Raw genomic sequence first — 128,292 nt, forward strand, 5'->3', positions numbered from 1 at the left:
TCTGTTGTTGACTTTTCAATTTTGGCTTTGATTGCATTTGTTCTAATGGCTTGTGCTTGGACTGCCAGAATCAGGCATTATTATTATTATTATTATTAGTAGTAGTAGTAGTAGTATCCCACCCCCTCTTCTCAAAGGGACTCAGAGTAACTCACATCAATATAAAACTAACAAAATATGTGGCACACTGGGTGCAGCGCCTAAAGACCTTGGCTCTGATCTCCAGGTTGTGAGCAGCCACAGAGGCCACTAGACAGAGCTTGTGCTTCTCTTCCCTGCAGTGGTCCCCAGCGCTGCTACTGTGATCATTGTGGTGTGTGTCAGCTTCCTGGCCCTGATGGTCATCCTGGGCATCCTACGCATCCACTCCTTGCACAGGCGAGGGGGCGAGCGGGAGTGTACAAGCGAATCTGCTGGGAGCCAAGGAGGGGCCCATGCCAAGGAGAGCGAGATGTTCTGGGACGACTCTGCTCTCACCATCATCGTCAACCCCATGGAGGTGAGTGGGGGGAGAAGCGGAGGGCTCATGGTGGGACGGGGCCTTTTGGGGCAGAGATGGAGAGCTGAGGGTCACTGTGCCTACCTCTTCTGTCTCTTCCACAGTCATATCAGAACTGCCAGGAGAGGGCGGCGGAAAGCACAGAGTCAAAGGCCCGAGAGGCAGCTGAAGAGGAGGACAGCAGTGGCTCTGACTCACCAGACAGCCCTGGCAGTGATGCTGCTGAGAGCCAGCGCATTGTGGGCAAGCATGATGCCCCTTGCTGCTACTAGAGGCATGCAGTGGAGGGTGGGGTGGGGGGAGAGGAAGTGGAATGCCAACAAGAGGGAGGTTCTGATGTTGTTTAGTATTTGAGGGGGGCGGGGGACATAACCGAACCCCTTACCGTCTTTCTCGTCTTTCTCTTCCTACTCTCTGTCCTGCCCTTCTGTTTTCTCCAGACCTCCTCTGTTTGCACACTGGAAGTATAACATTTTGATGCATGAGGCAGAAAATCTAATTGGCATTTTCCCTGCCCTGAGTAAATACGGGACACAATCTGCCGGCAGTTCTCCAGTGCAAGCCAAACAAATTGAAGGGGGAGTTATGTGTGGATTAGGTCCTATGGCTCAGGTTTCTTTCTCTCCAATCCTGCTGCCCTGTAATTTGCTTCCTGGGGTGGTTGCTTTGGCCTACTGCATCACAGACCCACTTCCATCTCCTGTCCCAACCTCCTTTTCAAGAGCAATGCCCGAGAAAAGGATAATCTTTCTTCCTAGGCTCCTCCCGTCTTGCTGAAACTCAAGTGGGACACTTCTGACCTCCTTCTCTAGCAGAAGGACCTCCAATTCCCACCCCACCAGGTTAGGATGACCTTGGTTGTCATCCTATGCAGCAGGAATGCAGAGAAATGAGAAGGGAGCTCGGGCGAGGTGACACATGGGGTTAATCGGACACCCCGAGATACTATATATATATATTGTATATTTTTTCAATGTTGTTGTTTGAGGTTTATTCTCGTTTTCTTGTTTGATGCAAACAAACAAAAAACTGCTGCTTGTGTTGCTTTGTAAAATTGTCAATAATATTCAAACAAGTGAAGAAAAACAATGTGGAGAAGGGAATGGAACAGATTTTAAAATAAAAAGAATTTTAAAAAGTCAAGATCCTGCATGCTAGAGACTTTTCCTTCAAAAACTAGGACATTTATTCTAATTTATACCCCCTCAAGCTAGAGCAACAAGAGTTGGGTAGAAATCACCACCGGCTCGTGTTCTTGATCACATCACTTCAGAGGATCCACAGCCATGGCATGTGTGATACAGGCTGTAAAACACCTGTATACACACCATGGACTACAACATATCCTGAGGAGACATTGAAGTGAACTTAGGTCAAGGGAACTAGGGATATGATTAGAAGAACTAAGAGTCCTCAGGCTAGGGAGTTGAGACTCTAGTGTTGATGTTTTACCAGGACACTTCCCTGAGGACTACCATGTTCCTGGAGAGAGGGAGAATCACATTATCTACTGGCTCCAGAGGTGGTAATTTCACAGGGGCATGTTATGTTGTCTAGGCATGGTAGGGCTTCCAGTGTCTCCTATGCCCTTTGCGACTGATCAGGTTGTGAAAGCATGCTTCCCAGGGAGGCAAGGGGGCTTGGGTTGAGTTGCTGGCACCTGAGATGGCCAGAGAAACATGTGTGGCATTCTTCCACTTTCAAGGTGTTGTCAAAGGCATTCATGGCCTTGCAGAATGGCCTTGCAGCTTCAAAGCCTGGCTGCTTCCTGCCTGTAGGAATACTTTGTTGGGAGGTGTCAGTTGGCCCTGGTTGTTTCCTATCTGGAATACCCCTGTTTTTCTTAGTATTGCTCTTTAGTTAGTGTCCTGGTTTTAGAGATTTTTTAAAATACTGGTAGCCAGTTTTTTGAAATTGTCTGCATGCTTGTAGACTTTCCTCACCAACTTCTATGTGGCAGGCATCCTCAGAGATTGTGAGGTTTATTGGAATAGCAGAGGTATATCAGCTCTAGAGCACTAGAGGAACCAAACTGGAGACAGCATATTATTTGAGAAGTGCTGGACCACTCTAACAAGCACCATGTCAGACTACACAGAGAAGCCATTGAAATTCACAAGCATGTGGACAATTTTGAAGAACGGTGGCAACTATGAAAATGAACAAAATGTGGCTACCAGTATTAAAAAACTCAAAAAAAAATTAGGACAGTAAATAAAGAAAAAACAATCTGAAAATGGGAATTCCAGACATCAAACTATCAGGGTCAGCTAACACCTCCCAACAAAGGATTGCCCCAGGCAACAACCAGCCAGACTTTGCAGCTGCAAGGCCATTAAATACTAATTAAGGTGGGCAATTGCAACATTCACACTTGCATCAAACAGACAAGAGTTCTTTCTCTCAACCTGGACATTCCACAGATATATAAACCACCCTTGTCTAATTTCCAATGTACCTCTGAGGATGCTTGCCATAGATGTGGGCAAAACGTCAGGAGATAATGCTTCTGGAACATCTTCCACTTTCCTCTATCTGTCCATACTCTAAAAGGTGGTTCCTGAGGCCATATAGGCAGAAAATCCCCTGCCTTTCCTTAGTTCAAGATTATTTCACTAATGTAGAGGTGCCTAGATCCAAATTCTGGGCAACAATACGATGTGTTGTGAGAAAAGAACCATGTTGCAGCTTTGCAGTTTTATTAATAAAATATGAACATTTTATGAACTTGGAAACAAAGAGTTACATTATATTTGTTGCATCCTTTCTTCGGCACGTCAGAGCCAGAGGTCCATCTACAAAGCTTTGCACTGGAAGGCACAGCGGTTGCTTTTCACATCACTGCAGCCTTCCTTCCTCTTGGAAGATATCCCCGTATTAGCTGCCTGTATATTATACTCTCACCCCTTCCAAACTCTCTTTGGATCCTGTTTTCCTCTTAAGAAGGCAAAATGTGCATGTGAAATCTATATAGAAGCCTACAAAAGGTAACTGCAACTTTTACTCACAAGTTTCTCTCCCTCTCCAACTGCGACCACAATTTCCAGTACTCAGCTTCACCACCCGCCCTTATTTTTGTGTATTAGCTAAACTGATACCCCATCTTTCCTCACTTTATACCGCCCTCCTTCTCTCCACACGTATTCTCATAATAACTGTATGAGGTTGGTCGATGACTGGCTTATCATCCATGGCTTAGTGATGAAATGAACTCAATGCTCCTACATCCCAGGACATACTAATCTCATGTTCCCATGACACTCTAGTTCTCTGGTGGTGCAATGGGTTAAACCCTTGTGCCAGCAGGACTGCTGACTGATAGGTCAGCAGTTCGAATCCAGGAAGAGCAGGTTGAGCTCCCTCTGTCAGCTCCAGCTCCCCATGCGGGGACATGAGAGAATCCTCACACAGGGATGGTAAGACATCAAAACATCTAGGCGTCGCCTAGGCAATGTCTTTGCAGACGGCCAATTCTCTCACACCAGAAGTGACTTGCAGTTTCTCAAGTCGCTCCTGACATAAAAAAAAAGCAAATAACAGGGGATCTGTATACACTGTAAACGTGTAGACATCCTGCATATCTTCTTGTTGTTGTGTGCCTTGAAGTTGTTTGGGGAGGAGCAGGGGAAACTCACTGGGTCGGACTCTGGTTGCAAGTATTGCCAGTGGAGGACAAACAAAAATATTCACTACTTCACACCCCACAGAATCTCCCATTGTTTTCCTTATAACAGCATCTTCTCAGCCAATTTGCCAGCCTAGCTCAAGCCACAGGAGAAGTAGAGCAGAACATTTTTCTCTGCCTGAAATGACACAACCAGTATGCCTAGCATGCCAGAGACACTGAAAAGTCTCTCTGCCTGTAAACAGGACTTTTGGCAGATACATTTCTGTAGTGTTGCTTCTCCTTGATGAGCTATGCGTCTTTCCACCTGTATCTCTCATCCATGTGTATGTCTTCGTCTGTGGATGCTTTCTGGGACTGACAGAGAACCAGGAAAAAGATCTTCAGGAATTATTAAGTCTGGCAAGGAAAGTGTTACTGAGAGGCTGCCAGACTTCAGGGTTTTCTAGCAGAGTATTGCTCAGCTATACAACAGGGAAACAATGCATTACATTAAGGCACAATATAAATAACAGGGAAGCAATGCATTACATTAAGGTACAGTATAAATACTAGATTTGGGTCCAAATAACTGTTAACTAAAAGATTTGTAATTTTTGGAAGGCCGTTTTCGTTAAATTTCCAAAAACAGAAAGGGAAAGAGAGAGACGAAAAGGCCAATGTAACAGATTCAGAGAGACTATATTTTCGGAAAGAGATAAGTTCACAAAATGAGGCAGGAGAATATGTGGCATCTTTTTCTCTCCTCAGAAGAAGTTGCCTCCAGAAGGGCCGGGCTGGTAGCACAACTGGTTAATCAGCTGCAATAAATCACTGCCGACTGAAAGGTGGCAAGTTTGAAGCCCGAGTCTGGGTTGAGTGCCCGACTGTTAATAGCTGTTAAAAAAATAGCTGTTAAAAATGCCCAGCTCACTGTTGACCTAAGCAGTCCGAAAACAGCTGTGAGCTGTGAATAGAGGAATTAGGGACCGCTGAAAGCAGGGAGGCTAATTTATGACACCATAAAAATGCTAGAGAGCAAGGAGGAAATACTACGATCAAAAAGGCTCGGCGTCATAGTTGATGAAGTGACAGGTCCCCCATGGCCGAATCGAGCAACCTCCAGGATCCGAAATGGAAGAGCTGCTGAAAGGCCTCTATCTGCCTGTATGTCTTGTATGTCAAAAACGGCATTTAATGTTTGCTGTGTATATGTACATTGTGATCTGCCCTGAGTCCCCTTCGGGGTGAGAAGGGAAGAATATAAATACTGTAAATAATAAAATAATAATTTATTGGAAATTTTCCTCCTCTTCCAGAGAAGGTCCTGGAAACTCACTTTTCAATTGGCACTTGCATAGGGTGGCCTTAGGGAGTATGACGGGAGTGGAAGTTTTTCTCTCTGTGTGTGTCTCCCAGCCAATAAAAAGCCTGGTGATGTCCATGCTCTGATTGGCTGAGAATGGACACAAGCGACGACTACAATTCTTGCAGTATGTCTTATTTTAGAAAACAATTCTTGAAAAATCACTAGATTGGTGAATTGTTTTGAAACTTGGCAGGCCTGCAGTTGTAAATTGGGTCTCCAACTGAGGTAGATTTCATGTACATAGACCTTAAAATGGCTGAGGATTGAGCTCTTAAAGTTTCCCATTGTAGCCAATCTGTACCGAATGAAAACGGAAACATACCTCCCCTTTCGAGTCAGGGTCAGACAAAAACAGACCCAAAACAGCGTGCCTTTTGGCCCCAATGCACATGCTTAATAAATACTGTGAATCACCTTAACCAAATGTTAGAAAGGGGGGAGAGAGAGTCACGTTCCTCTTGCCAAGTAAATGATCAGTTCATAGGTGACCATGACGATAGCAGCATTGGGGATCTGGCGCATCAGATGGGGCAGGAGCCCACGGTAAAGAGCTGGGAAACCTTCTTCTCTGACAACAAGTTGCATGGTTTGCACAAAGGAGCGATAGCGTGAGCCCTCCTCTCTCAGCCTTGTTCGGATGACCTCTGCGGAGAACAGACAGGTGAAAAAAAAGCAGAGGTGAGCAAACATAACTTCTTATTTTCTAGGGGAAAGGCAGCTGCCAGGAAACTCTCCACTCCCCCCCATCCAGGGCAGACAGATCTTGAGGAAAGCATGGAATGAGAGCAACTCACCGTGTGGGTAGGCAATGCATGAGGCACACGTTTTAGAGATGGCGGCTGCAGCCATCAGCCTACAGAAGTCCTGGCTGTTGTGTGAAAGGGGGAGGGATGGGGCCAGGAAAGCCTGATCCTCTCTAAGCCGTTGCTTCAGCGCTTCATAGATCACAAAATGGATTATAGTTTCTGAGACGCCAGCATATGAGGCAGTAATCCCACGGTAAAAGCCTCGCAAGCCTTCAGTGTAGTAAACTCGCATCGCGCACTGAAGGCCATTGGCACGACTCTCACCTCTGGCCCTGCAAGAAGAGTGGGGGGAAAGGGGCTTAGGAACCCACATCCATCAACAACCATAAGTTCAGTACCCTCACATTGCTAACAAATATGTTTTCCCTTGATATTAAGTCTAGTTGTGTCCAACTCTGGGGGTTGGTGCTCATCTCCATTTCTAAGCTGATGAGCTGGCGTTGTTCATAGATGCCTCCAAGGTCATGTAGCCATGACTGCATGGAGCACCATTACCTTCCTGCCATAGCGGTACCTATTGATCTACTCAGATTTGCATGTTTTTGAACTGCTAGGTTGGCAGAAGCTGGGACTAACAGCGGGAGCTCACCCCACTCCTTGGATTCAAACCACCGATCTTTCAGTCAGTAAGTTCATCAGCTCAGTGGTTTAACCCGCTGCACCACCGCGGGCTCTGTACTAACGAATACAATCAACAATATGTGCCCCAAATTTGATTTATTTGCACCCAAAATTCTGTAGCTTGTAGTTTTGTATAATTCCTCATTTTGCAGTGTTAGCAAATTTTTACAATTTCTTCTGATTCTAGTTATCAGTAGTCACAGAAAATTATATGAGCAAATGCAGCCCTATTCCTTAGCTCTGCAAAAATTTACCCAGGACATGTTTATCTGTGGAGAGCTGAGGGACTTCGGAAGAAGCAAAACCAAGTTTCTTCTGCATCCTGTACCCCGGGCTTCCCATGCCTATGAAGAGCTGAATGATGTGGTCACCCTACCAATTACTTTTATCTTCACAAGGCCTTGTCTTCCTAATGGCACCCAGGAAAAAATTCTGTCCAAAAGGAACTGAAAAGTTATGATTTCCTTACCTGGCCTCCAGTTGCATCCTGGTCTTTACCAGCCAGATGGGGTTGGTCAAAGTGGCAGAAGTAACCCCTGCAAAGAGGAGATACAAGCATGGAACTTGATGGTTTCTGGACGATCTCTAAGGTCTATTAGAGACAAATCCAGCCAGAGTTTAATCGTTTTATACTCATCTGATTGTAATAGGAGAATATCATAAACTTAAAAAACTCTTTCATGGATGCCAGTGGCACCTTAAAGTGTTTAAAGTAAGCTTAATGGTGCCTCATTTTAGCTGTGTCTTCAGTTTGCTAGAAATGTCACACCCTCCTTTTCCTAACTCTCTTTTCTTTGGAAACGGCAACCTTCTCAAACCTCCACTAGTTATTTGTTATGTATATAATTGCTTACTGTACTGTATATGTGTATATGGGTCTGCAGTTTTAATCTCTTTGTTGTGGGAGGGGCTGCAGACTACGTGATCAAGTCTGGGCATGTTCCAGACTCAGACTCTGTTTTAGATACAGTTTGCTTCAGACTTCAATGTAGAGACTATATGCTTAGAGACTTAGACTTTCAGACTAGACAGAGACTCTATTACGCTCTCAAAACAGAGAGATGCTTTAGATTATGGGCTATTGATTATAAGAAATAAGCCCCATGTTACCTACACAGAGAAACTACTTCAAATCCTATTGTAACTGGATTGATAAGCAAAGTACCTGTATGCTGAATACATGAAGTTTGTGGGTAAACTAACTGCTACTTTTAAAGAAGACTCTTGGTCTCTTGAGAGCATCATTTAAGGGCAAAGATATTTTAAGGGAGAGTCGATGTTTTTGGTCCACTTTGCTGAATATATATATGTTCGTGCATTGGCATATCTTTGTCCCTATGTTCGTGCATTGGCATATCTTTGTCCCTATGTTCGTGCATTGGCTTATCTTTGTCCCTATGTTCGTGCATTGGCATATCTTTGTTCAAAGACATACCTAGGTACATCTGTTTAACAGCTGAGAAACCTAGTTGCCTTACATGAATGCTGGTGAATACCTTTTTTTCCAAAGGGTTATAACTCTAACAGATCATGCTTTTTACCAAGAGGTTATGGCATCATTTTTCAAAGGGTTGTGACTTCTAACAAGGTATTCCTTTCTTAAAATCTCCAAAATGATTCTGGAGATTTTCATTTTCCAAAAGGTCGTGTGACCATTGGTTTTCCAATTTTTTTGGCATATCTTCCATGAAAACTTAAGATTACAGCACATTAAGTAATCTAAGAATACCACGACATGAGGCATAGACTGACCTGCACAAGCTGCTGAAAGCATGTGGACTTTCTTGGACTCTGGCACAAGTACTGTGTTCAATTTCTCCTTCGCTTCTGAATATGCAGCAAAATATATGGCTCTAGAAGAGGGGGAAAGAAGCAATTAATATATTTAAACTACTTTTACAACAGAAACCAAAACTATAAATTGAATTTTAATATCTTGTTCAGATCAAAAAGTCCTTGAAATGCTTCTTTTTATGATTGGCTTACACTGAGAATATGAAGTTTAAAGTTTTTTTTAATCGTGTCAGAAGCAAATTGAGAATATACTGCAAGTTACTTCTGGTGTGAGAGAATTGGCATGGGATGCCCAAATCTGTTATCATCCTGTGGGAGGCTTCTCTCATACCCTTGCATGACAAGCTGGGGCTGACAGATGGGAGCTCATCCCTTCTTGTGGATTTCAACCACCGACCTTCAGGTCTCTAGATCAGCAGTACAGCCAGCACAAGGGTTTAACCCAGTGAGCCACTGCGGCTCCTTAAGTCTAAAGTGGCCCAAATGCTCATTTGAGTCACAAATGCTTTGCTTTCTTCATTAACAAAGGAGTTAGCATAAATAGCATAAGAGACATTTTGTTCAAAATTACTTAATCTGCAAGTTTTTTGACAATTGTTGAAGAAGGAACTCAGCTGGATGCTGTATTTTCAATAATGCTGTTTTTAAATTGTTACTTTCACTACATCCTGAATTTAATTTTGATTCTATATTTAATCTTTTTGTTTGCTTTTTGTATTAATGTGAACGGCCTTAATTTCCACTTGGCTGGGGGAGAATGACATAACCATTACAATAAATAAATATACAGCTTGATGGTTTGGCCGTCATTCTGGGACAGAATTATTCCACAAGATCTTGGTGCAAACAATGCAACAGCCCTTCCTTTCCGTCAGGACACTGTTACATCTTTGTGTGTCAAGATGTGTGTGTGACCCTTTTTGCCCATTAGATGAGTTGCAAAGACAATGCCAACTAATGTTCCCTTGGGATGGGAATCAGGTGATTTTACCTGGAAGGAGCAACTCCGACAAGATTAGGTCCCAGGCCTCGAAACAGGGAACGAATGCCTTCCTTTTCTAGAATTGTTCTGTGAAATGAAATGAAGGGAAAACAAAGGAAAAGACAAGAAAAGGGGTTATTGTGTGCCCTTCCCTTTGGCTGAAGGAAAGAAGATCTGCCTTCTCTGCTGAAGTCAGGGAAGAAAGGCTCCTCTTTCACCTGAAGGCAATGCCTGATGCCCAACCTTTCTCACCTCAACAGGTGAAGGATGCCTCCAGAGGGGCCTCCAGGGCGGATCAGAGCCCCATTCAGCCCTTGCAGCTCCACTGCTGGGAAGCAGATAGGCCTCAGGGCCCAAGAGGAGGACTGCAGGCGGGTCTTCACTACCTCCAGCGGGCAAGTCAAGATGGCTCCAGCTGTGCCACCCAATCTGGAGAAGGAGAAAGAGAAGATCCAGAGTCAGTGTCTGTTTCCCCAATTGGTGTTCATAGGATATCTTGTGAGAACAACTCTGCTCTTAAAGAACATGCCTTTCCAGAATTTCCAAAGGTTCTTCACACACTGCATTTTAAAGCAGTTTGCTAAATATATGCAATATAATACAATGATACCGTGGGTTAAGAGTTTAATTTGTTTTGTGATTGAGCTCTTAATTCAAATTGATCTTATCTCAAAGCAAAATTTCACATTGAAATGCTATTAAGTCGTTCTGGGCCCCCTATTTCCATTTATGTTACATGTTTTTGAATAAAAATATGTACTTTGTCTATATAAATAAAAATGTAATGTTTGTTTGTGGGATTAACATAACTCAAAAACTACTGAGGGAATTGACACCAAATTTGGACACAATACACCTATCAGGCCAATGAGTGACCATCACTCATAAAAAAAACCCTGAAAAACAGAGTGGAAGAGACTTAAAAAAGCCAAAAAAAAATTTACAAAACATGCACAAAACCACATATATACACAGATACACAAATATATACACACACAGACTGGGCCACAACAATGCGTGGCAGGGGATGGTTAGTAAATAACATATAATGTACATAAATGCATATTTACATGGAACAATAAAAAGAAAGATCAACTTTAAAATGATAGAAGCACAAAGTTGTGACAAGGAGGCACATAGTACAAAGTGAAGAGGTGGAAATATCTTTTTTTTTTCATTCTGTACTCCATCCCTCTCTTGTTCTCTCCCTCTCTCTCTTCATGAAGCCAAACATGCCAGGAATAAAAACCACACAATATCAACTAATTCAAAGTTCCTCAAAGCGGACAAGAAAAAAGCAGACAGCAATCTCGCAAAAACGGAAAAGAACACGAGGAATAAGGGCACAGACGAACAGGGCACAAATGCTGCTCCCTTAAAGCTTTAAAACCCTGTACTCTCATGCTAGCACTCCCTCTGGCACTAGCTCTTAACTCAAAAATATCGCTTGCATGTCAAAAAAGCCAGGTGATGACTCTTAATTCAAATAACTCTTAAGTCAGGATTCTCTTAAGTCAAGGTTCTAGTATATGTGGCAAAATGTGATTGAAGTAAGAAAATCTACACTGCTCAGAGAACCAGTGCAACAGACATTCGGTGGCAAAAATGTGCTTGCTGTGCAGATGACTGCAACAGATGCATACATGCCAACTATCTTGGATCTTGCGAAGGACTGTTTCCCAATGGAATAGTAAATGTCACCAGCCAAGGACAGTGTGCTCTACACGACTAAGGATTTACAGCTGGCAAGACTGATGAATCAAAGCATTTTAATCTTGCTATATATAGAGTGTGAACTTGACAAATTGTATTTTCAAATTTAATCCTAAAAATGGGTGGGGACATAGACTCATAGAGTTAGAAAAGACCACAAAGGCCATCTAGTCCAACCCTCTGCCATGCAGGAAACACATAAACAAAGCACCCCAACGGATGGTCATCCAGCCTCTATTTAAAAGACTCTAATAAAGGAGCCTCCATGACACTCAGAGGCAGAGAGTTCCACTGTTGAACAGGAAGTTCTTCCTAGGGTCCAGGTGGAATCTCTGTTCCTGTTATTTGAACCCATTGCTCAGGATGCCATAAGGAAGAGTCTGCTTCCTCTTCCTTATGGCAACCTTTCACATATTTATACCTGGTAGTTATGTCTCCTTTCAGCCTTCTCTTGTGCAGGCTAAACATACCCACTCTTTAAGTTGCTCCTAACAGGGATTCATGGTTTCCAGACCTTTGAACGTTTGAGTCACCCTCCTCTGGCAATTAGTAGCCCATGGCTGTGTGGATGGGCCATGGAAATGCTCTTTTAGCAGGCCAAGATGGCAATAGCATATTGTGCTTCAAACATATTTAAGCAGAGGCTGCTTGCAGTTGAAGACTATTTGCAGGATAACTGGGGATCGTTCCACGCAGCCCTATATCATAGAATGCCAAGGCAGGAAATCCCACAATACCGGCTTTGAACTGGTTTATCTGAGTCCACACTGCCATATATTCCAGTTCAAAGCAGATAATGGGGGTTTTTATTCAACTGTGTGGAAGGGGCCTGGCTATGCGAACAAGAAATACTTGTATCCTATCCAAACTGAAACAGGCCCTCTCAACCTTGCTCCTCCGCACATACTGCTATTTCTGTATGGATGTGCGTCACAATTGCACCATCTGGGTTTGCAACTCAATGTCAGTTGCTGACGTCTTGGGCCCGATATGCGCAGAGCTGCCCAGTGTGCTAAAGTCCAGAGAGAAAGGGGGAGGAGGCCCGAGTATCATGAACACTGTTGCATAATGAAGTTGCTTCATGTGCTTCATTCCCCATATATTCTAGTGCAAGCCCTGCCCCAGAATAGAGATACCTAACTCAACAAGCCCCCTCTCCTAATGCTGGAGAGCATGCTTCCCTGAATGTGCTCCTTAGCCGAGCACATGGCTGACATTGTTGGTGTCCAGCCAGACAGGGACTGCTATATCTACCTTGCAATTCTTAGACTACTCTCACTCAAATTAATTTGGAGGAAAGGGGAACCATCTCAGCAGATGCCCAAAGATGATAATCCTCCTGAAGTGGCAGCACTGGGCAAGTGCCAAGGTCCGCAACTAAGGATCAAAGCCAAAGCCTCTTTCTTATGCCAAGGCTGATTTACCTTCTCTGCCCCTTGAGCATGAAGACAGCAACAAAAGCAAGAAAAACATGCAGAAGACCCCCGACACACACTCTTTAATATTTCCTACTTGAACAGGACAATGAAAAAAGTGATGGAGAGTAAGGCCATTTCTATACTGCCATATAATCCAGATTATCAAAGCAGATAATCCAAATTATATGCTTGGAACTGGATTACATGAGTCCACACTAACATATAATCCAGTTCAAAGCAGATAATCTGTATTTATATGCAGTGTAGAAGGGGCCTTTGGCAGAGCTTTCCAAACTGTGCGTCACAACATGTCAGCATGCCAGCTGCAGTGTGTATGTGTGGAATGTGAACATGACAAGAAATCTTAAAAAGTTTTGTCGCCTTACAAATCCGATATTTTTAAAAATAAATAAATTAAAGGTCATGGTCCCCCCTTTTTATTATTACAATTTATGTATTAATTCATTATCTCTTATATCTCTTATAGCCGCCCCGAGTCCCCTTGGGGAGATGGTGGCGGGATATAAATAAAGATGATGATGATGATGATGATGATGATGATTATTATTATTATTATTGGGTTGGTTTCATCTCCAGTTCGTTAGTAAAATTGAATTACAGTGCTGCAAAATAATGCATGTCTAAAGAGTATGTTACCAGCATGCAATGTTTGGAAAGCTCTGTTCTAAGATATTGTGATGGACAACTAATACGAGTGCTATCAGAGAAACAAAAAAGATTCCCCATTGAGCCAAGCACCTAAAGTAGTGTTCCTCAACCTGGGGATCCTGAAGGGGTGCCAGAGGGGTCCCCAAAGACCATAAGAAAACACAGTATTTTCTGTTAAACGCAAGCCAACAATGTGATGTGGCGACAAAAAAAGCCAATGGGATTTTGGCCTGCATCAATAGGAGCATAGTGCCTAGATCTAGGGAAGTAATGCTACCCCTGTATTATGCCTTGGTTAGACCACACCTGGAATATTGTGTCCAATTCTGGGCACCACAGTTGATGAGAGATGTTGACAAGCTGTAATGTGTCCAGAGGAGGGCGACTAAAATGATCAAGGGTCTGGAGAACAAGCCCTATGAGGAGCGGCTTAAAGAGCTGGGCATGTTTAGCCTGAAGAAGAGAAGGCTGAGAGGGGATATGATAGCCATGTACAAATATGTGAGATGAAGTCATAGGAAGGAGGGAGCAAGCTTGTTTTCTGCTGCCCTGGAGACTAGGACGCAGAACAATGGCTTCAAACTATGAGAAAAGAGATTCCATCTGAACATGAGGAAGAATTTCCTGACTGTGAGAGCCGTTCAGCAGTGGAACTCTCTGCCCCGGAATGTGGTGGAGGCTCCTTCTTTGGAAGCTTTTAAGCAGAGGCTGGATGGCCATCTGTCAAGGGTGCTCTGAATGCACTATTCCTGCTTCTTGGCAGGGGGTTGGACTGGATGGCCCATGAGGTCTCTTCCAACTCTATGATTCTATGACCCTGCAGATGTGTTTAGTGCTCCGTTTCCATGTGCTGTGGAAACGGAGCCTCACGGAGTCATACTGGAAGTGTCCTTACATCATGTGATGGCCTCCATAGGATTCCATTTCCAAAGCGCATGGTAATGGAGACTAGAACCTGTGGGATGAAATCCTAATAATAATAATTATTATTATTATTTATTTATTTATTTATTTATTTATATCCCGCCACCATCTCCCCAAGGGGACTCGGGGCGGCTTACATCAGGCCAAGCCCAATAGTACAGCATAGCAAAAATACAACATAAAATACTAACATGTAATAATAATAATAATATACAAAAACCATATAAATAAACACACCAACCAATATAAGGTCACAGTATTTGGGCAGGGTGAGTTCCAAGGATTAAAAGTTTAAAACACTGGGTGGGGAGTCAAACCCTGGTCTTCAAAGTCATAGGCCCCTTCTACGTTGCCACATAAAATCCAGAATATCTGCTTTGAACTGGATTATATGGCAGTGCAGATGGGGCCTGAGTTGGGAGTCAAACCCTGCTCTCCCTTCTATACTGCCATATAAAATCCAGATTACCTGTTTTGGTCATCTGGATTATAAGGCAGTGTGGAAGGGTTCCCATTCCAACGCCCAAACTACTACGTCAATACGCAAGGTGCATGAAGCAACTCCAGTGATAAGGAGATTGGCACAGGATGCTCTGAAAGCCATGTGGTTTCATTTGAAATACTGTGGAAATTTCCTGCAAAATTCTGGAGTTTGTAAAATTTAGTGAAGTCCAGGCTGGATCTACACTGCCCTATATCCCAGGATCTGATCTCAGATTATATGCTTTAAACTGGATTATAGGAGTCCCCATTGTCAGATAATCTGGGACAAGAAAAAATCAGGGTTCAGATCCTGGGATATAAGGACAGTGTAGAAAGGGTCCCAGTAAATTCTCTGGATGAGAATGGCAAATGCCAGGATTCCACAAGAGACAGCAGCCAAAATCAGATAGTCTTCCCAGACAGACCCTATATCTCAGGATCTGATCCCAGGTTTTCTGCTTTAAACCGGATTATATGAGTCCACACTACTAGATAATCTGGGATAAACAGAAACCCTGGGATCTGATCCTGGGATATAGAGCTTGTCTGGAAGGCCCCATAGCAACTCTTCCACAGTGTGCCAGTGTGAGAATCTCCCAGGACTGAGACCCCCATGTGACCTCTGCAGGAAAAGCCCCGTACGCGACCACATGCAGGCCCTTTGGGCTCCCTGCTGGTCTTTTGCAAAGGAAGGGGCTAAAATCCATCCCAAGACCCTCCCCATCTGCCCGGCTCCAAACTCACCCGCCCGCCACTAGGTCAAGCGCCCGGCTTCGTCTTGGAGGCATCCTTTGCAATCCTTTGCAAGACCCTGGAGTCTCTGTCCCGCGCGCGCAGGGCCCGGGCAGGCAGTGGTGGCACGCGGGGAAGGGGCGGCTCTGGAAAGCCACGCCCCCTCCTCGTGCGCCGGCTGGGCGGGGCCCGGAAGGAGTGCCCTCTCCTTCCCTCCCCCTGCTGCAGCCAAGAGTGGTCTTTGATTGGTCGCTGCCCAAGGCCGGCTGCCCTACCTTTGCCTCTGGCAGTGAAGTTGGTGGGACAGAAAGGAAAACCTACTCAAACTGTCTGAAAACCCATTCAGGTGGTCTGGATTCATGCATCTATTGGGCTTTCCAGACAGCCCTATATCCCAGAATATTAAGGCAGAAAATCCCACATTATCTGAGTGTAGACTCAAAAAAATGCAGTTCAAAGAGGATATTGTGGGATTTTTCTGTCTTAATATTCTGGGATAGAGGGGGCTGTGTGGAACCTCCCTAATTAATGTGTAACTTTACACTGACCTAGGGAAGCACCCTAAGGAATTTCTGCAGCCATGTGCAACTGGATCCCACTGGTGTAACTCTTGCCAACTGTCTGTTGCAGAACACTCCCAGATCAGTTAGTGCTTAGTATCCTTTTTGGAGATTTATCTCTCTGCTCATCTGGGAGGCCTTTCCACACAGCCCTATGTCCCAGAATATCAAGGCAGAAAATCCCACAATATCTGCTTTGAACTGGGTTATCGGAATCCACGCTGCCATATATCTGAGTTCAAACCAGAAAATGTAGGATTTTATTCAGCTGTGTGGAAGGGGCCTAGATTGATTACATTTTCACAGCTAGGGCTCCTTCTACACTGCCAGATCATCTGCTTTGAACTGGATTATATCGCAGTATAGACTCGTGTAATCCAGTTCAAAGGAGATAACGTGGATTATCTGCTTTGATCATCAATTGATTATATTTATTTATTTACAATATTTATATTCTGCCCTTCTCACCCCGCAGGGGACTCAGAGCGGATTACGATGCACATATACATGGCAAACATTCAACGCCATAGACACACAACATATATCGACAGACACATAGAGGTTATTTAACATTCCGGCTTCATGAGGGTTAGCTTGAATAACTGCCACTGGGGGAGCTGTTGCTTCACTTACTTGTGACACCAATGGGGTACTTCCTCATTCTTTTGCATGCTGCTGGAGATGTTTATGGCATTGTAAATTAGCCTCTCCGCATAAAGGAGTACCTAAATTTCCTAATTGACAGATGCAACTATCTTTCGGGCTGCAAAGGTCGACAGCAAGCTAGACAAATGTTCGGGAGCTTACTCTGACCTGAGCTGGCTTCGAACTCATGACCTTTCAGTCAGTAGTGATTTTAATGAAGTTGACTCCCAACCAGCTGCGTCACAGCCCGGTCCTGGCAGTGTAGTTAAGGAACAGAGTGAACTTGATCTTTTCTTCCAAAGCAACAGGTAGCATGGCCTTCCAAGTTCTCCTCCTTTCTCAGCTATTTTCCCAATGGAGGAGTTAGCATTGTGACTACCATTTCCACAGGGCTTTATTTTGGGCATCCTCAGGTCTCAGATTGGCAGCAAGCATGTCTTCATTGATGATCCATCTTTTCTTTGATTTTCTATATAACTTTTATATTTTATATTCTGTATCTATTTCATTTTATATATTTATACACACACATATTCGTATATACATATACTTATTTACCAAAATATAACCAGATAGACCCAGAGAATTCACTTCCCTGCAGAGAAATTTCCTGCACAAGAAGGGTGGGCAACACCTCCCCCGCCCCAGCATTTTCCAAGCCAAGGCACTTAACCAGATCTATTGTTAATGTGTGTATAGAGATAGGGGATTGCTTGCTAGCTCAGATAAATCAAAATGTTCCACAGATATATAAACCTCATTTGCCTAGTTTCTGACAGACCTCACGACCTCTGAGGATGCCTGCCATAAATGTGGGCAAAATGTCAGGGGAGAATGCCATACAGCCCAGAAAACTCACAGCAACCCAGTGATTCCAGCCAAGAAAGCGTTTGACAACACACCAAACCTATTTATATGGTTCACTTGAAGCTGAGATATTGTTGACTGCAAAAAGATCTATGATTGTTATACATTCATGTTGTTGTTGTTCATTCGTTCAGTCGTCTCCGACTCTTCGTGACCTCATGGACCAGCCCACGCCAGAGCTCCCTGTCGGCCGTTACCACCCCCAGCTCCCTCAAGGTCAGTCCAGTCACTTCAAGGATGCCATCCATCCATCTTGCCCTTGGTCGGCCCCTCTTCCTTTTGCCTTCCACTTTCCCCAGCATAATTGTCTTCTCTAGGCTTTCCTGTCTCCTCATGATGTGGCCAAAGTACTTCAACTTTGTCTCTAGTATCTTTCCCTCCAGTGAGCAGTCAGGCTTTATTTCCTGGAGGATGGACTGGTTGGATCTTCTCGCAGTCCAAGGCACTCTCAGAACTTTCCTCCAACACCACAGCTCAAAAGCATCGATCTTCCTTCGCTCAGCCTTCCCTAAGGTCCAGCTCTCACATCCGTAGGTTACTACAGGGAATACCATGGCTTTGACTAGGCGGATCTTTGTTGCCAGTCTGATGTCTCTACTCTTTACTATTTTATCGAGACTGGACATTGCTCTCCTCCCAAGAAGTAAGCGTCTTCTGATTTCCTGGCCACAGTCTGCATCTGCAGTAATCTTTGCACCTAGAAATACAAAGTCTGTCACGGCCTCCACGGTTTCTCCCTCTATTTTCCAGTTGTCAATCATTCTTGTTGCCATAATCTTGGTTTTTTTGACGTTTAGCTGCAACCCGGCTTTTGCGCTTTCTTCTTTCACCTTGATTAGAAGGCTCCTCAGCTCCTCCTCGCTTTCGGCCATCAGAGTGGTGTCATCTGCATATCTGAGGTTGTTAATGTTTCTTCCAGCAATTTTCACCCCAGATATGAATATACATTCATAGACCTCCTTTATTTTAGACTCAGACACTGACTCCAGAGATCATCACCCTTTGTCCCTTGAGTCTTGCACCTTTGTGTTTTAAAGCTCCTGTCTTTGTTTGGCACAGGACTAGACAGATATTTACCCTTTGTTTTCCAAGACTGTGCCCTCCCAAGGGACGGGGTGGCAGCTCTGCAGCTGATTGGTCCTTCACTTTGACCAATCCCCAGCTGCCATTCCCCCACTGCCAGCCAATCCTGACATGGATCCTAGCCAGCCTCTTTTCTGGCCAATCAGGGGAGAGGGCAGGAAGTCTGAACTGCATAAGACATCTTGCATTTCTCTGTATATTTATACTTGTACATTTTGAAGCAAATTTGCTGTACTCGTATCCTTTTTGGCCAAATTATAATAAATCCCTGTGGCTTGTCTTCAACTTGGTGAGTTGGTTTCTCTATATGCTTGCCAGGCATGGATCCGCTTTAATTGTGGTTCTAGTTAACCACAAGACCTTGACTTGATCTTTAAGAAAACCCTTCTTTAAAAACCTGCCTGAATAAAAAGCTTTAAGCCTTAAAGATCTTTTATTAGTGCTTCTGTACACAACTTTACAATTATGACCCTCATCTACTGATGCCATTAGTCTATATGTGGATAGAATAAGAAACCTATGAATAAGGGCCTATTCAACACTGGTAATATATAATTATTTGATGGGGAGATATTGGAAATATAGATATTTATACATATATTGTATATACATTACAAGCACTGAAATGTAAGAAAAATCAGGTTCTCTATTAGAAAGCCAAGCTGACAGACCACAAAGAATGCTGAAGGAGATCTGGGTGAAAGGGGGAGGAAAAGGGGGCATGTTATCTATACAGAGACTGGTACAGCATAGCACAGGCCATACCTTCTTACCTCTAAAAAGTAAGGAGTTATCCCCCTCCCTCCTGACAGGTCAAAAAGTAGACCCCTGATGGATGTAAGCTGTTCTTTAGGAAAAATACTGACACATACCTCTTGCATGGAAGATAGAATTTGATATTTCTATGATGCTTAAGGTGATATAGTGATTATGTTATGTATGTAGAAGCATGTTTCTTTGTTTGCCTGCATTTGGAGTTGCATAAAAAGGAAATATAATGCCTTTATCCTCACTCTGGTTGGCTTTGGATGTAATTCCACCCCAGGGTCTCAGCTGACAATAAACATACTTTTCTGCCTCCAGAAAGGATCGCTCTTGGTATTATCTCTCCTATCTGCTGCTACATATTTACATTTACAGTTGTCACTCCACATTTGTGCTTCTGATTTTTGCAGATTTAATTATTCAAGGATTTGATTAACATGTTCTTTTGAGGAATCTCTGTCCCTCCAGTGTGTCACTGTGGCGAGTTTCCTCCAATCAAAGCTGGAGCCTTTGTGAAGGTCATATCTCTAGGGCCCCTTCTACACTGCCATGTAATCTAGATTATCAAAGCAGATAATCTGCTTTGAACTGAATTATATGAGTCTACACTGACATATAATCCGATAAGCAGATAATCTGGATTTTATATGGCAGTGTAGAAGGGACCTAGGAATCCCTTGGTCCTTCAATGTGATTCCATGGTCAACTTCCAGTTGAAGTTGGCCACAAAGTGTGCAAGAATCATAGAGCTGGAAGAGACCTCATGGGCCATCCAGTCCAACCCCCTGCCAAGAAGCAGGAATATTGCATTCAAAGACCTAGAAATTACTAGAAAAGTGTTCTCTTGGGTAAAAATAACAATTTCTTTATTTGTGCTCTTTCACTGAAAGTCCTGTGCCAGTACGCCCAACAAATGTGGAGAGCTGACTGTATCTACAAAGTGATGGCGATTCTTATTTTTGCCCTCATGATTGGCTGTGTAGACTTTTGATGTAGAAGTGTGTGATGGCGGAGGGCCCCCGCCAACGATTGGCCTGCACTGCAGCGGAGAGTTCCGCAGTTCCTGGTTGTCACAATTGGAAGAAACTGATGAAATGTGCCCCAGCAGGCAGCTCAATAATAAGGATGCCTGCTGCCTTTCTTTGCTTTCCCCTCTCCCTACCTTGTAACCAGCCCTAATAAAAGTACTTGAAACTTGCAACATTTAATCTTTCCGCTTGATACTTTTGTATCTTTCCCTGCCTCAGACTAATTCAACATTAAAACAAACCTTTTTCCAGGCTCCGGAGAGCCGTGAGCCTGCTGGGGGGCGCCTACTGGCCCCCCCGGACCCCGGATCTGTGTTCGGAAAAATCACGGATACCGAAACCGCCATTTTGGACCCCAGTAACCACTAAAACAGTAAAATGGTGGATTGACGCCGTTCTAATTTTGTATTTTTCTGCTATCAATTCTAAGACTAACTGCCATCTCGCTTTCCTCATTTTGGACTCCTGCGCTCGGGGAATAATCATTTTGTTTAAAGTATTATTATTTGACAGCAAACAGCTGATTGTCAAAACTGTGCCGGCTCGGCAAAGGCAGCCTGCTTTCCTTTGCTGCCGCTCATTCCTGCTCGGTCCCGCCATCAGGGGCTTGCTGTGGACACCCATAGGGGGTTCCGGAGAAGCAGCCAGGCGGGGACCCCGGCCCCAGCGTGGGAGATCTAGTTCGCCAAGGGCCGGACAATGGATTCTGTTGCTGCCTGACCCAGCGCACATAACTGGGTTCCTGTTTCCTTTTGTGACTCTCTGACTTATGCACTGGACTATTTTATCATATCCATGACCACGAACTATCCTTTTCAAAGTTTATGAAGCCTCCAGCTTGTGCCTTAGTAAAGATCAATTATTGAAATAAACTTTGTGGGGTGGGAAGGGGTTCCTCTTCTTATGAACTAACTCTGTATCAGTGATGCCTATTACCTATGATTTTGATGTATGTAACCCTTATGAAATTCCCCTGTACCCTCGTCCCCTTGACCCTTGCCCCGCAAAAACTGCTGTGACCAGGAACTGCCTGAGGGAGGGCTCCAGCCTCTCCCTCAATCACCCTTGATTGATTCACTTGCATGGACCATACTGTTGATCCCCCAACCCTGGCCCTCGGAGCAGACCAGAAAGGGGAGGGGGTCAACAGAAACTCGGAAAGAAAAGATTGATTAAATCACCCAGGTATCGTTGACCCCCCCCCCCCCGAGGTCTGATGTCGACAAAGCCTTTTCATATTTCCCCCAAATCCCATCACAGACCAGGAAACCCATTATTCCCTTATCTCACACCCTGCCAGTGAGGACAAAAGCCTCACATTCCAGCTGGCGGATGCCCCTAAGCTCATCATTTCCTCAGCCATTGTCAAGCTTCGTCCCGCCTCCTAACTGCTGATTGGCCCATCTTCAGAAGCGCTAGGAAGGCACTGATTGGCCCCCCAGAGGCGGCGGAGCCCGCTGATTGGTCCGGGGGCAAGGCGTGCCGCCAAGCCTCCTCCCAGCTGTTCCGCGGCCAGCCAATCAGCACGAAGCCGGCCGGCAGAGGGCGGGCGGGAATTTTGAAACTGTTTCCCTTTGTCTGCATGCTATAAATATGCCTGTATTCTTTGTACTGGTATGCTTGCAGCGGAATGATTCCTGCAATGCATCTGATCTCAGCTGAATCACAAATAAACCTCGGTTGCTGGAAACTTCTTCCACTTTGATGAGGCATTATTATTTGTAATATTTTTACTCTTTGGATTGGTTTTCGCTGGCCTCACCAAGGTTCCAGGGCTCTTTTGAGTGGTCCTCAGGGATCTCCTCCGCCGGGAGATCCTACTAAAAGTAGCTCGATATCATGTGTTTATTAAAGGAAACCAACACTGAAGTAGGAACTTTAATTAATTTGATCTCTCTCAATTCCCACAACTTTACCTATAGCTCCTGGAATTTTAACTAGTGAAGGAAGGCAGTGCACCACTATTCAAAGCTCAGAAAGTCTGGTCCAAGGAGAGTAGGAACCAGGAGCTCAAAAGGGTTTTAAAGATACAGTGGAAGTGACTTAAAGACCTTACGTGGCTACAATATCCATGTACTCACATGCAAAAAAATCTGTTCCACTCTTCTCATTGAGCATCCATGCACTATTAATGATTCTTTCAACTGCCCTGCAAGGCAGGCAAAAATTATTAAGTTTTTATTAACTTTTTGTCACAGATGGATTAACAAGAAATCTGCCTCATTGGACAAAATGGTCAACCTTCACAGTAACAAAGAGGCTAACCCAAGACTCCTAACTTTTGAAACTGCTTGATTTTTGAACAGTTAGTGACTCGCAATCATCTTGTGTTTCCTCTTTCTTAAAAGAAGGGCTTTTTTAGTGAACAGGGAGGTGGGAGGGGGATAATTCCTTGTTTTTGCCTTTCTACCTAAGGCCCCTTCCACACAGCTGCATAAAATCCCACATTATCTGCTTTGAACTGGAATATATGCAGTGTGGACTCAGATAACCCAGTTCAAATAAGATATTGTTGTATTTTCTGACTTGATATTCTGGGTTATATGGATGTGTGGAAGGGCCCTAGGTCTCCAATGGCACTACCATTCCATTGTGAAAAACTCCATGCTGCTATGAAGTAAGACGCTATGCTGATAGTACCAGTGCTGCTGATAAGAGTCTCCCATACCAGGCAGGCTTTTTGCTAAAGAGCCAGATTAACAGCAAATGCAGCATAGGTAATGCTTGTTTGTGCTGCAAGGATAGAGATAATAGTGTATCATTTTTGAAGCTTTCAACCTTCCAAATCGTATGATGATACTGGTCAAAATAAAATTAGGAGATAGTTCCAAAAGATGAGGTTTCCAGATTGGAAGGGACTCAACAAGCTACTAGGGATGAGCAGAGAATAAATGTGAATAGTATTGTAGTTACTAATGCAATGGGACTCTAATCAAATTAACATTCAGCTACTGATATCCTTAGAGGTGAAAGGACAGCTAAAGAACACATATTATAGGAACATGAAATGTGAGAGACATAAATCAGGGGAAACCAAGCATTGTAAAAGATGAAATGGTGCACATAAATATTGCAGTACTTGGCATGGATTAGGTAAACTAGATAGGAATGGCACACTTTGAGTCAGATAACTGCAAAGTGTTTTATTCTATGAAGAAATACAGTGGCATTAATAATGAGAAGAGATGTAGCAAAAGCAGTCAAGGGATTTAATACAAAGCCTAAGGGCAAGCTGATCCATTTAATCATAACCAAAATAGACATGTTGTAATTATAAGTGACTGGAATGTAAAAGCAACTGTTCAATGACTTGTGTGCAAGGACAAGAATTACTGCCTCTCATCGCATAATAGTCACACCTCCGTTTTTAGGGATGACAAAATTGTATTTTTGTTTTCCTCACATAATAGTCGCACTTGCATTTGGGACTGATTCCCTCTTCCAAGTTTCTGGAACTTAGATCATCCTCCATCTTCCTTTCTCTAGGTTTTGTGAACTGCCTCACCTCAGAAGAAAAAGAGAAGATGGAGAAGAGAAGAATGGCGCTTCAGAGGCCTCCATTTTATAGTTTTTAAATTTCCTTGCATTCAGAGAAAGAAGGAAGGAATGGGAAAATCAGCTCCAAATGGTTCTGCAAACAAACAAACAAACAAACAAACAAACAGAAACAGACCGCTTTGTTTGAGTATGGATTATTCTTCCCTCCTCCCCTTTCAGAAATAAGGCATTAAAAAAACACAAGAAAACAGAGAATCAAAGACAGGATGTTTTTGTTGCATAATAGTCACATCCCCTTTTTTTGGTGAAAAAAGGAAGGGAAAGTGCTACCATTGTGCAATGAAACATACTGCTTTGAAATGCTCTAGTGAAAGATGGGATATAAATATTTATTTCTTTTTTCATGTTTAAATATTTATATCCTATAACAGGCCTTTTCGTCATGGCCCACACAAAAGGGGGCTGTCACTAGACTGGTGGTCCCGGGATTAGGGAGGCCCTGAATGGGGAACATTTTAAGAACTTTTATCTTTTTTTCTTTAGGGTGGGTCTTTATGGGAAGGGCTCTGCACTTCCACACCATCCAATCCCACAAGCCCCACACTTCCATGCCATCCAATCCCATAGAGTGCAGGGTCTATCTAAATCCATCCTACTTTGGGGCAGGTAAGAAGAAGCTGCGTCATCCTGGCCTTATCCTTCTTGGTTTCTCATCTTCCCTGTGTTTACACTAGGGTCAATCCAACTCCCCGACACAGAATTCAGTCCCAACTATGACTATGGGGAGGGGGAGGTACCCTTCTATGTCTGATCTGTGTTATTCCCAGAACATGCTGCTGGGTTAACAAATTGAGGTAGGACAGACTTAATCCTTCGATGTCCTTTGGATGACTTTGGAATCTGCCCTGCTATTGTCTACATGTGAATGATCTCGAAAAGGCTGAGGTATAGTTCCACATCATCTGGAGTTCCCTTTAGTCCTAGCCACTGCTGTAGAACATGAGAAAAATAAGAACATTGGATCACCTTTTCAGAAGATATAAAATCTAGTTGGTACTCTAAACCTTATCCTGGGTGGAACACACTGAGTCATTAATCTGTGGAAAACTTAAAGAATCTTCTTCCCTTGGTCCACCTTTATTGCATCCATCAAAAAGGGTCAAAATCCCCTGTGAAAACTTTTGAAACCATTTATTTCTTCCTCAGGCAAAAATTAACAGATGTTACACTTGCTTAATAAAAAAGAAGGCAAACTGGATATGATTAACTACAGGCAGGAGACAAATCCTTTGGAAACAAAGTCCTAACTTCAGGTGGTATACATACACTTTTGAGGAAAAAGAGGTGATAGGTTCCATCTGCACTGCTATATAATGCAGTTTCAGTCTGCATTATATGACAGTGTAGATGAGGCCATAGTTCTCACTCTGGAAACTGCAAAAAACTCCCCCCCCCCCAAAAAAAACAGAAACAAAAAAATCTTAATTTATTCAATATTCAAGAAATCACATTGGGATAACAAAATATGTGGGGGTTTTTTATTTTGGGAGGAGAGAAAGACCAGTCTACCTTGACAGGGATAAGAAGGGGGCAGATAGAGTCAACACTGAGTCATCCGGAATAAAGGGAAAAAATAATTTAACATGCGTCTATTCAGTTCAAATAGGGTAAGAAAAAAAAAGAAAGGGGTTCTACCTTTTCTTTTTCATTGTTCAGATACTATAAGTAGAAACATTTCTCTTCCACTTCTGCATATTGTTATTTTTATATACTGAGTTCAGCTCCTAGAAATGCTATTATAGTTCCTTTGACAGTCTTCCTCCTACCCGGTAATTGCAAGTTTTGGGCTATATTTATCTACCAGACTCAAAGAAAGGAAGGAAGCCCTTTCAGGCATGCCAAACCAAAAATTACTTTCTGCACAGGGCATACAGGTAAAGACAGCATATTGCAGAGCAGGGGTCCTCAAACTAAGGCCCGGGGGCCAAATACGGCCCTCCAAGGACATTTAACTGGCCCTCGCTCAGGGTCAGCCTAAGTCTTAAGCCACTTGAAAGCACGGGACAACAACAACAATCCAATCTCATCAGCCAAAAGCAGGCTCATACTTCCCATTGAAATACTAATAAGTTAAAATTGTTCTTCATTTTAATTATTGTATTGTTTTTTGCACTACAAAAAATATGTGCAGTGTGCATTGGAATTCATTCATATTTTTTTCCAAATTATAATCCGGGCCTCCAACAGTTTGAGGGACTGTGACCTGGCCCTTGGTGTAGAGGTTTGAGTGTGGGACTAAGGCTGTAGAAGCAGGATTCAATTTCTTGTTCAACCATGGAAATCATGGCCCCTCCTACACTGCCATATAATACAAAACAGGCTAATCCACATTATCTGCTTTGAACTGGATTATATGAGTCTACACTGCTATATATAATCCAGTTCAAAGCAGATAATCTGGGTTTTATATGGCATTTTAGATGGGGCTATAGTCTTGGGGAAAAGGCTTATAAGGTCTTGGTTGGTGGATCCTATCTGACCTCTAGTGGTGGCAAAAGACCAAAGCACTTTCACTGCGAGTGCGCAAGTGTGAACAGACAAATCTTTCACCCATTCCAAAGTGGTCCTTAAAACAACACTCCAGCTACTTTGATTGTGGATGGCACGGTGCCTACGTGGGACACAATTGCATACATACAGGATTCAAAATAAATTACAATAAAAATATTAACTACAAACAAAGAGAACCAATTAGCTCTAAAAAGAATGTCCAATTTATCAATGTGTCTTTCAGGCTATAGATATTTAGGAATAGTGTGAACAAATGACATAGCACACTGAAATATATTGTTATATTTTTAAAAGCTAAAAGACTGGTCAATCATTATTAGGCAGACTAGCTGTTGTCAAAGCTCACATTTTACTGTCATTTCTATTTCAAACTGCCCTTATGTTCATTCCACACAGCCCTATATCTCAGAATATCAAGACAGAAAATCTCACAATGTCTGCTTTGGACTGGGTTATCTGAGTCCACACCCTGATAATGTGGGATTTTTTTCCTTGACATTCTGGGATATAGGGCTGTGTGGAAAGGCCCTCAGAGGGGCATTACTGCTTTTCTTCTTGTCTGAAGACAAAAATGAGAAACTATCAAAGACCTTATAATATTTCTGGTATGTACATGGATGGAAATAGTAAAAGCATGGAGGGGGGGGGAGTTAGAGAATTTATCAATACAGAATTGGATACACAACTAAAGTTTCCAGGGTCAGATGAACTACATCCAAGGGTATTAAAAGAAGTAGTAGAAATAATTTTAGAAACAATAGCAATCATCTTTAAGAATTCTCGGAGAATAGGAGAGGTTTCAGCATATATTGTTCCTATCTCCAAAGAGGGGATAAAAGAGGACCCAAACAATTACTACCCAATCAGCCTGACATCAATGACAGGAAAGATTATGGAGCAGATAATTAAATAGACAATCTGCAAACATATAGGAAGCAATACCATATTCAGAAAAAGTCAGCATTGGGTTTCTCAAAAACAACTGATGCCAGATAGAGTTACAAGCTTGGTAGATGAAATGAATGCTGTAGATGTAGATTGATTTCAGCAAGTCCTTGGACAATGCTACAGAAGTGAATTGGGAATGGGTTAACTGGCAGAACCCAAAGGTGCTTACAAATGGCTCCTCTTCAGCCTGGAAAGAAGTGGCCAGTGGAGGTGCCACAGAAGTTTGTCCTGCGCCCAGTGCTAAAAAAGCAGAGCACGATTTTGCGGGCCCTGCCTGAGCAGAAGCCGGTGAAAAGCTAAAAGGAGGGTCAGCTATGCCTGGAGAGACAATAAGCACCAATAAAAGTTTCCGTATTTCCCAATAAATCTCACCAGGATGAAGCAAAGCCACTGAAGTTTATTTTCTATTCCAGCTGGAAAGGATGATGACTGCAGTATCATGCAAAGGAGCAGACATGACTCCTGAGCAGGGAATTACAGAATATAAACAGTTTTCCCAATTCAAATTTCCCACGCCCGCCCCTGAGCCAGCTTCGCTGTGATTGGTTGTTATGTCAGTGAGCCAGGAGGAGCGGCCAGCGACCGATGTGGCTCATCCAATCAGAGCCCAAGCCCCACTTCAGTCCATTCATAAAAAAGGAGGTTCATTCATAAAAAAAGGAACCCAATTCATAAAAATGATCAGATTGGCCTGATGCTAGCCTGGGTTTTAGGGGTGACACATGAGGAATTTCCGGGGTCTGCAAGCACCATCAGGCACCACTCGAGGCGACACACAAAAGAAAAATGGTACTGCTGTCATGCAGAACCATGGGACCATGAAAAGGTCCTAGGTTTCCACATGGGAATTTTGGATGAGAAAGATGGATCTGAGGGGTGTAGGGGTCCATTCAGCAGAAATTGAGATAGTAGTTAGACTTATAATTAATCAAGAAAGATGATAATGCTGGTCTGGGGCCGATCAGTTAAGTCACGGATACCGAAACCGGGGTGGGTCCCCGTATCCACGGTATAAAGGATCACCCCCCGGGACGCTGCTGGAGCGTCCCAGGCAAGCCAGCAGGGCTGCACGGCTCGGGAGAGGGAAAATTTATGGTTTAAGGCAGAGTTAGAGTAAGTAAAGGACACAATGTCTCAGGCAGGTAGCAGAAAGTTACTAAAAGGATACTTCTTTATTGGGGAATTGTTACAAAGAGGCCAAGGAAAAGGGAGGAAAAGGAGAATCTCTTGTTGTAGCTGTTGCTAGTGCCTCTGTCCTGCAGATACTTGGAAAACTCATACTCCCAGGAACTGTGGAACCCCCTGCTGTGGTCAGATTAATTTGAAGGCAGGGGTTTCTGTGTTAGATGACACTTTTCAACATCTTTATCAATGGCTTGGATGATGAGTCAACAGCGTGATGCAGCAGCTAAAACAGCCAATGTGAGTCTAGGTTGCATCAATAGGCACATTCCTAATAGCCTGGTCAAGATTGAGAGAAGTCAGAGTCCCACTCTATTCTGCTTTGGTCAAACTTCACCTGGAATGACCTACACCAGGCATGGGCAAACTTCAACTCCCACCATTCCTAGCAGTCTCAGGCCACTTCCTTTCCTACAGCAGGCGTGGGCAAGCTTCGGCCCTCCAGGTGATTTGGACTTCAATCAACTCCCACAATTCCTAATAGCCTGGTCTAGATTGAGAGAAGTCAGAGTCCCTCTCTATTCTGCTTTGGTCAAACTTCACCTGGAATAACCTGGGTCCACCGCAATATGATTTTATGATTGTCTCTGGCAGAGTGATAAAAACTCCAGGTAAAGGTGCTTAGTGCCCAGAATCAGGAGTTTTTCACCCTCAGGGCCCAGTCCACTCATGCACTGTAATTTCTTTGTACTGGAGCATGAAAGAGGCCTTGTTGTGCCAGTAAAACACGTGAACATGGAGAATGCAAGTGCATGGGAACAAGTCTTGACCTGCTGCACAGCACCTATGTGTGGGTGCTTGGCCCACCTGTCCTGGCATGCAGTGGAAAGGTATGGGGTGCCTTGGTGTGATATGGGAAGTCCTTGCCTGCTGGGTGCATGCATTAGCATCTCCTTATTTTTATCTGTGAAATGTTGTTGGGGAAAAGCTCATTACGTTGATGTGCCTGCTGTGGGGTTTGTTTGTTTGTTTGTTTTGCTCAGTTACAAGAACTTGCACCCACTGGTATCTTGTTGTATTTCTGGCTGGATTTGGTCTTTTCTCACTATCATATAATTCAGTTTGTGAATCCAGATTATTTTATTTGAACTGGATTATCTGGCAGCAGGCCCTTTCAGACAGACCCTATATGCCAGGATCTGATCCCAGGTTTTCTGTTTATCCTAGATTACCTGGCAGTGGGGGACTCATATAAACAGATCCTGGGATACAGGGCCTGTCTAGAAGGGCCCTGAGGATGGATCTATACTACCATATAATCCAGATTCTGAATCCGGATTATCTGTTTTGAACTGGATTATCTGGCAGTGTAGGCTCATATAATCCAGTTCAAAGTAGATAATCCAGATTCAGAAACTGGATTATGTGGCACTGTAGATGGGGCCTGACTTCAAAGGGAAGTAGCAGCCAATAATGAAAGGACCAAGGCAGTGACATCTCCGTCCCATCCTCTGTTCAGATATCAGCCAGCACGCCAATACCTTAAATCAATAAACAGCTTTCTAAGATCTACAGAGCTACTTGCAGAAAAACCTCACTAGGCGAAAGTCCAAAAGTGGCAGGCTAAAACCCGGAACCTCAATCCATGGCTGATACCGGATGAGAAACTTCCTCCTTTTCACACAGAAGACTGGGCGACTTGGAAGGTGCTGAACAGACTGCACTCTGAATCTGGATTATCTGTTTGAACCGGATTATCAGGCAGCATAGGCTTGTTGTTGTTAATTAATCTTTTATTAAAGGATAAAATAGGGGTACATTAAGGGGTTATTTCTCAACTTATTTAAAATGCACAATGAGTCAATAAGAATGAAGAACCACCACCACCAGTAAATTGTGAATTGTGGGAAAAGGGGGGGGGGGCGTAAAGAAAGTAGAGAAGAGAAAAAAGAAAGAAAGAAAAAAGAAAAGGTGAAAAATCTGAGAAAATAGAGGACTGTGCACAGTAATCTTCAATTTCCTCTGATGTAGTCCATTCAGGATATCTTGATATTCATATCTATTTCCCTCTGTCTCTCCTCATCGTATCTTCATTATATCTAACTTAATTTTAAAGAAGTTCTTAATTGCTGTCCAATCCGTCTTTCTTATCGTGGGTTTCAGGTTTTTCTTGAGTGCATTTGTTAGACTACCCATATTCATTATGTCGAGGATTTTTATTGTCCACTCTTCTAGTGTTGGGATCTTTTCGCTCTTCCATTTTTGGGCATTACTATTATATCATCATCATCATTATTATTATTACTATATTACTGACACAAAACACAGCATGTGACAGCAAATGAGATCTATATGCTGGATTTCTTATCATAAAAGCAAAAGGCGAACACTTCCCAAGCGTCTAGGACTGTGTGATGTATTTTCAAATGATGCGTGCAGATCCAAATAAGGTGGCCTTTTGCAGTTGACAGATCGTGATTTTGTCAATGTTTATTGTTTTCAAATGTCGGCTGAGATCTTTTGGCACGGCACCCAGTGTGCCAATGATCACTGGGACCACCTGTACTGGTTTATGCCAGAGCCTTTGAAGTTCGATTTTGAGGTCCTGATAACGGCTGAGTTTTTTCCTCTTGTTTTTCCTCAATGCGACTGTCACCCATTATGGCGACACCAATAATCTAAACTTTTTTATTTTCTATAATCATGATATCTGGAGCATTGTATTCCAAAACTTTGTCAACCCCACAGTATTTTGCATGTTCATTTTCCACTACCTTTGCAGGTTTATAATCCCACCGGTTCTTTACTACTGGCAGGTGGTACTTGTGACATTGCCAATCCATACTTTCTTTTTTAACACGAGTGTGAGTTCAGGAGTATTGCTCTCCAAAACTCTGTCAGTCTGAATTCGGAGTCCCAGAGGAGTTTGATGTGTTCATTCTCTGTAACTTTTTCCGGCTTATGATCCCACCAGTTCTTTGTCGCAGGCAGATGGTATTTGTGGCACAGGTTCCAATGAATCATCTGAGCAACGGTGTTATGCCTCTGCTTGTAGTCTATCTGCGCGATCTTCTTGCAGCAGCTGAGGACTTCCTTGCAGAGTCTACATTTGGGATCTGTTGTCGACTTTTCAATTCTGGCTTTGTTGGCATTGGTTCGAATGCCTCTAGAACATGGCCATATAGCCCGAAAAAACCCACAAGAACTGAGTGATTCCGGCCATGAAAGCCTTCGACAATACATTGGTTCGAATGGCTTGTTCTTGGGCTGCCAAAATCAGTCCCTCTGTCTCCTTTTTCCAAGTTCTATTTGTGAGCCATATCCATGTTTTTTCTTTGTCAATTTGGTTCTCAGTTTTTCCCAGGAACTGTCCATGGAGAGCCTGGGCCCGCTTCATGGTTCATGGTTCATCCCTCTCCTTCCAGGAGGCCTGGCTCTTTAAGGGCTGGCCCCGCCCCTTGCCTCTTTTGGCGAGTCTAGCCAGGTAGGCCTCACGGGGGCGGGGACAGAGAGCGAGAAGGAGGCGGGGCTTGCGCCTCGAGGGAGGGGCGGGCCCCCCGTGAGCCAGAAGGAGGGGCCTCGCGCAGTGGTCGCCAGTCCGGGCTTCGCGGCGGCTGGAGCAGAAGCAGAAGCAGGAGGGGCCGAGGCCTTGCAAGCTTGGCGAGTGGCTGTCTCCCCGGCGGTGCAGAAGAGAAGCTCCCGAGCCCGGAGATCAGGGCAAGGCAGAGGCTTGGAGAGAGGTATGGAGGGAGGCTGGGGAAGGCCCAATCCGCGGCCTGGCTTGCGCCTCTCGAGGGACCACTCCCTCCAGCGCGAGCCCCAGCCCCCTGGAGGAGCTGCATGCTTGGCAGAAGGGACTCAGTGCTTCCCAACCTGTGGGCCGCAGGGACCTATTGGACTTCATTTCCCACAATTCCTGGTCGTGGGCCGAGCTGGCAAGGGCTTCTGGGAGTTGAAGTCCCAAATACCTGGAGCGCCAAAGGTTGGGAATCTAGACCAGGCATGGGGAAGGTTGGACCCACTGAGTGTTTTGGACTTCAACTCCCACCATTCCTAGCAGCCTCAGGCCCCTTCCTTTCCCCCCTCAGCTGCTTAAGCGGCTGAGGAGGGAAAGGAAGGGGCCTGAGGCTGCTAGGAATGGTGGGAGTTGAAGTCCAAAACATTCAGTGGGTCCAACTTTTCCCATGCCTAGTCTAGATGGATATAGAGAGAGCTCAGCTTCCCACTGGGCCCCTCAAGGGAAACCCAGCCAAGCAGGTCACATGATCTGGCTGAGCAGACCCCGCAGTGCAGTTATGCCCCTTCCTCCAACAGGTGAGGAGGGTCTCCCTTTCTCCCCCGTCACTTGCCATGGCCATGAGGGAGCTGGTGGAGCCCGAGTGCGGGGGCTCCAACCCCCTGATGAAGCTGGCCAGCCACTTCACCCAGGACAAGGGCCTGCAGCAGGAAGGACTACGGGGCACCCTGCCATGGCCTTCTGGGCCACCCACAGCCGAGGTGGTAAGTAGAAGGAAGCTGTGGGGTTGTGAGAGGGTGTGGGGAGAGTGGTGTGGCTCAGACCATCCCAAGATTGAGGCTAATTAATAATAATAATAATAATAAGTAGTAGTCAAGGTGATCCCAGTGGTGATCGGCACACTGGGTGCAGTGCCTAAAGACCTTGGCCTGCACTTAAACACAATCAGCACTGACAAAATTACCATCTGTCAGCTGCAAAATGCCACCCTACTCGGATCTGTAGGCATTATTTGCCGATGCATCACATAGTCCTAGACACTTGGGAAGTGTCCAACATGTGATCCAATATAACAACCAGCATAATGATCTTGTTTGCTGTGTATTAATCTTGTTGTGTGTATTAATCTTGTTGTTGCCTTTGACTGTGTGGATCATAATAAATTGTGGCAAGTTCTTAGTGGGATGGGCATACCAAGCCACCTTGTCTCTCTCCTGAGGAATCTGTACAAGGACCAAGAAGCAACAGTAAGAACTGACCACGGAACAACAGACTGGTTCAAGATTGGGAAAGGCGTACGGCAAGGCTGCATCCTCTCACCCAACCTTTTTAACTTGTATGCAGAACACATCATGCGATGTGCGGGGCTTGATGAATGCAAAGCTGGGGTGAAAATTGCTGGAAGAAACATTAACAACCTCAGATATGCAGATGACACCACTCTGATGGCCGAAAGCGAGGAGGAGCTGAGGAGCCTTCTAATCAAGGTGAAAGAAGAAAGCGCAAAAGCTGGGTTGCAGCTAAACGTCAAAAAAACCAAGATTATGGCAACAAGAATGATTGACAACTGGAAAATAGAGGGAGAAACCGTGGAGGCCGTGACAGACTTTGTATTTCTAGGTGCAAAGATTACTGCAGATGCAGACTGTGGCCAGGAAATCAGAAGACGCTTACTTCTTGGGAGGAGAGCAATGTCCAGTCTCGATAAAATAGTAAAGAGTAGAGACATCAGACTGGCAACAAAGATCCGCCTAGTCAAAGCCATGGTATTCCCTGTAGTCACCTACGGATGTGAGAGCTGGACCTTAGGGAAGGCTGAGCGAAGGAAGATCGATGCTTTTGAGCTGTGGTGCTGGAGGAAAGTGCTGAGAGTGCCTTGGACTGCGAGAAGATCCAACCAGTCCATCCTCCAGGAAATAAAGCCCGACTGCTCACTGGAGGGAAAGATACTAGAGACAAAGTTGAAGTACTTTGGCCACATCATGAGGAGACAGGAAAGCCTAGAAAAGACAATTATGCTGGGGAAAGTGGAAGGCAAAAGGAAGAGGGGCCGACCAAGGGCAAGATGGATGGATGGCATCCTTGAAGTGACTGGACTGACCTTGAAGGAGCTGGGGGTGGTGACGACCGACAGGGAGCTCTGGCGTGGGCTGGTCCATGAGGTCACGAAGAGTCGGAGACGACTGAACGAATGAACAACAACAACAAATCTTGTTGTGTTTCAAATAATAATAATCATCATCATCATCTTTATTTATACCCTGCCACCATCTCCCCAAAGGGGACTCGGAGTGGCTTACATGAGGCCAGGCCCAGTGATACATTACAGCAACATAAAATATAAACAACAAAATAACATCACAATAAAATAAATAAACCAATAAAGTAAAATAAACAGTACAAAGTAACATAATGGAAAATAAAACACAGTGGGTGGGCCAAAGGTACAACATAAAATGATAGTACACTGGATGAGAATGATGATGATGATGAACATGGAAAAATACTGTGGGACTTTTGAATCCAGACTGACTAAGTTTTGGAACACAATACACCAGACATCACAATTGTGGAAAAGAAAAAAGTTTGGATTATTGATGTCGCCATACCAGGTGACAGCCGAATTCATGAAAAACAACTGGAAAAACCCAGCCGTTATCAGGACCTCAAAATCGAACTGAAAGGCTTTGGTATAAACCAGTACAGGTGGTCCCAGTGGTAATTGGCATACTGAGTGCCATGCCAAAAGATCTCAGCTGGCATTTAGAAATATAAACATTCACAAAATCATCTTACTTGGATCGGCGCGCATCATTCAAAAATACATCACACAGTCCTAGATGCTTGGGAAGTGTTCGACTTGTGGTTTTGTGATATGAAATCTAGCATATAGATCTCATTTGCTATGACGTACTGTGTTTTTGGGTCAGTAAAATAATAATAATAATAATAATAATAATAATAATAATATTTCTCACCTGCCTCTTCTCATGGCTGGAGGTGGGTTACAAAACAATTGTTTGTTTTAGTATGTATTTCATAGAGATACGTTTTGTATGTAACTTTTATGGAGGTACGTTTTAGTGTGTATATTTGTAGTGTTTTTGTTGTGTTTATGTATTTTAATTGTTTTTTAACCTGCCACGAGGAGAGGCAGGTAATAAATGAAATAATCATAATTAGTTATTATTACATGGTTCTTAAAATTCCATTGATTTATTCTCTGCCTCTCTGAGGCCACCACATTCTCCAGATAAATGGAAAATGGATAGTCGACTTTTGATTTCAGGAGCTGGTCTGCTGATAGTAAGAGATTAATCATAGGTGATCACTTTCGGCCGAGTATGAATGTCTTCTCACTATATAACATGATTTTTGTTCCTGGGTTATAAATGTCATTTCCTAATTGGTTCTATCATAAACATATGGGGGGAAAAACTTAGTAAACTGCAAAAACTTTGCTCTTGTGGGACATTCTGCTATATCACATTTTGCTATTGTTTTCCAATGAATATCTCAACCAATTCAACATAGTTTGTGGCAGCCACCAAAACAAAGTGTATAAGAGTATAACAACTACTTTCAACATTAAGTACCATACAATTAAACAGGAAATAACACTTTCAAACCAGGAACAGCAAAATTTTCAAATTATGTTACATAGTGTGATAATTTACTTTAATTATACCCTGCCTTTCTCCCCGAGGGAACTCAAGGAGGCTAACAGTCATACATTTTGATCCATTTGAAACAAAGCAAATACATTTTTTTTAAAAAAAACCCAGTATTTTTCGTGTTAAATTCAAAATACAGTTAAAATACAACAAAATGTTTGGTTTTTTAAATATCACATCCCCCAGAAATCCAACCCACAACCTTCCCAGCAACATGCCCCTTCTAGAGGTAGAGTCTTGGCCGTGGATCAGTGAAGACCTATTCTGGATCTGCATGGTATTTCACATAGATTTCTAGATAGCAGGTGGTCCCAACATGGGTTTGCTTGACATGCCTTCCTCTTGTCATGTTTCACCCTTTCACTCTCTCTTTGTACCTCTTCAAAATCCATAGAACTGTTGGTAAGAGCTGACCTCCAGTTGCAATGCTTGAGAACCCCGGCTTTTTAGTTCTCTGTATTTATACCACATTTTTAAAGGTTAGCTTTAAGCCCGTTTTTAAATCTCTCTTGTCTGCAAACATTGGTGAGAGACCAAGCCACAAAGGGCTTAATTTACTTCTGGAAGGAAATGAACAGGAGTCTATTTTAACATCCCACTCTAACTTGCCCCATGCATTGTCCAAAATTGGCTGAAAATCACAAGTGTCTCTGAAGTAGCTCCCTAAGCAAGCCCATCACTTTGGAGGTGGAATGGAAATGGGGGAGTGTCCTCCAGATGCACTGTACTTTGGAAATAAAGTTTAGATGGGCAGTGGAGTGTATCTGTCTGATGGGATCCTCACTAATGTTGGAATCCAAGCCCACCCTGTCCAAATCTCAAGTCCTCAACAAGGATCAGTTAGTTTAGGATAGGCTAAGGGAATTCCCTTCACCCAAGTCTCCTATATGACAGTTGGGGGTGTATCTTTTTCATCTCCTCTCTTTCTACTCTCATTCTGATTGGTTATTTATGAATACTTGTCTACTGCAAGCCTTTTTTTAATTTTCTGCCTTCTTACACTTTAGTATGGAGAATATAATATGTATTGTGTGCTTTGAGATCTCTCTCTGCTTGTGTGTCAGGAGAGATGTAATGATTGAGTTTTTTCCCCTTTTTCCCCTTAGGAGAGATGGGTGTTAGAGTAGCTCAGATTCAGTTCTTCACCATGAAGAAATGTAGTTAGTTCTTTATTATTGTAAATGACTTTTATTGTAAATGATTTGTGATTTTTTAAAAGATCGGATTCTGCGTGTTTGCTTCGTAAGCTCTGAAATCTTTGCGGCCACATCACATGGCACTGCATGTTCTGCTCGCCTTTGGGCTGATTGCTCAACTATTGGTATCCAGTTTGATTTTTGGATGCTCTGCTTTATTTTAGGGTAGCTTTCCCTAACAACTAGACCCAAAAGTCGTTGTTGGTGTTCTGCCAAATATACATTAATGTCCTGATAGCTTTGCCACTATTTTCTGAGGAAATGAGCCTGAGAAGGCCTACCTGAGTTGTTCATTTAAGGGCATTAAATTCTTCTCAGGAAGATTTAAGAACCAGTTATATGGGAATCCTAATGGTTTTGCAAGAGTCTTTCTAAACACAGAGATCACTGAGATTGCAACAGTTTTTGTTACAAGTAAGTTTGTTGAGCTCTACCTGGGATGATGTGCAAATATTGTCTCATCTGTTGTAGGAAAAGAGGGGTCCTGTAAAATTTGGAATGTGCCACCTCTCAAATGTTTCTTTTTTTATGAGTTCTCGGATAACATTCCCTTTTCTTCTGTAGATATCTAAACCTCTTGGAAGAGCCTCAGAAGACGAAGTAAGAACTTCAATGATTTTTTTCTCTTTCCTTCTCGTTCTGTTGTGTGCTCTGTGTTTTTTAGAGGGGTGGCTTTGTTAGCTATTGCTGTAAAAACAAAGACTTGTGAGTTTATATTGACTACAGTTTGCTTAATCCTCACAAGATTAGACAGTCATTCTCCCATTGTGGTAGGGGCTAGGGCCACAAGATCATAGCAAATGTGGGAAAGCCCAAATAGCCCCTCCCCTGTTCTTTCTGGGACACGAGGGGCCCAAACCATGCTGCTCTGCCCTGCTCCCTCCCCCAGCCTGCTAACTGGGCCACAGTAGTTGCCACAGCTCCACGGCCTCTTTGCAGCGTGGCTGCCATCTCAACCTCACAGGCCTCAGCCAGTAGATTCTAGGAGGAAAAGCAAGCCCTATGCATTGACATTGCTACCAGTCCACAGCCTACTGCTTCCAGGGGAAAACAAAACCAAATAAGAGAGCCAGAAGCATTTTTTCCTGTTTTTCCTGGAATGAAGCAGGTGGCCATACAAAACATACCAATAAATCCTCTAAGCCAAAACCCTTGTTTCTCTCCCCCCTTCCCCCCCAGCAAGACTTGAAAAACAAATGGGAGAGAGGCTTGGCTTAGAGGATTTATTGCTGTATTTTGCAGTGCCACCTGCTTCATCCCAGCAAAACAGGGGAAATTGCTACTGGCCCCTTTTCTTGTTTTTCTGCCCCCGTCATGGCCCAGTTAGCAGGTGAGGGGTGTGTGTGTATGAGGGAGGCAGGCTCCAGCTCTACTGCTGCCCTACATTTTTAATAAGAACATATGAGCCTCATTACATGTTCACGGACTACCTCACTCTTACCAGACTTGCAGTCCATATGTAGGGCGGCAGCAGAGGTGGCACCAAATAACCCATAAATAAGCAAAGTGACAAAAAGTGAAATCCGCAAAAGTGGAGGGCCAACTATACCATAACAAATGAATTAGTCTTGGAGTTGCCAACACCCTTAAACTATTCTGCAGTATTTACATACACTCTATTTGTACCCCCCTCCCCCCGAATGCTTTTTGGTAGCTGGTGGCAGAGTTCCTTCAAGAGCAAAATGGCCCCCTGCTGTCTCGTGCACCACAAACATTCAAGATGGATGATCTGTTGGCTGAGATGCAAGAAATCGAGCAATCCAGTTTTCGGCAAGCCCCACAGAGAGGTAAATATTACACAGGGGATGAGAGCATGTGATGATGGCATCCATTCCTGTCCAGAGGAAGGATTTCTCTGGGAATTGGAAGGAAAGTTAGTGAATTTAGGAAACAGCGTAAGGTGGGGAATCTTGTGTACTGGTACTACTCTTGCTAAAGTTTGAACACCCATGTTAACTTGTTCTCTGTCCCTCAGCTCCAGGGGTTGCAGCCCTGGCTCTCTCTGAAAACTGGTCACAAGAGTTCCTTAATGCTGCCGACAGTGTGGTTGATGTTTCTACGGATTATAACGAAGCTGACTGGTCCCAGGAGTTCATTGCTGAAGTTGCAGGTGAGGCAAGATTTTGAGGGCCAGCAGTATCTCATGAAGGATTTTATTTACCTGTCTGGCAGAATGGGCTTGGATAGGATGGCCCACATGGTCTCTTCGAACTCTATGATTCTATGACTTAGCTCCATTTTCCAGCCAGTCTTATGAGGGGCATTCTTTAAAGATTTCCCCTGACCCACTTCTATTTATCACAGGATGTGGAAACTGCACATGTGTAATGATATAAGTCTCTATGGGTTACATGCCAATTTACAACTCAGAACTGATAACAGTCTTGTTTTTACAAGTGCTGGAGTGGTGTGAGGTTTGATAATGGACTCAGTGAAATATAGAGCAGTCATCAAGTTCCTTTACTTGAAAGGCCACACACCAAAGCAGACCTTCGATGAGATGAAAGAGGTTTATGGTGATGATTCCCCATCATATGATGTAGTCAAGAACTGGCATTGTCAGCTCAAATGTGGCCGCACTTTGGTGCAAACAGTTCCAATTCCAGGGCGACTCCACTCTGCTACTGATGAACACACCATCCAGCAAGTGGAGGTCGGCATTTTGGAAAATAGCCTCGTAACCATTCGCCACCTTGCCCAAAATGTCAATATTAGTGTGGGGTCCATGGAAAACATCATCCAATATCATCTTCACATGCATAAGGTTTCTGCTCACTGGGTTCCCTGGCTGCTCACACCTTTTCAGAGGCAGGAATGAGTTGAAAGCTCTTGGGCTCTATTGATGATGTGCCATGGAAACCAGGAGGATTTTTTCAACAGATTGATCACACAGGGTGAAAGCTGGATCCATCACTATGATCCTGATACTAAAGGCCAGTTGATGCAATGGGAATATCATAACTCACTCCCTCCAAAGAAGGCACATGCCCTACTCTGTACAGACAAGATTATGCTCACAGTATTTTGGGACCAGCACGGAGTAGTATCAATGGATTTCCAAGCAAAGTGTACCATGATCACTGGGGCATACTATGCTTCACTGCTGCGGAAATTGTGGGAGGTCATCAGAACCAAGAGATGTGGCATGCTCACCAAAGGTGCCCGCCTTCTTCAAAACAATGCACCAGTTCACAACTCACCTGTTGCCCAGATGTAAGCATGCTCCTGTGGCTTTGAAATTCTACCTCATCCCCCTTATTCACCCAACCTCTTTCCAACAACGAAGCTATTTTTGAAAGGCAAGCATTTTTCAGATAATGAGACTCTGATTTCTGATTTGGAGCAACCTGTCAACTTCTACAAGCGAGGTGTTTACAGTTACTTAAAAAGATGGGAGAAGTGTGTGTTCCTAGGTGGCACCTATGTAGAGAAGGACTCATAACTGTGTCAAGTTTCATTGCTCTCAGTCCACAGGAAGTGGGTCAGGGGAAATTTTTAATGACCCCCCCCCCTTGTAACATGGCATATTTTGTCTGTGGCTTCCTGTTACTCAACATAGAGAACATGCAGTTTGAGTGACCTTTTCTTTTTTCTTCAGTAATGACAATGAACAAGCAATGTGTCACCTGTTTGTTATGACATTCTTTTAGACAGGTAAAATTGTAATTAGGACCTTCCCCCCACCATAATTTTTCTCTGTGTTTATGAAGTCTGGCTATTCCAATTCCTTCAGTGAATCTCTGTTGCTATTCCCTCACTCCTTCCAAATCCAAATTGCAGTAATCTTGCTTTCACCAAATCCAAAAGATTTATTGTTGTTTGCTAGGTGTCATTGGCTCTGGGACAAATAAAACTGAGCCCCACTGATTTGTGTCTATGACTGACATGAGTTAGATCAGAGTAACTTCTTATGAAAGCTAGGCAAAAGTGTGTGTGTGTATATATATGTGTGTGTGTGTGTGAGAGAGAGAGAGAAATGTTGTACTAATATCCTATTGTTGTTTTGAATGTGAAAGCCTAAACTCTTTTGGCATGCTGGAGATGGCATGTAATCCTCAGCTTCTCTCGTTAAGAAAATCCTAGATAACAGAGCTATGGAAGGGAGTTACCTATGGGTTTGGTGAGTTTGTTGTAATGCCAGTGGGCTGTCTAAGTATAAAAAAAGACGCCTTTGGTTATTCTGAGTTGCAGAGAGTACATCTCAGGAGAGAGTTCGTCCTTCCTGTTAGGAGGAAAATACACATTCAAAAACCTCTTTTCCCTCCCACTTCTTCAAAGATCCTTTGTCTGTGTCTCCTGCTAAGTGGGCAGAAGAATACTTGGAGCAGTCAGAGGAGAAGTTGTGGCTGGGTGAATCAGAAGATCAAACACAAGCTGATAAATGGTGAGTACTTAGTAGTTTCTTTCCATAGTTATCTGTGTGTGAGCTTGAATTTGACAAAATCTCATTCTAATCCCAAGTCGCACTTTCAAAATTGCATTTCCATCTCATTGGCTCATCCTTCTGAGCCTAAGAATTCAAATATACAAGGAATAGATATGCCATAAATGGGCTTGACTTCTAATCACATCTGTAAAAGTATAGCATTTACCAGCTGTTAGGAATTGTGGGAGCCAAAGTCCAAAACATCTGGAGGAGCACAGTTTGAGAACCACTTCTTTAGAACATTTGTTTCCTAGATCCCGGACAATAAATATATTCTGTTGGTGGAGGTTGGCCGCACGAGAAACACATACAGACAAACCCTGCTAATTTATTGTTGGAGGTTAGCATTCACTGTGGGTTCTTGTATTCCGCAGTTTGTAATCCATGGCTTCAAAAATTGCAGTGACGCCCTTTTGTACATTAGTCTAGAGATTAGTTACTAAATACTATTCTGTCTGAAGATCCTTTCAAGTGTGGATTAATGATTTGTATTAAATAGACTGTCAGACAAATCCACAGCAGACAACCGTATCCCTGCAGATTGAGTGAAATGAACATAGCAAAGCACAAAGTTATTCTTTAAGGAATAACATCCCTTTCTGCTTGGATGCCACGTACCTGTTCTCATTCAGAGGTGCTCCTTTGCTTGTGTAGATGTGTATATCTTTATTCTTCCATGTCTCTTTATCATGGTAGTCTGCAAAGGCTTTATGGGACTTTCTAATCAAAGTGCACTGTGAAATTTTTGGTATGGGTGACTGGGGCATGGTTGCTCCTTCTCTGGCTTAATGCATATGAAAGTGGTTTCAGATTTGTTCTAAAACATGTTTGGTATTTGGTGTCTTCTCTATCCATCAGAGTTAGCCGAGTGTAATACTCTTTAGTAAATTTGGATAGTTTCTATCCTTCATTGTAATGGGAATAGAGAAACATAGTAAGAGACAGAGATAACCAGTGTAGCAAAGTGGTTTGAGTGTTGGACTAGGACTCTATGGACCAGGCTTTGATTCTCCACTTTGCTTTGGAAGCCCAGAGATTGAGATTAGCAAGTCACATAGCCAGCTTTAGAGGAAGACAATGGCAAACCCTTTCTGAAAACATGTTTCCAAGAAAACCCTGTAATTTGTTTGGATGCATACATCTGTGCTTTTGAGTTGCCTGTTGATATATGGCAACCCCATGAATCTCATAGAGTTTTCATAGTCAAGGAATACGCAGATATGGTTTTGCCAGTTCCTTCTTCTGAAATACAGCCTACAGCACCTGATAATTGTTGGTGATCATCCATCCAAATACTGGACAGACCTGAATCAGCTTAGTTTCCAAGACTGGATGGGATCTGTTGGCTTTAGGTCAGTGGCTCCCAACCTTTTTTTGATCAGGGACCATTTTGACCAGGGACCACTCTCCAACATTAGTACCAGAAGGGTTACAAATCAGTTTTTGGTCAACTTTAGATTCAATTTGGTTATTTGGGGGTGCTGATTCAGAAAATGGCATTGGGTAGACCACATCTCTTCTAGTTTCGGATACAGAACATATGCCATCCAGTAGCTCGCCCACAGAAAACCATATTTTATAATCTAGAGCTGATGTGGTAGTAATAATCTTTCATGAGTAGTCAGCCTCTCTTCTCCCGGCATCCCCGTTGCCTTGGCACTATAAGAGGGTTTCGTGAAACCAGTTGCTCTCATTGCTATGTGGCTTTGGGGCAATGGTGAGGCCGTGGACCATATTTTCGTTCTTGCGGACCACTGGTGGTCCATGGAGCACAGGTTGGGAACCACTGTTAGGCATTTAGGCATACAAGATTCGGCTTAGAGCCACCATTTTTTAAAAAAAAAATTATAATCCGGCCCTCCAACAGTTTGAGGACTGTGACCTGGCCCTCTGTTTAAAAAGTTTGTGGACCCCTGGCTTAGATTCATAGAACCGAAGGGCAAAGCAGCTGTGAATTCAGATATGGAACACAGTGCGGATGGGTGTGAACCTTCTCCTTGTCTATTGTGATTCTGGTGCAGGTTTCTTTTGTCTTGGTACCATATACCATGCACTCTAAATAAAGAGGAACACTAAAAAAACAGGGAAATTCCAGACAGGAAATAATCAGGGCCAACTAACACCTCCCAACAAAGGATTTCCCCCAGGTAGTAAACAGCCAGGCTTTAAAGCTGCAAGGCTATTCAGTGCTAATCAAGCTGGCCACTTGCAACATTCACATTTGCCTCAAACAGACGAGAGTTCTTTCTCCCACCCTGGACATTCCACAGATATATAAACTCCACAGACCTCACAACCTTTGAGGATGCCTGCCCTAGTTGTGGGCGAAACGTCAGGAAAGAATGCTTCTGGAACATGGCCATACAACTCGGAAAACTCACAACAATCCAGTGATTCCGGTTGTTTAAGCCTTCGACAACACCTTGTAACTGATATAGTTTGAAACTGGGAGGAAGTGTTGAAGAAACCCGAGGGACAATACACCTTTGCCATCTGTTTTGGGACAGGCTCATCATATTTATGAGGTAGGCAGACACTTCCTTTAAGGAGCCGTAGGGAGGCACCTCAGCACTGAGAGTACAATAGATTCACTCATACACAAGATAGTCAGTTTTGGCAGCTTGGTAATGTTTTGCCCCAAAATCGAGTTAGATGTTTAATTTTCAGCCACTCCGCCAGCTTACTGCAGGCCACAAGGTTTTAATAAATTGGAAAGGGAGGGTGTTGGGAGGAGCTGGTATCCAAACTGGATGCCATGGGCCAAAACAAAGGGCTTAGGGTGCACTTTGCTTCTGCCAGACTGTGGTGAGTTGACATGGAACATTCCAACTCTTGTCAAGCTGAGCACTTTCCCTAGTAATAAATCTAAGGAAGAAATTATAATCTCAAGTAGATAGTGTGATGTTTCAAGTCATTTAAAAGCAACAACAACATTGATTTAGATGGTTTTTGGACCTCTTTCTGATCATAGGTATGAGGAATACCAGCCTGAGGATGATCTCAAGAAAACTGCCAATGATTTTCTCTCCAAAGTGGATGATCCCAAACTAAATGATTCTGAGGTAAAAAGAAAAGCCCAGGTCCACTTGTTGTACTGGTATGTGGAATGAGGATGTGTGTGGATGGAAGCAGGTGCCTCCTTGTACGTATTCATTTGTTTCAACTCCCCAGCCAAGTGGTGGTCGCTAATCAAGCCAGCAGGTTATTTTTGTCACTTTTTAAAACAAATATTAAATATCTTTCTCACAGAGAAAATGTGAGTTTTCAGGGGTGGGCTTTTTTTGTATTAACATTTGGACTTTTCACATGAAAGTTTGCCATTACTTGACGTTGCTTGCACCTTACTACAGGGAACAACAATATGATAAAATCACTGAGTGCAGAATGCAAAACCTGCCCTGAAAGATCTTCTTAATAATCTGCCTAACAGGCTGGGTTCATGTGATTTACTTGGTTTTATGATAAAAACAATGGAGCCCCCAGTGGCCCAATGAGTTAAACCCTTGTGCCAGCAAGACTGCAGACCGAAAGGTCGGTGGTTTGAATCCAGGGAGTAGGGTGAGCTCCCGCCTGTCAGCTCCACCTTCTCATGCAGCGACGTGAGAGAAGCTTTCCTCAGGATGGTAAAACATCCAGGCATTGCCTGGGCAACATCCTTGCAGATGGCGAATTCTTTCACACCAGAAGCAACTTGCAGTTTCTCAAGTCGCTCCTGACCCAGAAAAAAAAATTAGAAAAAATTATTAAGGTACAGTTTCTCATTTTTCCTAGAATTTAAGTGACTTACTGTGAGCCCATCTGTTGTAATGGTTGAGTTCTAAACATGGGCAAGTGAGACATTGTTTCAAATCCTGAACATACATGAGGCCCACTGGTTAGTCTTCTTTGTCCATTCTACGGGACATTTGTAGGTGTAATTACTGTATTTCTGCAATTCTAAGACTTTTTTTCCTATATAAACATCTCTAAAAAATGGAATCGTAGGTGTATCTTATGCATTTTTGTTGTTGTTGTTTTTGGTATCGAAATTAGGGTGCACCTTACAATTGATGCTATCGAAATTAGGGTGCACCTTACAATTGATGGTACCTTTCAATTAGGAGCCACAATGAGTTAAACCCTTGCGCTGACTGAACTGCTGACCTGAAGACTGAAGGTCGGCTGTTCAAATCTGTGAGATGGGGTGAGTTCCCATCTGTCAGCTTCAACTCCCATGCGGGGACATGAGAGAAGCCTCCCACAGGATGGTAACACATCCAGGCAATGTCTCTGTAGACAGCCGATTCTCTCACACCAGAAGCGACTTGCAGCATATTCTCAATTCGTTTCTGACACAATAAAAAAACCCTTGTAATTGAAGGAATACAGTTTAGCTCTCATGGACAATCCCACTAAGGTCTATGGATGGATTTCATACATTATTTTGTTTTTGCTGGCTTGGTACTTTTTCAACTTGCTACAGGCTATTACCTTCCAGCAGGGAATCCATAGTAGGTTTTTTTTTGTAAATGAAGGGCTTGCGGGGTGAGGGGTGGGGGTGGGGGGTCTTGCTGGCAGTCACAGTCATTGGTGGTTGTTCCCTCCTTAGAAAAGGTACTAATTTCCATAACAGTTCCCCCAATGCCTCTCCACACTAATATGTTGTAAGAGTGCAGTAATGTTGGAATTAGATTCCCCACAGGGTGAACTACCCCTATTGCTCATCCAGCAGTATATGCTGGCAATAGGTTTTGAGGTCTGTGAGCTGGGCATTTGATTTTCCATCCTGACTATCTTCTTGACAGTTGCCTCCCAGGAAATGTGTTCTTGACCTTTGTTGTTGTTTCCTCAATTGGTTTGCTTCCCTGTGGAGCTGATCCTGTCTCTTTTTCCTGCAAGTCTTGCAAAGTCCAGTTTTCCATTTAGGCCCCTTCTACACTGCTATAAAATCCAGGATATCAAAGCAGATAATCCACATTATCTGCTTTGAACTGGATTATATGAGTCTACACTGCTTTATAATCCAGTTCAAAGCAGATAACCTGGACTTTATATGGCAGTGTAGAAGGGGCCTTAGTCCAGGTAGAAAGAGTTTGTGAAAGGGAAAGGGCTGAACAGTGACACTCTTTGCCTGTGTCTCCTTTCTTCATGCAGTTCCTAAAGTTTGTCCGCCAGATTGGAGATGGGAGGGTGTCCATCGAGGAAAATCGGGTGACCATAACCCCCAGAGGCCAGGATCAGGCAGAGCAATGGGCAGCTGAGTTTATACAGCAGCAGGTAGGACTCAGGGGGCTTGCAGCTTGCTCTGTCAACAACCCTTCTGGTGTAGAACCACAAATCAGAAATCTGGACTTGTGCAAAGCAATATGCAGCTTAGGAGCAGAAAAGGGCCTTTTCCAGCCAGTTCTGTCTTAGTGAGCTCAGCATCGTACTCTTAGAAGTAAGTTGTATGGCATATCTGTCCTTGGCAGGTGGGAATCTCTTCCTACTGTGCTCTCTTCCTAGAATACATCAGAAGCCTGGGTGGATCAACTCACGCACTCTGCGGACGCGTTGAACTTGGATCCTGAATTTGAGCAAGCGAAAACAGCTGTGGAGGTAATCTATTACTATTAAAAACCAGGGGCAAAGCCTCCTGCTCCTCCCCAAGACTATATCTACCTAAGGAACCTTGAAGAAGGGCTTCTTTAGCTTTCTCTCTTTTCCTTCTCTAGTCTGATGTGGATTTCTGGGATAAGCTACAGGCTGAATGGGAGGAGATGGCCAAGCGAGACGCAGAAGCCCATCCTTGGCTCACAGACTATGAAGATCTCGCCAGCTCCACTTACGACAAGGTATTGGTACAGAGAAACCAGTACCCAGAGCTGTTACTTCCCTGCTGTCTTCTTAATGCTGTGACCCCTTAATACAGTTCCTCAGGTTGTGGTGATCTCCAACCAGTTGCTACTTCATAACTGTAATTTTGCTACTGTTATGAATTGTAATGTAAATATCTGATATGCAGGATGTATTTTCATTCACTGGACCAAACTTTGCACAAATACTCAATATACCCAAATGTGAACAGTGGTGGGGTAGGGGAGTGGAATTGATTTTATCATTTAGGAGTTGTAGTTGCTGGGATTTATAGTTCACTGACAATCAAAGAGTATTCCAAACTCCACCAACAATTGAATTGAACTAAACTTGGCATACAGAACTCCCATGACCAACAGAAAATACTGGAAGGGTTTGGTGGGCATTAACCTTGAGTTTTGGAGTTGTAGTTCACCTACATACATAGAGCACAGTGGACTCAAGCAATGATGAATCTGGACGAAATTTGGCATGAATACTCAATACTCAAATGTGAACACTGGTAGATCTTGGCATTTGGGATTTGCAGTTGCTAGGATTTTTAGTTCACCTACAATCAAAGAGCCCCTTGAACCCCACTAACAACAGAATTAGACCAAATCTTTGACCCATGATTTTGAGAGTTATAGTTCACCCACATCCTTATGCATTTTCTAATGGGAGCATTCATAAAAAAGGGAAATACTGACTTTTTTCCCTAATAAATAGGGTTACAAATTATCTAAGCTGTTTCTGCTCCTCCTCCCCCTGATGCTGCTGGGCCACTCTCAGTCCCACATTGCGCAGGCGCTTTTCCCTCTGCCTTGATGGGACTTGCTGGTGTGAGCCTCCCTCCAGCCTCTTGTGCTCTCCTTCGCCCACGCTGCCACGCGCCAAACATGCCTTCTCTCCCCTGCCTGCTTGGAGTCTTGAAAACAGCCTTCCCCTTAGCTGAGAGGCCAACCAATCACAGCAGGAGGAGGGTTTTTGGTGGGAGGATTCACCATTTGTTTCCAAAAAGGAAGAGAAGGACAGCCGGAGAGATCTTCAGGCTTCTCTGCCAAAGGGTTCCTAAGACCATCAGAAATATGTGTTTCCTCGTGGTCTTTGGTGACCCCTCTGAAAACTCCCCTTGTGACCCCCCCCCCCAGGGGTCCTGATCCACAGGTTGAGAAATGCAGGCATAAGGGATGGAGGGGAGATGGGAATCTGTGTAAGCTCCCAAACAGTGTTTTTTCTTCCCATGGAGCTGAAGGTTAGGTACTCTTTCCTTTGGCTCTGATTATGAATCAAGTACAAATTGCTTTGCTCTCCCCACTTCTCAGGGATATCACTTTGAGGAAGAAAACCCTGTAAAGGACCATCCGCGTGCTTTTGAGGAAGGGCTGAAATGTCTGGAAGAAGGTGACCTTCCTAATGCTGTCTTATACTTTGAGGCTGCTGTGCAGCAGAATCCCAATCATATGGAGGTGAGTAGGCGAGACGGAGCTGTGCTGTGTTTTTGCTTCTGCTCAGCTGAATTGGGCAGAAGAGAGGGTGCACAATTGTGGGTGGGTGATGGGGAAGTCTTTAGTAGTTACTCTTTAGTAGAAGACTGGCTACGGCAGTTTGGATTCCTGAAGTACCATCCTGTTCTAACCCAGTAGTTCCCAATCTTTTTTTGCCCAGGGACTACTTTCCAACATGAGTACCAAAAGGGTTACGAATCAAGTTTTTGGTCAACTCTAGATTCAGTTTGGTTATTTGGGGTGCTGATTCAGAAATGGCATTGGATAGACTACATCAGCTCTAGTTTCCAATACAGAATGTATGCCATCTAGTAATCACTATCTGTTCGCCCACAGAAAACCATACTTAATAAGCCTCGGCACTATAAGAGGGTTTCGTGAAATCAGTCACTCTGATTGCAATGGTGTAGTAACAGTGAGGTTGCAGACCATATTTTAGTTCTTGCAGACCACTGGTGTTCCACAGACCACATGTTGGGAACCACTGCTCTAACCAAACAACCAGTTTCATTATGAGGAGGCAGCTTATAAAGTGGATTCCCCAAAAGAGCCACTTTATATCAAAAAGAAATCTCGCATAATGCATTTTCTGGCCTGCACTGTGTCTTTTGCACATCTTGTGTAAACTGCACAAGAAGTTTTGAAGGGATATGTCATTTGTGGGGACAGGGAGATGGCTTCTCGTACTTTACTCCTGGGCTGCAACCTTGAATACAGAAGTAATTGGTGGTGTTGATGGTGTTCCAAATGTGTCCTAGCTATAGGATGGAGACGTTTACACTCTACACTCCCATTGAAAATGAGTTTGACATCCATGCACTAGAAGGACAACTTATCTACATACATATACCTTAATATCTAGTTGCCTCAAATGTCTCAGATGGTGGAGGTAGAGGTGGCACTATAACATTAGAGGAGTCAGTATGGGGTGCAATCATTGAGGCAAAACAAGATCTTGGAAAAGAAAATGTATCCATAGTTTGATGAAACAGCCAAATGGTGCTCTTTACTAGCACTTTGGTTTATTTATTACTTATTTATATATAGTATTTATATTTTGTCCTTCTCACCCCGCAGGGGACTCAGGGTAGATTACAATGTACATATACATGGCAAACATTCAGTGCCATAGACACACAACATATATAGACAGACACACAAAGCCTATTTAACATTCCAGCATTTTCATGAGGGTATTCTGGCCACCAGGGGAGTTGTCGCTTCACTGTCCATTTGTGACATGGATGAAGTACTTCCTCATTCTTTTGCATGCTTGCTGGAGATTTTTATGGCATTGTAAATTAGCCTCCCCGCATAAGCGGTACCTAAATTTCCTACTTGATAGATGCAAATGTCTTTTGGGCTGCAAAGGTCGACAGCAAGCTACACAAATTGGTTGTAAGCTCACTCCAATCTGGGTTGGCTTTGAAGTCATGACCTTTTGGTCAGTAATGATTTTAATGCATCTGACTCCCAGCCAGCTGCGGCACAGTCCCGGTGCTATGCTGTATGGTTTGATGTGGATTATTTGGCAGTGCATAGAGGCATTCCTTCTCTCTCCCTGTGCCTATGGTAGCTGAATAGATGGAGTTGTTTTGCAGGGCACAAAATGGTCTTTAAAAATTAGCCCCCTGTTCAGTGCAGATTAGTGCAGTATGAAGAACTCTTATGACTCCTCCTCTCTATATTAGGCCTGGCAGTACCTGGGCACCACACAAGCGGAGAATGAACAGGAGCTTGCAGCAATCAGTGCCCTCAGACGGTGAGTTGCCAGCCTGGCACAATAACCCCTTTGGTCTTCAGCCTATTTAAGGATGTGGAAGAACAATGTCTCCATATTTATTTCCCAACTTCATTATTTACATAGAGGCACAATTTGATTCCATACATTACATACAATCCAGGCAATACTAAGGGCCATTGTATTTTACTTCAGGGAACTGATTTTTTGTGTACCTGGAACTTAGGCATGAACTAATTATTGCTGTGGTACAATTGGTCCTCCATATCTATGGATGTAACTATCCAATATATTTTAAAAACTGTTTGTATACTTATTTTGCCCTGGTAGCGCTGAACTGCTTAACTTACTGACTGAAAGGTTGGCAGTTCGAATTTGAGGAGTGAAGTGAGCTCCCGCTGTTAGCCCCAGCTTCTGCCAACCCAACAGTTTGGAAACATGCACATTTATTTTCTGACATCTATGCAATGTTATTCCATCTGGGTGCTTTCCTTGTGAATTTCTAATAGCAGCCATAATTTTTTACTACTACTTCATGAAGTTATTTTCCTGCATCAATACATGATGAAATAAATGTCACATGTCTATAAAAACAAACAAACATGCAAATGTGAGTAGATCAATAGGTACCACTTCTGCTGGAAGGTAACGGCACTTCATGCAGCCATGCTTGCCACATGACCTTGGAGGTGTCTACGGATAATGGTTTAGAAATGGAGATGAGCACCACCCCCCAGAGTTGGACTTGACTAGACTTCATGTCAGGGGAAGCCTTTACCTTTACCTTATTTTATGTACCTGGGATCACATAAAAAATTATTGGGCAAAAAAAAGTTGAAAAAGTTTAAGAAGCTCTGCATCACAGCACAATGTACTTGATAACTCTGGGAAAAGCTATATGTCAGAGATCTAATGGCAGAACATAGAGCCTTTAAGTGGAGTCCTTTTCAGCTGGCATATTTTGCTGTTTCAGCTGGGAAGGGGCTGGTCCCTCCCTGCCAGAAGGGTGACTGGAGGGTGTACTGCCCATAACTTTGGATGTGGGTGCTTGTGCCTCCCTTCTGCAGGTGTCTGGAGCTGCAACCTGGAAACCTCACTGCACTCATGGCGCTGGCAGTCAGTTTCACCAATGAATCACTACAGAAGCAAGCGTGTGAAACCCTGCGGGACTGGTTGCGCCACAAACCGGACTATGCTCACTTGGTGGCGAAGGAGCCTGAAGAGGGCAGTCCTGGCCCAGATCTTGGGCCCTCCAAGCGCGTCTTGGGCTCGCTTTTAACTGAGTGAGTTTAGGAAGAAATGGACTGGAACTGGGAATTCATGGGCAGGGGAGTGGGGAGACCAACATGCTTGAAGCTGAATTAGTGCTTTCATTAGTATGGGACATCTCTTTTTCAATCGGTTGAGTCTCAGATTTGGATGCACAAATTAAATTTCAAGTTAAAGATACCTAAAGGTCTGGCCCCACTGATCCTTAGTGATTCATTTCACTCAAGGTGGAAAAAGCTAGTAGATAAGAAAGTCGTAAACCTTGGCTATCTGCAAAATACCATCCTAACTTTTGGCTATACAAAAGCCAAAGAAAATATATGGCATCATATCTGAGATATTGAGCTACATCAATGCAGCATCTATTTTGCAAAGACAATGGGAGGGATCTTCTTCCAGCAGAGTCCCTAAATAATTATCCTAAAATACAGGAAAGGTAACTTTGGCTAAATTCAATGTGTTCTGTTCTGCAGTACTGGAGAGAATATATAACAGCATACCATAGTGCAAACGCCTGTGAGGCTGAGGCGCTTGAAACAATGGGACACATTTTATTATACTTCTATTGAGGCCTTTGGCAACATTTTATTATACCTATTTTACAAAGTATACCAGGGAGACCTGGAAGTTTTTATATTATCTCTTGGCTGACCAGTCTTCTGAAATTACAGCCAATATTGCTAGTTTTTGTGCAGCAGCAATAGCTGGCTGGCACAGGTTGCTGTTACAGTCTTAAAAGGTTCTATTCTATCTCAGCTTTTAATATAAATATTTGTATATTTAAAAAGATACAAATATTTATAAATACATATAAATATATAAATATACAATTATAAATATTTATACATATACAAGTCTACATGTTTATATTTAATATATATAAAACTACATATTTTTATTTTAAAATACAAATATTTAATATTGTTTTAACTTAGCTTTTTAAAATGGCATTTAATGCATAAACATATGATTTATTTACTTATTACTGTCTGTTTTAATGCAGGTCATTGACTGAAATAATCTAACTATTTATCTATATGCATGTGTGTGTGCTCTTTTTCACCAATCCAGCTCACTCTTTGCGGAAGTAAAAGAGCTGTTTTTGGCAGCTGTGCAAAGCAACACCTCTGCTGTGGATCCTGACGTGCAGTGCGGTTTGGGTGTCCTCTTCAACTTGAGTGGGGAGTATGAGAAGGCTGTGGACTGTTTCACTGCTGCGTTGAGTGCCCGCCCAAATGTAAGGAAGACATGGGAAAGGGGAAAGATGGTGGCGGGCTGCCAGTGATGATCTTCTCATAGGGTTTCTGGGTGGAGGAATCTCTTCCCAAACCCAGAATGAGCCCTTAATATTTTTATTTTATCATCTGATAACAGTGGTGGGAACTTCATATATATTTATATGTTGCTTCCAGAATCTTTGCAATTGACTATTTGTATTTTGTTTCAAGAGGACTAGATGTATGTTGTATGTTATGTCTGCATTGTCTGTTTTTGATAAGGCTAACTGGCTAATCAATAAAAATTGTTGTTGTTGTTGCAATTGGCTATACAGAGGGCCCTTAGTATCCTCTGGGATTGGAATTCAGGAGCACCCAAGGAGATCAAAATCCATGGATGTGCAAATCCCATGAACTAAAATGTTGTAATGAAATGATATCCCTTACATGAAATGACAAACGATTCAAAACAAGTGCCGGAGAGAGCCTGGGGATCTGTAAAATTACAAGAGGCTACAGCAGATATGGGCAATTGCTTCTGTTTGATGTTTTGTTTCATGTCTGATATAATCTGCTTTTTTCACTAATTTCAGTATTGCCGCCACCAACAAAAATACATAAAATACATCTGCAATTCTAAGACGGACCCCATTTTTAGATATGTTTATATAGGGGAAGAAGTGTGTCTTCGCGTTGAGGAAATACAGTATTTACAGTATTTACATAGCATTACTTGAGAATTGTCAGTTCCTCTGTAGTACCCAAGTTATTATTATTATTTTTTGCAATAACCCTGCAAGATAGGTCAGGACATTCACATATATTACCAACCAAGAACTTGAAGTTCTATGTTTTGGCCACATCTAGTGAGCACTTGACAGAATCAAGAGATGAAACTAGTATTTCCAGTTGATAGATCATAGCTTTCACCACTATTGTACCAATACTTAGGCTCCATATAAAATCAATTGGAAATGGAAAGATTTGGTGGAGAATGGATGGAGGAGTAAGGGGGATGGGATGTCTTTACACTTTGGGAGACTTGAAAATAAATATTATGTCTCTGACATGCCAGTGAAGTCCCATTATCCCACACAAACTGACTAGTTCATTCCTTCAGGATCATCTCCTATGGAACAAGCTAGGAGCCACCTTGGCCAACGGAAACCGGAGTGAAGAGGCTGTGGCAGCTTACAGGCAGGCACTGGAGCTGCAGCCAGGCTACATCCGCTCTCGCTACAACCTCGGCATTAGCTGTATCAACTTAGGAGCCCACAGGTGAGTTGGGATGAGGCAAAGAGAGTGGGAGTTGTTGGGGAGCAAAGAGGGAAAGGCAAAGGAAATCTTCTGTCTCCAGTTCAGTTGGCCAAGTGTGAGATCCAATTCCTAAACTTTTTTCTGATTTTATGACAGTACAGTGAGTTGGCTTTATAGTCTGAATTCAGTCCCTTCATCTTGATAAAGAGAGTTTGGTGAAGGAACCTAGTTCCACGCTTAGCTTTTCTCATTTTCTAATTGGGTTTCATCCATCTTAAATTAGTGACACTTCCATGCAGGTGAGCTAAAATCTGTTGGCCATAATTGACTCCTTTCCCTAACTATGGTTTGTAAAGTTAAATGATGTCTTTGTCCAGTCTCCTTTATAGAACAGTGTCATCTTGTAAACTTCTTACACCCTTCCTGCCTGATATTTGTGATGTGTTGTCTCTGTGCACTCTTATACTTAGAACACAGATATCTTAAAACTGAGATACAAGAAATAGTATGTTATTGTTATATTTGAAACATCAAATGTGTTATGCGACAGGTTTTTTATTTATGTACACAACATAAGGTATAAATCTTATCTCTATGGTAAATAAATGTCAGTATTCACATAAATATCAAATAAATTTCAAATGGGAGACATCAATCTCCTCCTAATAAACACAGTAGCGCAATATTTTGACAGAATATGTCTAATGATTTGAAACATTTGATGTTTCAAATATATAACATAACATACTATTTCTTGTAGCTGTGCGCTCTTAGGCATTGATACTGCTGCATGCTGGGTCAGGTCCTTGGTCCATCTGGCCCAGTATTTTTCAGTCCTCCTTTGCAGCAGTGGTTCCCCAGAGTTTCAGAGCAGCTCTTCTAGCCATGTTCTTCCTGACAGTCTATGTCAGGCATGGGCAAACTTCAGCCCTCCTATCAGTTGTTAGGAATTGTGGGAGTTGAAGTCCAAAACACCTGGAAGGCCAAAGTTTACCTGTACATGGTCTGTGCCAGGGGTCTTCAAACTTTTTAAACAGAGGGCCAGGTCACAGTCCCTCAAACTGTTGGAGGGCCAGATTATAATTTGAAAAAAACATGAATGAATTTCTATGTGCACGGCACATATCTTATTTGTAGTGCAAAAACACTTTAAAACAATACAATAATTAAAATGAAAAACAATTTAACAAATATAAACTTATTAGTATTTCAGTGGGAAGTGTGGGCCTGCTTTTGGCTGATGAGATAGGATTGTTGTTGTGTGCTTTCAAGTCATTTCAGACTCTAAGACTGACCCTGAGCGAGGGCCAGGTAAATTACCTTGGGGGGCTGTATTTGGCCCCCGGGCCTTAATTTGAAGACCCCTGGTCTATGCCATCCAAAGATAGACCAATCCCAACCTGTTTCTAAAATGGGCAAGCACTGGTGTATTCGTCTGTCTGTTACTGTTTTCTGTGTTTCTGGGCCTATCACCTTGTGCTCCTGTCTTGACAGAGAAGCGGTGGAGCACTTCCTGGAAGCTTTGCACATGCAGCAAAAGAGTCGGGGCCCACGAGGCCAGCAGGGGGCGATGTCAGACAACATCTGGAGCACTCTGCGTATGGCGCTTTCCATGCTGGGCCAGAGTGACCTCTATGGGGCAGCTGATGCCCGGGACCTTCCTACCCTTCTACAGGCGTTTGGTATCCAGCAGTGACTCCTAGATGGGCTCCCCTGTGAGTGCAGGATGGGCCCTCCTCAGCAAGACAGACCTCCTTCCCTCTACCACCTAAACACACACACACCCTAGTGAGGGAGCCTCATTTCTAACACACACACACACACACACACACACACATATCCCAATAGCCCAGGGAACTTTGATGTTTATTCATTTCTGTTTTCCTTATCACTCTGGGGTAGACCTCGCTTACATTTTGTGTGGACTCTAAGCAGTGTAGAATTGCCTTCTTGTAGCCTCTCTCACACCCAGTAGGAACAGTCAGCTGACTCTGCACCTCCTTAGTCTGCTAGGTTCACTGCAAAGGGATACAGATACTGTGGGAAACTGCTTACTTTTTCTGCTCACTGGGTGCACCTTTCAAATGGCAAGCTGTTCCTATTGCCTTGTGCCTGTGAGAGTAGACACATAAACATTCCTGGGAGCCAAAAAGGGAAATGAGTGTGTGCGAACTGATAAATAATAACTTTCTGGGCATGAGCTATACATAGTATTCTATTCTAAGATTCTGGGCATGTATTTGCCTTCAGTGGTGCTGCTAATATTAAAGGTACAACACAGATGAACTGAAAACATATCTTTGTGCAGGAGCACAACATCAACATGACACTGGTTGTTTCTCCCCACCATTTCCCCCAGATGTTGGAAGGAGCAGCTCTCCAGCTGTGTAGTCAAGGAAAAATGCCTCCATTCCATGGGAATGAAAATGGGGCCTAACTAATGCTCCTCAAATGTGCAGGGCAGGACCGATGTCTTAATTCTCCTTCTGTCATATGTTTCTTGTAAAGTAAAATGAGACTAGTTACCTTTGTGCATACAATTACCCCTCTTTTGTGTAATTGGCTCTTTAAATATATGTATATGATTTTTGTTGAGGAAATGTTTTTAAATTGTAAAAAATATTTTGTATAATAGATGGTATAATAATTAAACTTGCCAAATTAACCTGACTGCTGTCTCACTGAATGTGTGAAGATTTTCCATCATTACAGCATTGGTATCTTCCCTGCATACAGCTGCAAATATGGGGGAAAAGGACATTTCCTTCTCTCACATATTTTTCTTGCTATTAAGTCCCAACTTTGGTTGCAAAACAGTTAAGCACTTTTAGTAAAGGTTTTCCCTGACATTAAGTCTAGTCATGTCCAACTCGGGGTTGGTGCTCATCTCAATATCTAAGCCGAAGAGCTGGCGTTGTCCATAGACACCTCCAAGGTCATGTGGCTGGCATGACTATAGAGCGCTGTTACCTTCCAGCAGAAGCAGGACCTTTTGGTCAACAAGTTCAGCAGCTTAGTGCAGGGGTCCTCAAACTTTTAAAACAGAGGGCCAGGTCACAGACTCTCACACTGGAGGGCCGAATTATAATTTGAAAAAAAAAAATGAATTCCTATGCACACTGCACATATCTTATTTGTAGTGCAAAAAACACTTTAAAACAATACAATAATTAAAATGAACAATTTTAACAAATATAAACTTATTAGTATTTCAGTGAGAAGTATAGGCCTGCTTTTGGCTGACGAGATAGGATTGTTGTTGTGTGCTTTCACTTTTTAAAACTACTCGGTAAGACTGATATTTGAAAGACGTGTGAACAAAAACCACAGAAAAGCAGATAAGACGGAAACAATTTTACTTTTACTCCAAAAAGGCATATTTTATCAAGCTGAAAACAGACTATAGCAACAAAGTACAGAAGGCAACTGTAATGATGCATTAAAGCAAGATGCACAGGGAGATATAAGCAACATAATTGTTGGGAAATCTGTGAAGAGCAGAGTTAACAGACCCTTTAAAGGAACTTTAGTGAATTCAACACTTTTTTTTTGCGTTGGTCTCCCAAAAGGTAAACAGTACTCAATCTGGGAATATGGAATAGATGATGTGGTACAAGAAATGCAGCACAGAAAATGTAAAGAAATAGTTCAAGAATACTCTAAATGAGTCCTGCACAACTTGGCAGTAGTAAGGGGCCGTAATTAAATAGACTAAGCCTCTCTGGGCTTCATAGGTTTTTAGCACCTCACTCTGAATTTGTGAGAGGGTACTTTTCCCTTAGAACAGTGGTTCTCAACCTGTGGGTCCCCAGATGTTTTGGCCTTCAACTCCCAAAAATCCTAACAGCTGGTAAACTGGCTGGGAGTTGTAGGTCAAAACACCTGTGGACCCTCAGGTTGAGAACCACTGCCTTAGAGCAAGCAGCAAAGCAGATGAGCCTCAATTTCTTTGCCTTCTTTAGGATGGTAGTGAGTTGCCGTCCTTTTCTGAAGGAAAGAAGAAGTTCCTCAGCTCTTGCTTCCATTGTTCCTCTTTTCTCTTTGCTTTGCATCTTTTGTCGTCTACTTCTCTGGGGGGGGGGGGAGTCAATTCTGCACCATTCATTTCCCTCGTTTGTCAGGGGAAAACCTAGATCCACTCTGAAGATCCCACAACAACAAATGAGAGAAATGAATACCAGTTCAAAGCAGATAATCTGGATTATATATGGCAATGTAGAAGGAGCCAACGTTTAGTAAAATCAGTAGTCTCTCCCAACTCGAAACTTTTACAGAATGCTCTATTTTCTCTCAAAGCTGGTAGGCCCAACATCTGCACCCAGGATGATAGGTGAAACAATGAAGCCCATGTGTAAAGAAAATCCCAGAGCTGCTGACAGACTCGCGTTTTTAATCTTTTACTTCTGACCCAGTGCTTTTAAAAAAAAGAAAGGACTGAGATGGCTGCTGCCCTACCAAAATGCCACTTATTTCAAAGTAAAATCCAAGAGAAAAATACAGTGTTCCCTCACTTATCACGGATGTTATGTTCCAGGACCACCCGCGAAAAGTGAAAATCCACAATCAAGCCTGGTTTGGGCCTCAAAAGATCTATTTAGAGTGGAAAAGGGCAAATCTCTCTTGCTATAGGAACTGGATGTCCATCTTGTACTATTACAAGCACCCTTGAGCTGGGTGTGAAGCAAAGACTAATGGCACTGGGCTTCTAAAAGACATAAACATCACTCCACTTGGTTCATAGTGCCATTACCAATGCTTCACTCAAGGGCACAAAATAGTCACACTGAAGGGTGCATGGAACAGGAAATGTTAGCCTTGCTTCCTAATTTAAACACTCTGCCTGAATCTGCAAGGTTTACACAATCAAAGCAATAACTGATTAATATGTCAAAGTAAATCAACATTTCCTTCTGGCAACCTAGCAGTTTGAAAACATGCACATGTGAGTAGTTCAATATGTACCGCTTTGGCGGAAAGGTAATGGCGTTCCATGCAATCATGCCAGCCACATGACCTTGGAGGCATCTACGGACAACATCAGCTCTTTAGCTTAGAAATTGAGATGAGCACCTCCCCCAGAGTTGAACTCAGGTAAAGGTAAAGGTTTTCCCCTGACAAAGTCCATTCATGTCTGACTGCGGGTTGGTGCTCATCTCCATAGAACTGGCATTGTCCGTAGACTCCTCCAAGGTCATGTGGCCAGCATGACTGCATGGAGCACCGTAACCTTCCTGCTGGAGCGGTGCGTGTTGAGCTACTCACATTTGCATGTTTTCGAACTGCCAGGTTGGCAAAAGCTGGGGTTAACAGCAGAAGCTCATGCCGCTCCCCGAATTCGAACCTGCAACCTTATGGTCAACAAGTTTAGCAGCTCAGTGGTTTAACCCACTACACTACCGGGGCTCCATGAATTGGACTCAACTAGACTTAATGTCAAGGGGAAACCTATACCTTTACTATAAGTCAACATTTATATCATTGTGGCACTCTTTTTCTTAGGAAAAGACCAAAAATAAGTCACAGAGAAGAGCTGACATGGGTTGACCGGAATGGGACATGATATATAACATAATCCTAATTCACACCACATGATGTTAAAAGTAGTCCAAAATTTACAAGCTTATGGTAGGATTTAGCAACTGGAATCTAGTGTAAATACATCAATATGACAAATTTTAGCTTTGCCTCATCAGCATCACCTTTATTACTACATTACTAGAGGAAGGTGAGCCTACAAATGGCACCACACATTTGGTCTGGGGAAAAAAGGGAAGAGAGCTGCCCAATGCAGCAATGACAACGGGAGATAACATGTTATGGCTGAGTATGTTGCTATATAATAAGAAAGGTCTGCTCAATGCTCAGTACTAAGAAGAGAGTGTTTGATTCCTGCAAAGTGAGAATACTAGATTGGCCATGGTTTGGGTTTTCAACAACATCAGTGACTGTACACAAATACAAAGAACCTCAGAAATGTTAACAGTCTGAGGATACCAAAAGCTAAGTACATACTTCTTTCCAGTATATGCATAAAACTATACACAGTCAGGAACCTCATAGGACCAAACTAATAGTATAATGAAATCCTTACCACTTAGGCGAAATATTAGTACAAGAAGTAAATATAGGGATTCTAGGCTTAATGCCATGATTCTTTTAACCTCAATATGAGGAGTAAGCTCTGTGTTCTCTAAGCCCACAGCAAATATCTGATAAGCAGGAGGATCCCCTGTTTTAGATTTTCAAACAGATCAGAAAAGAATATACACCTCTGACAACACCGTCAATATATAAAACATAGTTTAGCATTACTTGCTTCAATAGGTTGCCAGACTGGTGCTCACACTTTCCCAATGCATGGAAACTTGAAGCAATTAGTTAAATTTCCTCTGCCCCACATAGAAATGAAAACCTCTGTGCATCCGTCTCTCCTCCTTGGTAAAAGCAAGATTGATTCAAATGATTTCCCTAGAAGGAATTTGAGAAATGTCTCTCTTATTCCATTTCCTTGAAAGCTAAACTAGGTGTGATGGATGGGTTCCTGACATCCTCATCTTTGCTGAAATGCAATTGCTAAGGTATAGGCCAGTGGTTCTCAGCCTGTGGGTCCCCAGATGTTTTGGCCTTCAACTCCCAGAAATCCTAACAGCTGGTAAACTGGCTGGGATTTCTGCGAGTTGTAGGCCAAAACACCCTGGATCCACAGGTTGAGAACCACTGGTATAGGCCATGGGCCTGGTAGGTTTAATATTCTCTTCCCATTGAATTTTTACTGTGAAAATTCTTCCCAAAATTTCAATTAATCGTGAAAACGCTAAATGACTGGTACATGTATTATGCTTTTCTTTCTTTCCCTCCCTAGAAGTGTTGAGAATTGGGGACAGCATTTTATCCACAGCCTGTGTTCCTGAGCCAAACCCCCAATCCCTAGAGCTGCTTTTAACCAAAGGAATAACTACTGGGAACAATGGTTATGGTCCTTAGACCTGGGGTCTAGTGGCTTAAATGCAGCTGCATGCCTAAAACAAAATCATGGTTTAGAATACCATGAAGATTCCCATGTGGGGACATGGGTGAAGCTTCCCACAGGATGATAACACATCCGGGCATTCCCTGGTCAACCTCCTTGCAGACAGCTAATTCTCTGACACCAGAAACAACTTGCAGTATACTCCCAAACCGCTTCTGACATGATAAAAAGCCATGAAGTTATATTTGAGCTACAAGTAAAGGCAAAGGATGACTTCAGGCTTGTTGAATAAACATTGTGTTTTACTAGAACCTGAAGATCCACCAGCTAGAGCCATCAATACGGTACAAACTTAAGTGCCCACATGAAGGCATGAGCACAGGCCTACTGAACAGCTGCTGAATGAAACTGAGGATTTTTTAGGCACAGCCAAGGTGAGGTCAGTATATCTGCAAAGAAAAATCCACTTTTGGATAACCCAAGCTTCTTTCATTTCAACAATAATTATATTGTTGGTGTTAAAGGAATTGGGAGAAACGTATTGCAAGCTATCTAGAGATCTACAAATATGTCCTAAATTACCTTTTGCCCTGTACAAAGAGATGGATAGTAAGTGTCGAAATACTGAAGCACTCCATCAATATGTTTGTAAAAAATAGGGAATGTCCAAGTATCAGCCCTTTGGCCTGAACAGTTACGAGCCCTGTTCAACTATACTAACTCCTGAGCAGATCTGCAAAGCAAGCAGAGAGACGGTCCTTGCTGGACTCAAATCATGAGAGCACACAGATGTAGTCCATTGAGTCTTCCTTTGTAGCTCAATGAACGTTCAACAAATAGTGGGGGTTATTTCAGAACCTTGTGCTTTCTTTCCTCTTATACTTTTCAGGACCTTGCGCTTTCATTCCTCTTATACTTTTCAGTACTTTTCAGGACCTTGCGCTTTTGTCTTTCTGATCCTTTAACACTTTTTCATTGAGCTAATGTCAGAAAATGTTTTGGAATAGCTGCAGCGCTTCATGTATGCACAGTAAGTAAACTGCAGGTTAGAAAAGGCCTTCAAATTTTGTTCCTGTCTTGGTGAGCTGTGAGGCCCCTTAAATATGACAGGTCAGGACCTGTCTACATGTGGCATTGTGTGACTGCTGGAGAGAAGTTAGTACAGCATAGTGCAGTGTAAACTGTAAGACAAGAGGCTGCAGCCAGCTGATTGAAACTACAAAGCCACTCTATCAAGGAGACAATCAACTGATGTCTCAATGAATGGATACATCTTATCAAATGGTCTATACTTTCTGCAGAACTGCAAAGTTATTCCTTTCAACCTATGAAGTGAGCCAGCCAGCAGAACCAAATGATATAAATCCCCAGGAAAACGGTGTTTCTGTATAATACAGGAATGTCTCCAAAGATTGTCATACATCACAAGCCCTTAGCATCCTTTTTTCACATAGTCAACAGGTTCAGGCCACTGGCTGAACTTCATTTAAGGCACTTCCACAGAGAGTGGAGTAAAGGTGACTTTTCTAAGTCAAGGTGCATGCCCTGTTTTGTGTATAGTAGTATGTTTCTCCTTGTTGTAATATGGCTATGGGGAACAAAGAGGAATTATTTATAAAAGCAATACTATACATTATTGTAAAAAGCAGACCATGTTACTAGAACTGCCCAGACACATTTGCTAACCAGTATGTTCATGACCCAGATCACTATAATAACTCCTTGATGACAAAATTCTGCTCAAGCCCAGGTGACGAGCTTTTTTAGTTTCTTTGTCTCTTCCACAACCACCACAGATTTCCACTACAACAATCACTTATTGAAACGCTTCCTCCAGTGTTCTGTGGGAGGTGAGTTTACCCTGCGAATGTTAATACCACCAAGTGGCTCACTGCGCCACAGAGGAGTATCCAGAAAGAAAACGTAGGGGTGATTGGTTCTTCCTTCTTTATGAATGGACAGCATTCTCTGTGATGGAATCGCTGCCTACACAATCCCGCAAGTATGAAGGTGACAACGGAGGTTGCCCTTCTTCTAAGCTTTGTCCTTCTTGCTTGGTTTCTCCCTTTACTGGTTCCTGGATGTTGGAGTCATGACTTGAAGCTGTCTGGAAATTGGGCTCGCTGCCTACTGGTTCACTTGACTGCAGAGGAAGCAAGGCCTTATGCCGCATAAGGCTGTCATCGCTATTTTGGGCTTCCAAGGAGTTCCTATGCTTTGCATTTTTGTTGGCGACTGCATTTTTCTGGTGCTCTTCGAAGCTCAGTGACAAAGTGACAGTTCCACCACCAAAGCTCACTTTTTGCTTGCACCCGCGTTGCTGTTGCTCTATCACAGTTGTGGATAGACAAAAAGGGTCTTCGTGGTTGCTTTTGCTGCTAATGGATGAAGATGGGGTGGAGCCTGTAGAGCCTCCAAGGCTGTTGGACCTCTTGCGAGACACATTGCTCCGTCGCAGTGTCGCCCTGGCAGCGACCTTGAAGGCATGGGCAGCAGTACTACAGCGCACCTCCTCAATCGTGTTGCGCGAGGGCTTGAAGAGGATGATGTAGACCTTGTTGAAGAAGATGCAAGCTAGAAGCCCAAAGCTAGCAGCAAGGATTGCAATCACCTCCACGGCAGAGACAAACTTGCCATAGGTGCTGGCATAGGCTGGAATGAAAGAGATCCAGACAATGAAGAAAATCAGCATGCTGAAAGTAATAAATTTGGCCTCATTGAAGTTTTCTGGCAGTTTGCGGGACTTAAAAGCAAAGAAAAAACAGATAGCAGCCAATAGGCAAGTGTATCCAATCAAAAAGCCCAGTGCCATCAAGGAGCCTTCGTTGCAGGTGATGAAGATGATCTCATCCTCCAGCTCATGGTTCCGGAAGCTGGATGGGGGAGCTGTATACAACCAAATGACACAGATGACTATTTGCACAAAGGTGCACAGGAAGACCAGGAGAAACTGGAGGTTCATGCCCCACCACTTGCGATGGAGGCTTGTGGGTATCTTGGCTTCAAAGACCAGAAGGACCCGATTGGTCTTCACCAGAATGCAGGAGATGCAGAGGACAAAACTGATACCAAAAGCTGGCTGTCGCAAGCGGCAGTTCCAGTCCTGGGGCTCACCAATGAAGAAGAGTGAGCTGGAGAAGCAGCACAGCAAGGAAAAGAGGAGGAGGTAAGAGAGTTCACGGTTCGTGGCCTTGACAATGGGTGTGTTGCGAAATCGAGTAAAGACACCTAGAACAAAGGAAGTCAGAAAGATGCCCAGTATAGCAAAAAGGGTGAGAGCAATCCCAAATGGCTCTGTCCAAGAGAGAAATTCTATTTGCTTTGGAATGCAGACAGTGTGGTTTTCATTGGACCAAAAGTTTTCAGCACACTTCTCACAAGCACTGGCATCTGGAAAAAAAGAAGATAATATTAGACACAGATAGCACTATGCTGCATCTCTTTCAAGGAACATAGTGTGCCATTACAGCTGAATGCATCAAAAAGAAATTTGTTGCGTTTCTGCAGGTATCTTAAGACTTCATCACATTGGAGCAGGGAAGTGTCTGGCAGACAACAGCTCCATCTCACTCTGTTTTGAAATGGATGTTTTTCCTACCTTCATCACACTGTTAAATGTCTTAGTTTTCTTTCCATATTCTTTCACTGCAGTTGTCTTCATACTGCAGAGATTTGGCCCCATCCACCATCCCTCTCCCTGCTCATTGTTGGAAAAAAACCCTCTTCTCTTTTAAATCCCTACTAATGTGGGATTCTAGGTGAGATCTGAGAAGTTCTGAGCATGCTCAGTCTGTCCAAACACTGCCGAAGGAAGGAACCTGAGAGCAACAAATGCCATCACATTACAAATTTGGTCAAACATAGGGATCATTTCAAAGAACCCACTTCCACACCACCTCCAGAAACGCTGGAAAAGAATGCTGGTCCCCACGCTTAAAATATGCTAAGAATGCTGTACCCTACACTTGAACCTAAACTAATGTGATGAACACAGGGAGTTACCGGATTTAAACTGTAGTACTCAGTGGAATTTAACTAATGTCAGAGAAGTGGAAGTGAGTGCTGTTGCCACACTCGTAGACAGTGATCGCCACCATACGATTCATGAGCTGGCCTGAAACACGGGATTTGCGCATATGACTGTGCTCCATATTCTGAAGGAATGATCACTGTCTACAGCATTCACTTCCGCTTCACTGACACTAGGATGACCAGGCCGATGCATGTCTGCCACATTTTGGCATCCTTTGTTGAAGGATTTTACCCATCTTGCCACTGTTCTGTAAGGCAATGCAGATTCCCCGCAAGCCTCTTGAAGACCTTGATGACACTGTCGTGCTGTACGACCTCTGGCACATTCAGTCTTTATCCAACTCTGTTGTTCTTGTTTCAAAAACATTGTGACAGCACTTACTTTAGACCACAAGCTAATACGAGGTTCAGTTCTTCACGTCACTCCACATGCGCATGATGCAGGAAGGGCCAGTCTTTTTGCTCAGAGGTAAGGTAGGTATGTAACTAACGTGTGGTATACGCAACATTCTTTGGTTTCATTACATGGCGTCTTTACAGTAGTGTTGCCACTATTAAAGTTCCAACCCTTGTATTTCCTGAACCAATGCTCAATTAGTTGGCAAATCTTTATAAAGCATGCCCCATTCATGAGGAAGTCTTACATGATAAAAGGATGTGTCAAGTTTTATCTCTTTCTGCTGCTGCTGCTTTTCCTGGAAAATATTCCTTCATGCATTCGTTTATCTATTGGAACAAGCACTAGATGCGATGTGGCTTAGACAGTGAAGACCAATTTTAAGAGGCATGAAGCTTACAGATAAAATTCACAAGATTTGTAATGTGGGTCATGTGCTACTACTTCAAGGGAGCAAGTCTTTCCTGTTGTTTTACTGTATAATTATATGTCAATTTATGGACAAATGGGGAGGTAACTAGATTCTTCTGGGGATCCTAATTTCTTCTCTACAACAAAACTGGGGGGTGAGGGATGGTTAGAGCGTTTTTCACTGAAACATGTTGACTGTAGCTTTCCTAGCAGAAAGATTCTTAAAACACTATTCCTGTCTCCTTCTGTGGAAATGTCACTAAAAAGAAGAGAGTTCAGCAGCGAATCTTACCTGTTTCATCACTGATCTCCCCATCAGTACATTCTACGCATTCAAAACAACATGTGGGCTCGCCCTCAATAATGCCTTTCCTTGTGCCTGGTTGGCAGTCTCTGCTGCAGTTGGAGAATGGCACCTGTACGGGTACAATACAATAGCGATCTGGTTACATAAGGACAGCTAGAAAACCGGCAGAGTATGAAACATCAGATCATTGAATAATAGAATTCTAGAGTTGAAAGAGACCTCATGGACCATCCAGTTCAACCCCCTGCCAAGAAGCAGGAAAATCACATTCAAAGCACCCCCAACAGATGGCCATCCAGCCTCTGCTTAAAAGCCTCCAAAGAAGGAGCCTCCACCACACTCTGGCACAGAGAGTTCCACTGTTGAACAGCTCTCACAGTTAGGCAGTTCTTCGTAATGTTCAGGTGGAATCTCCTTTTCTGTAGTTTGAAGCCATGGCAGCGGAAAACAACTTGCTCCCTCCTCCCTATGACTTCCCCTCACATATTTATACATGGCCATGATGGATAAATATGGTTCATCCCAGGTATTGATCCTCCTCAGGTTCCCTGGAGACGTAGCCTTGTGATTTCCTTTTCCTAACAGTTATTGCCTGGACCTTAATGGGGAGGTAGAAGTCAGGGAATTTATCTTCTCGCTTCCACAATCATAATATAAACAGATCACAAGTAGATATCATCAGCTGAGCTTTCAAGGTTGAAAAATTTGAAATTTTCAGTAAACAAACTTGGTGGTGGTGGTGGGGGGAGTAGGAGGGGTATCAGTTCTCCAAACCTGATGTGAGATTCAATCTTGAGAAAATTACACACCAACCAAAAATCTGCAGCTTGTTCAACAGCCTCTGCCTGTTAGTGAATCACATGGAAGCAACCAAGCAGAACACAATGGGAATGAAAAGGTTGCTGTTGTTGTCTGAATGTATTCCTTTTATGCAAACTACAGCTTGAGAAAACACTTTTAAATTGGGATAGCAGTAGCCCCAAGTTGGTTTTGTTATTTCAAAAACATGAATTTAAAAAAGCAATTCAGAAAGGAAACCTTTTCTACAAGATGGGCAGATGCAGATTAAATGCTTGAGATGGACTGCACAGAAAAAAGTAAACAAAGCCTTTCATTTTCCTACAAATATAGAGAAGTAAAGGCAGAAAAGTTCAAATGTGGGAAGCAGGGTGTGCTCCCGCTGTTAGCCCCAGCCTCTGCCAACGTAGCAGTGATAATGGGTCATTCATGTCTGCCAATGAATTGGGGGCTCAGTAGACTTCGCCAAAAGAAATCCCACTTAAAAAAGAAAACCCAGCAAAGCAAAGGCCAATGGCTTTAGGAACTGATTTCTGCCAAATATTTCTTCCCCTAGCACCAACTGCCGCTCTGGGCCAGAGTGAAGAGAGAGGGGACCAGGGGACAGTCCCATCTTGTTTCCTGTGCAATGCTAATAATATAATTAATATAATATAATATAATATAATATATTGTATATACATGTAATATTTATAACATTATAATGCAATACAATATAATACTACTACTAATAATATGATATTATAATTATATATTTATATTACATATAATATTACTAATAATATTAAAATATAATGGTATAGTACAATATAGTATTATTTAATACTGATATTGTACTATGCTAATAATATTATATAATATTATATAATATTATATATATATATCTTGTGAGCTGCTCTGAATTCCCTTCGAGGTGAGAACAGTGGCATATAAATGCTGTAAATAAATAAATAAATATAATGGATCTCTGGGGAGTGATAATGTGGTTATCTTGACACAGGCGATTGGTGTCTCTTACCTCCTTTGAGAACCCACTCCATAGGATCTTATTTTCATTGATAAACAGCCTCTCTCCTTTCTTGGCATAAACATTATAATGTCCAACCTCCTCAAACACAATGGAGCCATCCTCTGGTGACAGGTGCCAATTGATGATGGAGTAATTTCCTATTAGGCCACCAGACTCATCAAAATCCACTTGTTCACCCATATTATTCGTGAAATTCAGATGACGTAGATGTTTCAGCACCTAGAGGTAAAAGGACACAGACACATGGAAATATTACTTGAAAATGAAACACAAGTCTGTTTCCCAAAATAAAAATTATAAAATGCTTGAAATAGGGTGGAATCTTGTGAAATACTATTCTTGGCTTTTATGGAATGTTAATTACATTTTCTTTTAAGACATTCTGTATATAGCATTGTCACAAAGAGCAACCACAAAAGGCGAAGCTAAAATATTACATCACCCCTTTGAAAATCTTCATCCTTTCTGTGATATGGGAAGAAGGAGGGGAAAATCAATAGTGGAGGGAAGGCTCACTGGAACAGGAATGGCTTCATTTGCCTTTCAAATTGGAAATAATGGTACTCCTACTCAGTCTTATAAACATGCAATTTCTGCCAATGAGGGTTTGATATGTAGTTTTTCTATTTTCCGAACTGAACAGTTGGCAGTTGTATTCTTACTAGAGATGTCAATGTCATATCACCAATGCGCCATTATTCCATCCTTAAAATCAAGAACAACGGATTTCAGTAGCTTTCTCCTTGTTATGGGAGAAAACAAATACTTTACTGCAGTAATCTCTTATAATCTGAATTTTTCAATGTTGTGGAAGAATTATTCTGTGGTTAAAAAATGTTTCCTAAGCAGGATTTTTTTTGCACAGAAAGCAGAGTTTTTGTGTGTAAATATCTTAACTATGTGGGCTTTTCTGTAATGCAGACTTTCAAAACTGGGCTGTGCATTACATTCAATGGTGCATTATACTCGAGTAAATATGGGTAGGTATAATTGTAAAAAAGTTATGGAATTTCAAACATAGTTTGAGAAAAAAGCAATAGTTAACATGTCCAATTTTCATAATTGGAATGCAAATTGTATTAATTTGTCTAATTAAAACAATTTGCATAATGCACATATCAATTGCCTGGATTTGGAGGAAATGGGATTCTTAATTCCATGAGTCAGAATAACTACATAAAAAGCTTTATCTGGATAAATTTCTGGGAGTGAAGTTGGATTATATGAAATCCAGTAAAAAAATAAAAATGCTATTCAGAAGTAACACTAAGAAATCAGGGTTAACAAGATTTGCTCCAGAACCTTTCAGCTTGAACTCACAGAAAGAAACAAAGCAAGTGAAATTTCTCTCATCTCTTCCTTTCCAATTAAGGAAGCTTCATTTTCATGAATTGAGCTATATTAAAGGTTCAGGAAGAAGGCCAGCAATGTTAGCCAAGAGTTCAATGGGCAAAAATACTGTTTTCCTATATTTTCAGAACATCATCTTTGTTCAAAGAATAAAGAAATAGAGCTGGAGTGCATAATATTTTTTTAAAACGTATAGAACTGCATTGCATCTCTTACACAGTTTACTATATATTTGTATGCAGAAAGGGGCAAATTAATTTTACTCAGTCTTTTGGATATAACCAATATAGTCATTCTATCTGTATAAAACATGTACAAACAACACAGCAATGACAGATTATAACATAATTTGTAAAATGAAATTATCACTTCTACTATTCTGGGAATGGTGTCCAATTCTGGGCACCACAATTGAAGAGAGATATTGACAAGCTGGAATGTGTCCAGAGGAGGGTGACTAAAATGATCAAGGGTCTGAAGAACAAGCCCTATGAAGAGCGGCTTAAAGAGCTGGGCATGTTTAGCCTGAAGAAGAGAAGGCTGAGAGGAGATATGATAGTCATGTATAAATATGTAAGAGGAAGTCACAGGGAGGAGGGAGGAAGCAGACTAGGACACGGTACAATGGCTTGAAACTACAAGAAAGGAGATTCCCTGTGAACATTAGGAAGAACTTCCTGACTGTGAGAGCCATACAGCAGTGGAACTCTCTGCCCCGGAGTGTGGTGGAGGCTCCTTCTTTGGAGGCTTTTAAACAGAGGCTGGAAGGCCATCTGTCAGGGGTGCTTTGAATGCAATATTCCAGCTTCTAGGCAGGGGGTTGGACTGGATGGCCCATGATGTCTCTTCCAACTCTAGGATTCTATGATTCTACTAGGAGCCCCCCCCCCCCCCCCATGCAATGGGTTAACCTTTGTGCCAGCAGGACTGAAGACTGACAGGTCGGAGGTTCGAATCCAGGGAGAGCGCAGATGAGCTGTCTCTGTAAGCTCCAGCTCCACATACAGGGACATGAGAGAAACCTCCCACAAGGATGGTAAAACATCAAAACATCCGGGCATCCCTTGGGCAATGTCCTTGCAGATGGCCAATTCGCTCACACCAGAAATGACTTGCAGTTTCTCAAGTTGCTCCTGACATGAAAAAAAACACCTCTACCTTCTATAGATCAGATTATTGCTTAGCTTTTACTGTATTTCCAAGATACGTTTTATCCCCAATAGAAACACTTTTTAAAATTAGATGTATCTTAGAATCACATGTTCTTTTTATATAGGCAGTCCCCAAATTACAATCATTCAACTTACATATGACTCATAGTTTAGAACAGAGGTGAGACAACAGAAAGTGGGGAAAATTTACCCCTTGAAAGGGAAATTCACTCCTGGAAGACTTATCATGGAAAAAAGGAGTCTCCATTGAAGCTTTATCACCAATCCCTGTTTCCACAACAAGCCAAAAATTTCAAAACCCTATTATCACAGGGACAGAAAGTGAGGTGAAATCCTCTGATCAGGGGCATAGACAGCGAAAGAAACATTACAGGGGTGTTGTTGTTGGAAACAGCAACCTTCTTCAAGCCTGTACTACTTATTTGATATTTATATATTTCAGATTGCTTACTGTATTATATGTGTGTGTATTGGTTAACTCTTTGTTGTGGGAGGGGCTGCAGACCATGTGATCAGGTTTGGGCTTGTTCAGGACCAAGACTCAATTTTAGAAACAGTTCAGTTTAGACTTCAACTGTATGCTTCAGACTTCAATGCAGGAACAGTATGCTGTACAGAAGCCATTAGACTCAGCTGGACTACAAACTGTTGATTCTAAGTATGATGCCCGTGTTACCTACACACAGAAACTACTTCAAATCTATTTGTAACTGGATTTATAAGTAAAGTACCTGTATGCTGAATACATGAGGTTTGTGAGTAAACCAACTTCATTACTTTTAAAGAAGTTCTGCTTATTTTTGTCTCTTGAGGGCATGATTTAAAGGCAAATATATTTTAAGGGAAAAAAGATGTTTTTGGGCAACTAAAAAAGAACACTTCTGAAACTCTGCTCTCTCTATATATATGTTTTGCGCAAGGGCATATCTTTGTCCCTAACCATTCAAAGACACATCTAGGTACATCAGTTTAACAGCTGAGAAACCTGATTGCCTTGCATGAATGCCATTTTCCAAAAAGCACTCACAGGTCATGCTTTTTACCAAGAGGTTATGGCATTATTTTTCAAAAGGTGTGACTTCTAACAAAGTCATGCCTTTCCAAAGATCATAAAATTCCAAAAGGTTAAGGACATTTCCATTTTCCAAAAGTTATTAACCCTACGTTATGCTATCCAAAACTAAAAGATATTTGGCTGGAGTTCAGTGTGTCATGTAAATTCTCGCCAACATCAGGTATCTTGCCAATGTAAATGTGCCTCATATCTTGCATACTAATTTCTAACTCAATTCATAAGAGAATAATAATTTGACCTAGCTGTTCCCTTCTGTGATAGGTTTCTGTGCTACTGAAATAGAAATAGAAACACAAGTTATACTGTCAACCTTTGCTCCTCAAGGTTGCATACATTGCTCTCAAACAAGATGCTTCCTCCAGCATGTCAGCTGAAAATCCCTTAACATACAGCCCTTGGCTGCTTGCTGCCCAGAAGAGAATTTTGGACAACCTGTGAGAACTATACAGAATATAAAAGAAAATAATATGCAATGAATGCTTTCTCCACACATAACTTGTGCCTAACATAACTTGGTGGGTGTGTTGCCACTGCATAATCTCTCCTGTTTGTCACATGATCCACAGTAACTAACCATCATCAGCCTGGATCTAGTCTGAGAGGAGTTAGCGTGGTTGTATCTTTTCGCAGTGTTTTTGGTCAATAGTGGTATTGAACAGGGACACTAGAGACAAAATACACTAGAGCAGGGGTCCTCAAACTTTTTAAACAGAGGGCTATGTCACAGTCTCTCAAACTGTTGGAGGGCTGGATTATAATTTGAAAAAAAATGAATGAATTCCTATGCACACTGCACATATCTTATTTGTAGTGCAAAAAAAACCCACTTTAAAACAATACAATAATTAAAATGAAGAACAATTTTAACAAATATAAACTTATTAGTATTTCAATGAGAAGTGTGGGCCTACTTTTGGCTGATGAGATAGGATTGTTGTTGTTGTTGTTGCTATTGTTGTGTGCTTTCAAGTCATTTCAGACTTAGGTTGACCCTGAGCAAGGGCCGGGTAAATGACCTTGGAGGGCCGTATCTAGCCCCCGGGCCTTAGTTTGAGGACCCCTGCACTAGAGTCTCACTTATCTAACCTTCCTTCATCCAACATTCTGTATTATCCAACGCAGTCTGCCTCCTGCCCAAATCCACTGCCGTTTCAATACATTGTGATGTTTTGGTGCTAAATGCCTAAATACAGTAATTGCTACATACTGTTACTGTGTATTGAACTGCTTTTTCTGTCAATTTATTGAAAAACATGATGTTTGCGTGCTTAATTTGTAAAATCATAATGTAATTTGACTTTTAATAGGCTTCTCCTTAATCCCTCCTTATTATCCAACATTTTCGTTTATCCAATGTTCTGCTGGCCCGTTTATGTTGGATAAATGAGACTCTACTATACTGTGCTTTGTTTGCTGAGAGGTAATAGCCATTCCTAAGCAATACAATCTTCGTCACAATATTGAATCAAAACATCCTAATTTAACCTGTTTAGATACCAATCTATACACATAAAAGAAGTGAAATATGTATATGTGTATGTGGCTGGAGTGTCCACTTACTCAGGCAGGTTCCCACTTCCACAAACAATTATAGTTCCTCACAACCTCTGAGGATGTCTGCCATAGATGGGGCAAAACATCAGGAGAGAATGCTTCTGGAACATGGCCATACAGCCAGGAAAACTCACAGTAACCCAGTGATTTCAGCCATGAAAACCTTTGACAACACATGATTATCTTTTCTAGTGAGTCGTGTTATTTTATGATGTATCCAAAGTACAATTATCTCAGTTCAGTTATCTTGACTTCTAGGGGGAAATCAGGCTTGATTTGCTTTAGAACCCATTCATGTGTCCATTTGTAGAATTCCTTATCAGCACTTCATTTTATATGAGTTGATTTTCTTTCTATTAACTTTCTTCATTGTTTAGCTTTCACAATGATACCAGAATAAAGAATTTCAATCCAGGTCCAATTTGTCAGCGAGAAGAGAATGTCTATACAAGTTAAAAACACCTATTGGAACAGCTTCGGATTGGATTGAAAGAAGAATCATGCTTTATAAAGTGCAATTCTCAATGGAATAAGAAGAAATGGAGGAGGACACTTGATAACAAGGAAGCATAGTAACACATAGGGATGATGACTGACTCCCATTATAATGCAAGTGTGCAAGAAAACTGAAAGCTAGGCCATTCCAAAATCAAGGAAATAATTGTGGAGCAACATAGGATTGATGCATCGATCCTAGTGATACACTGATCCCAGAAAAAGATCAGAAAAACTTCACAACATAGTCTGCTGATGTCTTGCAGACATTGATGCAGAATTTTTTTTGGAAAGGATGGACATGCATCATAAATGTGAAATGTGCAAGTTAGCCGCTCAAGAGACCTGTAGGTCAGCGTTTCTCAAGCTTCCTAAAGCTGTGACCCCTTAATACAGTTCCTCATGTTGTGGTGGCCCCAACCAAAAATTATTTTTGTTGCTACTTCATATCTCTCATTTTGCAACTGTTTTGAATCATAATGTAACTCTGATATGCAGCATATATTTTCATTCACTGGACCAAATTTGGCACAAATATCCAATACGCCCAATTTGAATTTTGTCATTTGGGGAGTTTTTAGTTGCTGGGATTTATAGTTCATGTACAATCAAAGAGCATTCTGAACCCCACCTATGATAGAATTGACCAAACTTCCCACACAGAAAGCCCATGACCAACAGAAAACACAGTGTTTTCTGATGGTCTCTGGCGACCCCTTCACAACCCACCCAGGGGCCCCGACCCCTAGATTGAGTAATGCTGCTGTAAGCAGTACAGATATCACTTTTATTCAAATGTTGTTACTTTTAACTGTAACCACAGCTCCAGAAATCAGTTTCTAAGGCTGCAGTTTTTTAGATCCCAATCCCAATCAGTTGTATTTGAAAATAGGTCTCACTGGGTACACTGGGTCTTTGGATCAGCTGACTGTGCTTACAGTCCTACACAGCAATGCATCTAATTGAAATTGACCATTTTCTTTTGAGCTAGGTCCTTGTCATATCCCACAATGGCGCTTTCTCCAGTGTTATAGCATCCCCTTTGCAAGATAAATTGTGTTTTTATCCTAATATTAATTGAACTAGACCTTTAAGGTTATTTCTGGAATATTAAGTAGTCACCCACCCTTCTCCCACTTTTCTTTCTCTAAAGAGCTAAAAGCCAGCGGAAAGAAGTCAATGCAATGAAGCAGAATTCCTTTCATTATTGCAATAGTAAATAGTAGTCTCTTTCCTTTGCACTAACAGGTCCATTATCTATATTCCTGCGCTTGATAAATGATAACAAGCTCTTGTGCAATCGGGGGTTTACATGCACTTTGCTAGCTGCCTCCTTAGGGTGCCCTCCTTCATTAAAAATCTTTACATATCCACAGCAATCTGCACACCTCACTGTTGGCATTGAAAAACAAAACGTTTCACACTTCTGTTTCATATTACTATCCCTTTTGTCACTGCTTAGATTTGCCCTAAATGAACCATGCTTCTTTCAAATGCTGCTGAATTGATTCTTTGGTATTCATGTTTCTATCTTTAGTTACAAAACATACATGACGAGCTCTTAACAGTGACCGCTTTGGCTAATTATTGACAGTCTGTAACCTGTAAAAAGCTGCACAAGTCACACCGTGAAAAGGGCAGAGGATGTGGATTTTTCAAAATGTTCAAAAAAGCATTCAAAAGGAAGGCAGTCATTATCTATTACTACGTATAAAAATGTTCCATCCATATGGCAGGCTGGTTGTAAGTACAATGTTCATTGGTGCAATTCCCTGTCAGTGGGATCCTGCAAGTTTTTCCTCATTGTCACTGTGTTCTCAAGGGTTAGCATTTTTACCCACATAGCAGTGAACACCAGAAAGTAAAAGTCTACATTGATTCCCCATCTCTCCTGTTCTGTTATGATGAAGAAATATCCAAAAATGTAGAAATGTCTTTTATTAGAACAGTGAACCATGTCTACTGTGGATCAGGAGATCAAGACAAACTTTGAGTTCTATTTATTTGCATAGAGCAGTGTGGACAAGAGCACCTGATGAACCAACCCGGACATAGCTTATTATTTGAGAACACAGAAACGCTGGACCACTCTAACAACTACCATGTCAGGCTATATAGAGAAGCCACTGAAATCCACAAGCTTGTGGACAATTTCAACAGAAAGGAAGAAACCATGAAAATGAACAAAATCTGGCTACCAGTATTAAAAACTGTAAAATTATAACAGTAAATAAAGAACAACACTCAAACACAAGAGAACTCCAGACAAGAAACAATCAGGGACAACTAATCACCTCTCAATAAAGGATTCCCCTAGGCAGTAAGAAGCCACTCCTAAAAACTGTCAGGTCATCAAATGCTAATCAAGGTAGCCAAGTGAAACATTCACACCTAGCTCCAACAGACAAGAGTTCTTTCTCACACCTTGGACTTTCCACAGATATATAAACCCGATTTTCCTAATTTCCAACAGACCTCACAACCTCTGAGGATGCCTGTCATAGACGCAGGTGAAACATCAGGAGAGAATGCTTCTAACACATGGCCATATAACCCAAAAAACCTACAACAATCAAGTTATTCCAGCCATGAAAGCCTTCGACAATACTTTGCTACTGTTATGAATAGTAATGTGAATATCTGATATGCAGGATGTATTTTCATTCACTGCACCAAATTTAACACAAATACCCAATATGCCAAGATTTGAATACTGGTGGGATTGGGGGTAGAGTGGTATTGCCATTTGGGAGTTGTAGTTGCTGGGATTTCTAGTTCACCTACAATTAAAGAGCATTTTGAACTCCACCAACGATGGAATTGAACCAACTTGGCACACAGAACTCCCATGACCAATAGAAAATACTGGAAGGGTTTGGAGGGCATTGACCTTGAGTTTTGAAGTTTTAGTTCACTTACATCTGGATAGCACTGTGGCCTCAAACAATGATAGATCTGGACCAAACTTGGCGCGAATACTCAATATGCCCATATTTGAACACTGGTGGAGTTTGGGGGAAATAGACCATGACATTTAGGAGTTGTAGTTAATGGGATTTATAGTTCACCTACAATCAAGGAGAATTCTGAATCCTACCAACAATAGAATTGGGCCAAACTTGCCACACAGAACTTGCCTTGAAGGGACTCAGTGGCGTGAGACTCCCTCAAGTCTCATATGCTCTCACTTGCCCACACATGCGCATCACACTACCTTGCGCCGAGCACGCCTGCTCTCCCCTCCCCACTTGGAGTTTTAGAAACAGCCCTCCCCTTGGCTGAGAGGCTGGCCAATCACAGCAGAGGAGGGCTTTTGGTGGGAGGATTCGCCGTCCAAAAAGAAAGAGCCATGCAGCCTGGAAAACTCACAGCAACCCAGTGATTTTGGCCATGAAAGCCTTCGACAATACATAGAATATACACAACATATTATAGATAAAACAAAATATACAAAAATATCAGTTTTTAAAAGGCGGAGAGATCTTCAGCCTTCTCTGCCAAAGGGGTTCCTAAGGCTATCAGAAATATATGTTTTCTGGTGGTAATTGGCAATCCCTTTGAAACTCCCTCATCACCCCCTCAGGGGTCTCGACCCCCAGGTTGAGAAACACTGGCACAGAGGATCTGAGGTTGTGTGTCTAAAGGCAAAAAGAAAGCACTGAGATTTGGTGTGGAGAGACCTAATGATGTGACTTCTATTTTTGCTCTTGTGGTATAGAAAAAAGAAGCCTTTAATTCCTTTTGGATCTTTTTTACTTTTGGAGACACGAGTAAAGCAAAATTACTGATTAGAGTTCAAAATAAACATAAGCCAGCAAAATGTGGCTGTAAAAAGAAACTCCACAACTGAATTGACTAGTGGTACTTAAGAACTGTATGGAAAGCCATAAAAAGCGAATAAACCTGAGAGGCTGGACAACTGCTAGCAACAGCCTATGTGGTTCACAAAGAGTTAAAGACTGTTCACCTTAGATACAGCCATAACTAAGAAGAGTGACCACGAGGAAGCCTAATAGGAAGTGAATATCTGAACTTTTAAAAACAGAAACCAGAGTGAGATAAAAATTAGAAAGAGTGCACACTCCACTGCCACTGTTTGTACAGCAGATATCATTACAAGAGGATCCCAGTTATTTTAAATCAACTGACAAATGTCGAATATATTTCAGACTACTGCTTATTCTGGAATATACTGAAAAATTTAGGAATTGTGAGGCAAGTGGCTGCAAAAATAACTAGAATAGTGGTTCTCAACTTTGGGTTCCCAGGTGTTTTGGCCTATAACTCCCAGAAATCCCAGCCAGTTTATCAGCTGTTAGGATTTCTGGGAGTTGAAGGCCAAAACCTCTGGGGACCAACACATTGAGAACCACTGAACTAAAAGAACATCCGTGGACCAACTGATTTTTCCCAACAATTTGATGAATTGAGAATGATGAAAAAGGATCTCTCTGTTGATATGAAAGATATACATAGACTTTTATAGAATCATACATTTGGAAGAGACCACAAGGGCCATCCCATTCAACTCCCTGCCATGCAGTAAAATACAATCAAACCACTACCGACAGACGGCCTCTGCTTAAAAACATCTAGAGAAGGAGACTGAACCTCACTTTGAGGCAGAGTATCCCACTGCTGAACAGCTCTTCACATCAGAAAGTTTTTCCTAATGTTTAGGTGTAATCTTTATTCCTGCAATTTTTAATCCATTGCTCCATGTCCTAGTCTCCAGAACAGCAGAAAACAAGCTTGCCCCCTCTTCAACATGACATGTTTTACAATATTTAAACATGGTTATCATGTACTCTCTCTTGAATATCAAGCAAAAAATGGGTGCTATAAATAATATAATACAAAAGCTGGCTGGCACAACCTGCGGATCATAACTAGACACAGTGAAGACATCTGCCCTTGCGCTTTGCTACTCTGCTGCTGAATTTGCATGCCCAGTGTGGAATATATTTCACCACATTAGAAACAGTGGATGTGGCTCTTAATGAGCCATGCCACATTGTCAGACGATGTCTATGCCCTATAGCATTGGAGAAGTTATACTGTAGCCGGTATTACACCACCTGAAGTAGCAGCCAGTGCAACAAAGACGGAGGACAAACAACAAGGTCTGGCCCAGCCAAGGTGACCAGACACACATACATACACCCTCACACTCAAGGCAGGACAGTAGGAAGCTACCACTGTATATTAAATATTTCTTCACTGCCACCACATATTTATTAAAGTTTCTTTTGTTGCCACTTTTTTATTATTTCACTAGTTGTCCCCTGCCACGCACTGCTATGGCCCAGTCTGTGTGGATGTGTTTTGTGTGTGTACATATGTGTATATACTTGTGTGTATATGTATATATGCGGTTTAGCACATGCGCTGTAATGTATTTCTTATTTTTTGGCTTTTTAAATCTCTTCCGCTATGTTTTTCAGTGCTTTAATGAGTGATGGTCACTCGTTAGCCTGATAGGTGTATTGTGTTCAAATTTGGTGTCAATTCCCCCAGTGGTTTTTGAGTTATGTTAATTCCACAAACAAACATTACATTTTTATTTATATAGATAGGCCACTTCCTTCAAAAGAATGTTTAAGAAGCCACACAAACTCTCCAGGTGAAATAAAACAAGAATATGTTGTTTATTTTGTTCTTGAACAGTACATCTGCATAATGGTTTCAAATAAACTGACAGGCTTGACTTTCACAGAGAATGGTACTATAACTTACGTTTATTAAAACAATGTTCCACATACAGGAATACAAACGGGATCTTTTGAACCTTTAGAATTCTCCTTCCACACCAGCTTTCTATTTCTTCTCCTTCTCCCTGAAAGCCTTGACTATATCCCCCAAAGAGGTATCTTTCATATAACAGTTCCCAAAACTCTTCCTCCCTTCCTCCCCTTCAAAACTCCTAACTAACTTTTTCAAACACCAAACTCCCAATTGACTACTATGGCTGCCTTAGCTCCTTCCTTTCTGTCTTTCTGCCCATCTCTGGTTGCTAAGCAACTACCCCAATTTCACCAGCCTATCAGACTGCACTTCCAGCTATGAGGCTGTCTGATTGCTCCATCCCTCTGCTCTCCTTAGCTTTTGCAATCCAGGCCTGTTTACTGCCTTTACACCAACCCTGCAAAATAGGCCAATCCATCACAGCCAGCAATGAAAGGACCAAGGCATTGACATTTCTGGCCCATCCTCTGTTTGGATATAATGCCAATTACTTAAATCAAGAAACAGCTTCCGAAGATCTACAGAGTTACTCGCAGGAACACCTCAGCAAGCGAGAGTCCAAAAGCGGCAGGCTAAAACCTGGAACCTAAATCAGTGGTTGAAACTGGATGAAATACTCCCTCCTGAGGACACAAAAGGCTGGGCGACTTTTGTTTGGATGCCTCTGGTAAAATTACGAAAGCTTGCACATTTTGGGCCCTGTCTGGATGAGCCCTTAGACTCGATGGCCCTTGTGGCATAATCTATGATTCTTTTATTCTGCCCTTCTATAAAATACTTTTTTAAAAGTATTTTTGACCATATCTCAGAAGAGTTCCTCCCTCACAAATAATCCTGCTCCACTGCTATCTCACCCCCTGTTTTTACCTTGAGTATTTTATTCTGTACATGCGGCCCACTCACTGTTTTGTGTCAGGAATAATTTTATTGTAATTTTATATTAGTTGTTGTATTCTCATAGTTTATGTTTAATGTAATTGATTATGTTGTTGTTTATATTTTGATTTTATTAATTGTATTGCATTGTTGGGCTTGGCCTCATGTAAGCCGCCCCAAGTCCCCAATGGGGAGATGCTGGCACTGGCAGGGTACAAATAAAGATGATGATGATGATGATGATGATTATTATTATTATATGAAAGTTTGGAATCCAGTTCAAGGATGCTTTCACAATATGATTCCTCCTCTTGACATGGTTTCTTGAGATTACTTCTTTATCTAAAAGGAAATGCTTTCCCTGGTGCTAGTAGCTGAGTTCTTTCAATGGGAGGCATCAGGGACTTGATTCCAGTTATTGCTTTCTGCACACTGTAGGTTCTACAGTCTATATTTTAAGAATGAGCAACCAAGCCATCAATCAACTTTATTTGTTCTAATCCCAAGACTGAAAACAACATTGAGATTGAATGATTTTATAAAAACGTATCACCCGATAAAGCCCAAATGCTAATTTATGGAAAGGCAAATGTCAGTTTGTGGAGCATAAATAAGATTAATGTGGTGCAATGAAGAAGTGCTTTGTAAAGCCCTGGTTTCACATTAGATGAACCCAATGACATGGAGTCGGACTACCAGCATGCTGATTGCCCCTTTAAATGACATTTCACAGACGAGTTGCAAAGTCATTTGTTTAACTCCCCAGAATTTAAACATCAGAATGAAATGGGAAGTTCACACAGTTGAGTAGCACATTTTCTTCACACAAGTCATATGGAGGAAATCAGGGCATTTTCAAACATATGCATTTTTATTGGCAATGACACAAAAACAAGACTAATAGCAGTTATTTTGCTCCCTTTGGTGGACATTCCTAATTACTCTCCTCCCTACTATGCTAATAAACATTTTAACAAACTTACATTTTTCCACCTTTTTATCAGAAGTAACAGAACAGTGACTAACTTACCTGCCTATTTAAAGAAGTACCTACACTGGAACAAAGCAAAAAGTATCGACCAAGTACTATTTCATGTTTTGTCTTACTGATATATGCCTTAACTAAAAAGTACTGTAAATTAATTTGAGAATTGTATTACATATAGTATATAAGTTGTTATAGGTAAAGGTAAAGGTTTTCTCCTGACATTAAGTCTAGTCGTGTACAACTCTGGGCGTTGGTGCTCACCTCCATTTCTAAGCCAAAGAGCCGGCGTTGTCCGTAGACGCCTCCAAGGTCATGTGGCCAGCATAACTGCATGGAGTGCCGTTACCTTCCTGCCGGAGCTGTACCTATTGATCTACTCACATTTGCATGTTTTCGAACTGCTAGGTTGGCAGAAGCTTGGGCTGACAGCGGAAGCTCACGCCGCTCCCTGGATTAGAACCTGCAGCCTTTCAGTCAACAAATTCAGCAGCTCAGTGGTTTAACCCACTGCGACACGAGGTACTTAGCTAATTAACTAAAAAAAAAAAGCACTAAAATGCCATATCTAAGATTTGTTTATAATATTGTAATTTTTTTGTCATGTCAGGAGTGACTTGAGAAACTGCAAGTCACTTCTGGTGTGAGAGAATTGGCCGTCTACAAGGATGTTGCCCAGGGGACATCTGGATGTTTTTGATGTTTTATCATCCTTGTGGGAGGCTTCTCTCATGCTCCCGCATGAAGAGCCATATCGTAATTCTATGGCTAATTCAATTGTACTTTAACAATAAGTTGTATTTTTTTTACTTTGCTTGTCTTTTTATGTGCTTTTGTTTCCATTTTTTAAAAGCTGCTTCAAGTCCCAGTTTTGTGGGGAAATTGTGGTATAAATGAATCCATTTTTATCTACAGTAAAGACGTAAAAGCTTTGGAGCTGAGCACTAGCTCCCAGCGCCACCTTCAATCTAGAATCATCCTCCAGATAGCAACAAGAGCACTGAAACCCTAAACCTAGGGTACTGTGGCTTGTAGCATCAAAAGGTGTTGTGAATCCAGGGGAAACAGGAGAATCACATCACCTGATCTCCCAGCACACATCAACTTCCCCAGCAGTCAAAACAATTCTGTGCTAAAATGGGAACTAAAAACAGACTGAAACCATCACTCTCATAATCCAGGAGTGTTAAACTCATTTTCTCCAAGGGCCACATCAGCCTTATGATTGCCTTCAATTATAAGAATGTATAAATGAAACTATGTTTCCCTAGCATCAGAAACATAATACATGGCACTATATAACAACAGCAGCAGCAACAACAACAGCAACAACTACAACAAGGATGTGGCTCACAAATGGAGGGCCTGATTCTTGCACCTCAAGAATAAGCCATTAGAACCAATGCCATCAAAGTCAGAATTGAAAAGTCGATGACAGATTCCAAGTATAGACTCTGCATGGTAGCAGACAAAAAGATGGATCACATATTCAGATGCTGAAAGAAGAAGATGTGCAGATGGAATACAAGCAGAGGCACAACACAATTGCTCAGATGATCCACTGGAACTTGTGCCACAAATACCAACTGCCTGTGACAAAGAACTGGTGGGATCACAAGCCCGAAAAAGTTAGCAAAAATGAACATGTCAAACTACTCTGGGTCTTCCAAATTCAGACTGACAGAGTTACCATATGAAGATTTAAAGATAGAACTGCTGAGACTCTGACACAAGCCAGTAAAAGCGGTCCCTCCTCTAAAACACCTACAATACGTTGTATTTTTTGCTAAAGAAAAAATTAAGGGTACCTTTATTTGTTTTGGTTTTTTCAAATTAGGGATGCTTCTTGGGCACATTGGATACTGACAACTCTCAGGGTGCTTCCAGATAGCAAAACCCGGGACCTAAGAGAAGGCCCGGGATTTGGGCCTGCAACATCTGATTTGCTGCTTTGTTCCAGGATTTAGAAGCCCGCAAGATGACCACGGCTGCTTTTTAATTTTTTAATGCACTGATGCAAATATGCGCATTGTTCATACATACGAGTTTTGTTCCTGGGATATAAATGCCGGTTTCTCATTGGCTCTACCAAAAACCTGGCAAAAGTTAATTACAGGGCAAAAACTTTGTTATGGCAAGAGGGACATCGCCATCTACCCATTTATCAAGTGACACAAAGTTTTTGCTGTGTAATCAACTTTCCCCACGCTTTTACAAAAGAAGCAATAAGGAACCAACATGTATAACTCAGGAACATGTATAACCGTTCTTCCAGGCACAAATACACCACCAAAGCTGTCCTGACAGATGGCCATTTATAACTCAGGACCTTTATAACAAATCAACATAAAAATCCCATATATTTTTTTAGTGCAGGGACATACAGAGATTCAAAGACTTGAATCCTTTGGCCAGAACCTAGATATTCCCACACTTTTTGATCTTGCGTTTTTTAGGTTTTGTTGTGATTCCTTCCATGTTTTCAGCTCCATTTTGAACCAGGAGCTCCTGGGATAAAGGTACTGTGTGGACGGGCCCTCTGATGATACCCAAATTCTGTTTGCTGTGCTCTCAAACTATCAATTTTTGGAATGAATGGAAGCACCAGAGAAATAGCATGAAGACAACTTTAACTGTTTATATCGCAATGCTGGAGAGGCACTCTACATCTGCTGCACTTCATCTTATATTTGGGCAGTTTTTGTTTGTACTCAGATGTTAACCATGAAGGGAAATGGGAATTTTAAAAAATGGCTCGAATATTTATCAGATTATATACTCCAAGACTACATAACTGAAAGAACAAAATATATGAATGGGCATCCAAAGGAGAATTGGAAGTTAAAATGGAAAGAGATTATAGCCAGAGCGAAAAGGGAAAGGAAAATATAACGATCTGAACCAAAAAATCTTCATGATCGAACAAATAATATAAAACCAATGAGTAGAGTTACATCTGTTCCCAGAAGGAGGAAATGGGAGGAAGAGGGAGGAGAAAATGGATAAATATAAGTAATAGATATATTGAACTGTAAAAGATAAAATGTAATCAACAAAATGTGTTATATGAGAAATAAATAAATAAATAAATAAATAATCTATATAAATAAAAATGTAATGTTCCTTTGTGGGATTAAAATAACTCAAAAACCACTGGACAAATTGACACCAAATTTGGACACAGCACATCTATCAGGCCAACGACTGACCATCACTCATAACAATACTGAAAAACACAGCAGAAGAGACTTAAAAAGCCAAAAAAATAAAAATTAAATTACAACGCATGCTCAAAACCACACATATATGTGCAAACACACATATATATACACACATATACACAAATATATACACACACAAAACATCTATACACAGACTGGCAATTTGTGGCAGGGGGTGGCTAATAATAATAATAATAATAATAATAATAATAATAATATGTATATGCAATTGTGACAATGTTACAATTGCATGTAACCATGTTCTTTCTCCCACCCTGGACATTCCACAGATATATAAACCTTACTTTCCTAGTTTCCAACAAACTTCACAACCTCTGAGGAAGCCTGTCATAGAGAAAGCTTCTGGAACATGGCCATACAGCAACGAAAACTCACAGCAACCCTACGTTACAAATTACTTACATCTAACAATAATAATAATAATAATAATAATAATAATAATAATAATAATAAATGTTCACCATGAAGCACTGAAAGTTTCTCTTGATGTGAGTAAACCATGAAGAAAAAAGAAAGACAAGGGGGGGAAAAGAGGATGTGAAGAGCAGGAATATGGCAGGAGACAGGGAATATGTAGGAATGAAATGGCAGAAGATTGGATAAACAAATAAGCAAATAAGTAACTGGACCATTTCAGCAAAGAGATAAAACTGGTGGAAGTAGTGGAAAGATATGAAAGAACTGGCTTGAATGAGAGCATATAGATCTGTAGGATACACCCTCTTTGCTGTGGCTTACAAAGAGAAGAGAAAATATCCTTTGGGTTGCCATGAGTTTTCTGGGCTTTATGGCCATACAGTGTTCCCTCGCTGTTTTGCGGTTCACTTCATGCAAACTCTCTGTTTCGCGGACTTAAAAAAAATAATTTAAATTATAAGTAGCGAGGGAACGCTGTATATCCATTATCAAAGTGTGTTGTTTTTCCAACATAGATGCTGCCACAGACTTGAGTTTCAGAGTTACTCACAGATAGGCGTTCGTGTGGCTGGCAAAGAGCCTGGAGAGGGCCAGAGAGGGCTGCCAAGGCAGCTTCCACCGGGGCTACTTCCCTGGAAGCCAGAAGTGTTGCCCTAGTTGATGGAGGCAGCGGGCTGCAAGGCAGGTGTGTGTGGCTGGCGAAGAGCCCGGAGAGGGCCGTGAAGGCAGCTTCTGTTGGGGCTTCTGCCTTAGGTAACCAGGTGAGAGCCCCATGTCAGTGGGGAAGTGGGCAGGGAGGGAGAAGGGTGGCTCCAGCAAGAGGAGGGGGAGGGAGGGAGGGAGGGAGGGGGAAAGAGGAGAGGAAGAGAGGGAGGAGGAGGAGAGAGGTGTGGGCAGAGTGTCCCTATATTGCAGTTTTTCACTTATCGCGGGTGGTCCTGAGGGCTTCTGCCTCAGGCAATCAGGTGAGAGCCCCATGTCAGTGGGGAAGCGGGGAGGGAGGGAGATAAGTGAGGGAACACTGTATTCCAGAAGTATCCTCTCTTGAAATTCTGCCCACATCTATGGCAGGCATCCTCAGAGGTTGTGAGGTCTGACACATGAAAACTCCCACAACCTAACTATTCCTATCCAAGAAAGTCTTCCACAACAAAATATCCTTTATTGCATAATTCCTGAATATGCCCATGTGATCCTTGCCAACACAAACATGATCTAATAGGCCCAAGCCTATGAATCTGGAGGGGACTGTGTCACCCAATGTTCCACACTTGCTATGTCAATTGGTCTTCAGCATTAGGGAGTTCATACTCTTTTGTTGTCTGTTCTGTAAAATGCCTACCAGATATTCAGTAACATAGTCAAGCTTACCTGCCATGCCTCGACCTTCTTGATGTCTGCACAAGACCCATTGGTGAACATCCCTTTTCCTGGGACACAGGTGTAGATATCCTGCAAAGCATGGGCGATTGAGTATACTGCTAAGTACACGTTATAAGATATCCGTAGGTGGGTATAATCCATGTAAGGAGTCTCTACACTGCTGATGTTTTCCGCCCCTGTACACGGTGGGCGGAAGCCAGCTGTGACATTTCCAGGTCTAGCGCCTTCTTCGTGGCCCTTTAGGAAAGACATAGAGCCTGGATGGTTCTTATTTCCATCTGGTAGGTAGCAGTTAAAAGTCTCCTCCCAAAACTCTTTGATAAATCCATTGTTGATGGATTTCTTTGGATGCACCTTCTGCAGAAATTTCCGAAAGCCCGGGATCTGTCCTGCTTTCAGAGCAAATCCAATGGTGCCACCCATGACATGAAAAAACTGTGGCATGGCTATCAGTGAAGAGCTGGCCCAGGCTTCGCTTGCCAGCCAAATCCGGCCAGTGATGTTATGTGTCACGATCTCTTTGATGAGTGGTTCCAGATCTGGGCCACTCGAGAAGACGACAATCACCTTTGCTGTAGAATTCTGGATGACTTTCACCACCTGTTGGATCTGGTCTTCAGGCAAGTACTGGGCAATCAGCTCACTGAAGTCAATGCAGATATTCCTTTCCTCTGTCTCTTCCCTGAATTTTTCAATCCCTGGTCTGCCATAATTATCATCTGCAGCAATGGTACCCACCCAGTTCCAGTTAAAGTACTCAACTATGTCTGCCATGGCTGTGGCCTGATGTTCATCATTTGGTATAGTACGCAGGAAAGATTTATACTCGTTTCTGTTGCTCAAGAGCCGGCTGGATGAAGCATAACTAACCTGGGAGAAAGGACAAAGAATGAGCAGTAACATTGCTAAGCAAAGTGAATAAAAGTAACAAGCCAAGTCAAAACAGCTCTGAAAGCATTGCTATGTGTTTGTTTGTGGAGGTGCTTTTGTTATCTAAGAACTCTTGTTCCTTATGAAAGGAGTAAAGCTTGGGGTGATGTTGCTCTCTGTGTTAAACAAGGCACAGAGTCAATAAAGAGACAAAATTCACATGTTCTACTCTTCTCCAACATAATTAAACTGTATGCTTATTTTTCCTATTCTCCATACAGTAATCACACAGTTTGCTGAAGAGTGAGCAAACAAAAGAAATTCCTATGTTGTGTGTGTGTGTATTCCACTTTCACATAGCAACAAAAATTAACATGAGACAAAAGAATTAGGCTGGATCTACAGTGCCCTATAACTGTGGGACTGTGGCACAGCTGGCTGGGAGTCAGCTGCATTCAGATCACTACTGACCAAAAGGTGATGAGTTCGAAGCCTGCCCGGGTCGGAGTGAGCTTCCGACCAATTTGTGTAGCTTGCTGTTGACCTTTGCATCCTGAAAAACAGTTGCATCTGTCAAGTAGGAAATTTAGGTATCGCTTATACAGGGAGGCTAATTTATGACACCATAAAAATTTCCAGCAAGCATGCAAAGAATGCGGAAGTACTTCACCAGTGTCACAAATGGACGGTGAAGCAACAGCTCCCCTGGTGGCCAGAATATCTTCATGAAAAAAGCTGGAATGTTAAATAGCCTCTGTGTGTCTGTCTATATATGTTGTGTGTCTATGGCATTGAATGTTTGCCATGTATATGTACACTGTAATCCGCCCTGAGTCCCCTGCAGGGTGAGAAGGGCAGAATATAAATACTGTAAATAAATAATAAATATAATGCAGTTTCAGAATGCAGAGTAACTGAATTGAACTGGATTATATGGCAGTGTAGACTCATATGATCCAGTTCAATGCAGTTAATCTGCATTCTGAAACTGCATTATATGTCACTGTAGATGCAGCCTCCGTGTCAGAGGAATAGACTCTTTACAAATGCAAGGCTAAACGTATTTCCTTCAGAGATGCTAAGAGGAATTTCTTACTCCCAAAGGCTATGCCTCTGTTAAGGAAATGAAGTAGAAACAATAGAACACATTTTATTGCAGTGCCGTTATTATACAGTGCAACGTAGCCAGCTTTTAGATCCAATTTTGTCCCACATGACCAGACCTCCCACATAGAGGATTGTTAGATATCTCTTAGAGGACAAGTGCCACAGGATGACTTTCATGGTGACAAAATTCCTTGCAGTGGCAACAAGGATGAGAAAGAAACTAACCTCCAATAGGAGCATTACTTGAAACCATGTAGATGTATCTTGTACAATTAAATTCTCCTGAGATGGGATAATTAATTAATGACTGCTTGATCACTGATGGGTGTATGGGCCATAATGAATGTTGTTGTTGTTGTTGTGTCAGAGGAAAAGGCACAGGAGCCAGAGAGTCTCAGTGAAAATTCACAATACAGGATTAAAATCACTCAAGGAAAAGGGGAGCCAATCTTGGGGAACATTTACACCAGACCTGCACAAACTGGCCCTACTACACAACACCCTTCCCCACTCCGTCCCTGCCTGCCTGACAAGAAAAGGAAATGGTGCAAAGCCAGTGAAGGGCCTGGACTTTTTCTTCACCGGCCAGCCCTTTGTCTGCCTAACTGTCCATATAAAAATAAATTTGAAGATTCATATAGAACATTAATAGTTATATGCTTGGTCACACTAATATAGCATTTACAGTTATGTTATATTATTTTGGCTGGATTTCTATTTATTACATTTATATCCTGTCGTTCCTCCAGTGTAGGTATGGTAACATAAAAATTCCTCCCCTCCCATTGGAGCTACTGATAGAGATAGCAATTGGCCTAAATAGAAATCATCTTTTAAAATTCAGCTCTACTTTGGCTATCATGCTAAGGCAGTGGTTCTCAATTTTCCTAACTCTTAATACAGTTCATCATGTTGTGGTGACCCCCAAGCATAAAATTATTTTGGTTGCTACTTCATGACTGTAATTTTGCTACTGTTATGAATTGCAATGTAAATATCTGATATGCAGGATGTATTTTCATTAATTGGACCAAATTTGGCACAACTATGCCTAACACTATGCCCACATTTGAATATAGATAGGGTTGAGGAGGGGATTGATTTTGTCATTTGGGAGTTGTAATTCCTGGGATATTTAACCTACAATCAAAGAGCATTCTGAATTCCACTAACAACGGAATTGAACCAAACTTGGCACACAGAACTCCCACGACCAAGAGAAAATACTGGAAGGGTTTGGTGGGCATTGACTTTGAGTTTTGGAATTGTAGTTCACCTATATATAGACATCACTGTGGACTCAAAACAATGATGGATCTGGACTAAACTTGGCACAAATATTCAATATGCCCAAATGTGAACACAGATTGAGTTTTGGGGGAAAAGATTCGGGAGTTGTAGTTGCTGGGATTTAAAGTTCACCTACAATCAAAAAGCATTCTGAACCCAGCCCACAATGGATCTGCGTGAAACTTGGCACACTACCTACATGGCCAACATTGAATACTGGTGGGGTTGTGGGGGGAGCTGTTTTTGAATTCTGTGAATTGTAGTTCGCCAACACCAAAAAGGAAGAGAAGGACAGGCAGAGAGATCATCAGTCTTCCCTGCCAAAAGGGGTCCTAAGTATGTGTTTTCTGATGGTCTTTGGTGACCCCTTCATGATCCCCCCAAGGGTCCCAACCCCCAGGTTGAGAAACACTGCCCTAAGGCAAGCTTAAGAACCTCACATACATACACACACCACACATGTATAATTGTGGGAAATGACAATATATATCCAGTACCTGAGGTATGTAAAAAAGACCTAAGAGATTGGCCACCGCAGTCGAAATTCCCGACCCAGTTGCTCCCACTACTGCAATTGTGGAAGGAATGTGCTCTGAGCAATTGCAGAACTCATCCAGATTCAAAGAGTCGATCTTGTTTTGGGCCACAAAACTCAGGGTGGCTTCCAGGGCTTTGGAGACAGTGTTGCAGGTGTCAAATATGCTGTATCCAAGAGTCATGTTGGGAAGAAGAGTTGGGCTGCTATTAATCTCCTCAATGGCAAAGATCATTGCCTGAAGCCAGCGGAAACCACGGAAATTATACCTATAAAAGAAGGGGAGACATTAAAATAAGCACAGCTGCCTATAAGTGAAGCAGAGCAAAAGACAAAGCACCTATGTGGATAATGAAAGTGTACGGCCAAAGTCTTTCTTCACAGAGACATATATCAACTCAGTTCAAAAAAGGGAATGCAACACAGATTAATTTCAAACATTACTCACATCTAAAAGTGTGTTAGGCATTAGAACGTTTATTCTTTGACCTGTTGGATGAGATCTGGATGCATTTTACAGTGACATGAGATGTGTCATCCATTTTATTCTCTTGGTATTTGATACATTTGATCAAAAGGCACTTCTGGGCATGAAGGCACCACTTTTCAGTGATCATAGGCTTCTGTGTTGGGGAATCTTCTCCTCAAAACGCTCAATTAAACATGTGATGGAAATAAATGCTCAATTAAACATGTGATGGAAAGGCCTCCCTAAGAATCTCAGGGCCCAAACAAATTTGTACAGGAGATGGGATTTGCTATACAGCTTGTACTTGAGCCATGTAAGCCATTATAGGCTATAATTAGCACTTTGAATTTTGCCCAGAATCAAACTGGCAGCTAGTGGAACTGTTGTAACTCTCTCTATGTGTGCTCCATGTAGTCAGCCCCACTCAAGAATACGGCTGCATTGTGCCAGTCAAAATTTCTGAACACTATTCAAAGGCAGTCCACAAAGTCCATTGCAGTAATCCAAATGGGATGCAATAAGGCATGTACTACCATGGCTAGAGCCAATGTCCTAAGAAATGGGTGCAGTTGTCATAAAGGTTTTAAATGTGTGAAAGCACTCCTGGCCACTGTGGAAACTTGGGCCTCCAGCTTCAACACCGAGTACAGGTGTACTCCCAAACTGCAGACTTGTGGGTACATGTGTTCATGAAACCTGCTATCGCCAAAGTTGCCTACAACTCCTTGGGCAGCAAAAGAGAGAACGTTGGCAGTAGCAACCAATCTCAATGTTAGATTCCAGAAACCTAGAGGGACTGTGAGGGAGAAAGAGAAAAAGTGAAAGAGAAAGAGACAACTGCTGGTTCTTGCAGGTTGCTGTGGTGGAGTCACTGCAGAGTCTAAGGCAGTGGTTCTCAACTTTCCTAATGCCACAACTCCTTAAAAGTTCCTTATGTTGTGGTGACCCCCAACCATAACATTATATTTGTTGCTACTTCATAACTGTAATTTACTGTTATGAATCATAATGTAAGTATCTGATATTCAGGATATTCACTGGACCAATGTTGGCACAAATATCCGATACATCCAAATTTGAATACTGGTGAGGTTGGGGGTGGGTGCGGGGTTATGTTGTATCTGGGAGTTGTAGTTGTTGGGATTTATAGTTAAAGTACAATCAAAGACCATTCTGAACTCCACCAACAATGGAATTGAACCAAACTTGGCACACAGGACTCCCATCACTAAGAGAAAATACTGGAAGGGTTTGGTGAGCATTGGCCTTGAGTTTTGGAGCTATAGTTCACCTACATCCAGAGAGCACCGAGGACCAAACTTGGCACGAATCATCAATATGCCCAAATGTGAACACTGGTGGAGTTTGGGGAAAATAGACCTCGACATTTGGGAGTTGTAGTTGCTGGGATTTATAGTTCGCCTACCATCAAGGAGCATTCTGAACCCCACCAACGATATAATTGGGCCAAACTTCCCACACAAAACCCTCATGAACAACAGAAAATACTGTGTTTTCTTATTGTCTTTGGTGACCCCTCTGACACCCCCTCCTCACAACCCCCCAAGGGGTCATGACCCTCAGGTTGAGAAACACTGCTCTAAGGACTCCCACTAGACCTCTTTGGCTTGCCACTTTTCAGTTTCTTCCAGCACAGCAACACAGAGAGTGGCCCGCACAAGGGAAATCTTGAACTACCCCATTCCTTCTTCCCTGCCTTCCCCACTCCATTATGGTTACAAGTGACTTCTTTCTACTGCCCTTTCTTCTCCTTTCTCCTTCTACTACCCCTATATTTTCTTACTCATATTCATTATCTTCCTTCCATCTCTTTCGCCTCTCTAAATCTTTGTTCATTCAAAACAACAAGAATATACCCTCAGACAATGATTTGGACTTCTCGGATTCTCAATATTTTAAAGTTTATGTAAAGTAAAGATAATGGTTTCCCCTGACATTAAATCTAGTTGTGCCCGACTCGGGGGAGGGGGTGTTCATCACAATTTTTAAGTTAAGAGCTGGCGTTGGACAACCTCCAAAGTCATGTGGGACTGTGTTGAGCACCATTAGGTACTACTAAATTCTGTAGATTCCTTCAGAATAGACATTCCCACAACAATCACCAGTTGCCAACTAGGGTTTGGCCCTGAAATTCACAGAAGCTGGACAACTCCTGAGCTGGCAACCTTACTGCTGGTTTGGTGACTCTATGGCAAAGGGAAACTATAAAGCCCAATTACTAGTTTCCTAAGCTGAAATAGCTAATGGAAGCCTCCTGATTTGCTTTTGCACACACATCATCAGTTGGCTGTCTCATACTTGCCCACCTGTAATCACTCAACCTTTGAGATGTTTGTCTTTCACAATCCTATGACTAGTATGGCAATTGCATCCAGCCATACTTCCCAATTAATGAGCTTCTTGTGTGTTTCTTCTGCATTCACATTCTGAACATATATTGACCTTAAATGGTCTTATAAGTGCATAGAGCAGGACAATGTAGTATCATTTTCATTCATATTGGGTTCATCACTGTAGATTTAATGATCTCACTTTAAATGCCGTGGTTCAATGCTATGAAATTATGGGATCTATAGTTTGGTGAGGCACACATCCTATTTGACAGAGAAGTCTAAAGAGCTTGCAGAACTATAACTCCCGTGATTTCACAGCATTAGGCCATGGAAGTTGATGTGGTGTGGTGTCTACAGTGTAGATGCACCCACTATTGTGTGTTTTCAAGTCGCTTCCGACTCATTGTGACCCTATCATAAATTATAGAGCACGTCTTTCCCCAGGTCACCCAATGGGTTTCTGTGGCCAAGCAAGGATTTATAATCCACTGCTGAAACCATCTCACCATGCTGGCTCATTAAGTTTATAGGTAGGGTCATAACTGATCTATATCAGTGTCACAACATGTGTGGAAGAAGACAGGAGTGACCAGTCTGGCAGGGGAAATGAAAGCAAAATGGATCAGTTTACAAAACTTAGGGAAATAAGCTTGAAGTTTGAATACTGACAAAAGTTTAGAGAACTTAAGACTTTTTGAACAGGAATTATTCAATGGGATGTTGTAGGTTTTTCCGGGCTATATCAATGCATAGGTAAACCAGGGGTGCGTAATTCCCCCGGTTTGAAGGCCACACAACACATGCCATCAAGTATGGGAGGACTGTTCCCCCCATGTTTCCATTTGAATTATTTTTTTATTAAAACCTCCCTGCATCCTCCACACAACCATTTTGCCACATTGAGGTGGAATGAGAAATTTGTCTGTCATCTTAGGGCAGTCCACACAACATGGTGAAGTTTTCCACAAACCTATTGTAAGTGGGACATGGTTGGATGGGGGGGGGGGGGGGTTGAGTTGGCATGGGTACAGAGAAGAGAATGAAGTGATAGAGTGATTCAAAGTTATATGCCATATACTTAATAAGTTTAAACACAGAGTGTATACATTTTGGGACCTTTCCCAAGGGAAAACACTTCTAGATAACAGTGTGATAACCCAGCTTATCCTTATTATCAATTTACTGTTTCAAATTCTTCCCTCCAGCGGCCAGGGGGACTGCTCAGCCTTCTGCCTGAAACTGATGGTTAAAGGTTGAGTATCCAAGACCTTCTAACTTTGTTTGTGTTGTTGATGTTGTTATTATTTTTAAACCACATCTGACTATAATAGCTGTTTAGCAGTGGAACTCTCTGCCTCCAAGTGCGGTGGAAGCTCCTTCCTTGGAAGCTTTCAAACAGAAGCTGGATGGCCATCTGTCCGGGGTACTTTGATGGTGCTTTTCCTGCATGGCAGGGAGTTAGACTAATTGTCCATATGGTCTCATCCAACTCTAGTATTCTATTATTATTCTAGGAGAGAACTAAGGAGAAATAATTCATTCAAAGCAGAGGCTGTTCTCTCTGCACACAGCAATCCTACCTATCAAAATAGGGTCAAAATAGCCAATCTATGGCCCCTTCCAGTCAGGCCGGATGTGGCCTGCAAAGGGCTTTCTTGTGGCCCGTGGAAGGAAGGCAGGAGAAAGGCCGATCAGCAAGGGGAAGCCTTGTTCCTTAACCAGCCACATGCAGTTCCCTTTTGGCGAAGGAGCTGGGATTTCCCTCGCTGATCAGCCCTTCTCCTGTCTGCTTCCCTGGCAGACAACGAAAGTGCCAGCTAGTCAAGACTGTTGAAATGGAACTGTTTTATTGCTCAGTGTCCATCAATACTGCTGACAGAAATAAAGTATATCTGCACCTTTCTGTGAGGCAGAGAGTGTGACTCAAGGCAGCCATTTATAAATAACTAGCTTTACCCGCCACGCGTTGCTGTGGCTAACCTTCTCTCCCTCTTTCTCTCCTTCTTTCAGTCCTTCCTTCATTTCCTTTTCTTCTTTCCTTTCTTCCTTCTCTACCTGTTTACTTTCTTCCTTAGCTTTTTGCTCCCATCCTTCCTTCTCTTTATTTCTTTCCTTCCCTCCCTCTTTCTCTCCTTCTTTCTCTTCTTTCTTTGCTCCGTCTTTCCTCCCTTCCCTTTTTTCTTTCCTTCTCTCCTCCTTCCTTCTCTTCCTCTTTCCTTCCTCCTCCCTTTTTATTTTCCTTCCTCTTTCTCTCCTTTCTTCCCTCTCTATCTCTTTCCTTCCTTCCTTCGGTCTTGACTTCCAGTCTTCCTTTTCTTTCTTTCTTTTCTTCCCTCCTTTCTCTTCTACCTTCACTTTTTCCTCTCTTCCCCTTCCCAAATTCCCCTTCCTTCCTTCCTTCCTTCCTTCCTTTTGACACCTTCCCTTCTCCTTCCCTTTCTTCTTTTTTTCTATCTTTCTTTCCTTTCCTCCTTCCTTCCTTTCTCCCTTCTTTCCCATCCTTCTTCTCTCTCTGTATTCTTTCTTTCCTACCTTTCTTCTTTCATATACCTTCTCAACTTCTCCTTCCTTCCTTCATACACCTTCCCTCCCTTCCTTCCTCCCGGTGGCGGCGGGGGAGGGGGAGGAGGGATGGATTTGGACAAGGCGGGAAGGGGCGGGGCGGGGTTTGGAGGGGGCGTGGCTTTCTTGGAGGGGGCGTGGGCGGGGGAAGAAGAAAGAGGGGGAGGAGGGATGGATTTGGACAGGGCAGGAAGGGGCGGGGTGAGGTTTGGAGGGGGCGTGGCTTCCTTGGAGGGGGCGTAGGCAGGGGAAGAAGAAGGAGGGGGAGGAGGTAAGGTTGGGGTATGGGCGTTTAAGGGGCGGGGCGGGGAGGGTAGGGGTGTGGCGTGAACGTGGGGGCGTGGGCGGGGGAAGAAGGAGGGGGAGGAGGTAAGGTTGGGGTATGGGCGTTTAGAGGCGGGGCGGGGGAGGGTAGGGGCGTGGCGTGAACGTGGGGGGCATGGCGTGAATGGAGGGTGCGTTGGAAAGAGGGCGTATGGGAGGGTAGGGGCGGGGCGACGGAGGATGGGGGCGTGGCTTGCGCGGAGGGTGTGTTGGCCGGCCGGCCATGTGCGCACGCCGGGGACTTGCGGCGGGGCGGCTTTGCGGATGCTCAGTTGGTTTTTGTTATTGTGAGTGTGTCGAAATGTTGTTTAGAATTTTGAATTGGTTTGTGCATACCTTGTAGGTTGAGGTATGTGCATGGTAAATTTGGTAAGTTTTCGTCGGGGCGTTTTTGCGTTTTGCTGTCCCGTTGGACGCCCTTTCTCTTTTTATATATATAGATTACCTTATGTATCTTGCATTTTCTGTGTATGCATTTTCTAATCCTAATTATGAAACATTCTCATTGATAACATTATAATTATATGATTGCTAGGTGGTACAATGCATTTTTCAGGTTTTTCTTACTGTTTATGTTTAGTTAAGCAGCAAAATATTTTTTCACATTCATATCATTTCATTATAAATAAAAATCTTGCATAGTCAGAGTAATTAATACATATTAATTGAAACTTCCCTTTCTAATAATATGGTATATTTGCACAATAAGTTATTCATTACTTATAGCTTCACCTGGAAAGTGAGGTGTTAAAAACCTATCTGAGGACAAAGAGGCTTTGCCTATTTTAATTTCAGCCCTTTACTACTGACAAGTTGTGCAGTCCTGTTCTAGATTAAAGGCTTTTAGCAAAGTGTGTCTTCTACATTCAGTGCATTGTCACTTCTTCTTTCGACCACATAACATTTTTAAAATTATGATAATTATGCAATTTCAAAGAAAACACCAGCCTCAGCAGTTTCTAATTTCCTAACATGAGGTTCTGCACTTTGACAGACTTCTATACTCAAGCTCATTAAAGGCTCAACACACTTCTCTCACAGTCATTCCTCAACTGACATTCCCTAACTGTCATCCTGTTTAAACCTGAACATTCTAAACTGTCACTGAGTCGGTCACGTGACCTGCAGCCCCTCCCACTGTTTTAGGTAAGTAGAGATAAGGAAACAGCAAATCATATAAGATATACTTCAGGTTATAAAACGACACATTACAAAACAGACAAACATCATACAGATGAGGCTTGAGAAAGTTGCTTCTCCCAACAATCTTTGCATTCTATAAATACAAAGAGTCTGAGTGCTAGTTCTGCTCTTTCTCTCCTTAGCTGAAACAAACAAACAAACAAACAGAAACATATGCACTTTACAGGGGTATGACATTTTCTGGAATCTTGGTAAAATGGTGTGGAGACCATTGTCCACTAAGAATTCAGCTGAAAAGCCCTAAATTTTTCAAAAGGATTAAGGCTTTACTAAGGACCTCATCACATTGAAGTTCTGAATCCAGGGAAAAGTAGAGGCATCCGTAGGACAGTGGGGCAAATCTGGCGGACCTGGATCATCCCCATCAAAACAATCTTAACAGATTAGAGAGATGGGCCAAAACTAACAAAATGAAGTTCAACAGTGACAAATGCAAGATACTCCACTTAAGTAGAAAAAATGAAATGCAAAGATACAGAATGGGGGACACATGGCTTGAGAGCAGTACGTGTGAAAAAGATCTTGGGGTCCTCATGGACAATAAGTTAATCATGAGCCAACAATGTGATGTGGCGGCAAAAAAAGCCAATGGGATTTTGGCCTGCATCAATAAGAGTATAGTGTCCAGATCTAGGGAAGTCATGCTACCCTTCTATTCTGCCTTGGACAGACCACACCTGGAAGATTGTGTCCAATTCTGGGCACCACAATTGAAAAGAGATATTGTCCAGCTGGAATGTTTCCAGAGGAGGGCGACTAAAATGATCAAGGGTCTGGAGAACAAGCCCTATGAAGAGTGGCTTAAAGAGCTGGGCATGTTTAGCCTGAAGAAGAGAAGGCTGAGAGGAGACATAATAGCTACAAATAAATACGTGAGAGGAAAACATAGGGAGGAGGGAGCAAGCCTGTTTTCTGCTGTCCTGGAGACTAGGACGTGGAACAATAGCTTCAAACTACAAGAAAGGAGATTCCATCTGAACATTAGGAAGAACTTGAAAGCTGTTCAGCAGTGGAACTCTCTGCCCCAGAGTGTGGTGGAGGCTCCTTCTTTGGAAGCTTTTAAACAGAGGCTGGATGGCCAACTGTCGGGGGTGCTTTGAATTCAATTTTCTTGCTTCTTGGCAGGGGGTTGGACTGGATGGTCCATGAGGTCTCTTCCAACTCTATGATTCTATGATTCCCCATTTCATGGGGAGAAGCATCACCACCCGGGTTCCCCCATGCTTACCCCATTGTACTCAATGAGAAGACGGGAAGCCTCCTGTGTTCTCAGGACTTCACCATAGGATGAATTCAGCACAGAGCCAGAACGGAGCCCCACTGGGAGTAGCCCTTTGCCATGTGATGGGCTCCATTCGGCTCCATCCTGGCTCCATGTGGAAATCGTCCAACAATGGAACCAAGACCCCATGTGATGAGATCGTGTTTCACAATAACACCTTCCTTAGATGAACCCCAAAGGTGCAAGATATTCCACACTAGATTTTGAAACACACTTGCTTCTTTAACAGGCAAAGATGGCAAAAATAATGTAGGGAAAGAAAAGAGATGGTATCAGGATCTGTTTGATGTTATTTTAATGTGGTCTTGAGAGATGGTCAATGAAGATAAAGGTTTTGGCTCTTATTGGCTAAAAGGGGAACTTGAATAAAGGCAGTGAAAGAAATGCAAAAAAAATTTCACAATCCATTAGCATCACAAAAATAAATCCTATTGAGATATGGACAAGTATTTATCATTTTGCAGCCAAAAGGAACTTTGTATGCTAGATTCAGTGGGTCTCTTACATTCCTTATGCTGTCAGGACTGGATATGAATTTAAGTATTGTACCTTTAAAGATTGCCAATTAAAATAAATTTCAGATTACTCGACATGATGCAAAAAAAAAATCAGTGGAAAGTGAATCCTAGTTTGCTAAGAAAAAAATGGAAAGTGATTCCCTCCAAAACACGATCCTTGAATAGCAGACTGCCTAATTCAATTTCACACTTCCTGAGGGAGATCAGGAGAAGCATCTTAAAGGGAATCCAATGATTGACTTCCTTTCAATGTGGTAACATGTTGGAGGTTTATGATGCTTTTGTAAAGTTTGCTTCTATTAAAGATGTCAGAGAGCATAACTGATGTAGTACTTCCGTACTACAAAATGCAATTTTTTCAGAGAACTCACTTTTTAGGATTGCAAACAGAATTTATTGGGTTTGAAATATGTAATAGGGTCTGAGTGGGAACAGCAACTGTGTCATGCTGTCCAAGTGACCACTATAAATAATTCAATTTTACCATGCTAATAGATTTGTTTCCTTGTAAGCATCACCTCATAGTTCCTAATTAAAAGATGTAAAGTGGAATTGAATTTTTATTATTATCTGACAAACTTGGGAGGCATAAGATTCCATTATCTACTTTCTCAGGGTAATTTCCCTCTTTTTCTCTCTTCCGCATTAAGGAAACTATGCACATCTGCATTGAAATAACTACTTTTTTCTTGCCACTGGAAGAGAACTCTTGCACATATTTTTTTTCTTTATTAATGAAGTCAGGGGAGAAGAGTCACATACAGTTCACAAAACCTGGGGTACAACCATATACATATTCCCAGGCAGCTAATTAAACTTGATATATGAGCTTTGGAAACTGTTTTTTTTTGGGGGGGGGAGTTGAATGTCCAGGAAGACCTAACACCGTAATCTGGTCAAGTATCATTTTGTGAATCTAAGGAACCCTAGAGCCAAGATTAAGTTGTGACTCCAACAACTCAGGATTGACCTTTCTCTCACCTCCTGAGCCCCACCCTCTCAGCCTCAAGGTAATTAAAAATAAAAGGATATGTATAGGTGTTTCTTGTCACCCCAGGAAACACCGACACATAATGTAAAGGTAAATGTTTCCCCCTGACATTAAGTCCAGTCGTGCCCCACTCTGGGGTGTGGTGCTCATCTCCATTTCTAAGCTGAAGAGCCGGCGGTGTCCTTAGACACCTTCAAGGTCATGTGGCCAGCATGACTGCATCCATATACACACACATGAAATCATACATTTCTTTAATTAACAAAATTCACTCTGCCAGGTTTTCTGGGACTGTCTCTTTCCTTTTCTCCTTTCTAACTTCTTCACTGTTGCAAAACTTTGCCTAATTGAACTGCCCGCTCCAATATGTTACTATTCTGTTTTTACAACTGTGCTTCTGTTGTACAGCTGATCAGGGCAACACCCAAGGTTATCAAATATCATAATTTATATTATGTAGTGCTTATGTGACTTTGGACTATGTGGCTGTCTTGGGAAACAAGACAGATTCTTCCACTTGACTCCCCGCTGAGAGACTGATTGCCAACAATCCCCAGGACCCAGGAGTCACTTGATTGACTTTCTGTTTTTCTGAGCCTTAGAGACAGAGCACAGACGGTGTTCAGCTAAGATAGCTGCTAAAAAACGCTGAGCTAATTGGGAGACGCCCTAGCACCTCCTACGTTGGGAATTCAGGGCTATAAATCAGAAGCAGGAGCAGACAGCTTTCGCTGGTAACAACGATCCTGATACTGCTGTTTTCACTCCAATGGAATCTGCTTTGTGTCTGCTTCTAAAGACTTAGTTCATTGACCGTTGTCTGATGGAAGACTGCTGTTTCTTTTGGGAAATTGTAAGAGACTTTAATTTGTGTCTGGATTAAGATTACCTTGCTTTCTTTTGCACTTTTCAATTGTATTTGCTTATCCTTTGTATTTGCTGAAGTAAAACATTTTTCTTTTACTTTCAACATTGTCTAAATGCTGTTTTTGAAGGGCAACTCAGGACAATTCTACCTTAATTCAAAAGTGAGGTGCTATCTGCAGCCCAAAGAGACTTAGCATATCTAATTTCAGCCCCTTACTACTGGGAAATTGTGCAGGTCTGATTTAGACAGTATTTCTCTATTGATGCAACCCAGAGTTGCCGCACCACACTGTTGACTCATGTTCAGCTTGTGGTGTACTAAGACTCCTAGATCCCTTTCACGTGTACAGTTTTCCAGCAAAGTGTTACCTATTCTATATCTGTGCATTTCATTTTTACTGGTAAATGTAGCTGTGGTGTTGCAATAGGTTAAACCCTTGTGATGGCTGAACTGCTGACCTGAAGGTCGGTGGTTCAAATCCACGAGATGGGGTGAGCTCCCATCTATCAGCTCCAGTTTTCCATGCAGGGACATGAGAGAAATGTCCCACAGGATGGTAACAACTGATTCTCCCACACCAGAAGCAACTTACAGTATGTTCTCAAGTCACTTCTGACACTATAACAATTGCATTAGAGACTATGTTGTCTGATATGATACATGGAGTACCTTCAAATCACAGATATATAACATTCTGGGTTAGATGAACCAACATCCGAACTTAATATAACAACGTCATACATTCATGGATAGGCAGCACTTGTGACCACAGTGGGAAATGACTTTAAAAAAAGACCCAACAGGACAAATTCTAGACTATTTACAAAATCAGCATTTGGTTTCACTTCATAGAGATGGGAACTATGGTCACTGGAGTTCTTGAGCGTATATTACATATTTTTGCGTAAGCTTACCTTATGCACTCTACAGATTCTGGCCGAGACTTCAGATCCTGGTGTTTAGCAGCTACTCCAAAATGAATGGGAAATAGTCCACCGAGAATAATATCTCCTTTCTTTTGTGCCCTTTGATTTGGTCCATAGGCAGAGGTATTCCAAGTAAACGCAAAGAAAAGCAAATAAAAACTATAAAAAGTCATTGTTCCTCCTTTTCACAAAGGGATTATCTTGCAAACTTCAAAATGTAAGAAGGATAAATGTAATACATTCCAACAAACTGTTTCTCTTTGGAACAGTGCACACGATGGATTTGGCAGACATGGCTAATTGATGGTAATCCACTAGCTGTAGTTATCCATCTCACCAGTGGGTTTCTTCATTACACTCTGCAAAGTCCAGCAGCTTCTTGAGGACCACTACAGTGTTAGTTTGCCTAAAACAGAACAGATGTAAAAGAATCAGCTCAGATGCACAAAGAAATAATGTTGAACTTTCAGAGAAAGAGCCCCTCTCCCCTCCTCAAAATGCATTATTAATCTTTTATTCCTCACAACTAGCACATTAACCTTAAACAATAAGGATCTTCATACCTCTCCAGAGGTGCACTTTTAAAGTTAGGCTTCTCAACATTTATTTTTATTTTTTCATTTATTAAAAGTATTTAGATATTGCTCACCAGGATCCGTATGGTGATCCGCATCAGATAAAAACAATTAAAAGATTAAATATATAGATACAAATGTTAAAAAGAAACTAAAAACAATGGGTTGTTGTGAGTTTTCTGGGCTGTATGGTCATGTCCCAGAAACATTCTCTCCTGATGTTTCGCCCACATCTATGGCAGAGGTTGAGGGGTCTGAGGTTCCCTGCCATAGATGTGGGTGAAATGTCAGGACAGAATGCTTCTGGAACATTGCCATATGGCCTGGAAAACTCACAGCAACCCAGTAATTCCGGCCATGAAAGCCTGACAACAAACTAAAAGCACTCATCATAAACAATTTAAAGGCAATGTATTGTCAAAGTTTTTCATGGCTGGAATCACTGGGTTGTTGTAAGTTTTTCGGGCTGTATGGCCATGTTCCAGAAGCATTCTCTCCTGACATTTCACCTACATCTATGGTAGGCATCCTCAGAAATTGTGAGGTCTGTTGGAAACTAGGAAAATGGGGTTTCTATATCTGTGGAAGAAAGAACTCTTGAAAATGGGGTTTCTATATCTATGGGAGAAAGAACTCTTGTCTGTTGGAGCTACGTATGAATGTTTTAGTTGGCCACCTTGCTGAGCATTTGATGGCCTGACAGTTTTTAGAAGTGGCTTGTTACTGCCTGGGGGAATCCTTTGTGGAGAAGTGATTAGCAATCTCTGATTGTTTCTTGCCTGGAGTTCCCATGTGTTTTAGTGTTGTTCTTTATTTACAGTTATAATTTTGGAAGTTTTTTTTTTTGTACTGGTAGCTGGATTTTATTCATTTTCGTGGTTTCTTCCTTTTTGATGAAATTGTCCACTTAGCTTTTAATGACCTAGCAGTTTTAAGGTGAGGCTCCTTGCTGCCTGGGGAAATCCTTTGTTGAGATGTGATTAGCTGTCCCTGATTGTTTCTTGTCTGGAGTTCCCCAGTTTTTGAGTGTTGCTCTTTATTTACTGTTTAAAAGCAGGCAATTAAAACAGCAGAGCAATATCAAACACCAAAGACTAGATGGAACAATACTGTTTTAGCTGCCTGCTCAGAAGAGATGGAACCAGCTAAACATCTTTTGGCAGGAAATTCTACAGTCAGGGTTCTGCTAGAGAGAAGGTCCTGCCATATGAACACCAACTTAGTCTTATCAGATGCTGAGATATGCAACCCTGAGGATCTCTAAATTAGGGCAGGCTCATGTGAGAGAAGGCGTTCTTTCAAATATCCTTGAACAATGCTTTTAAAAAGATTTTGCTGGTCAAAATCAGCACACTGAGTTACTATCAAAGGTGAAATGGAAGGCAGTGCAGTTCTTGTAAGATTCATGGTTATGTGGTCTTTAAGTACATATACCTTCAATAGTAGGGATGCTGTATTAGTTGCAGCGCCTGAACAGGGCAGCATCATATAGAATATGTTTAACAATCTAACCAGGTGGCAACTAAGGCCCCATCTACCTTTAATGCAGCTTGAAGCTAGCTTCAAACCTGTGGTGATAGACAACAGACTCTTGTGAGAAAGAAGTGTCTGAAAGAAAGCCCTTAAAGCACATCAATGTTCTGTGTAATAATTGCCGGGGCATCAAACTGGTTCCAGGGTTTCCTATGTAATAATCTGCTCAGTGGAATCACTTTCTTCAATGCCTGTTTGAAACTGACTTAAGTGATCAGTGTAGATGTGGCCTAAGGCATGATAGCACAACATTGCCAAGCTGAACCAACTGAAGCAGAACATGTACACTCCTGGCCACTGCAGCTACCTGGCCTTAAAGCAGTCCTACGTCCAAGAGCATCCTTATGAATCTGTGCTTTCACCAGGAGTGCAAGCATACCCAGAACAGCAACGATTCCAAATTCCAGGTTAGACTTCCTCCCGACCATCAGTGCTCCTATCTTGTATGGTTTGATCTTCAATTTGTAGGCCGACATCCAATTCTTCTTTGCATGACTCAGGACTTCAACTACCTCCCTGCCAACAGTTGTAAAGGACAGCTATATCTGGGATCATCAAAACTTTGGCGACACACAGCCACAACACTCCAGATGGCTTCCCCTAGCAGCTACATGTAGATGTTAGAAAACATAGAAGGCAGAACTGAATCCTTTGGATATCCATGAAGGCCACAATTCATACCTCTGACCTAGATGTTCTTCATTATTTGGTTATTACACTGATCTATAACTTTGCCATGTAAAATATGCCAACCATCTCTCATATGTAAATAACCAAAATAAACAAATGCCAATGAAATAATTGTCACAGAAGTAGCAACAATGCAAGTCCATAAAATACTGTACACAGAAAAACTGCCACTTGAAACTTACTATCAAATCTGTCGGAAAGTTGCAGAACTTTGTCTTTCCCTGCTTCTAAATGGACATCAAATTTAGGACCAGGCTTTTTCACATTTGGGGTGACACAATCAAGAAAGTATTCTGCTCTTTCACTACCCACCTAATGCACAGACCATGGAAAGATTTGGAAGAGGATCTCTGCTGAGATGTGTAGAATATCGATAGCTTCTGGTCAACGGAAGATGCCTTGGACCAAATTTATCTAGGACTTTAAAGGTAACCATCATCACTTTAAACTGAGGGCCCTTCCACACAGCCCTATACCCAAGAATATTAAGGCGGAAAATTCCACATTATCTGAGTGTGGACTCAGATAATCCAGTTCAAGGCAAATATTGTGGGATTTTCTGCTTTGATATTCTGGGATAAAGGGTGTTTGGAAGAGACCTGCACTTCCCTCACTGTGGAAGAACATGCGAATCAAGAATAGGGCTCCACAGTCATGTAACCACCATCACTACACTTGGAAGGCTGTCATATTTGGGACAACAAGGGATTGCCTAAGTAAATAAGAAAACGGAACATGTCCAGTTCATAAGCTATTGGGCTTCAAAACATTCCTTAAAATCCATGCCATTGCTCTCATAGTATCCCTATGAATAAATGGAGTTGGAAAGTCATTTGTACTTTAGGCTATGCTATCAATCTATGACTTTCAAGCAAATCATGAGATGTCACTAAATTCCCTACTATTCCAATTATTTCCCTGGTTGCTTGTTAGAAGCAGAAAGACAAATGAAACTAGTGCAACCCCACAAATAGCTTTACTTATTTATAAGAGCAATTGTTTTATGCTTCTTGCTATTTAAGATGGCTTACATAAACAATATGATAAGTCTAAGAAAAAGAAACCATTTTTAAAAAAGGAAAACAGTGCTATAAATAGCCAGTATGAGTGGAAAAAGTGCTTAACATCTTCCAGTTACGTTTTCAGTGATAAAATCAAATCCGCAAAACCTTTTAACAACAAATCAGAAATAACAGCCAACAAACATAAGGAAAGAGCACAAATCTATGTTTTAGGGAAAGATAAGAGCATCCCAAAGCAAAGCCTGAACTACCTTTAAAATAAATAAAATGGTCCTTGTATAAACATGCCCTAAAGCCCTAAACAGTCCGGGTCCAGGCTATTTAACTAAACGCATTCCGCAACCAATACAGACACTGTGGTCATTGGGGAGGGGGGCTGCTCTCAGTCCCACCCCTGTCTCAATTGTAGTTGGTGTGAACATGAGAGTGGGGCCTTCACAGTGATCGCTCCTTCCCTCTGGAACTCCCTCTCTGTGGAAATCAGAAGAGTCTCTTCACTCCTTTTCCTTTTAGAGGCACTTAAAAACATACTTTTGTACATTGGTCTTTGGGGAGGAAGATGATTAGCTTATTATTGCTTTTATCTTGTCTGACGATGCTGACAGTGATTATATTTCCTTAACTTACTAGAGAGTCATGTTTATATGCTTGTGTATTTTTTATTTTTATATGGATTTTACCAGCCTGTGGTGTTATTTATGAGGTTGATTGACTACATGTTTTAGTCTTTGTTGTTTTATTGGTTTATTTGTAACTATTTGATTTAACTGCTTGTTTGATTCCTATGTTTGCCTTTGGGAGCCACCCTGAGTTCCTTTGGGAAGAGGGGACAGGTTAAAAATAAAGATGATGATGATGATGGTGATTAATAATAATAATAATAATAATAATAATAATAATAATAATACAAGGGAGAGAGCCCTTTCCTCCGTAGCTCCTCGATTCTGGAATTCATTGCCCGGTGAGATTAGGAAAGTCCCTAGCCTAGAAACCTTTAAAAAGAATCTCAAGACCTGGCTCTGCCGCTGCACTTTTGGAGAGTAGCCACACAAGCTTTAGCTATTGCTCCCCCTCAATGTTTCTGTCCTAGGAGTATCCCCCCCCCCTCCCGCCCTTGTACAAAGGTATGTCTATTACACTGAGTTCTCCCATGCAAATAATCTGCTCCTTTTATCTCACCCTGAGTTTTTAAACCATTTTATTGTACATGCAGCCCGCTCACTGTCATTATGTTTGTTTATTGCTTTCTTAGGTTTTGTGTATACTGCTTATTGTATTCATATGTTTTGTATTTTACTGCGATGTTGTTTATTTTTTGTAATTTGTATTTTATTTTATTGTAATCTGTTGTTTGGGCTTGGCCTCATGTGGGCCGCCTCGAGTCCCTGTTGGGGGATATGGTGGTGGGTTATTATTATTATTATTATTATTATTATTATTATTATTATTATTTTGTGAACACATGATTCTAAAATGTATGTCAATGTAAAGAGATACTTTATCATTTTCAGTTAGATAAACGATGGACTGGAACCATTTTTGCTTTCTTTTAAATTGACACCCTGTTGACATGAGATCTGGCTGGCATGATCACTTGACAGGAAGCTTCCCCAGATGGATTATCTCTTTACCTCCTGTATACTTCCTTCTCAAGTGTTGGAGAAATTGTAAGACTCTATGCAAAAGGGGCAAACTTTCTAGATGACTGGATTGTATATGAGATCCATTGGTAAGCCTTAACAGAAAGACTGACAGGCAACAGGACCTACCATTCCATACTCTTGGTTTTCAAAATGTTCTCCACGGAGCCCTTGGGACTCTGTGAAATATACTAAGGAGATCCATTGTTCCCGCCTTCCTCCCCCACCCTCCAAGCTTTTCCTCCGCTTTCCTGGGGTTGCTTCTATTACTATTATTAGTATTACAAAGGCTGAATAGCCAGCTGTCAGAAGTGCTTTGATTGTGTTTTTCATGCATGGCAGAAGGGGGTTGGACTGGATGGTCCCTGGGGTCTTGCACTGGAATACTGTTAAATTTATGTTGGTTAAAATTGTTCTTCATTTTAAATATTGTATTATTCTTTCTTCTTTTTTGCACAACAAACAAGGTATGTGCAGTGTGCATAGGAGTTTGTTCGTGTTTTTTTTTTCAATTAGTTCACACAAACACTATCCATTCATCAAAATACCTACGCCATCTATCTATCTATCTATCTATCTATCTATCTATCTATCTATATACTTCTTGGAGCTGTATGACAAACATTTGCTTCAAAAAGGGCTATGCAGCTGAAAAAGTTTGAGAACCCCTGGTCTGGACTAATGTGGAAAGATGCTTGGAAGAAAGAACTCCTTTGTATCCTTTCATCTCTAGGATCTTCCATCAAATCTTTCCTGATCTTGAGTGTTAGCTCCAGCTTTTTGTGATGGTCTAAACCAGGGGTTCTCAAACTAAGACCAGGGGGCTGGATACAGCCCTCCAAGGTCATTTACCTGGCCCTCACTCAGGGTCAATCTAAGTCTGAAATGACTTGAAGGCACACAACAACAACAACAATCCTATCTCATCAGACAAACCCACACTTCATCAGACAAGCCCACACTTCCCATTTAAATACTAATAAGTGTATATTTTTAAATTGTTTTTAATTTTAGTTATTTATTGTTTTAAGTGGTTTTTGCACTATAAATAAGATATGTGCAGTGTACATAGGAATTCATTCATGGTTTTTTTCAAATTATAATCCGGCCCTCCAACAATTTGAGGGACTGTGACTTGGCCCTCCTGTTTAAAAAGAATGAGGACCCCTGGTCTAAACTAAAGACTGTCAGCTATTCCAATTTGCTCTTTCAATACTGAAAAGAAAAATGGGATAAGAATCTAAATCCGACTGGCAGTCCCAACTAGAAAAAATGCACCGTATTAATGGAATTTATGTAACTACTGAATCCTACATTCATATTGATTCAACATTTTACAGTATTGAATGTTGCAGAATACCATCCCTTACAACCAGATAAACACAGAAGAAAGGCATTTGAGAAAAAGCTGTTGCTTACACAAACAGCATGACTCATTTCATATGTTTACCAAATTAATAAAAAATGCTGCTGCTACTAATGTTGACGGTGATATCCCATGTGTCAGACCTAGTAAAAGGAGACTAATGGAGAGCTCCTCTCTGCAGTCAGATAGGTTATACTCCTGCACACAACAGACCAAAAATGATGTTGAACTGGGGTGGCAGGTCAGAAGTACCTGCAATCCCAGAGCTCCATGTAAATTGATCCATAGCCTGAGAAGAAAAAAAACCACAGGTCAGGAAGAAGGCATGATGCAGCAGCAGGGTGGAGAAGATGATCCTCACTGCAGCAAGTACTAACTGTGGTTTCGGCTGGGACTACTGTTCCTGGGATTGTCACTAACCAACAATAATGATGTCAGCCCTGCTGAACACCGAAAGTCCCTGAAAACTATTTTGCCTCAGAATAAGAAAAAGGTAAAATTCCTTTTCTCTCTGTGAAGGTGATCTTTCTGCACAAGCAGGAATGCACAAACACCCAGGGTCACCCTCCAGTGAATACAAGCCAGCTCACCGCCCTGCCAAGTCCACAGCAGTACACGCTCCATCTCCGGGACGACGGTGTGACTTTTGGAGGCTCTATGCCTCATTTAGCTCTGGTAATGGCCTAATTGGGCTGGAAAAATGCAGGGACAGGTGTGTGATTAAAAACTAGCTTTGTGGTACCTATGTAAACCATCGGAAAGAAAGAGAAGAAAGTTTTTTTGGAGGGGGAAAATCATCTTGCAACATACATTTCAAGGTGTATCTTTTTGCTTTTAATTATGAGCATGCTACCTATAACATCATAGATACTGTCACTAGACGTACACAAAATGTCAATGTTAAATGCACATAATTCTTGTAAAGTTTTATGCAACCTTCATTTACCGATTTCTTTTTAAAGCCAGACCCACCACATTCCTAACTAAATGGCTTCAGCTCTCTGCATCGACTGCAAATATTGTAAATAGATGATCTAAGCTGCTAGGGAAGAAAGCGACATCAGGAAAGTTAAGTGACGAGGCACTGCCATTCATTCAAAACATTCATTTCGCCAGGTAGAGCTCTTGAATGCAGTTTTCAGTTTGTTTCTTTACACACTTCTTAGAAAACGGGCAACAGAATGAAAATGTTTTGAGTTCACAAACTTTCTGCTCTGGATTAATGAGCAGCCATCAAAGTGGTATCATCTGCATATCTAAGGTTGTTAATGTTTCCTCCAGCATGATGTATTCTGCATACAAGTTGAATAGATTGGGTGAGAGTTACAACCCTGCCGTACGCCTTTCCCAAATTTGAACCAGTCTGTTGTTCCATGGACAGTTCTTACTATTGCTACTTGGTTGTTATACAGATTCCTCAGGAGACAGACAAGGTGACTTGGGATCCCGATACTACCAAGAACTTGCCACAATTCACACTTGCAGGGAATGACTAGGATGGATGGATGGATGGATGGATAGATAGATAGATAGATAGATAGATAGATAGATAGATAGATAGAGTGGCGCAATGGGTTTAACCCTTGGGCTGGCATGGTTTTGTGCATGCGTTGTAATGTAATTTTTGTTGGGATTTTTTTTTTTGCTTTTTAAGACTCTTCTGTTGTGTTTTTCAATGGTTTTATGAGTGATGATCACTCATTGGCCTGACAGGTATATTGTGTCCAAATTTGGTGTCATTACGTCCAGTGGTTTTTGAATTATGTTAATCCCACAAACGAATATTACATTTTTATATATATAGATTCATAGAGCACAAATCCATCACATGTACAGTAGTAGGTGAACAGCTGAAAAGTAATGAATCAAGATGTTGAAGAGTCTCTAAGCATATGCAGGGGGAAAAAATCAGAACTATAGCTTTAATGACTGAGTATTAGGACTAGGTTTATAGAATCTTAGAGTTAGAAGGGACCTCAAGGGAGTACCAGGACAACCGTCTGCCATGCAGGAATACAGAAGACCAAGACCAACATTGTCTTAATCTCTGATAAAAGATCTCCAAAGATGAAGAGTCAGCGACACTCAAAGTAATCTGTTCTACAGTTGAACATCTTTTACAGTAAAAAAAAAAGTCTTCCTAATGTTTGGGTGTTGTTTCTTTTCCTGTAATTCAGAGGTATTGGTTTGTATCCTAGTTTCTGGAGTAGCAGAAAACAATCTTGCTCCTATCTTGTACATGACTTTTCTCCAGATGTTAAAGAGGAGCTATCTTGTCACCTCTCATTCTTCTCTTCTCCAAACTAAACTTACCCAGATCCTCAGTCATTCCTCGTAAGGTTTGGTTTCCTGATCCTCAGTCATCTTGATTGCCCTTCTCTGGACACATTCCAGCTTGTGGCTATCATTCTTCAATAGTGAGGTCCAGAATTAGAAACAGGATTCTGGGTTAATGTCTGTACAAAGCAGAAGAGAATAGTGTTACTACTTCCGTCAATCCAGACACCATACTTTTAAATTTAATTTTATTAAATGTTCACAATTAATTAAAAGTAAAAACAAAGAAAAGCAAATACAAGGTCTAAAACAAAACCCCATAATATCACACCCCATAATCAATCCCTGCCAACACAAACTAACAACAGACTTCCGTCCACTGATCAAAATGGAATAATATAAATTAAAATAGTAAAATATTAAAAAGCAACAACAGACATTAAAAACACAACTGACTTTCCCCTCCTCAAGCAAACGCAAGTATCAAACTATTACTACTGCTACTAATAATAGTAATAATAATAATTTATTAATACCCCCACCACCACCTCCCCAACCGGGACTCGGGCAGCTAACATGAGGCCAGGCCCAAACAATTACAACAAATCAAAATAAATACATACAGCAAATAATAACATCAACATCAAATTAAATGTAAACAAAACAAGTTAATACAAAATCAAATACATGAAATGAAATAAGAAAATAAGAATGTGGACAGCTAAAGTAAAACTTCCTGTTTTATTTAACTGCATTTCAGCTTCTGCTAAAGATAAACCAATATACATTTAAAATGAATATATAACCACATATTACATTCATATCAATCATGTATCCATTATGACTAGAATTCCAAACCTTATACATTTTAGTAAACGCATCTTTATATTATTACTTTAACACCCTCCCAAGTTTTACTCCCTTTTAATTTAAATAATTTTAAATTAGTCATATCTTATCTTATTTTATCCCCCATTTTTCCTTCTAATCTGGATTTCTTTTATTTTATTCCAACATTTTTTGATATAATATTCTTTGTTTTAAATGTTCCACCGCCCCACAGATTATGTTATTACAGTTTAAACATTTTGTCAAAAGTTCACTGCTTGTAAATTTGTCTTCATATTTCCTTTTCCTTTTACTCATTTCATCAATCCACCTATTTCCACAAAAAACAGTTGTTAGTTTATTTTAAACCTTTAGTCTCCTCCATTTGTTAATCTAGTCTAGTCTCAATGTTTTTTTCTTGTAAGTTGATTCATCCTTAAGATAATGTCCTTTTGATTTTAACATGTTTCTCCCATCGAAAGGGGCTCTCAAAAATTGCATGCAGCCTTCCTATGTAGATTATCTATCTTATACTGGCTTTGTCTGTCACTTTTGTTAAAAACCAAAAATTGTGAACATCTTCCCTATTAAAATTATATAACAACAACAAGAAAACATAATGTTACATGGGATTGCCTGTCCTTATTCTGAAGATAAATTTGTATCAACTTGTCTGTTTCAGTCTCACTTATGTACATAGTCTGTTACAGAAGCTTGGTTATTCAAATATTGGCTTTGATTAATGAGGTAGTAATCCTTGATTAATCTGATATGCTATACCTTTTCTTCCTTTTTACATTCTCTCATTCCTGTTCTTGAATTTGTTATGTAACTGTTAAAATTTGTTTATCTTCAGAAATTATATAAAATTATAGAATTATTGAAAGATATCTTGTGAGCCATCCAATCCAACCCCCTGCCAAGAAGCAAGAAAATCACATTCAAAGCACCCCTGACAGATGGCCATCCAGTCTTTGTTTAAAAGAAGGAGCTCCTACCACACTTTGGGGCAGAGAGTTCCACTGCTGAACAGCTCTCACAATTAGGAAGTTCTTCCTGATAATCAGGTGGAATCTCCTTTCCTGTAGTTTGAGGCCATTGCTCTCTCTCCAGGGCAGCAGAAAACAAGCCTGCTCCATCCTCCCTATGAATTCCCCTCACATATTTATATATGGCCATATATATATCTTTGAAATATTGCTTGTTTATTTCTTTTGTTTGAAAAAGCTGTTTTTTGAATTCCAGTAACATTTGCAGGATTTATAACATGACAAAACAGGTTGGATTTGATGGCTTTTGTGGTCTCTTCCAATTCTATGATTCTATGGTTAGAGTGATATGCCTGGGTTTTATTGTTTGGGTGAATGGCTTTCCCTGTCTTGACCATCTGTTGCACACGGACAATGGGGAAAGGAACCCAAAGATTCTGGTACTTTCTACCCTCATTATGAAGAAGAAACTGGCAAAACCACCTCTGAGAATTCCTTGCCTAAGAAAACCCTATGGAATTCACAAGGGTCACCATAGGTCAACAGGCGAGTTGAAGGCACATATACACACTATCAAGAAAATAATCTGAGTTCTTGTCCTAATTATTCCCTTTCAGTGTGTTTGGCCTTTGTTTCACTTAGCTTTTGTGTTGAAATAAGATTTATCCTGTGCTGACAGTGCAGCCTCAAACCTGCTATCTGGAAATCACCTTGGATTTGTTCTGCTTCACTACAGTATCTCCCACAATATAACCAAGTTAGCATTTGAACTCATCTGGGTCTTTTGATACAAATACAGGTGCGATGCTCTCATTGTGCTGACCTAAGAGGAAAAACTTGCTTTACGGAAATTGTGTCAAGAAAACACATATAGCAAATATGGGTATGAGCTTGTTTTTAAAGGAGAAGCCGCATCAAATATGTTAAAAGGATGAAATACATATTATTGGCATAATTTTCTGAATGAGCATTTTGCCTCCCCTGGACTTTCTCATTGTGGTTCTTATGGTAGGGATAGGGAGCTGCATAGGGATCGGATCGGGGCCATTTCCTCTCCCTTTACTCACACCAGCAAGCTGCAGCATACCTAAAGTTATATACTATCACTTCCATTCATCATTTTAGACAATTTTTAACTCCAACCATTTTAGGAAAGTTGTGGCGGTGGCTTTGCAGTGTTAGGAGAAGAAAAATGTGCATTTTTAGCTTATTTGGGGACAATAATATTTTTTTTCATTGTTATATATTGCCTGATGTAGCAACGTCATCAAGCAGCTTATATTAAGCAAAGCTACAAAAACAGTACAAAAACATTTGAAAGTAAAAATAAAAATAATATGTGGTTATTCATTGCTTTAGAGTGCTTTAAATGTTTTTGTATTGTTCCATTAGACAGATAGATTTATAAAACTACCAGCCGTTCCCCGCCACGCGTTGCTGTGGCCCAGTCTGTGTATATGTGTTTTGTGTGTATATATATGGTTTTGTGCATGTGTTGTAATGTATTTCTTAATTTTCTTTGGCTTTTTAAGTCCCTCCCACTGTGTTTTTTTTATGAATGATGGTCACTCGTTGGCCTGATAGATGTATTTTGTCTAAATTTGGTGTCAATTGGTTCAGTGGTTTTTGAGTTATGTTAATCCCATTTGGGCCATCCAGTCCAACTTCTTGTCAAGAAGCAGGAAAATCACACTCAAAGCACCCCCAACAGGTGGTCATCCAGCTTCTGTTTAAAGGCCTCCAAAAAAAGGAGCCTCCACAACACTTCGGGACAGAGAGTTCCCCTGCTGAACAGCTCTCATAGTTAGGAATTTCTTCCTAATGTTCAGGTGGAATCTCCTTGCCTGTAGTTTGAAGCCATTGTTCCGTGTCCTAGGCCCTTTCCACACAGCTGAATAAAATTCCACATTTTCTGCTTTGAACTGAAATGTATGACAGTATGGATTCAAGTAACCCAGTTGAAACCCAGTTGAAAGCCGATATTGTGGATATTCAAGTAACCCAGTTGAAAGCCGATATTGTTGGATTTTCCGCCTTGATATTCTGGGTTATATAGCTGTGTGGAAGGGCCGCTAATCTCCAGGGCAGCAGAAAACAAGCTTGCTCCCTTCTCCCTGTGACTTTGTCTCACATATTTATATGTGGCTATCATGTCTCCTCTCAACCTTCTCTTCTGTAGGCTAAACATACCTAGCTCTTTAAGCTGTTCCTCATAGGGCTTGTTCTCCAAGCCCTTGATCATTTAATATTTAAGGGGCCCACTTGACATTGGGGAAGCTGACACCCTGCCAGTCCATCACTGCCCACATGCAACACTGAATTCAGGATTTATTTCTGACTCAGCGTGTAGACCAGGGGTCCACAAACTTTTTAAACAGAGGGCCAGGTCACAGTCCCTCAAACTGTTGGAGGGCCGGAATATAATTTGAAAAAAAACATAAATGAATTCTTATATACACTACACATATCTTATTGGTAGTGCAAAAATCACTTTAAAACAATACAATATTTAAAACAAAGAAAATTTTATCAAGTATAAATTTGTTATTATTACAATGAGAAGTTTGTGCCTTTTTTTTGGATGATGAGATAGGATTGTTGTTGTTGTTGTGTGATTTCAAGTCGTTTCAGACTTAGGTTGACCCTGAGCAAGGGCAGAGTAAATGACCTTGGAGGGCCGTATCCGGCCCCCGGGCCTTAGTTTGAGGACCCCTGGTGTAGACCTTGCAGTGTCTGATTTACAATGTGCTTAATTCCTGCTGGACGAGGGGCCCATCTCCCTTCCCAAAAAAGTGTTTATGATGGATTTTGCTTATGTGGTGCAATTCAGTTTAGGCCTCCTTCAGGACCCATAACTTAACTAGCACTGGGCCTCATTTGTCCTAAATCTGGCACTCATACCTTGGGCTAGATCACATGTGTCAAACACAAGGCCCATGGGCCAAATCTGGCCCGCAGTGTCATTTTATGTTATCTTTCAGACGAGATGCTGAACTACAACTCTATTTTTCATTAATAGACAACATGACCAAAGCTGACCCCTGGACTAGACGCTCTTTTTTTTGCCTTTCAATATATGCATGTTTACTTTGAACCAATCCCTCCTGTATTTGGGTGGACTTACTCCCAAGAAACAGAGCCTACAATGGGTTGCTGTGAGTTTTCTGGGCTGTATGGCCATGGTCCAGAAGCATTCTCTCCTGATGTTTCACCCACACATATGGCTGGCATCCTCAGAGATTGTGAGGTTTATTGGAAACTAGGCAAGTAAGGTGGCAATATCTGTGGAAGGTCCAGGGCTTGTCTCTAGCAACTACCATGTCAGATCCTCACAGAGAAGCAACTGAAATCCACAAACATCTAGACAATTTCAACAGAAAGGAGAAAACCATGACAATGAACAAAATCTGGCAGTATTTAAAAAAAACCCTCTAAAATCAGGACAGTAAAGAAAGAACAACATTCAAAAATGGGGGGAATTCCAGACATGAAACAATCAAGGGCAGCTAATCACCTCCCAACAAAGGATTCCCCCAGACAGCATTCAGCCAGGCTTTGAAGCTGCAAGGTCATTCAGTGCTAATCGAGGTGGCCAATTGTAGCATTCACACTTGCCCCAAGCAGACAAGAGTTCTTTCTCCCACCCTGGACAGATATATAAACCCTACTTGCCTAGTTTACAACTGAAGTCACCACCTCTGAGGATGCCTGCCATAGATGTGGGCAAAACATCAGGAGAGAATGCTTTTGGAACATGGCCATACAGCCCAGAAAACTCACAGCAACTCAGTGATTCTGGCCATGGAAGCCTTCGACAACACAAAGCCCACTATATTGCAGCACAATTTATTAAAAAACCATGTGGGAGCCCTAACACCAGTGCTCAGCAGGCCTCTTCAGGGAAGGAGTCGGAAACTGGTGCAGCTTATGCAAGAGACCCTCTTGGTGGGCTGAACATATGCTCTGCCCCGTCTGCTGTTTAGTAAACACCCCCCCCCCCCCCACACACACACACACACAACTGATCTACCTGAAGTTACACTTCTAATGCCAACAAATGAATGCTTCCTTTCCCAGTGGGTGCCAACATTTGTCCCGATCCCTGCTAACCTCACATTCGTTTGATACACTCATGAATTGAAACAGTTGAACCACTGAAATAGTTCAAACTTCCACATACTTAGGCTTAGCCATTAATGAGAAAGGGGACTGCAGACAAGAAATCAGAACTATATTAGGTCTTGGAAGGGCTGCTATGAAGGAAGGAGACAAAATATCTCATGGAATACTGAAGATAAGAATTCTACAGTGTAACCAAATTTGAAAAAAAAATCTGTTCCTGGTTTGAAAGTATTGTTTTCTGTTTAATTTTGCAGGACTTACTTCAAAAGTAGTTTTTATACTCCAGAAACCTCATTTTTGTGGATGCCATAAACTAGGTTCAATTGGTTGAGACTCTATGAGATATTCATTGAAAACTATTGCAAAACCTGTTGCAGGATATAAACCTTCCCCATGGTTTGATGATAAAACCATTTAGGAAATGACTTTGAAATAACAAAAAATCGTGTTACATAGTATTGTCTATATCATCACATTTCTAATTTTGATGTGTGATTGTGAAAACTGGAAAGGGAAGACAAATAATCAATTTATTTGAAATGTGGTGCTAGAGGGAGAGTTCTGGGGACAGATAGCATGGGCTACGGAGGGCCCTTACAGCAGGTCCTGTATCCCAGGATCTGATCCCAGGTTTTCTGCTTTAAACTGGAATATATGAGTCCACACTGACAGATAATCTGGGATGAAGAAAAAACCTGGGATCACATCCTGGAATATAGGGCCTGTCTGGATGGGCTGCTTTGAACTGGATTATATGACAGTGTAGACTCATATAATCCAGTTCAATGGAGATTATGTGGATTATCTACTTTGATAATCTGGATTATATGACAGTGTAGAAGGGGTCTAAACGAAGTGCTTAAATGGTTCAGGTTCAGGCTATTTGTCTAAATGCATCTCCCCATACAGACCATCCTGGGCACTGTGGTCAACAGAGGAGACCCTCCTCTTGGTCCCACCCCCATCACAAGCTCAATTGGTGGGAATGAGAGAGGGGGCCTTCTCCGTGATAACTCCTTGTCCCTAAAACTCCCTTCCTAAAAAGTAAAAACGGCCCCTACCCTCCTCGCCTTTAAGACACTTTTAAAAATGCACTAAGCTGCAAGGCCTCCAGTGCTAATCAAGGTGGCCATTTGCAACATTCCCACTTGCCTCCAGCAGACAAGAGTTCTTTCTCCCACTCTGGACATTATTCCACAGATATATAAATCCCACTTGCCTAGTTTCCAACAGACCTCGCAATCTCTGAGGATGCTCTTTCTTTACTGTCCTGATTTTAGAGGTTTTTAAAATACTAGTAGCCAGATTTGGTTCATTTTCATGGTTTCCTCCTTTCTGTCGAAATTGTCCAAATGCTTGTGGATTTCAGTGGCTTCTCTGTGTAGTCTGACATGGTGGCTGTTAGAGAGGCCAGCATTTCTGTGTTCTCAAATAATATGCTATGTCCAGGTTGGTTCATCAGATATATAAACCTCACTTGCTTAGTTTCCAACAGACCTTGCAACCTCTGAGGATGCTTGCCATAGATGTGGGCGAAATGTCAGTAGAGAATGCTTCTGGGACATGGACATACAGCACGGAAAACTCACAGCAACCCAGTGATTCAGCCATGAAGGTGAAGGTAAAGGTTTTACCCCAGACATTAAGTCTGGGGGTTGGTGCTCATCTCCATTTCTAAGCCGAAGAGCCGGCGTTGTCTGTAGACACCTCCAAGGTCATGTGGCCGGCATGACTGCCTGGAACTCCGTTACCTTCCCGCCGGAGCGGTACCTATTGATCTACTCACATTTGCATGTTTTCGAAGTGCTAGGTTGGCAGAAGCTGGGGCTGAAAAACTTTCCCCAACAATAATACTGAAACCTTCAGAAAGAGACCCAAAAGGAAGGCGCAAGTACCTGCCTGGACCCGGCTTGGCGTCCCAACGATGGAGCAACGAGGGCATTGGCGGCAGAGCAGAGTCCCCTCTGGAAACAGACGCAGAGTCCCGAGGGCAAGGCAGACAAACGCTTGGGAAGCGAGCCTTGCAGCCAGCAAGGAAGGAAAGAAGGAAGGAAGGGGGGGGAAAGAGGGAGGGCTGCCTAGTCTCCTCGCCGGTGCCCACGAGAAGAGGGCCAGTCCCGGGGCAAGGCGGCACGCCGAGACGCCCGCCGCCGACAGCTCTCCCGGCTCTCCCCGGTCATGGCAGCAGCCCTGCTGGCCTCGGAGGGCCCCGTCCGTCCCGTCCCGGAGGCTTGGAAGGAAATGCCCGGGCGCCTCGCAGGCAGAAGGGACGGGGCGGGGAGCTGAGCGGAGCCGCCTCGGGAGAAAGGCCCCTTCCTCCAGGCAGGAGACAAGCAGGGGACGCTCTCCTGGAAAAGGGGGCACGTCGGACTCACTCCAAGCCAAGCAGAAGTCGCAACTCAGCGCCTTGGCCAGCTGGCACTGCAACACTGCCCCCTCCCGCCCTCTGATGGGCCCAGGAGGCAGGCATGCGTGGGCACACTTCGGGTGTGGGGAGGCCAGGCCAAAGCAGAAGAGAGGAGCGGGAGGCTGCCTTTCTTCCATCTAGACCAGCGTTTCTCAACCTGGGGGTCAAGACCCCGGGGGGTCGCAAGGGGGGTGTCAGAAGGGTCGCCAAAGACCATCAGAAAACACTATTTTCTGTTGGTCATGGGCGTTGTGTGTGCCAAGCTTCCACCGTTGATGGAGTTTAGAAAGCTCTTTGCTTGTAGGTGAACTATAAATCCCAGCAACTCCAACTCCCAAATGTCAAGGTCTATTTTCCCCAAGCTCCACCACTGTTAAAATTGCTGTAAGAAACATTAACAACCTTAGATATGCAGATGATATCGCTTTGATGGCTGAAAGCGAGGAGGAGCTGAGGAGCCTTCTAATCAGGGTGAAAGAAGAAAGCACAAAAGCTGGGTTGCAGTTAAACATTTAAAAAACCAAGATTATGGCAACAAGAATGATTGACAACTGGCAAACTGACGGAAAAAACGTGGAGGCAGTGACAGACTTTGTATTTCTAGGTGCGAAGTCTACTGCAGATGCAGACAGCAGCCAGGAAATCAGGAGACGCTTACTTCTTGGGAGGAGAGCAATGTCCAATCTTGATAAAATAGTGAAGAGTAGAGGCATCAGACTGGCAACAAAGATCCCCCCCCCCCCCCAACCACACCAGTATTAAAATCTGGACGTATTGGGTATTTGTGCCAAATTTGGCCCAGTGAATGAAAATACATCCTTCTTATCAGATATTTACATTACAATTCATAACAGTAGCAAAATTATAATTATGAAGTAGCAATGAAAATAATTTTATGGTTGGGGGTCACCACAACATGAGGATCTGTACTAAGGAGTTATGGCATTAGGAAGGTTGAGAAGGACTGATATAAATTCATCAAGAGAAGGATGGGGACCTTGGGAAACTATAACTCCCAGGACTACACAGCATGGAGACAAGGCATAATAATAATAATAATAATACAGATCCCAAATGTAGACTCTGCAAGGAAGCAGATGAAACAACAGATCACATCCTCAGCTGCTGCAAGAAGATTGCGCAGATAGACTACAAGCAGAGGCATAACACCGTTGCTCAGATGATTCATTGGAACTTGTGCCACAAATACTATTTGCCTGCGACAAAGAACTGGTGGGATCACAAGCCTGAAAAAGTTACAGAAAATGAACATGTCAAACTACTCTGGGACTTCCAAATTCAGACTGACAGAGTTTTGGAGCACAATACCCCTGACCTCACAATCGTGTCAAAAAACAAAGTATGGATCATTGATGTTGTAATCCCAGGTGACAGCAGGATTGAAGAGAAACAACTGGAAAAACTGATACGATGTCAGAATTTAAAGATTTAGCTGCAAAGACTCTGGCACAAGCCAGTCAAAGTGGTCCCAGTGGTGATCGGTACACTGGGTGCAGTGCCTAAAGACCTTGGCCTGCACTTAAACACAATCAGTGCTGGCAAGATTACCATTTGCCAGCTGCAGAAGGCCACCTTACTGGAATCTGCACGCATTATTCGCTGATACATCACACAGTCCTAGACACTTGGGAAGTGTCTGATGTGTGATCCAATACAACAGCCAGCAGAATGATTGTGTCTGCTGTGGACTCATCTTGTGTTTCAAATGATGATGATGATGATAATGATGATGACATTTAAAATGGAGTTCAATAAAAATGAAATGCACAGATCGAGGATGGCGGACACCTGGTTGAAAACAGCCCATGTGAAAGGATCTAAGAGTCTTAGTAAACCCGAAACTGAACATGAATCCACCAGTGGGATGCAGCAGATAAAAAAGCCAATGTGGTTCTAGGCTGCTCACCAATTGGATTTCAAGCACCCAAGTGCCTGCTCCACCACATATCTAGTGTAATTTAGGCATTTGTTGAAGTGTGCCTGTTTCTCTGTATGTATGGCTTTATTGGCCACTTCCTAATCAGATATGGAGTGTTTCAGAGTAGCAGTGGCCCAACCTGTTGGCCATCTACAGTAAAGGTCAGATTTCCAGACATAAACACTCCCACCTGCATAGTCTAATACCGTGATGGCGAACCTATGACATGCGTTATCAGCACTGACACATGTAGCCATTTTCGATGACAGGCAGCCACATACAGAGAAGTATGGGACCACATGCCGAGAAGGATGTTTCTTCCTTGGCTCCTGCACGGCCAGGTGCAGTAGCTAAGGATGAAACATTTGCTGTAGTGTAGTGTAGACACTATGTGCCGGGGGTCTGTAGGCCAAAACAACAGAACTCTGGCACAAAGTGTCTAGTTCTGGGACTTCCGGTTAGATTGTTAGGGGATCTTTGACCTCATTTCCGGCCGGCAGAGCAGGGAGCAGCAGAATGCCATGGGGGATGCATCTCTGGGGGCTCTGTGATTGCCATTACCAGCAACCACATAACCACAGCAACCATCATCCAGTCTACTGTTCTGGGTGTCGTGGATTTCTAATTGGCCATCATTGCTGAGATAAGTGAGGGGGAAGCTGGGAGAGGCGAGGGACTGTGCTATGGGTGCCGTTTTCCACCATTAGAAACAGCAACAGCCATCTTAATTTATATAGGGAGTGCTACTACGAATGGGAAATTTGGAGAGCCTGAAACTGATTACCAGACACTTTTAGCACCCTGAAAAATATAGCAATGAATTTATTCACATTTTTTCCCTCTACGTACTTTTGTGATACCTTATTCTCAGTGTTAAATAATATCAAAACCAAGAAAAGAAACATTGACAGATGAAGTTAGTAGCTCTTGCTTGGGCTTGAAGTATACAAAATACCAACCTTCAATTGAAGATTTAGCCTATGAAATTCAGCAATAAAAAAGCCACTAAAAGGCAAGTTATTTAAAGAATCCTCCCCTCTCTCACACTTATCTTAGTTCACGGCACCCCATACAAGTAATATCAAGAGCAACAAAAGAAACCGACTGATGGATGAACAAAGAAGTCACTAAGCAGGTAAGTTAAATAATTAGTTTTTGGTTTATTAAATGGTATAGTACAATATATGGTTTATTAAATGGTATAGTACAATATTTATATATCTTGTAAGCTGCCCTGAGTCCCCTTTGGGGTGAGAAGGGTTGCATATAATAAATGTCGTAAGTAAATAAATAATTAAATTATAATTATACATTTTTGTTATTTAAACTATAAATATTGCAAAATTATGGGGTTTTTTTTTGTCAAAGTGACAGCTCACCCGAGTTATGCACGTATTTTGGCAGGTTTTGACACACGAAGCTCAAAAGGTTGCCCATCACTGGTCTAATATATTGTGGAGTTCCTTATCACATGTGAATTGTGAACCTTCTCATTCCAACCAATCTCTGCGTCAGGGAAGCACCCATTGTGACCAACTCTTCCTCGTACCAGGATAGGGTATGTATGTGCTCTTAACAAATTTCCCTTTTTTGTTCTACTGGCAAAACAATCTGGCAATGGCGCCCATACACCACCTGTGTGGTTCCTATTTTGGTGAAGCCGTCAATTATCTGCAGAAAGTACTGTGCAAACAGCAAAGAAAGAGAAATGACAAATAAAGCATATATATGATTATATGTGCATTGGAAGGCTGCACAGCAATTGTGAAGGAGGAATTTGACAAATTATGCAATTACGCATCCCATCAGAATATCTGCTAATTTACAGTGGTTAATTAATCACATTTACAAGTGGGAGTTGCAATGACAACTCATGTGTACATCATAATACTAGCAATGCTGCTGCCAGGAAATTCTGCTATTACAATATGTACCTCCCAGGGAAAATAATGTGAGGCAGAGGCAGCAACTTCAAAGCCAGTATGACTTCCACAAAATGTTCTGCTATTTCAGAATGGCAAATTTTGAACTTATGGGCTGCAAGTCAACAAGCACAGTGGTTTTTGAGCATCCACAGAATAACAGTAACCCCTTGTTAAACAGGAACAGTACTCCTTACCACGGTGCCTTTTTTCTGCAGTTCTTGATGAAGTTCATCCATGAGTTTGAAAAATGTGGAATGAGGCATAACTTAAAATAGCCACCTACTGTTCAACTGGCCATACTGACATGGCAAAACACTACTAACATTGTGTTGTGAAGGCTTTCATGGCCAGAATCACTGGGTTGCTGTGAGTTTTCCGGGCTGTATGGCCATGTTCCAGAAGCATTCTCTCCTGAGGTTTCACCCACATCTATGGCAAGCATCCTCATAGGTTGTGAGGTCTGTTGGAAACTAGGCAAGTGAGGTTTTATATATCTGATGAACCAACCTGGACACAGCATATTATTTGGGAACACAGAAATGCTGGGCCACTCTAACAACTACCATGTCAGACTACACAGAGAAGCCACTGAAATCCATAAGCATGTGGACAATTTCAACAAAAAAGAGGAAACCATAAAAATGAACAAAATCTGGCTACCAGTATTTTTAAAAAAACCCTCTAAAATCAGGACAGTAAAGAAACAACAACACTAAAAAAGCAGGGGAATTCCAGACAAGAATCAATCAGGGCCAGCTAACACCTCCCAACAAAGGATCCCTCAGGCAGCAATCAGTCAGGCTTTGAAGCTGGAAGGCTATTCAATGCTAATCAAGGTGGCGAATTGCAAGCAGACAAGAGTTCTTTCTCCCACCCTGGACATTCCACAGATATATAAACCTCACTTGCCTAGTTTCCAACTGACCTCACAACCTCTAAGGATGCCTGCCATAGATGTGGGCAAAAAGTCAGGAGAGAATGCTTCTGGAACATGGCCATACAGCCTGGAAAACTCACAGCAACCCACTACTGACATTCCTCATTGCATGGATATAAACATGCCAGCAACAAGGATGTCTGTGCCCACAAGGAATGGCCTTGACCATGGATAGAGTAGCCAAATCCAGTTCATAAACTCCCAGCAAAGTAGAATGATGGCATTGCAAGAAATCACTTTATTCTGCAGCTGCCCTTCCTCATTGTGCTTTATTGTCCATGAAGTGACTTGTTCCACACCTCATATACTGTGGTTATAGTTTGCAGCAAGACAGGCACTCCTACTCACAACTCTGCCATATACTCTATTTTAGTGGTTCTCAACCTATAGTTCCCCTAGGTGTCCTGGCCTACAACTTCTAGAAATCCCAACCAGTTTACCAGCTGAGTTGAAGGCCAAAATATCTGGGGACCCACAGGTTGAGAACCACTGCAAGTCTATTTCAATAATATTCAGATCAATGACTGTGGTTATGACCAGAGCAGTAGTGGATGGAATACATATAATGGCTAACATAATTTTTTTTATTGGTATACACCTGTCCAAATGCATTGTTTATTATTCATGCCTAGGGCATATAGTCCAGGCACGGGCAAACTTCAGCCCTCCAGGTGTTTTGGATTTCAACTCCCACAATTCCTAACAGCCTGCTGGCTGTTAGGAATTGTGGGAGATGAAATCCAAAACACCTGGAGAGTCGACATTTGCCCATGCCTGACATAGTCCCATATATCACTGCAACAATATACAACAATATAAAAGTACTACCTAAAGCAACTGGCGTACAGATCTTGCATATCGTAATTCAATCCCACTAAAATATAAGACCATTAAAATATAATATATCAAACATAAACACTATTAAAATTTAGATTAGATAAAGTTCAGTTAGTTAAGAACATCCCCATACAAATCACCTGCAATATCAGCAAATAATGTAGCCCAAATTTTCATTGCTCCCAGGGTGAAAAGACATTTTTGCGACTTATCATAAAATTGGTATCACACAGGAAATAGAAAATCTCTTCTGACAAGTTATTGGAATTCAGATTAGACTGAATAGATCCCAAGAATTTGGATCTTGGTTTTGAACATCATGTGTAGAAAAACAAAGATATGGCAGAGCCTCAATTTCTGACAACCTACAAATACACAAAACAGAGGGCCAGAGGGATATGAAATTCTCTGCCATCAGTCATGACTGTAGCTATGGTTTAAAGACAGGAGGCTGTAAAAACCTGTGCAGATTTTGAAAATGTAAGCTTTTTCAGGTAAACTATTGGTGGTCAAATTTAGATAGCCTATAAAAATTTGAAAAATTTTCAATTGTCAACAGCCTGTCTATCCAGTTGTGCAACATGGTTAACATGTATTCATGAAGCATTTCTTTTGAGTTCAAGATAGAAAAATTGTCAAGTGGAGTTGGATAGGACTACAGCCAACTCTTATTCTAGCAGTTGGATCAGTTGGATCGGCCCGGTTTACCTGTCCGAACGCATCTCCTCCTATAAACAATCAAGGATGTTAAGATCTTCCGAAGAGGCCCTGCTCTAAGTCCCACCACCTTCGCAGGCGTGTTTGGTGGGAATGAGAGTCAGGGCCTTCTCTGTGGTGGCCCCCCGGCTATGGAACTTTCTCCCTGGCGAGATTAGGTCTGCCCTCCCTCCAGATAAAATCCTGGCTGTGGAATCAGGCATTCACAGATTGATCCGGTATAGTTTAAGTAGTAATGGATAACAATTGGATTGTGTTTGTTGATAAGTTGGATGATGTTTTAACTTGATTAACTGTTTTTATATGATGTTTTAACTTGATTAACTGTTTTTAGAATGTATTTGATATGTATGTTGCTTTTATGGTGTTATTTATTGTATTGTATAGCATTTAATTTTTGCTGTTAGCCATTCTGAGTCCCTCTACGGAGGTAGAGAAGAATGGGATACAAAAGTCTTAAATAAATAAATAATAGAATTCCTTGAATATATATACGGTATATATATATATATTCATGTCAGTAGTGACTTCAGAAACGGCACTTCTGGTTCAAGAAACTGACCATCAGCAAGGACATTGCCCATGTGACACCTTGATGTATTACAATCCTGTGGGAGGCTTCTCTCCTGTCCACATATGGGAAGCTGGAGCTGACAGATGGGAGCTCACTCTGCTTCCCAGATTTGAACTGCTGACCTCTCAGTCAGCAATTCACCCGGGGTATATCCCATTGCTCCACTGGGGACCCTGGAATAGAAATAATAGGCACTTATTTGTATTAGGGTCAGTGAACTTATGCCACAACAGGTTTCTAATCAGTGGAATCAAAAGCTGCTGCTAAGTCAACAAATAGATGTTTGAGAGGACCAACAATTTCTATGATTCTATATGCTCCAGAGATCAGGCTGTGGAACGGATCCAAACTGCAGGAAAAGAGATGCCACCTAAACATTAGTAAAAGCTTTCTGATGGTAGGAGATAGTTGACAGTGGAATATGCCATCTTTTTCTTTGGCGGTTTTTAAAAACTGAGGCTGGATGGCTATATTTCACTGTTTTTCCATGGTAGAGCCCTTGTGGACTCCCAACTCTGTGATTACCCCTGTTTGTTGAATTTATTTGTTATTTATTGGTTCATTTTCCGGTTTTAATTGGATGTAGAGCAGCGTTTCTCAACCTGCGGGTCAGGATCCCTGGGGGAGTTGCGAGGGGGTGTCAGAGGGTCAACAAAGAACATCAGAAAACAGTATTTTCTGTTGGACATGGGGGTTATTGAGTATCTGCCCCAAGCTTGGTCCAGATCCATCATTGTTTGATTCCAGCCTCTCAGCCAAGGGGAGGGCTGTTTTTGATACTCCAAGCAGGGAGGGGTGAGAAGGTGTGCTCAACGCATGGCCGAGGTGAGGGAGAGCGTGCAAGGCTGGAGGGAGGCTTGTGCCAGCGAGTCCCTTCAGGATATAGGGTTCTGTGTGGGAAATTTGGCCCAATTCTGTCGTTGGTGGGGTTCTGAATGCTGTTTGATTGTAGGTGAACTATAAATCCCATCAATTGCAGCTCCCAAGTGTCAAAGTCTATTTTTCACAAATTTATTTATTTGACGGCCAACAGGGAGCTCTGGCGTGGGCTGGTCCGTGAGGTCAGGAAGAGTCGTAGACGACTGAACGAATGAACAACAACAACATTTATTTATTTATTATTTGCAGTATTTATATTCCGCCCTTATCACCCCACAGGGGACTAATAGCAGATTACAATGTATATATACATGGCAAACATTCAATGCCATAGACACACAACATATATAGACAGACACTCAGAGGCTATTTAACATTCCAGCTTCTGGCCACCAAGGGAGCTGTTGCTTCACAGTCAGTTTGTGACACTGATGAAGTATTTCCTCATTCTTTGCATACTTCCTGGAGATTTTTATGGCCTCATAAATTAGTTAAATTAGCCTCCCCACATAAGTGGTACCTAAATTTCCTACTTGACAGATGCAACTGGGCTACAAAGGTTGACAACAAGCTACACAATTTTGGATGTAGGTGAACTACAACTCCAAAACTCAAGGTCAAGGCCCATCAAACCCTTCCAGTATTTTCTGTTGGTCGTGGGAGTTCTGTGTGCCAAGTTTGGTTCAATTCCATCATTGGTGGAGTTCAGAATGCTCTTTGATTATAGGTGAACTATAAATCCCAACAACTACAACTCCCAAATGACATAATTAACCCCCCCCCCCCACCAATATTCAAATTTGGGCATATCGGGTATTTGTACCAAATTTGGTCCAGTGAATGAAAATACATCCTATATATCAGATATTTACACGACGATTCATAACAGTAGCAAAATTACAGTTATGGAGTAGCAACAATAATAATTTTATGGTTGGGAGTCACCATAACTGTACTG

General features: G+C 42.0%; 4 protein-coding genes across 5 annotated transcripts in view; 2 read left to right on the top strand and 2 right to left on the bottom strand.

Moving 5' to 3' along the window:
* CLSTN3 (calsyntenin 3) overlaps positions 1-1,642 on the top strand; it is a 42,440-nt gene extending 40,798 nt beyond the window's left edge. The window contains exons 17-18 of the mRNA XM_060762578.2: positions 282-499; positions 604-1,642. Of these exons, the coding sequence (XP_060618561.2) occupies positions 282-499; positions 604-771 (386 nt within the window). The 3' untranslated portion in view covers positions 772-1,642. The remainder of the gene's footprint in view (positions 1-281; positions 500-603) is intronic.
* Positions 1,643-3,181: 1,539 nt separating this feature from the next.
* LOC132767520 (solute carrier family 25 member 36-A-like) lies at positions 3,182-15,766 on the bottom strand. The gene is made up of 7 exons (XM_060762586.2): positions 15,627-15,766; positions 9,928-10,104; positions 9,685-9,762; positions 8,652-8,752; positions 7,369-7,435; positions 6,267-6,550; positions 3,182-6,116 (listed from the first exon to the last, which is right to left on the bottom strand). Exons 1-7 carry the CDS (start codon positions 15,668-15,670, stop codon positions 5,920-5,922), a joined length of 948 nt encoding a protein of 315 aa, XP_060618569.2. The 5' UTR covers positions 15,671-15,766; the 3' UTR covers positions 3,182-5,919.
* Positions 15,767-32,256: 16,490 nt separating this feature from the next.
* Positions 32,257-57,209, top strand: PEX5 (peroxisomal biogenesis factor 5). Of its 2 annotated transcripts, XM_060762582.2 has the most exons (16): positions 32,257-32,441; positions 33,016-33,201; positions 37,872-37,907; positions 38,962-39,094; positions 39,283-39,417; positions 41,586-41,691; positions 44,705-44,795; positions 46,867-46,989; positions 47,218-47,310; positions 47,427-47,546; positions 48,873-49,016; positions 50,747-50,817; positions 51,864-52,079; positions 53,137-53,302; positions 54,403-54,560; positions 56,034-57,209. In XM_060762582.2, exons 2-16 carry the CDS (start codon positions 33,052-33,054, stop codon positions 56,233-56,235), a joined length of 1,944 nt encoding a protein of 647 aa, XP_060618565.2. In that variant the 5' UTR covers positions 32,257-32,441; positions 33,016-33,051; the 3' UTR covers positions 56,236-57,209. The 2 variants fall into 2 exon arrangements, with proteins under 2 accessions (XP_060618565.2, XP_060618566.2); XM_060762583.2 differs by lacking the exon at positions 46,867-46,989 and having other exon boundaries at positions 32,258-32,441.
* Positions 57,210-59,755: 2,546 nt separating this feature from the next.
* CASR (calcium sensing receptor) lies at positions 59,756-102,250 on the bottom strand. The gene is made up of 6 exons (XM_060762589.2): positions 102,066-102,250; positions 90,543-90,849; positions 86,767-87,648; positions 68,473-68,703; positions 66,642-66,765; positions 59,756-64,899 (listed from the first exon to the last, which is right to left on the bottom strand). The coding sequence occupies exons 1-6, from the start codon at positions 102,248-102,250 to the stop codon at positions 63,458-63,460; spliced, it is 3,171 nt and encodes a 1,056-aa protein (XP_060618572.2). The 3' UTR covers positions 59,756-63,457.
* Between the last annotated feature and the right edge of the window lie 26,042 nt (positions 102,251-128,292).

The sequence above is a fragment of the Anolis sagrei genome, chromosome 2 (genome assembly GCF_037176765.1).
Source record: "Anolis sagrei isolate rAnoSag1 chromosome 2, rAnoSag1.mat, whole genome shotgun sequence".
In the NCBI taxonomy this organism is placed as follows: domain Eukaryota; kingdom Metazoa; phylum Chordata; class Lepidosauria; order Squamata; family Dactyloidae; genus Anolis; species Anolis sagrei.

Bases quoted from the DNA above. Each gene is read 5' to 3' on its own strand.
- LOC132767520 (XM_060762586.2), bottom strand. From the start codon at position 15,670: ATGCCTCCAAGACGAAGCCGGGCGCTTGACCTAGTGGCGGGCGG. The intron at 8,753-9,684 runs GTAAAATCACCT...CCCCTCTTCTAG, and splicing joins GTCGGAGTTGCTCCTTCCAG to AGCCATATATTTTGCTGCAT. The intron at 6,551-7,368 runs GTAAGGAAATCA...CTCTTCTTGCAG, and splicing joins AGGATGCAACTGGAGGCCAG to GGCCAGAGGTGAGAGTCGTG.
- PEX5 (XM_060762582.2), top strand. From the start codon at position 33,052: ATGGCCATGAGGGAGCTGGTGGAGCCCGAGTGCGGGGGCTCCAACCCC. The intron at 46,990-47,217 runs GTAGGACTCAGG...CTCTCTTCCTAG, and splicing joins CTGAGTTTATACAGCAGCAG to AATACATCAGAAGCCTGGGT. The intron at 47,547-48,872 runs GTATTGGTACAG...CCCACTTCTCAG, and splicing joins CCAGCTCCACTTACGACAAG to GGATATCACTTTGAGGAAGA.
- CASR (XM_060762589.2), bottom strand. From the start codon at position 102,250: ATGACTTTTTATAGTTTTTATTTGCTTTTCTTTGCGTTTACTTGGAAT. The intron at 68,704-86,766 runs GTAAGCTTGACT...TTTTACCTCTAG, and splicing joins AGAAGGTCGAGGCATGGCAG to GTGCTGAAACATCTACGTCA. The intron at 64,900-66,641 runs GTAAGATTCGCT...CTTTTTTTCCAG, and splicing joins GGAGATCAGTGATGAAACAG to ATGCCAGTGCTTGTGAGAAG.